The 111376-nt window shown below is 35.7% G+C and overlaps 4 protein-coding genes, 1 long non-coding RNA gene, 1 other non-coding gene and 1 pseudogene across 7 annotated transcripts; 4 read left to right on the forward strand and 3 right to left on the reverse strand.

Moving 5' to 3' along the window:
• The first annotated feature begins 11108 nt into the window (after nt 1-11108).
• Nucleotides 11109-12984, forward strand: LOC146937163 (uncharacterized). Its single transcript, XR_015030860.1, has 2 exons — nt 11109-11246; nt 12676-12984. It is a non-coding gene; the product is annotated as an uncharacterized LOC146937163 (long non-coding RNA).
• A 3569-nt stretch (nt 12985-16553) lies between these two features.
• LOC146937164 (uncharacterized) lies at nt 16554-17849 on the reverse strand. Its single transcript, XM_085749350.1, has one exon. It carries the CDS (start codon nt 17847-17849, stop codon nt 16554-16556), a length of 1296 nt encoding a protein of 431 aa, XP_085605476.1.
• A 159-nt stretch (nt 17850-18008) lies between these two features.
• On the reverse strand, nt 18009-25987 carry LOC146937165 (uncharacterized). The gene is made up of 4 exons (XM_085749351.1): nt 25553-25987; nt 25252-25492; nt 24727-25157; nt 18009-18638 (listed from the first exon to the last, which is right to left on the reverse strand). Exons 1-4 carry the CDS (start codon nt 25985-25987, stop codon nt 18009-18011), a joined length of 1737 nt encoding a protein of 578 aa, XP_085605477.1.
• A 9732-nt stretch (nt 25988-35719) lies between these two features.
• Nucleotides 35720-38712, forward strand: PNSB4 (NDH dependent flow 6). 2 transcript variants are annotated; one of them, XM_085751610.1, is made up of 6 exons: nt 35720-35828; nt 35930-35974; nt 36354-36513; nt 36749-36804; nt 36917-36988; nt 38373-38712. In XM_085751610.1, exons 1-6 carry the CDS (start codon nt 35745-35747, stop codon nt 38442-38444), a joined length of 489 nt encoding a protein of 162 aa, XP_085607736.1. In that variant the 5' UTR covers nt 35720-35744; the 3' UTR covers nt 38445-38712. The 2 variants fall into 2 exon arrangements, with proteins under 2 accessions (XP_085607736.1, XP_085607735.1); XM_085751609.1 differs by having other exon boundaries at nt 38393-38712.
• Nucleotides 38713-43734: 5022 nt separating this feature from the next.
• LOC146937167 (uncharacterized) lies at nt 43735-87955 on the forward strand (annotated as a pseudogene).
• LOC146937168 (small nucleolar RNA R71) lies at nt 58951-59056 on the reverse strand. The gene has a single exon (XR_015033680.1). It is a non-coding gene; the product is annotated as a small nucleolar RNA R71 (small nucleolar RNA).
• A 3975-nt stretch (nt 87956-91930) lies between the features above and the next one.
• Nucleotides 91931-94439, forward strand: LOC146937169 (thioredoxin-like 1-2, chloroplastic). Its single transcript, XM_085751612.1, has 4 exons — nt 91931-92439; nt 92550-92732; nt 93644-93808; nt 94011-94439. Exons 1-4 carry the CDS (start codon nt 92209-92211, stop codon nt 94233-94235), a joined length of 804 nt encoding a protein of 267 aa, XP_085607738.1. The 5' UTR covers nt 91931-92208; the 3' UTR covers nt 94236-94439.
• The last annotated feature ends 16937 nt before the right edge of the window (nt 94440-111376 follow it).

The following is a 111376-nucleotide window of genomic DNA, read 5'->3' on the forward strand; positions in this document are numbered from 1 at the left end:
TAGCACCATCTGACTTTCCTCAGCTAAGGATGCCGCTTTGTTGTAGAATTTTGCTCTTACCCAGAAGTGTCTAACCAGAGCTTCATATGTTGGTCCATTCAACATTTTGAAATAATCCATGAGTCCTTGCTCTTCATAGTAGCTTCTGATTGAACACCTATGAAAATTCAGAGAATCAAAGTCCACTGGATTCTCTATCTGAACCTGCAAATCCCATTCTTCCAATTTCATGCTTCTTCCTCTGTAGTCATATTCAGGGACCATTCGTGAAGTAGATACTGAATCTTCTCGCTGCGAGCTTGATGATGCCATTTGATGATTGACGAAGACTTGAAGAAGATGAAGATTTTAGGGTTCTAAGGTTGAGAGAATGCGCTTACTTCGCAAGAGGTTTGAGAGCAAATGTGTTTGTTGTGAGTGAGTAGTGTGTGAATTGACAAAGTGTTAAAAGTAAAACGATTGCAATTCAAAAGAGACAAACAAACATAACATTAATGACAAAATTGGGGGCGCGTGAAAAGTACTTTCAAAGCTTTTAAATCATCATTGCCCTTTTAGTTATACACCAACACATACAGGCCACGTAAGAGGTTCACAGAGTAACTACCAAGTTAGTGGGCCAAAAGTTACTTTTTAAAAGGTAACTTCCACGTTTCCACTAATTCAACTATTCAGAAGCAATAAATCCAGCTTCTGGACTTCAGATGCTGACGTCATCATCAGAAGCGAGTTTTCCTCAGAACCTCAATAAAGAGCTTCTGATGGACTACTGCTTCTGAACTAACTTCAGAACCTAAAATCCTATTCAGGAGCAAGCAAGCATTTAATCAGATACAAAGTGCATGTTCAAATTTTTCTTTATAAAATCAAATCTTTCAACAGTTAAAGGCTTAGTAAATATATCAGCCCATTGATTTTCAGTATCAATGAATTGTATATCTAAAATTCCTTTTTGAACATAATCTCTGATAAAATGGTGTTTGATTTCAATGTGCTTCGCTCTTGAATGCAAAATTGGATTTTTAGACAAACAAATAGCAGCAGTATTATCACAATAAATGGGAATACTGTTAGCAGTTATCTGATAATCTTCCAACTGATGTTTCATCCAAAGTAGTTGTGTACAACAACTTGCAGCTGAAATGTATTCTGCTTCTGCTGTAGACATAGCAATAGTTGTTTGTCTTTTGCTAGCCCAGGATATAAGATTATCACCCAGAAATTGACAATTGCCACTGGTTGACTTTCTTTCAATCCTATCACCAGCATAATCAGCATCACAGAATCCAATTAGCTTATAATCTAAGGATTTCCTATAAAGGAGTCCAAGATTGGTTGTTCCTTTCAAATACCTGAAGATTCTCTTGACAGCAGTCATATGAGATTCTCTAGGATCTGATTGGAATCTTGCACACAAGCATACACTGAATAAAATATCTGGCCTAGATGCAGTGAGGTATAACAAAGAACCAATCATACCTCTATACAGCTTCTGATCTACTTTAGTTCCTTCATCTTCTTTGCTCAGGTTGCACGTAGGATGCATTGGAGTGTTCATCACTTTACAATCTTCAAGTTTGAACTTCTTCAGAAGCTCCTTTGTGTACTTTGATTGATGAACATAGACTCCATCTTTGCATTGATTGATTTGAATGCCAAGGAAGAACTTCAGCTCTCCCATCATGCTCATTTCAAATTCATCCTGCATTAACTCAGAAAATTCCTTGCAAAGAGATGCATTAGTAGAACCAAATATTATATCATCAACATATATTTGCACAACAAGAATATCTTTCCCAAGGGTCCTTCTGAAGAGTGTAGTGTCAACCTGTCCTCTCTTAAAATCATTTTTGATTAAGAAATTACTTAGTCTATCATACCAAGCTCTGGGAGCTTGTTTCAAGCCATATAGTGATTTCTTCAATTTAAAAACATGGTCAGGATATTTAATATCCTCAAATCCAGGAGGTTGCTTAACATACACTTCTTCTTCTATGACACCATTGAGAAATGCACTCTTGACATCCATCTGATATAATATTATGCCATGATTAACTGCATAGGAAAGAAGTAACCTGATTGCTTCCAATCTTGCAACTGGAGCAAACGTTTCAGTGTAATCAATGCCTTCTTGTTGACTATACCCTTGTGCAACAAGTCTGGCTTTGTTTCTTGTTACTTCACCTTGCTCATTCAGCTTGTTTCTGAATACCCATTTTGTTCCAATAATGTTCTTGTGCTGAGGTTTGGGTACCAGATCCCACACATCATTTCTTTGAAATTGATTCAACTCTTCTTGCATAGCTAGGATCCATCCATCATCTGAAAGTGCTTCATCAACTGTTGTAGGTTCAATCATTGAGATTAGTCCAATCATTGACTCTTCTTGTCTGAAATGTGATCTTGTTCTTCTTGGACTATCTTTGTTTCCAATGATTAGCTCTTCAGGATGTGAAGACTTGTGTTTGAATGTGTTTCTGGGAGGATCTTCTTGATGTGAGTCATCTTGTGCTTCATCAGAAGCAGCTTCATCTTGTGCTTCTGATGTGGGTTCAGCTTCTGGATTATCTTCAGACTCAGCTATCTGATCAGGTTCTGGAGTAGCTTCAGGAACCTGTATCTCTGCAAAACTTTCACCTTGCTTTGAAGTTTTATCTTCAAGCTCTTTGTCATCAAATTTAACGTGCATAGATTCTTCAACACAGAGTGTTTCTGAATTATACACCCTGTATGCCTTTGACCTTTCAGAGTAACCTAAAAAGATTCCTCTTTGGGCCTTGGCATCAAATTTCTTTAGGTAGAGCTTGTTGTTCAGAATGTAACATGTACATCCAAATTGATGAAAGTAAGAGATATTGGGTTTTCTTCCTTTAAAGAGTTCATATGCTGTTTTCTCCAAAATAGGTCTAATATAGATCCTGTTTTGAACATAGCATGCTGTATTCACTGCTTCTGCCCAAAAATGTTTTGGTAAATTGTTTTCATGAATCATGGTTCTGGCCATTTCTTGTAAAGTTCTATTCTTTCTCTCTACAACCCCATTTTGTTGTGGTGTTCTAGGAGAAGAGAATTCATGGAAAATTCCATGTTTTTCACAAAAAGCTTCAAATGGCTCATTTTCAAATTCTCCACCATGATCACTTCTGACTTTCAAAATTTTTGATTCTTTTTCAGATTGAATTTGAGTGCAGAAGCTACTGAATACATCACACGCAACATCTTTACTCTTTATGAATTTCACCCAAGTCCATCTGCTGTAATCATCAACAATGACTAATCCATATCTACTTCCATATAAGGATGCAGTACTTACTGGTCCAAATAAATCAATATGGAGTAATTCTAAAGGTCTTGAGGTTGAAACAATATCTTTTGTTTTAAAAGATGATTTCACAATTTTCCCTCTCTGACATGCACCACAGAGTGCATCTGAATAATAGTCAATGTCTGGTAGCCCTTTCACAAGTTGTAACTTACTAAGCTTAGAGATTAACCTCCAGTTAGCATGTCCCAACCTTCTGTGCCACATCCATTTCTTATCATTTACTGATAGTAGGCACATCACCTTCTGATCAGCCAGTTCAGAAAAATTGATTTTATAGACATTGTCAACTCTCTTTCCTTTGAACACAATGGATTTGTCTTCCTTGTTGATTACTGTACAGTTGGGTTTTTCAAAAAGCACATCATAACCATTATCACAAAATTGACTAATGCTCAAAAGGTTATGTTCAAGACCATCTACCAACCATACATTATTAATTGAGGTAGAGGAGTTACCAATAGTTCCTGTACCTATGATCTTGCCTGACTGGTTGCCTCCAAATTTCACATTTCCTCCCTCTTTCATTGTTAGGCTGAGGAACATGGACTTGTCTCCTGTCATGTGTCTTGAGCAACCACTGTCTAGGTACCATGATCTTTGCTTTGGCACTGCTCTTAGACATACCTGCATCATTGACATTTTTAGATTTAGGTACCCATTGTTCTATGGGTCCTGGAAGGTTAGTACTTAAGGCTTTACTCTTCACTTCTTGTACCTTGTGCTGTGAGTTGGGTTGCTTCTGATTAACCATCACCTTAGGTTTTGGTACTTCAGAAGCAGTAACTGTCTTCTTCTGAAACTTAGACTTCAGAACCCCAGATTTTGGTTTCACCAGACTCTGAGGAATAGGTTCTGATCTTTTCAGGATCCTAACCTTTGAAGTTTTGGAATCAGATTTGATTATAGCCTTTGACTTAGAGTTCTTTGGCTTTGAAGTAATCTTAGCCTTAGAACTAGAAGCTTCAGGTTCTGATTGAACAACAGTTTCCAACTCAGCCCCTTCTGGTACAAAGAATGTTTTCAGACCTTCCTTGATGCATTCACAACAAGACTTTAGATTGGTTTTCTCCAGTTTCACTTCTGGAAAACCAATTCCTCTGCCATTGTTCTTGTAAATGCTATAAATCATAGAAGCCACTCTGCTTCTGTCAATGCCAGATATAATAAAATCTTCAAGAGCAATTTCATGGTTACTTAAAGGTTTTTCATTACACTTTTCTTGTAGCTTCTGACATAAGAACCTGAGCTGATCTTCATATGTTTTACACATGAAGTCAAAGCCCCTAAGTCCTTGTTCAGAAGCTTTCAGATCCAATAAAGTTGATTTTTGCTGTTGTACCAAATCAGCATATTTTTCTTTTAAATCCTTCAACTCATTGGTTCTTACTTCAAAATGTGTAAGAAGTTCTTTAAGTGACTCAACAAGTTCATCTCTGGGAATTTTGGAATATACCTCGTTTTCATCTTCTGAGTCTGAATCTGACCCAGCTTCTGAAGTTGCTGTTGCTACCAACCCAACAACTACCTTTGCATCTTCATCAGCTTCCTCTTTATCAGATCCAGATTCACTACCCAAATCATCCCAGGTTGCCATTAAACTCTGCTTAATCTGCTTCTTGAATTTGCTTGGTTTGAATGTAGACCTCTTTGACTTGTCCTTTGACTTTTCTCTTTGAAGATCAGGGCATTCAGCAATGAAGTGACCTGGCTTCTTACAGTTGAAGCATCCCTTCTGATCTTCTTTCCTTGAGCTTCTGGAGTTACCCCTTCTGGAGAGAAACTTTCTGTTCTTCTTGGCCAGATATTGAAGTCTGTTTGAGAGCATGGCCATTTCTGCAGCATCTGGTTCAGAGTCTGAACTTGACTGTTCTTCCTCTTCAGATTCAACCACTTTGAGAGCTTTTGATGACTTGCCTTTGGATGGAAGAGCTATTGATTTACTCTTCTTAGTAGACTCATGTTCATTAAGACTTAACTCATGAACTTTGAGAGAACTAACAAGATCTTCGACACTTAAAGTGTTTAAATCTTTAGCTTCCTCAATGGCAGTCACTTTTGGTCTCCATCTGGCAGGTAAGCTTCTGAGTATCTTGCTTACATGATCAGAAGCAACATAGCTCTTCTTTGGAATCTGTAGACCAGAAACTAAGGTTTGAAACCTTGAGTACATCTCCTCAATAGTTTCATCATCCTTCATTTTGAATAACTCATACTGATGTACAAGCAGGAGAGCCTTTGCTTCTTTGACCTTCTTGCTCCCTTCATAATTTGAACAGAGAGAAGCAAACATAGCTTTAGCAGTGGATTTGTCACTCATCTTCATGTATTCTGCTTTGGGTATGGCAGTGACAAGAGCTCCTCTGATAATATGATGCTTCTTGTAAAGTTTCCTCAGTTCTGGAGTATGTTTCTTTCTATCCACAGCAGCTCCTTCTTCATCAAGGACTAAATCACCAACACCATCTTCCAGAATATCCCATAATTCTTCATCTAGGCTCATGATGTAACTGTAAAAGTTGGTCTTCCACCAAGAGAACTTGTAACACCCACAACGTGGCTTTCGATATCCCGCCAGTTGGATACGAAAGGTTCCCGCCAGTTGGAACGGGCACTATCCGTAAGGATGACCCCACGTTAATAAGAGGAACCGAATCACATCGGAATGAGAGGGATCCGGAGGCCGTGTAGGTATGGGAATACATGGTTGAAGGAAGACTAATAAGAATTGTTAGGTACTACCCATATCAACAAGATGCATTTTCTTTTCGGTAGCTCAATCCATAGGAACTCCACAGTTAAGCGTGCTTGGCTTGGAGTAGTACTAGGATGGGTGACCTACCGGGAAGTTTCCCGGTAAGCATGCGAGTGAGGACAAAGCACGCTGAAAAGACTAGTGTTGGTTTGTGGGGTTAGTCGGCAATCCTGAAAGCAGTCTGAGATGTTACAAATGGTATCAGAGCAGGTCGGTCCGTCCGACCAATTAGTAGAGTCGTGTCGAGCCATGTAGAGTTGTTTGACAATTTATATTGTCTTAGTTGTGCTGATTTTTGTTGTTATGTAGAGTAGAGACCTGGAGGCTGCGAATATTATCTGTTACAAGAGAAATAGAATGGCTGGAAGAAACGATGCTGCGGTGGCTGCTGCATTGGAAGCTGTGGCCCAAGCTATAGGACAACAACAGAATGCTGGTGCTGGTGTTAATGCTGATGTAAGAATGTTGGAGGCCTTTCTGAGGAATCATCCTCCTACTTTCAAAGGAAGGTACGACCCTGACGGAGCACAGACATGGCTCAAAGAAGTTGAAAGAGTTTTCAGGGTTATGCAATGTACTGATGACCAGAAGGTGCGTTTTGGTACGCACATGCTAGCTGAGGAAGCTGATGATTGGTGGGTGAGTCTCTTACCTGAATTAGAGCAAGGTGATGCAGTTGTGACTTGGGCTGTGTTTAGGAGGGAGTTCCTAAACAGATATTTCCCTGAGGATGTTCGCGGAAGGAAAGAGATTGAGTTCCTTGAGTTGAAGCAAGGAAACATGTCAGTGACAGAGTATGCAGCCAAGTTTGTGGAGTTGGCTCAGTTCTATCCACACTATACTGGAGACAATGCTGAATTTTCTAAGTGCATAAAGTTTGAGAATGGTTTGCGTGCTGATATTAAGCGAGCCATTGGTTACCAGCAGATCCGTGACTTTTCTGCTTTGGTGAGCAGATGCAGAATCTATGAAGATGATACCAAAGCTCACTACAAGGTGATGAGTGACTGTAGGGGTAAGGGACAGCAGAGTCGTCCGAAGCCTTACAGTGCCCCAGCTGACAAGGGCAAACAGAGGATGCCTAAGGAAAGGAGACCCAAGGGAAGAGATGTTCAAGCTGAGATAGTTTGTTACAAGTGTGGTGAGAAAGGCCACAAGAGTAATGCATGTACTCAACGGGATGAGAAGAAGTGTCATCGTTGTGGCAAGAAAGGGCATATCATGGCTGAGTGCAAGCGTGGTGACATGGTTTGCTTCAATTGTGATGAAGAGGGTCATCTTAGTTCTCAGTGCAAGAAGCCTAAGAAGACTCAGACTAGTGGGAAGGTGTTTGCATTGGCCGGTACACAAACGGCTAATGAAGATCGACTTATCAAAGGTACTTGTTTCTTTAATGGTACTCCTTTAATTGCTATTATTGATACTGGTGCTACACATTGTTTCATTGCTGTTGATTGTGCAAATAAGTTGGGTTTAGTTATGTCAAGTATGCCTGTGGAAATGGTTGTTGAAACTCCAGCTAAGGGTTCAGTAACCACATCGTTTGTTTGTCAGAGTTGCCCTATATCCATGTATGGTAGAGATTTTGAAGTTGATCTTGTATGTTTGCCATTGACGGGTATGGATGTGATCCTTGGTATGAACTGGTTGGAATACAACCATGTGCATATTAATTGTTTTAGAAAGACGGTGTACTTTTCTTCTGCTGAAGAAGAGAGTGGAGCAGAATTTTTATCTACCAAGCAGCTGAAGCGGTTAGAGCATGATGGAAACTTAATGTTTTCCTTGATGGCGTATTTGTCTATAGAGAGTCAGTCGATAATTGATAGATTGCCCGTGGTGAATGAATTTCCTGAAGTTTTTCCTGATGAGATTCCAGATGTACCACCAGAGAGGGAGGTTGAATTTTCGATCGATCTTGTGCCGGGTACGAAGCCTGTGTCGATGGCTCCTTACCGTATGTCAGCCTCCGAGTTGGCAGAATTGAAGAAGCAGTTGGAAGAATTGCTTGATAAGAAGTTTATAAGACCAAGTGTGTCACCTTGGGGAGCACCTGTGTTGCTAGTTAAGAAGAAGGATGGTAGCATGAGATTGTGCATAGATTACCGTCAGCTGAATAAAGTGACGATAAAGAATAGGTATCCACTTCCGAGAATTGACGACTTGATGGATCAATTAGTGGGTGCTCGCGTGTTTAGTAAAATTGATTTGAGGTCAGGTTACCATCAGATTAAGGTGAAGGATGAAGATATGCAGAAAACGACCTTTAGGACACGGTATGGACACTATGAATATAAAGTGATGCCTTTCGGTGTTACTAACGCGCCTGGTGTGTTCATGGAGTATATGAACAGAATTTTTCATGCTTTTCTGGATAAGTTTGTTGTTGTATTTATTGATGATATCTTGATTTATTCTAAGACTGAAGAAGAGCATGCAGAACATTTGAAGATTGTGTTGCAGGTGCTGAAAGAAAAGAAATTGTATGCAAAGTTGTCAAAGTGCGAGTTCTGGTTAAGGGAAGTAAGTTTCCTTGGCCATATTATTTCTGGTAGTGGTATTGCAGTGGACCCATCGAAGGTTGAAGCGGTATCACAGTGGGAGGCTCCTAAGTCAGTTACAGAGATTAGAAGTTTTCTTGGTTTGGCTGGTTATTACAGAAGATTTATCGAAGGATTTTCGAAGTTGGCACTTCCATTGACTCAGTTGACCTGTAAAGGTAAAGCTTTTGTGTGGGATGCTCAGTGTGAGAATAATTTCAATGGGTTGAAGCGGAGATTGACAACGGCTCCAATTTTGATTTTGCCAGAGCCAGATAAACCTTTTGTTGTATATTGTGATGCGTCCAAGTTGGGCTTAGGTGGTGTGCTTATGCAAGATGGCAAGGTAGTGGCTTATGCTTCGAGACAATTGAGAATACATGAGAAGAACTACCCTACACATGATTTAGAGTTGGCTGCTGTGGTTTTTGTGTTGAAAATTTGGAGACACTATTTGTACGGTTCCAGATTTGAAGTGTTTAGTGATCATAAAAGTCTGAAATATTTATTTGATCAAAAGGAGTTAAATATGAGGCAGAGAAGGTGGCTAGAGTTGTTGAAAGATTATGATTTTGGCTTAAATTACCATCCGGGTAAAGCTAATGTGGTTGCAGATGCCTTGAGTAGGAAAACGTTGCACATGTCGGCTATGATGGTGAAAGAATTTGAATTGCTGGAACAGTTTAGAGACTTAAGTCTTGTTTGTGAATTGGCACCTCAGAGTGTGCAGTTGGGTATGTTGAAAATTAATAATGATTTCTTGAAGAGTATCAAAGAAGCCCAGGAGGTTGATGTGAAATTTGTAGACTTGATGGGTGCTAGTAATCAGAATGCAGATGGTGATTTTCAGGTTGATGATCAAGAAGTGTTGAGATTCCGAGGTAGGATTTGTATTCCTGATAATAATGAATTGAAAAAGTTGATTTTAGAAGAAAGTCACAGAAGCAACTTGAGTATCCATCCGGGAGCTACAAAGATGTACCACGACTTGAAGAAGCTGTTTTGGTGGTCTGGGTTGAAGCGAGATGTCGCACAATTTGTATATGCTTGTTTGACTTGTCAGAAATCGAAAGTTGAACATCAGAAGCCTGCTGGTTTGTTGACACCCTTAGATGTGCCGGAATGGAAATGGGATAGCATCTCCATGGACTTTGTGACGAGTTTACCAAACACTCAAAGAGGGCATGATGCCATTTGGGTTGTTGTCGATAGATTGACGAAGTCGGCACACTTTATTCCAATTAATATCACTTATTCGGTAGCTCAGTTGGCGGAGATCTATATTCATAATATTGTGAAGTTGCATGGTGTCCCGTCGAGTATTGTGTCGGATAGAGATCCGAGGTTCGCTTCGAGATTTTGGAAGAGCTTGCAAGAAGCTTTGGGCTCTCAGCTGAAGTTGAGTTCAGCTTATCATCCGCAAACAGATGGTCAGTCGGAAAGGACGATTCAATCATTAGAAGATTTGTTGAGGGTGTGTGTACTTGAGCAAGGTGGAGCTTGGGACAGTCACCTACCATTGATAGAGTTCACGTACAACAATAGTTACCATTCGAGTATTGGTATGGCACCTTTCGAAGCTTTATATGGTCGAAGGTGTAGAACTCCTTTATGTTGGTTTGAGTCGGGTGAAAGTATTGTGTTGGGACCTGAAATAGTTCAGCAGACCACGGAGAAGGTCAAGATGATAAGAGAGCATATGAAAGCATCGCAGAGTCGACAGAAGAGTTATCATGACAAGCGTAGGAAGGACCTTGAATTTCAGGAGGGTGACCATGTGTTCTTGAGAGTCACCCCTATGACCGGTGTGGGTCGTGCATTGAAGTCCAAGAAGTTGACTCCAAAGTTTATTGGTCCTTATCAGATATCTGAGAGAATTGGCACGATGGCTTATAGAGTTGGTTTGCCACCACATCTTTCGAACTTGCATGATGTGTTTCATGTGTCGCAACTTCGGAAGTATGTAGCGGATCCTTCACATGTTATTCCTAGAGATGATGTGCAAGTTAGAGACAACCTTACGGTGGAGACTTTACCTTTGAGGATTGATGATCGCAAGGTGAAGACGTTGAGAGGCAAGGAGATACCTCTAGTGAGGGTTGTTTGGGGAGGAGCAACTGGTGAAAATCTTACTTGGGAGTTGGAAAGTAAGATGCAGGAGTCATATCTTGAGTTGTTTGCTTGAGGTAATATTTCGAGGACGAAATTCTATAAGTTGGGGAGAGTTGTAACGCCCCATTTTTATTCTATTATTTTTAGTGGATGTTTGAGTGTTTTATATAATTTTATATGATTTATTTGGTATTTGATGTGTTGTATATTATTTAAATGAATATGGCTTTATTATTTGTGGAAATATTAGGAGAAATAAAAATAGGAGTAAAATATTAATATTTTGGTTAATGGGAGTTAATTAGTAATTATGAGAGTTTAGTGGGAGTTAAATGAAAAGAAAGAAGTTATATTTTTTGGGAGAAAAAGAAAGAGAAGCAGAGATAAACAGTTTCACGTACAAACAATAGAAAAACTGGTTTTTGGAGAGAAAAAGGAGAAGAACCAAGAGAAAGCTAGGAGAAGAGCTAGGAAGAGAGAATCCAATCGTTTTTGCTGTAGAATTTGCTGAGATAAGGTAAGGGTGGGATTCCTTTCAATAATCATGGTATATAATTTGAAAATTGATGAATTTGTTGTTCTTGGTTTTTAGGGTTTGAGAAGTTATGTTAGATGATGAATTATGATGAAACTTGTTGTTGAATTGCATGTTGTTTTATCCCCTATGTTGTCTAATAAACCTGTAAACATGTTTCTAAAACAATTTGGGTGATTATGAGATCAAATTTGGGGTTTGGGTTGATGAAATTGGGGTTTTTGGAGTGAAAACTGGTCTGTTTCCGTAGAACTGTCCATGTTCCATCGTAGTACGATGCTGGGAAATCGTACTACGATTTTTCCAGAAGCAAACAAGACTTTTTCAGTGTATCCCATCGTAGTACGATGCATTCCATCGTAGTACGATGTAATAGTGACAGCATTCCCCTGTTTCGTGTTCTTGCGTCTTTTTCACCCGTTTCTGTTTTGAACTGGCCTTAGGTGTAAACATGAAAGTTGTAGATAATTAAGGTAGCTTTAAAATGGCCTTGGTTTGGAGTGGAAAAGATTTGTAGATTTTGAGTTATGATAAAAATAGTCCAAGTGGATCTTCAGAAAACTTTAAGAAAACTTAGCATAACTAATCCCAAGTTAGTCCAAAAACATATGGTTGGTTTCCCAACTTCAAACTTAAGTGTTAGGGACTTAGTTGAGGTGTTTTATGGGTATCTGGCTTATGTCCCATTGATCAAAACTTAATTGCTTTTGAAGGATGTTTTAGACTTAGAGATGAATGTAATTGATTTATATATATGCTATGTTGTTTGATTTCCGTTGTTGATGTCGTTGTATCATCTGATGTCGAAGTTGGGGAGTGTGTCATAATTGTTGTAGGCACATATGTTGTTGTTGTAGTCGTTGTTGAAGTTGTATGTTGATATACACAAGTCGAGTCCATATGCATACTCATGTTCTGTTGGGGGCTTATGCCCTGGAATGTTTATCATTCAAATTGTTGGGGGCTTATGCCCTGGAATGTTTATCATTCACCTGTTGGGGGCTTATGCCCTGGGATGCTTTAACCATCCAAATCGTTGGGGGCTTATGCCCTGGAATGCTTAGCATTCAACGCGCGTAGATTGGTACCACCTGCATGATGCATTAGTTGTTGTTGTCGTAGCATTGTTGGGTTGTTGTTGTCGTTGTAGCATTGTCGAGTTGTTGTCGTTGTCGCATTGTCGAGTTGTCGGTGTCGTTGTGGATAACGTTGTTGTTGTTGTTGTTGCTGTACCTTGTTGCTGAAAATAATTATGTCGTTGCCTATGTGTTTATTTAAATACATTATTAATGATGCCTGTTGTGATATGCTTTGTTGTTTTCATTAATTTGATGAATTATATATTATTATTATTGGATAAGTTTCTCACCCCTTCTGCGTATATGTTGCCTCGACCGTGGGTAATGTGCAGGTACTGATGACTTGTAGGTTTGGTCGGCTCAAGTGTCTAGGGCTCTGATACATACTAGGATGGGGAAATCGTTGCGAATGTCTTCTCATTTCTTTTATGTATCACATATTTTGGAAAAGACTTGCTATTAGAGTTTATCGTTGTCGAAAATAAAGTTGATTTATGTTGGGGCCTATGTGCCAAGATTTTCATTGATGTTGAATTTTGGTTGAAATTATATTTTTAAAGAATTATTCCGCTGCGGTTTATTAAGATTCTTTATGTTGGTCTTAAATAAATAGATATTTTCTATTTATGAATTTTTGAAAAGTAGTGTGACACTCCGTTGTGTGATTACTCTGATTATAATAATTAATATTACGTTGTTGGGAGAACGGGGTGTTACAATTGGTATCAGAGCAGACCTCTCCCAGTACGGTGTGGTTCGGGGACGAACCAGGCGGAAGCTGGTGGGCATGTAACACCCACAACGTGGCTTTCGATATCCCGCCAGTTGGATACGAAAGGTTCCCGCCAGTTGGAACGGGCACTATCCGTAAGGATGACCCCACGTTAATAAGAGGAACCGAATCACATCGGAATGAGAGGGATCCGGAGGCCGTGTAGGTATGGGAATACATGGTTGAAGGAAGACTAATAAGAATTGTTAGGTACTACCCATATCAACAAGATGCATTTTCTTTTCGGTAGCTCAATCCATAGGAACTCCACAGTTAAGCGTGCTTGGCTTGGAGTAGTACTAGGATGGGTGACCTACCGGGAAGTTTCCCGGTAAGCATGCGAGTGAGGACAAAGCACGCTGAAAAGACTAGTGTTGGTTTGTGGGGTTAGTCGGCAATCCTGAAAGCAGTCTGAGATGTTACAGAACTCTTCAGCATCTCCATTGAACTTTGGAACTTTTCCAATACTGGTTTTCTTACTATCACTATAATCATGTGAGACATGTTTATAGCTAGTATCACCAGGACCAGTAGGAGTAGGAGTAGACATGTTTTTCTCAGATCTTTGACTGTTGCACGGTTAAGTGTTACACAACAGACCAAGGCTCTAGATACCAATTGAAGGTGAGAAAAACACAAGAAGGGGGGTTGAATTGTGTTTTAGAAAAATTCTTCGTTTCTCCTAAAAACTGAACACACTGATCAGAAGCTAAGCGAGACAGCTTCTGAAGTGATAATCAGAATCTAAATGCAGCGGAATAAAACAGATAGAGAGAAGAAGAACGACACAAAGCAATTATACTGGTTCCTTCCACAATCCGGAAGTAGTCCAGTCCCCCTTGCACTTCCAAGGAGATTTCACTATGAGTAATATCTGATTACAAATGCTCAAGCACACAAGCAAGAGACTTCCAATGCTCAAGCACACAAGCAAGAGACTTCCTTCGCTCAAGAACACAATCAAGAGACTTCCTGCTCAAGAACAACTGCAAGAGACTTCCTAACTAAACAAAATTACACAGAAAATTGTTTAAGGTTGAACACTTGATATACAATCAGAGGTGCTCACAATACAAATCAGATACAGACTCAATGGACTTAAGAATTTCTAAGATATGACTTTGAGACACAGAAATTCTAAGTGAATGCAGAACAATTTCAGCAGAGGTTTGGTACTTGTGAAAATCTTGTGAGTCTTTCGTTCAGCGTTCTTGCATTGCCAATTCTCTAGGTCTTCACTCCTTTATATAGAGGTGTGAGAGAGACGTTGTGAAATTGCCAGCACACCAAAGAGTCGTTGTTGAAGCTTGATCTTTCACCAATAATCTTTTGCCTGATTTGGCTGTTGTCCTATGAAGAACAAATTTGAAATCCATTCCTTATCCAAAGGAACATCTATGCAGGCGAAACCGTATTCTGGAGCTGTTTTCTTGTCCTGTAGCGCGGACACAAAACAGAGTAGTGGAGAACGTGGTTGTACAATTCGTACAAAGTACAATGTCAACGCTTTCGTCCAAATTGCAAACACACGCCTTCAAACACCTTTGAAATGACCGTTGCAAACTCCACTAATCCTTTGTTTGTGTTTTCGAATCCAATAGACAGCTTTTGCATTGATAATTCTTCAATTCTTGATTCTTTGCAAATCCAGTTGATATTCAGCTTCTGGTGAAATGGCTTCTGATGAGGCAGCTTCTGATGATGCAGCTTCTGATGATATGACTTCTGCAGCTTCTGATGACGCAGCTTCTGATGATGTGGCTTCTGGACCTCTTGTCTTCAGAAGCACTATTCTTCAGGAGCAGCTTACTTCAGGAGCGCTATTTCTTCAGGAGCAGCTTGACTTCAGGAGCGCTTTTTCTCTTCAGTAGCAAGTTGCCTTCAGGAGCGTCCAAGCTTCAAATTTTTGTTGTTTCCATAGCTCTTTATTTGCTCATTCAGAACCAATGATGATGTAACTTTATAATTATGGTCCTGTACACTTGAACAAATATTAGCTAGTCCAATTTACAATTTTTAATACCTTGTTATCATCAAAACCCTTTAAGGTTCATTGTTAAACACATTTTGTTCCAACATCCTCCCTACGTAAGGTAGCAATAATCCGCCACCAAGAAGAGGCAGAATGACCTCCTTCAGCTAACTGACTGCCCTCTACACCATACCGGGCTGCCATGACTCTAAACCACAAACTATTTCTATCCGCCAACAACCTCCAACACCATTTCCCTAATAATGCATAATTAAACTCCCTAAGACTCCTAACCCCCAAACCACCAACCTCCTTACTCAAACAAACAGAATTCCAATAAACCCATGTTATTTTCCTGTGGTCCTCGCTCCCCCCCAAAAAAGACAATTTAAAATAGATTCTATAAAGGAGATGATACCTGCCGGAGCCTTGAAAAAAGAAAGAGCATAAACAGGCAGCGATGACAGGACATACTTCAGCAAAACCAGACGACCACCCAAAGATAAATGATTTGACTTCCAACCCGACAATCTAGCCTTAATACGTTCAATCATAGGTTCCCAAAACGACAGGCGTCTTGCGTTACCACCAATAGGCAACCCCAAATACACAAAAGGCAAGGAACCAACTCTACACTGCAACACCTTGGCCGCCTCTGATAGCCACGACCCCGCTACATTAACACCAACCAATTGGCTTTTGGAAAAGTTCACCTTCAAACCAGATAAAGATTTAAATAGAAGAAGAGCACCACACATACCCCTCACGTTGGCCCAAGACTTCTCACCCAATATTAAGGTGTCATCCACAAATTGCAAGTGAGAAACAACAACATGTTCGCTTCTTCCTATCTGTTATCCCGAAAAGAGATTGTGAGCAGTCAACGACTCCATCAACACACGAAAACCCTCCGCCGCTAAAAGGAACAAGAAAGGGGACAAAGGGTCGCCTTGCCTCAATCCCCTCTCCAACTGAAACTCCGCCGTCGGTGAGCCATTAACCAAGACAAAAGCTGATGATGTACCTATACATTCTTTAATCCACTTCCGCCAAAGAGTCGGAAACCCCATCAAAATCATAACCTCGTCCAAATAAGCCCAATCTATGGAATCATAAGCTTTTTCAAAATCAACCTTAAAAAGAAGTAACTCCTTATTGCACTTGCGAGTTTCATCGACAACCTCATTAGCCACCAAAATGCCATCAAGTATCTGACGACCCTTAATGAACGCTGACTGAGAATCTGATATAACTGATTGCATTATAGATCGAAGTCTATTAGCAAGGACCTTCGATAAAATCTTATACAAGCTACCCACCAGAGAAATGGGTCTGAAGTCATTCAATCGTTGGGGACTATCAACCTTAGGAATTAAGGCAATGAAAGTGCTATTTATCCCTTTGGTCAACCTTCCATTCCTATGGAATTCCACAAGAAAACGCATCACATCATCCTTCAACATATCCTAAAAATCTTTGATGAATCCAAAAGAGATACCGTCTGGACCCGGACATCTATAATTATCATAATCCCACACTGCAGACTTCACCTCATCTAAAGAAAACAGCTTTACCAACCCGACCCCCTCGGCATGAGATAAGGATCGAAACTGGAGGCCAGCCATACTCGGGCGCTCCATAACACGGGCTTTAAAATGGGAAGAGAAATTAGAATAGATAGCTACACGCACATTTTCAACCCCTTCCACCATCACCCCATTTACTAGAAAAGACGACACAACATTTCTTCTCTTCCTGTTAGACATGATTGCATGAAAAAACTTTGTGTTAGCATCTCCTTCACCAAGCCATTGAGCCCTCAATTGCTGCCAACAAATACTATTATTTATCCGAGATAAAGAAAAAAACTCCTCAGATAACCCGTGAAGCTCCTCAATCTTCTCATCTACTAACACTGCCGACTCCCCTTTTAGATCAAGTGTTGTAATTTTATCTGTCAAAGACAAGATTTTTTCTGGTGAATTCTGTGAATGTTGCTGATGCCAATCTTTTAGAGCCAGCTTAAGAAGCTTGAATTTTTCCTTCAACACATATCCACCCCATCCCGCCACCTGAAAAGAGTTCCACTGATTACGGACAAAAATTGTATATCCCGGAAACTTCTCCCAACACCGAAGCATGCGAAGCGGTTTAGGCCCCCAGTTTACCATGTCAATAGATAACTGTAAGGGACAATGGTCCGACACCCCCCTTGTTGAAGCCGTCTGAACACAATTAGGGCAGGTCAGACACCACTCTTCAGAGAGAAAAAATCGATCCATCCGGCTCATAGATCTCCCATCCCTGCGATACCAAGTAAAATAGCGACCGCGGAGAGGAAGATCAATAAATAAGCAACCGTCAATAAAATTGTTAAAGTTTGCAATCCCTGGCTGACGACTCACCATACCCACACTGCGGCACTCCTCCACACAACGGACCGCATTAAAGTCACTGCACACATAAATATTCTGGCCAACATAAGAGTTCATCTTCAAAGAAATATTCTCCCAAAGTACCTGCTGTCCAGAAGCATCACACGGAGCATACACATTAAACAAGACAAAGCTTTCATTGGTCTTCAAAAAACGTCCTATTATCACCAAAACATGATCAAAAGAAATAGTTGCCCACACCACAACCTCTTTACAATCCCACATCGTTATTAAATCGCCTGAAGCACCTGTCGAAGGCTGATAGGAATAATCAACAGTGTCTTCCCCCCATAAAGATTTACAAATAAAAGCATCAACCAAAGCCATCTTAGTTTCTTGGATACAAAGAATAAACGGGTGTTTCTCCTTCACCAATTGACGAACTTCACTCCTTTTTTCATACCTCCCTAATCCCCTGACATTCCACGAAATTATATTCATTATAAACAAAACCACCACCTGCCCACAACCCTCACTACCCGCGGCCTACTGCCCTTTGCCATCACCATCCTTATTTTTTCTTCCCGCCCCCGACAAGACGTCAAACATATTATTTTTGTCTCTTGTGAATTTCAGTCCCACCGCCTTCCCTATCCCCCGCACATCATCAACCGCATTATTTTTATTTCCATTAAGCACAAGCCAATTCGTCCAATCATTATTAACATGTGAAAGAGAACCAGAAGGTTGGGAAAAACTCTCATCAGAAGATACCTTATTCTTAGAGCCATCAGACAACCCCCTACGCTTCTTAACAGTCTTTCGAAGAGCACGAAGAATTTCATGACGATCTTTTGCTGGAATTCTTGCAATTCGTTTTAAAATTGGAACCTTATGGCGAGAAGCACTACCCCCCTTCGTCTTAATAGCTCGCAGAACCTCTGCTGAAAGCGTCTTGTTATTAACAATTTTATCCGCATTATTTTGTCTATTGATCCACTTCAAACTCCACGGTCCCGGAGTAACTGAATGAACACGGCCCGGTGGACATGAAGTAGTGCATTTAGCTATTTTCCTTGCTTCACTTTTCACCTCACGAGACCTTCTGCCATCAGCTGTAACATTTTGTTTCACCACTTGAACATCAGGTTTATGAGAAAATTGACTAGCCACCAACTTGTTGGAACATGTGTGGAAATTGAGTAAAAAGACTAAACACAAATTCCCATGTTGGGTAGAGCTAGTGTTGTGTGAATTGAAAAAAGTGGAAGTCCCACATCGGATGGAACACACACATTAGTAGTGTTTATATAGTGGGGGTGTACCTCTAATTAATGGGGGTACATAAGCACTAGAGAAAAATATATATTGATATATATATTTTATTATTTGGAAATAATAAATTAAATATAATTAATTTAATCATTATTAGAAAGTGCTTTCTTAGTCCCCAAGTTTTGCTAAAATATTTTGGTACATAATATATTATATTTTTGTACTAAATTTAATATATTTTAGTACTCAATTAAGATATTTTTGTACTAGATCTAATATGTGAATTACTTAATCACAAAGTAATATGTTACTTGTTCCCAAAGTTTCTCATATTACTTGTTCCCAAAGTTTCTCACTTATTAGTTGTGAATTTTCCCTATAAATAGAGAACTCACATAGTGCATTCCACACGCCGAAAAGAATTTCATTGAGTTGTCGGGAATTCTTTTCTTCTTTTCTCCCTCCGACTTGTGTTAACAAGTTTCTTCTGCTTCTACTCCTTTCTGTCCCTTTCGGTTTCAAATAGAGCGGTTACGTACCATATCGAGTGGCTTCGATCAATCGATTGAACCATATTTTAAGAGTGTTCTTAAGACCATAGTCCCTTTTTCGGTTTAATGTCCCTTCGGAATTAAGAGTGGTCTTAAGTTCATAGTCCCTTCGGTAATATACGTCCCTTCGGAATAAAGAGTACTATTAAGATCATAGTCCCTTTCGTAATAATAATGTCCCGTCGAAATTATGAATGATCTTAACAGTATATAAATCATTTAAATATTTTTCTATTTGAGGAGAAATGGTGGTATCACCATATTTGAGTGGTCGTAGTACCATATTGAAAGTTTGGAGAACTTAAAGGTTAGAATGGTGGAAACACCATATTTGAGTGGTCTTAGCACCATATAAAATGGTAATAATACCATATTAAAGTGGTTTCAGTATTAAAGAGTGGTCTTAGTACCATATTTGAGGGTGTATATCTCGAACGGTTTTCTACAGTGCAGTAGTTAACCGCACAGTTGTAGCTGGGCTTGTTTTATCCTGGAGGCGGCGTGGTTGATAGTCTACCTTGCACAATTTTGGGAAGTGCAACGAAACGTCTTAAAGAGAGCGACCTGGTCGTGACTCAACCTAGTAACAACTTCGGTAGATAATAGAATTTGGAAATCCAAATACAACAGTTTGGAAATCCAAAAACAACAATTTTAAGACGTTTTTATCTGCTATGTCTACCGAAGAAATTACTTATTGAGATTACGTTGTCCCTAAATACATCAAGGATAAATCAAGCTATAGATATACATCTTTTGACTGAAACGGTGAAGTGATTGTTGTTAAAACAACAACACTAAGAAATTCACATATCTTTTTTCATAAAGTGTGAAATTAATTGTGGATAATTATAACTGCCCCTTGGAACATCACGTAATTACATTCCCAAAATTCTTATGATTCGTGGTGATGTTGCTGCTTATTGTGTGAAGGGAATTGGACAAAATCATATGATATTAGCAATTACTTCTGGTTCGGCAGTAGGTTGGTACTCTTTGTACTGTTTTACGATTTTTTTGAAAATTTGAAATATGGACAAATTGTTGCCGCCTCATTTGAAAAAACAGAACAAAGGTAAGCTGCTAACAATACAATGTTTAGAGTTCCAAGCTCCAAACCTATAATTATGCAATAAAGGAAAATAAATGGAATTGTGAAATTCTACTTTAAAATTAGAAAGAATTTGAATTTCAGATTTCTACTGAATAAGACTGAGTTGACTCAGACTTAAAGAGAGACTTGTCTACCATACATTCTTGTGCAAAAAGATTGCACCTTTGATGGTATGTTCAAAATTAAACTCTCCTTCTATTTTATTAGTTGTGTGATTTTAATATTTGACATATCAAAATTGATCACGAACAAGCGTTTAATTTTAAACTTGAGTAACTTGGACTTAACTCCAACGTTATATGATTAGACAACTTTATTTATTGCAGTCAAGAAATATGAACCAAAAGTTCATATAAATCAGAATTTAGAGAATATGAATCTCTAAACATAATAAATTATGATATGTGTGAATTTGATGACACATAAATTAGAAATGATAAAATGATGTTTTTATCATATTTATTGATGACTGTGAATTTTGGAAAATAAAATTGATATGCTTGAATGTTCAATTTTTATAACGAAAATTGAAATTTATAAAGTACCCAAGTCTAAGAACAAAAATTCCAATTAAGAAATTTTTGAAGAAAAGACAATCCAACTTGTCTTATTTTTGAACTTGGGATTGTCCGGACTATATTTGGCTTCAGGACCCCAAGAGAGTTAAACTCACTAGTAGAGCCTATGAATGTGTATTCATGAGGTATGTTATAAATAACGAAGCATATAGGTTTTAGGACCTAAATGTTAAAGTGACCATAGAATTAAAAGATGTTGATTTCTATGAAGTAAGTACCCCTTTAAATTAAAGAATAGTGGGGGTAAACTAAATTCCCCTTGTATATTAAGAACTAGTGGGGGCACTATATCTAATCACATTCATGTAATTAGTAATAGTTATGAAAACATCATACGAGATGTTATAGAACCTCAAGGAGGTAAGAAAGCTAAAAATGCTAAAGAGTATGAACTTGGTTTATACATTGGAAGAAGATTCATTAAGCCTTAAAGAAGTTATATCCTCATTGGATGCTGAATTATGACAAAAAGCAATAAACGATGAAATGAATCTTCTAGAGTCTAACAAAACATGACACTTGGTTGACTTGTCTCATAGTTGCAAAACCAATCGGTTGTATTTGGATTTTGGAAAAAGGAACTAAAACCTGATGGTACGGTTGATGAATACAAGGCTCTCCTTGTAGTCAAAGGTTTTAGACAAAGAGGAAAAATATAGACTTCTTCGACATTCATTCACCAGTCGCGAAAATCATATCCATAAGAGTACTAGTCCCTTTAGCCGCCGTTCATAACTCGATAGTACTCAAAATGGATGTGAAAGTTGCCTCTTTTTATGGTGAACTAGAAGAATAAATCTATATTAAACAACCTGAATGTTTTGTGATTCATGGACAAGAAAACAAGCTCTGTAAGTTAGATAATTCTTTGTGAGGTCTAAAAAGGAATGACATAAATTTTTTGACATTCTAATGCTATCGAATGAGTATAAAGTGAATGAAAGTGACAAATAATATTTGCACGATCATATGTCTCTATGAAGACTACTTGCTCATATTTGGTTTAAAGATTCATGTTATGAATTATGTGAAATCATTGTTTATCAACAACATTGATAAGAAAGACCTAGACAAAGTTGAAGTAATTCTTGGTTTCAAGATTACTAGATCAAAAAAGGAGAACTTTTTTGATAAATCTCACAAAGTTGAGAAGTTCTTAAAGAAATATTATTATTTCGCCGTAAACTTGCAATCATATGTTATGATCCAAGTGTAAGAACACTTGAGATGGAGTTAGAAAAACAGAATATGCGAGCATCATTGGCTGTACTTAGGTATGCCACTGAATGTATTAGACTCGACATTGTCGATGTCGTAAAAATCTTGTGCAAGTTTACTAGTAGACAAAAGAAAAGCATTGCCATGCTATAGAAAGAGTCATGAGGTGCCTTAAGAAGACTATGACTCTAGGATTACTTCACTAGGAGTAACCTATTGTACTTAAATGGTACAAGATATAAAATAGAACATCTTTCAGATGAATATTTAGCAACTAGTGTTTGCATATTGAGCATCACTAGAGGAGTTGTTTGTTAAAACAAATGATATTGACTCAGTCCACTATGGAATGAATCTGAGATGAGAACACTAGAGAAAACTAGTGGAGAAGCAAGTTGACAAGATGCTTGCTAATTGAGATCCCTTAGTGGGTAAAACCGTTTCCAGAAGTGTTAATTTAATGTGATAGTCTGCAGCTATTACAAAATTGAGAAATCGTTACCACAATGGTAAGAGACGATTATTAAGTCACAAACACATAAAGTATTAGAGAGCTAGCTACTCTCAAAAGGAACGGTTAAACTAGATCATGTACGTACTGATAAAGAATTAGCCAATCCTTTGACGAAAGGAATTACTAAAAAGAAAGTCCTAAATACATCCAATAGGATGGGACTAATGCCCAAAGGTCATAAGTGATGGTAACCTGACCTACATGACTGGAGATCCCAAGAAATAGGTTCAATGGGTAATAACAAGTCACAAGTGATAGAACATGCTATGTTAAAAGTAAGAAAGCATGATTCCTGCAGCGATAGAAGGATAAGATAATAGAAACTCTTAATGAGATCTATACTCTATTTGGAGTGGAGTACATAGCTACAGGAGTACTCTTGATAGACTCACCTATACGAATGTGGAACTAAGAGCCGGTTCCTATGGGATTCGGGGCAGAATACCTAGAGCGTTCGTTAAAACCGGGATACACGTGCAAGGCCATTAACGCACGGGCTTTTAGAATACACCTTATGAAAAGGTTTGTGTGTGGGTTCTATGTCTGAGATAGAGTTCAATGCTGTAAGAAACTCTTGTTAATCAGAATTTTACTCGCTATGCAAAGGTTCAAGTTGTAGGCGACACCTTTGTTTACTAGCAAATCTTATGGAGACGTTTTTGACGTTACTTCTGAAACCATTTTTTAAATTCAAGTGGGGGATTGTTGGAACATGTGTGGAAATTGAGTAAAAAGACTAAACACAAATTCCCATGTTGGGTAGAACTAGTGTTGTGTGAATTGAAAAAAGTGGAAGTCCCACATCGGATGGAACACACACATTAGTAGTGTTTATATAGTGGGGGTGTACCTCTAATTAATGGGGGTACATAAGCACTAGAGAAAAATATATATTGATATATATATTTTATTATTTGGAAATAATAAATTAAATATAATTAATTTAATCATTATTAGAAAGTGCTTTCTTAGTCCCCAAGTTTTGCTAAAATATTTTGGTACATAATATATTATATTTATGTACTAAATTTAATATATTTTAGTACTCAATTAAGATATTTTTGTACTAGATCTAATATGTGAATTACTTAATCACAAAGTAATATGTTACTTGTTCCCAAAGTTTCTCATATTACTTGTTCCCAAAGTTTCTCACTTATTAGTTGTGAATTTTCCCTATAAATAGAGAACTCACATAGTGCATTCCACACACCGAAAAGAATTTCATTGAGTTGTCGGGAATTCTTTTCTTCTTTTCTCCCTCCGACTTGTGTTAACAAGTTTCTTCTGCTTCTACTCCTTTCTGTCCCTTTCGGTTTCAAATAGAGCGGTTACGTACCATATCGAGTGGCTTCGATCAATCGATTGAACCATATTTTAAGAGTGTTCTTAAGACCATAGTCCCTTTTTCGGTTTAATGTCCCTTCGGAATTAAGAGTGGTCTTAAGTTCATAGTCCCTTCGGTAATATACGTCCCTTCGGAATAAAGAGTACTATTAAGATCATAGTCCCTTTCGTAATAATAATGTCCCGTCGAAATTATGAATGATCTTAACAGTATATAAATCATTTAAATATTTTTCTATTTGAGGAGAAATGGTGGTATCACCATATTTGAGTGGTCGTAGTACCATATTGAAAGTTTGGAGAACTTAAAGGTTAGAATGGTGGAAACACCATATTTGAGTGGTCTTAGCACCATATAGAATGGTAATAATACCATATTAAAGTGGTTTCAGTATTAAAGAGTGGTCTTAGTACCATATTTGAGGGTGTATATCTCGAACGGTTTTCTACAGTGCAGTAGTTAACCGCACAGTTGTAGTTGGGCTTGTTTTATCCTGGAGGCGGCGTGGTTGATAGTCTACCTTGCACAATTTTGGGAAGTGCCACGAAACGTCTTAAAGAGAGCGACCTGGTCGTGACTCAACCTAGTAACAACTTCGGTAGATAATAGAATTTGGAAATCCAAATACAACAGTTTAGAAATCCAAAAACAACACAACTTAATTACTTTATCATCATTTTTCAAATTAAGTGAGTCCTGTTTATCAACCGAAGGGATTGGAACATTAAATGGATGTCTAGCAGCTGCCTTCCCATAATTAAACTCAGCCAAGTCCCCCTTATTAATCTGAATTTGCGCCACATTATCAAGACCCCAATCTTCTGAAATTTGATTCACAAAGGCATCAATATCCTCCCTACCTATGTCTTCATCTAAAGCTTCAGCCGTGCCGTCATTACGACCCTCTCTGACATCTTCCTCATCAAGTAAACAAGCATCTTCACCTAATGAGTCACCCCACTCTTCAATGATTTTAAAGTAAATAAGAATACCATCAATCATAATAGTAGCATCAACATTAATCACTTCCAAAGATACGGTCGACAACAAAACCCACGCGTAATCTAGACGCTCTTTTTCAAGAGTAAATTCAACAGCTTTCAGCAGGCGTCCACAATCAAAAACGCACAATTTGAAAAAAATTAATGTTCCACGCGTGTAATGACACACCATATATTCTTACCCACGCACCTCTTTCGCGAACAATAACATCTTTATTCCACTTGACTGGTGACGAGAAAAAATTACCAAAAAAATCATGTGCTTCCGAGAACATAACATTGACATCCTCATCTTCCGTAGATCGAACAAGAACCTTGTCAGCACCGAAAGGAATGATGTCGATTTTTTCGAAACCAGCATCAAAAATTCGACGCTGAATAACTGGAATAGCTTCCCCGTTCAAAACTGTGACCACCACAGCTTTCGATGCCTACATGGTATCAGAAGCTTCAGACATGTATTTACGGACATAAATTTGTTTTGATTGCACCACATTACTTCCCTTCCCAGCACGTTCCTTCACCCCTTCCTCAACCACCCCCGCACCACCTACGGAAACCCATTCATTCTCCCCACGCTTTCTTTTTTCTCCCTCTAAAATAATTTTTTCTCCCTCACCATTTTCAACTACACCTGTTCCCACCAACTTTCTAATTTTTCCCTCGTTGTTACTAACTCCCTCAGCAAAAAATTTCCCTCCCTCTCTAAGATTATTTTTTCCTCCAACACTATGCTTAACACCCTCACCACGCTTGTTACCATAACGATCAAAACTAGACACCTTCGCCACCACCTTACATTCACCAAACCATACATTATTCACCGCTTTCAATAATTTCTCAACATCTCTAACCTTAGCATATCGGACGAAGCCAAACAAAGCACCGTTAACATTATGCTTTCTAGCCAGGTAAACATCCTCCATAATCCCACACACCTCAAATCCTTGCCGTAAAGAATAATAAGAAATATCGTCCGGAACATTGGTAAAATAAAATGAGACAAAATTCTGGTTTACAATACCGTTATTATCATTCTATTGCTATCCGGCTTTAGGAATGTTTTCTGTCCGCATCTCAGTAACATCAGCGCCTGTTATACCATTGTTAACATTACCTTCCTGTACAGTAGACCAAGGCTTGGTTTCCATCACCCTGACATCTGCACGTCCAGAACAATCAAGACGCCGTAATTCTGCTTCATGCGTGCTGTATCTAAGGGACCTTGCTGTTGTTTCATCGGTGCACAATGAGCTCCCCTACGCAAAACACCATCAACACCTTCTGTCAATTTGTGTTGCAAGGTTCTCCTTTCTGGTGAAAATGAAATACGGCGCTGCCTGTCAACCCTAGAACCTGCACGATTATTCAAACGACTGTGATACCTTCTCTGAGACAATGAACGCCGTTGGTGACACGGTGATCGTATTCCTTCCATGTGTGTTTCTCCACCACGAAACCGATCATGACGCGAGTACTGTAGTATGACCTGCCCATCATTGGAAAGAAATGGCTCACAAAAATCACGTGAATCCTCAGAGTCACAATCTCCCCATTCAGAACTAAACCTTGCCCTAACCCTATACTGCCCTTGCCGCCTTGAACCTCCACGCCGCTGCTCCTCCCAAAGCCTTTCCCGTCTGTCTGCCACCTGTTCCTGCGCTTTCCCTCTCGCGGTCTCACATCAGACCACTCTCCCCTATCCCTCCCATTTAGTGGCACCCTGCTTGGATCCCGCCCCCTATAGTACCTCACTTCCGGCAAAGGTGAATACCGTCGCGGTGGCCCTCGGTGGATAGGCTAAAATATGAGTTTGGTCCCTGCAAATATGCCTCGTTTTGGTTTTAGTCCCTGTAATTTTTGTTTTTGTTTTTGGTCCCTGCAAAATATTTTGGTTTTGAAAATAATCCCTGAGACTATTTTCAAAAACAAAATATTTTGCAAGGACCTTTTTAAAAATCAAAAGATTTTGCAGGGACTATTTTTCTCATAAATGGGTTCAGTCATCATGCGCCACGTGTACAAATCATCACAAAAGTGGGGTCAGGGACCAAAACCAAAACGAGACATACTTGCAGGGACCAAAAACAACAAATTTTTTTTACAGGGACTAAAACCAAAACGATGTATATTTGCAGGGACTAAAACCATATTTTAGCCTATTTTCTAATCTATCTATCTACAAAGTATCTTATATCTGTATTTTAATTAAATAAATTCCGATGAGCGGGTCACCTCTTTAACGTTTAAAGAACATGCTTGTTGGGCATCACGACACAAAACTTGATATCTTGTACATGCTTGAGATGTTGGTGCATTACAATGGACTAGATATTCATCTCCATCTTATATAACCCACATATCTAATTGGTGTATGAGAGAAAATGGATTAAACAATAATACAGTCAAAGTTCGAACTACTGCTCAAGACGAAAGCAACTAGTACTGTCATTGTTATTAACAATTTCGATGTGTTCATCAACAAAGCATCAATAAATCGTCTCAAAATTGTATACTTATGCTAGTAGTAATGTGAGTTATACCTGTACAGACTCAACATTGTATATAAGTCAAGTATTTGAAGTTACAATTTGATCTATATTTTCGAAGTTGACAATGGATCGTAGATCATTCTTTGTTTTATCTATATTATCAAGTAAATGTTATGAATTTTTTCCTACGAATAAATTTTGTGCCAAAAATACAATTTTAAATTAATTCAAGTCTTCTCTCTAATTAAGGTTGTGATAAGGTATTTACTATTCTTTCTTTTTGATAATTTTTGTACTCTTTATTTTTATATTAGTTTGTTGATATAATAGGAATAATATTAGGTAAAGCTATAAATGAGTCATGGATGTGAAGTTATTTAACAACTGAGAATTATTTTACAATGAAGTTAAACTTCTTGATCATCCTACAAACATGCATTATATTCTTTGTAGGCATATATAAAAGTAAAAAGTGATAAGAAAAAAGAAGAACGAAAGGATGACAAATTACTCGAATTATAGTTTTGAATATCATAGCCAATTATATGCACAATCTACAATAAATTTACACACGAATCCAATCAAAATACACAAAATAGATACTTGTGAATGTACTTTAGGAAATAACATTTAAAACCAATATCACAGTGTGATTTGATTGAATGCATGCGTAAAAAATCTATTCAAATCGAATGTATGTAAATCGAATTGTACTAAATATAAAATTTGACTACATTTTGTCAAAAAAATAAAAATAAATTGACTACCTTTTAGTAGATGCACTTTTTTTTTTGTTGTTTTTTTTTATAAAATTAGAGGAAATACAAAACAAAATTAAATAAAGTTGAAAGATATATTAAGTATTTTTATTACATAATAAAATTAATATACATTTTTTTTTGTTTTTAAAGAGTAGATTTTTATGGTTAGTTTGTATTACGAACACGTTATAAAAAAGTCAAACTTTAACTTAATTCAAAACATAATGAAGCTATAAATTTCTTTTTTTTGAACAAGCTAAAATGATATATTATATAAACACAGTGGAATGCCCCGCACAAGGCATGCAAAAAGCAAACCACTCAAAGGAATTTACAGTAACAATGTGCCAAATAAGAAATAGCACCAGCAAAGAACCAAAACAGAGAATGTAAATTACAAGTGGACACCCATACAGAGAAGGGGATGGTTCCACCAGTCATGGTAACTGTAGCTGAATAGCCCCTGTTTTGATTTCAGCCATAAGAAAGAGTGTAGTTTCACCTTTGCCATTAGAGTTAAAGAGTCAGAAATCGCATTTTGGAATACACGGTCATTCCGTTCCTTCCATAAAACCCAAACAACACACCAAATAATTCTGAAAAATAGATATGTTGATCTAGGCAAACCTGCATAATTCGAAAACTGAATAAAATGTTGACGGAGATCACCTGAAGATACAAAATCAATACCCAACCAAGAGCAGACATGATACCAAAGAGATGCAAATATATCACAATGTAAAAACAGATGATTTGCTGTTTCCAAGTGTCCACATCCGGAAACACAAGCCGCATCATCTAGAGGAATAACACGTCGTCTCACCAAGTTTTCCTTTGTGGGAAGTCTGTCACGAAGAAGGCGCCACACCATAATAGACACCTTTAATGGAATTTGCTTATGCCAAATGTCGTCAACATGGGACCGATCCACTGTCTCGCCAGAATCAGTGAGGAAGCGATAAGCTCCCCGCACCGTATATCCTTGAGAAGGATCCAACAACCAGCGCCAAGTATCAATGCCATTTTCCTGCAAAACATTATTATGTAATGACACATAACACTCCCTCACGTCCACCTCCTCCCAGGCTAGTAACCGACGGCTCCATAGGCTCTCCCACCCTTCATCCGCCCCCAAGACCCTCACCATCTCCTCCACCGAACACTCCTTATTAATAGACAATGCAAATAGACAGGGAAATTTAAATTTCAGAGGAATTTCCCCCATCCAAATATCATGCCAAAATAAAGCTGTTTTACCGTCACCAACCACCCTATGCGTGTTGTTTTCAACCCAACTCCCCACACCCTCTCCAATCCCTTCTCTAATCCTACACAAAGACCGCCACCACACCGAGCAATGCCTACCCCACTGTTCTAACCCCCCCCCCCCCCCCCCCCCCCCACCATCTACAATAATATGCACAATCTACAATAAATTTACACACGAATCCAATCAAAATACACAAAATAGATACTTGTGAATGTACTTTAGGAAATAACATTTAAAACCAATATCACAGTGTGATTTGATTGAATGCATGCGTAAAAAATCTATTCAAATCGAATGTATGTAAATCGAATTGTACTAAATATAAAATTTGACTACATTTTGTCAAAAAAATAAAAATAAATTGACTACCTTTTAGTAGATGCACTTTTTTTTTGTTGTTTTTTTTATAAAATTAGAGGAAATACAAAACAAAATTAAATAAAGTTGAAAGATATATTAAGTATTTTTATTACATAATAAAATTAATATACATTTTTTTTGTTTTTAAAGAGTAGATTTTTATGGTTAGTTTGTATTACGAACACGTTATAAAAAAGTCAAACTTTAACTTAATTCAAAACATAATGAAGCTATAAATTTCTTTTTTTTGAACAAGCTAAAATGATATATTATATAAACACAGTGGAATGCCCCGCACAAGGCATGCAAAAAGCAAACCACTCAAAGGAATTTACAGTAACAATGTGCCAAATAAGAAATAGCACCAGCAAAGAACCAAAACAGAGAATGTAAATTACAAGTGGACACCCATACAGAGAAGGGGATGGTTCCACCAGTCATGGTAACTGTAGCTGAATAGCCCCTGTTTTGATTTCAGCCATAAGAAAGAGTGTAGTTTCACCTTTGCCATTAGAGTTAAAGAGTCAGAAATCGCATTTTGGAATACACGGTCATTCTGTTCCTTCCATAAAACCCAAACAACACACCAAATAATTCTGAAAAATAGATATGTTGATCTAGGCAAACCCGCATAATTCGAAAACTGAATAAAATGTTGACGGAGATCACCTGAAGATACAAAATCAATACCCAACCAAGAGCAGACATGATACCAAAGAGATGCAAATATATCACAATGTAAAAACAGATGATTTGCTGTTTCCAAGTGTCCACATCCGGAAACACAAGCCGCATCATCTAGAGGAATAACACGTCGTCTCACCAAGTTTTCCTTTGTGGGAAGTCTGTCACGAAGAAGGCGCCACACCATAATAGACACCTTTAATGGAATTTGCTTATGCCAAATGTCGTCAACATGGGACCGATCCACTGTCTCGCCAGAATCAGTGAGGAAGCGATAAGCTCCCCGCACCGTATATCCTTGAGAAGGATCCAACAACCAGCGCCAAGTATCAATGCCATTTTCCTGCAAAACATTATTATGTAATGACACATAACACTCCCTCACGTCCACCTCCTCCCAGGCTAGTAACCGACGGCTCCATAGGCTCTCCCACCCTTCATCCGCCCCCAAGACCCTCACCATCTCCTCCACCGAACACTCCTTATTAATAGACAATGCAAATAGACAGGGAAATTTAAATTTCAGAGGAATTTCCCCCATCCAAATATCATGCCAAAATAAAGCTGTTTTACCGTCACCAACCACCCTATGCGTGTTGTTTTCAACCCAACTCCCCACACCCTCTCCAATCCCTTCTCTAATCCTACACAAAGACCGCCACCACACCGAGCAATGCCTACCCCACTGTTCTAACCCGCCCCCCCCCCCCCCCCCCCCCCACCATCTACAATAATATGCACAATCTACAATAAATTGACACACGAATCCAATCAAAATACACAAAATAGATACTTGTGAATGTACTTTAGGAAATAACATTTAAAACCAATATCACAGTGTGATTTGATTGAATGCGTGCGTAAAAAATCTATTCAAATCGAATGTATGTAAATCGAATTGTACTAAATATAAAATTTGACTACATTTTGTCAAAAAAATAAAAATAAATTGACTACCTTTTAGTAGATGCACTTTTTTTTTGTTGTTTTTTTTTTATAAAATTAGAGGAAATACAAAACAAAATTAAATAAAGTTGAAAGATATATTAAGTATTTTTATTACATAATAAAATTAATATACATTTTTTTTGTTTTTAAAGAGTAGATTTTTATGGTTAGTTTGTATTACGAACACGTTATAAAAAAGTCAAACTTTAACTTAATTCAAAACATAATGAAGCTATAAATTTCTTTTTTTTGAACAAGCTAAAATGATATATTATATAAACACAGTGGAATGCCCCGCACAAGGCATGCAAAAAGCAAACCACTCAAAGGAATTTACAGTAACAATGTGCCAAATAAGAAATAGCACCAGCAAAGAACCAAAACAGAGAATGTAAATTACAAGTGGACACCCATACAGAGAAGGGGATGGTTCCACCAGTCATGGTAACTGTAGCTGAATAGCCCCTGTTTTGATTTCAGCCATAAGAAAGAGTGTAGTTTCACCTTTGCCATTAGAGTTAAAGAGTCAGAAATCGCATTTTGGAATACACGGTCATTCCGTTCCTTCCATAAAACCCAAACAACACACCAAATAATTCTGAAAAATAGATATGTTGATCTAGGCAAACCCGCATAATTCGAAAACTGAATAAAATGTTGACGGAGATCACCTGAAGATACAAAATCAATACCCAACCAAGAGCAGACATGATACCAAAGAGATGCAAATATATCACAATGTAAAAACAGATGATTTGCTGTTTCCAAGTGTCCACATCCGGAAACACAAGCCGCATCATCTAGAGGAATAACACGTCGTCTCACCAAGTTTTCCTTTGTGGGAAGTCTGTCACGAAGAAGGCGCCACACCATAATAGACACCTTTAATGGAATTTGCTTATGCCAAATGTCGTCAACATGGGACCGATCCACTGTCTCGCCAGAATCAGTGAGGAAGCGATAAGCTCCCCGCACCGTATATCCTTGAGAAGGATCCAACAACCAGCGCCAAGTATCAATGCCATTTTCCTGCAAAACATTATTATGTAATGACACATAACACTCCCTCACGTCCACCTCCTCCCAGGCTAGTAACTGACGGCTCCATAGGCTCTCCCACCCTTCATCCGCCCCCAAGACCCTCACCATCTCCTCCACCGAACACTCCTTATTAATAGACAATGCAAATAGACAGGGAAATTTAAATTTCAGAGGAATTTCCCCCATCCAAATATCATGCCAAAATAAAGCTGTTTTACCGTCACCAACCACCCTATGCGTGTTGTTTTCAACCCAACTCCCCACACCCTCTCCAATCCCTTCTCTAATCCTGCACAAAGACCGCCACCACACCGAGCAATGCCTACCCCACTGTTTTAACCCCCCCCCCCCCCCCCCCCCATAACGGGCTTTCAAAACGCGATACCACAACCCCTCCTTGTCAATCAACATCCTCCAACACCACTTACCCAACAAAGATAAATTAAAAGCCCCAACCCTCCTAACCCCCAACCCAAGCTATAAATTTCTTTGACTACTATATTGACATTACCTAAAATAATGATACATATTTAGTATAAATGATTTTAAAAAAATTATATTGAAACTCAAACATGACTTTTTTTTTTTTTTGAATAAAAATTCATAGTTGACATACACAGTGAAATATTTTGATTGAATATTAAGATTGTTATATGACCGTCATATACACATATGTGTATAAATACTCCTATAAGTATTGAACTTCTTGTCAAAAAAAAAAAAAAGTATTGAACTTATTGCAAAAACACTCTCGTTGATATTGCTATGATGTTTGAAGAGATACACGACCTTCACATTTTTTATAAAATATATTGTTTTTGTCAAATACATATCATGTACCATTTACAAATACAATTTCTCATGATATTTTCATATCACTTGTCAAATCGACGAAGATCCAAAAAAAGTATCATTCACGTTATACTCAAACCAATTTCAAAGGCTTCAAGACTTGGATAAGGTGGTCGTTCGAGAACTTGTCTTGGATGCTGGAGCTGCAGTATGATATTTTGTTGATGAAAAGGTTTGTTTAATAATGACTTGTATTAGAAATCGTGGTTGGGTCTAACACAACCCCACAAAACCGGCTTGTGAGGTGAGGATTGCCCCCACTTATAAACAAATTGTCAGGCCAACTCCTAACCGATGTGGGACTCTTAACACACCCCCTCACGCTCAGGATTACACATCTGAAGCGTGAACATAAATGACGGGTGGCCCGATGATAACGGAAACCTGATAAATGATAACGGAAACCTGATAACAGCCTGATATAAATGATAACGGAAACCTGATAACAGCCTGATAACAGGTGGCCCAAAGAATCGTGAAGAGGCTCTGATACCATATTAGAAATCGTGGTTGGGCCTAACACAACCCCACAAAACCGGCTTGTGAGGTGAGGATTGCCCCCACTTATAAACAAATTGTCAGGCCAACTCCTAACCGATGTGGGACTCTTAACAACTTGTTCTAACATACATATATTTTCACTCTTAACTTTTGTTGATATTTTTTTTTTTGTGTGCTGCAGAAACTATTGCATGAAAAAAAGAACGTAGAGAAATATGAAATTTGGTGCACCTTATTGTAACGAATTAGTGATATTTTTTCATCATGTATATTGTCTAATCTATCTATCGACTTTAAGTTGCAACTACAGGGAACTAATAGTGTTACTGGAAACTGAAATTTCGATGCATTCATCAACAAGGCATCAATAAATCATCTTTTCCCAAAATTGTATACTTTAGACTAGTAGTGATTTGAGTTATACCTGTACAAACTCAAAGATTTGTATATAAATCAAGTATTTTAAGTTACAATTTTATTTAAATGGCAAATGTGTTATATATAAATAAAAAAGGAGAAGTACAAACATGTACAAGATGTACTCAAGTTAAGGGATGGCAAAATTAAATAATCTCTCCTAGAGTAAAACAAGAGCGTAAGCTAAAACAAACATCATAAAGCCACCTACACTCCTATCAGGAACTCCCAATCATAGCCGAACAAGAGGAAGACTATGAATGGCACCCCTCAATCAACCAACTCGTATACAAATCAGCCACAAGACACTTTCGATGCCAACACATAATGGGTTCATGATCCCACTAATAGAAGAAACATGTGTGACCATAATGTTTTCTTAAAGATCACTTCCAAGAGGTGAATTTATTCATACCCACCAACTGAAGCACATACATCTCCTTTTTCGGAAAGATGTGAGCATTAATTTTCACAAGGACCACACAACAGCCACCCCCCCCACCCCCCCCCCCCCCCCCCCCCCCCCCCCCGGTCTTGCGTGTATATTTTCTCTCTCTTATTTTAATAATATATTATGAGTAGGTGGCATATGATATGTGTATATCTTTGAGACTCACCTTGATGTCTCTCCGTTCTCTTAGCTTACCAAAAATAAAAATTCTTATATTTGGAGTTGTGATCAAATAAGTTTTGACCCGAAATTGAAGGGAATGTATATCTATACTACATATAAAGGAAACTACCCCTTTCAGCACACTTTTGGGTTAGAATTTTCTTTCCAAAAATACCTTTAATTTTAAATACAAGTAACACAAGTAAGAAATAGATAAGAATAAATTTAAATATTAAAACAAATGTAACAAACAATATATATATATATATATATATATATATATATATATATATATATATATATATATATTTTTCCTTTACCATTTAAAAAGTATAACAAACTAGATAAGTATATTTATACTTACTTTTTCATTATTCCAATTATACTCTTAAACAACTTTTTCTATAATAAAGATTGTTGTTCGTGTCATTAAAAAAAGCAACAAACATTCATATTTTTACTTTTAATCAAAACCAAAATTTCATAATAAAAAATACTGTTCATAATTTTCAAACGTTAGCACGACGGGCACGGAGTGCCCGTTTTTTGCTAGTATAAATAAGGATACGTAGGTCATTTTGATTAATCATTTTATAAAATACCGCGCAAATCCAATTTGTTGGAAGCATGCACATACTTGAAGGGTGGTTCTTCATTCTACTCTTATCCACTCTATCCCATCCCATATATCATAAGGACCATAATTTCAACTCCTTTTTACTTGAGCACTTTTTGTTCAAAACCATGGCCGAAGCTATCATTGGTTTCACCGTTTTCAATTCATATATTCATAGCTCATGTCTTCAAACAAAACGATTTACAAGATTGGTAAAGTTGTCCTTATCATTTTCATTCCATTTTATCTCTTTTGATTCACTTGATAGTTTCAAAGCTGAAGAATGAAGATTTATATGTTCTATTTTTTGCAGCCTAGGCACCCTTCAAACTCTACCCTCTTTCACAGGTCATTGCAGGTACTTAAAATTCACTATTAGAAGAAATGTAGTTATTTACAAAATATTAGAAATAGAAAATTATGAAATTTATCTCTGAATCTTTCTTTAAGTATTAGAGCAGAAAAATTAGTGATTAATTTCATTTTATCAATCTTTAATTTCCATGGATAATTATCGGGTTGGATAGCGCAGTTGGATTGAATTTTCAAAGGACTAGAAGAAGTTTAAATGTCGGAGTTCAATCCTTAGAGAAAGTAGTAACAACTACTAATATATTAATATTTGTCTATAAAAAAAAATTCAATTGAAAAAATACAAGTTTTCTGCTAGTTTTTATAGGTGTAGCAAAACCATTTTCAGTTTATATTTTAATGGTCTCTTTGTATTTGTAAATAAGGTGTTAGATGGAAAAATAAAAAGAGCATCTATGTGCAAAGTGAATGGTTTACCAGATATTCCACTGATGGCAATTCTAGTAGAACAATTGGAAGGTCAAAGAGATCTTATAACCGAGAAAACAATTTGGCATCTTAGTGATCAGCAAATAAAGAATGTTTGTAAGTGTTACATAATACTCTCGCTGTCCCAAAATGTAAGCAAAAATGAGTCAACATAAGTTGATGTATGGTACAAATTTTGAACCAAATACATTAACTTTTGTTCACAAATTTTTGCTTATATTTTGGGACGGAGAGAGTATATTACAGCCCTTTGTCAAAAATGTATTATTTTTCTTGTTTGTCTTAAAATTTTAAATTTGATTGTTTATTGGTACCCTTTAATCCTTTGCAGACGCTTGGTACATAATGTTCACTGTTTGGGGAGTCTTATTCTTTGGTTCCATGAAGGTAAAACACTTTTCGTTGTATTCATGTGTATAGATATTAATTAATTTGTTATATGATTTTATGTTGGTGTATGACTGAGAATGAAATTTTTAACATGTTTAACATGATTTAGGACCCATATTACGATTCAGAAACATATAGGGGAGATGGAGGAGATGGCACTGGAAACTGGATATATGAGAAGGTATTTATTTCTTTTTCATGATGTTGTTATTGATGTAATACTAGAAGCCACAAACAAGGGAGCACAAATCAAACCTTGTAGATATACTAAAGTAAGAGGAGTGTTATGAACGGTCTCTTATGTTCTCTCTAACACTCACTTTTTTTATTATATAAAATCTATGTAGATACTATACTTTGAAAAGGGATTTTAGGTAAAATGGTAAGACCACATGAATGTTTCATGTAGCATGAGTGTGAGTGTTAGAGAATATTAAAAAAAAAGCGTTGTTAGCATTTTTTCTAAGGAATGTTAGTAACACTTTAGTAGCCCAATAGCATGGCCCAACGAACCTGTGCGCCCATATAACCTACAAGTTCCTCATCTGGAAAAAATCAATGCAGAGATGTAATTCATATTTTAAATTGAGTTGTTAAAAAACATTTTAATTGAGTAAACAACCCTTTTGGTATTTTAACATGTGAGATGATGTCAAAATAGTTTCTAAATCTATCGAAATTACAAAAATATCTTTAAGAGTCATGTTAACATGTGTTTTGAGGATACATGATAGATGATAAAGGCAACAACACTTTAATCGGAATCCTAAATCAATGAAAAAAATATCGACATCATTTGGTCGGACATCGATAAATGTTCGAACCCAGATTTTTTCACTTGGGTGTGAGTTTTCGATGACTAATACTATTTCGTCGATGTAAAAAAATTAATATCAAAAACACGATATATTTTGAGGACTAACTTGATATATTAATCTCCCTAAAAAAAAAAAAAAACTTGATATATTAATCATTTAATGTGTCTTGCTTCTTTTGCCTATGTTTACCAACCTCTAAGTTGTAACAAAAAAAAAAAAAAATCAGTTCCCGTTAGCTGATGATTGAATTCGAATTGCATCTATTGATAATTACCAAATTCACATGATCAACTCATCGTTTGTCATTACATTAAAATATGACTATCCAAATTCTAAACTCAATATTTTATTAAAAAAAAAACAGAACAAAATCTACGTTGAAATGTAAATTTCCTGATAGTCCAACAACCACCGATGTACCAACTGCAGGCGAGAGATTGTCGAGTGCCGATTGCACACAATAAAACTCCTAACGATTATCTTATACATCAAATATTAGAAGAGGCCAAACTCTCTTCTATATCATATAGGAGATTAGTTTTATTTTTTTGATGTAAATAGTTTTTTTTTAAAAGCAAATTGGAGAAATTAAGTATTTAAATTATAAATACATTATTTGAATCATCTAAAACCTGTCCATTTATTTTAAGAAAAGCCTTCTTCCTAAAATACATGTTTAAATTCCACACTTCTATTTTCTGTCATTATTTGTTCCACATCCATGATATTTTGCATTTTAAATTGTAGCTATTTTTATGGTTATGCAGCAAGAGGTTATGGAAGCAGAGGCCAGAGAAGCCCTGTGGCGTGAGGAGTTGATTGAGGAAATAGAACAAAAAGTTGGAGGGTTGAGAGAACTTGAAGAAGCAGCAAAGAAGGAGGAGGAACTTGTTAAATGATTTTCTACAATAATGCATGCCTTTTAGTCCATCAATTGACCAAGTGATACCTCATTATTATGTATATACATACACAAGAGTAAATTCTTCTGCTTCAAAATTCAAATGTACTGTTATTAAACTACGGTTTATTTCTTTGAATATGATGTCACAATATAAATCAATGAGCAGGATTGATTTTACTCTTATAACTCGAATATACTGTATTATTCAAGATTTACTTACTAATCTTGTAATTTTTTTAAGGTACTAATCTTTTTTTGGTTACTAATCTTGTAATTAATGTTGGAAATATAATAGAAAATATAATAGATTTTGGATAGTAAGGAAAATTAGGAGAAATTTTTGTCGTGCTGTGGCAAAACCATTGTCCTGAAAACAAATTTTCGGTGGACCTCCGGTGCAATCCAATATCCACTGTTATCTTAAGTAGATTATCTAAGTGATGAGGTTGTTGAGACGTTCTAAGCTAATCGGTTTCGTCAAGTTGCACCCAGTGGCGGATCCAGGACCCTAGGTCAGGGGGTGCGTAATTTTAACTTTATCAATTATTAAAATTATAATTTATATATAGATACATAATAATCATAGTCTTTATATACAAAAGATAAATCCTTCAAAAAAAATATACAAAAGATAAAGAGTAAAAATATGACCAGAAATTAGCAAGTGGAAAGATTTTTTTATTTTTTTTTACATTATACTCTCTCCGTTCCAAAATGACTAAGTCTTTTGTTTATTTCACATATATTAAGAGAAAACGTAGCAGTGAAAGAGAGAAGAAAAAATGGTTGAGTATCTTTGTCAAGTACTGATGCATTCATCATTATCATAAATGTAAAATATAATATATTGAATTGGGAATGATGAAATTATTATTAATTAAAGTGTATTTGGAACAATTTTTTTTCTTCTCAAATGACTCAATTATTTTGAAATGGAGGGAATATTATTTATCAAAAAGGAAATAACAAATGCATTTGATTTGGTGCGGCATATGAGTAATTGAGTCAAAGCCTTAGGAAATGAGTTCAATGTTATGCGTTTTGGCTTCATGGGAAGTCTACAATCAAAGAAAATAACAATATTAAAGTCCTACAAATAAAACTTTAATGGATCTTGGGATTCATCAATATTCATTCAAGGAATTTACTCCCTCCGGTCCTAAATATAAGCAAATTTGACATTTTAGATTCATTCAATTAATGATGTATGTGGTCCATAATATGAACCACATACATCATTAATTGAATGAACCTAAAAAGTTAAATTTGCTTATATTTAGGACCGGAGGGAGTAGCATTCAAATTTAAAAGTCAAATGTCACCATTCAATGAGACTCATGAGTGTGATTAAGTCTTGGCCTCTTGGGTGAGGAGGTGCAAAGCAAAAATTTGAGGGTGTGCAAATAACATAAAAGTAGGATTATTGGTGCAAGTAGTAAAAACTCAGGGTGTGCAGGTGCACACCCTCAACTGCACCTGGGTCCGCCCCTGGTTGCACCTGCAGCTGAACGCACGGTCATCCTTACGTGAGGGACCTTACTTTTTCAGGATTTAGGTATATCCCTCATATGTTGAGTTGCACCTGCTGGTCACACAGTGATCCTTACGTGTGGAGTCTTACTCCCTCAAAGGTAATTGAAACATAGGCTTAACTTAGCATTCCTAAATTTCCAAAGGCAATTAAGACCAATGTTCCTAAAGGGTTTTCCCATCTATGAATCATATGTATCTCTTAGCACACACTCCCTCTCGGTAGTTCTACAAACGAGCAGCCCTATCAGTGTCTACCTTACCAAGGGTAAAAGAGAATGGTTCTACTAGGTTTGAATCCTTAGCGACATTGTGATTGGACATTATTCTTCAACAAATCACACTCGTGTCTTCACAACTAGGCTCCAAATTCGTCATTAGCCACTCCTCCCAACACCCACTTGAATCCAAACTCCCAAAGGTCACCTTCATTACATTTTATGGTGCCAATCCATTGGAAGAGATCTTTAAGGGGAAGCGTTATTTTCATCTATCACCGACACCACTGCATCAGACGCTCACTTACGTTTTGTTCTTCATGATGCAAGTCGTGCTCTTGCTAGGTACAAGTGGTTACACGCTAATCAACTTCTTTCTACTTGGGAGGCTCTGTTTTAATTGTGGCGACAAATAGGTAGTGGGTTACCATTTCAAAACATGATAATTCATTTATTTTTCTTTTTTAAATTCTTTATCAAAATATTTAACTTCATTTGAGACAAGAAAAACAATGTGAAGTTAAACCATAACAAAGTTAATGTCTAGTGTAAAACAGAGTAAAATATGAGAGAGAGAGAGATTATGTTACGATTATGTTTTTGCTTAATCTTATGCAATTTTCAAAATTCTGAGATTTGGATAGAACCAAATATGAATTCACCTACAAATAAAACTTTAATGGATCTTGGGATTCATCAATATTCATTCAAGGAATTTATTTGTCATTGTTTCAGAGGTTCTGCAACCTTAGTTCCTTTGGTTGAGAAAATTTTTGAAAGAAAAAATATTAGATAATGAGTAGAGTTTTTTGTGTAATGAGATAGTTCTAAAATTTAAATTTTTTTTTTTTTGGAATACAGTTCTAAAAATTTTAGAATCAGTTGGGAACCATAAAATGTTATTATAGAACTTTGTCCGCTGAGTGTGCGTTAAACTTAGGGGTGTTCGCGGTGCGGTTTGGTTCGGTTTTGAGCAAAAAAGTCATCCAAACCGCGAGATAAAAAAGCATGCGGTTTGGTTTGGTTTGGTTGATTTTTAAAAAGTCATCCAAACCAAACCAAACCAAACCAATGCGATTTGGATTGGTTCGGTTTGTGCGGTTTATCGCGAGATAAAAAAATATTACATTAACTCTAATATTGCCAACTTGTTATAAATAAACATAGGACATTTTATTTTGATGTTTATATGATAAAATATTAGGTAAAACCTATATAAAAATAGGAAAAATTAAGAAGAAACATAAGCATGAAACAAATTATTGGGAAGTAAAGAAAACAAATTCATCGCTGGAAATGAATTGAAAGAGATGGAAAGGAATTATAATCGAACCTGATGGTGCAACGATGGAAAAATCAAATCAAAAGAGATTATTCTTGAGCTATGTAATTGGGCTAGTACATATTTAAGTAATATTCATTATTCTTGCGGTTTGGTTTGGTTCGGTTGCTGAGATGCAAACCGCAAACCAAACCGAACCGCGCGGTTCAGTGCAAAAGTCATCCGAATTCATCCGAACCAAGTGCGGTTTTTTGCGGTTTCGGTTTGGATTGGTTTGGTTTGCGGTTTTTCTATTGGGTTGGTTCGGTTTTGAACACCCCTAGTTAAACTGCGAGAACCGGGACTGATTTATTTCCAAAACCAACCACTATATAAACCATTCTCCACCCCCCCAGCCTCTCTCTCTCTCTCTCTCTCTCTCTCTCTCTCTCTCTCTCTCTCTCTCTCTCGCGCACACACACACACATCTGCCACCAATGCCGCCGTTTCGCCGTCTTAAAGAGGTAATCCCCTTCTTATCCCTCTTGTTTGTCACGACCACCACCCATTTTCAAAGGAGGTGTTGTTTTTTCTTCATATGTTGTCACGACCACCACCCATTTTCAAAGGAGGTGTTTTTTTTCTTCATATGTTGTCGCATTGTTTGCATTGTTAATGTGTTTTTGATCGTCCTTGTGAGCTTATATATGTAAAATGATTTTTTTTGGTTACATTATATATGTAAAATGACCTGACCATTTTAAAAAATGTGTTTTTGAAAAAGTTTCAAAATGTGAATTTTTTTTAGAGGTATATGTTTTAGATGAGAATATATATGGTTTCAACTAGGGATTGAAATAGGTCAGGCCGACTTACATGGGTTTATAACCTAGCATACAATAAGCCAGGTCAGACCAAACTTTTTCGCAAGTATCAAATATGTAGGCTTTTTTAGAAGCCCTATTTAGCTTAATAGGCCAGAGCACATGCCAATGAAAAAGCCTCTTAGACCTATTAGATCGGCCTACTTAAGTAAATATGAGTAAAATTATTTATTATTATATTATATTTTGTACTTTGAATTAAATTATACATTTGTTAACTTTTTCAGTAATTTAAACTTATTAGTATACACTATTTTTTTGCATATTTAAATGAATTATTATAAATTAGAATTGAAATATGATATAATATATATCAAAAGAAAGTTGTATCTCATTGATTTATTAGTTCGCTAATCTATTTAAACTTAGACCATATTAAATATTTAAATATGTTCATATGGAATAGGCTTTTAAATAGGTTAGCAAGCCATATCAAGCTTTCAGAAGGTCAGACTCAAACCTAAAAAGTAAATCTATGACAGGTCGCAGACCAGACATAATTAGTTTGTAAATTCTTTGGACGGGTCAGACTTAGACCTTACAAAGCCTAACTTGGCCTAGCCTATTTTCACCCCTAGTTTCAACTAATTGGTTAAAAAAAAAAAAAGTTTGTTACAATGAATTGGACATGATTTTAAAAGGTACTTTGGTCATTTTTGGGCTATTAAAATGTGGAAACGAATTGACCATCAAATTTGTCTCATCGAGATGTCTATAAGAAAATTGTTTTTCTAACATCAAAAATGTCCTAATAACACATGGAAACACCTAAAATATCCTCAGCGGTAGTTAACTACCGATGGGCTAACCGGCAGCAGTTAACTACTACTTAGTTAACTGTTGTCCCCCCCCCCCCCCCCCCCCCAAAAAAAAAAAAACCCAGTACAGCCCTGCTTCCTTATTCACTCACCACCTTACATCATCATCACCTTACCTCCAAAAATCCCCATTTCAATTTTTTTTTGTTGAAATCTTGGTTTCAAGTCATTGTTGATGGATTCCTAGGACGTTTATACACACATTAGACATCAAAAAACAGGTATTGCAACGTTAAACTCGTTTCCATTTGATTGAGTTTTCTGGGTTTTTTTTTCTGACATGCAGGTCACCGGTAGTTAACTACCGCTCAGGTTGAAGACCCAGCTGCAGTTAACTATCACGGGGGACTTAGAAAAATTTCAGTTTTTTTAAAAAACATAGTTACTGCCTCAAAAAAATTCTTTTTTTGTTGGTTTTTTTTTTATGTTCTTAAATGATATTAGATACATGTTAATTAATTAATTTAGCAATTATATGTTGTTTATTTATAGATATGGTTGAGAATGTAGGTGATCGAAAACCTAGTATTGTCGATTCTTTTGTCGAGATCAAACCGCCGAAGGTTGGAGCTCACATTAAGGTCGAAGCTTTCGCTAAAGTGGAGGCTTCCAGCGTCAATTCCGGTGTGTGGAAACTTCGTGACAATAAAGTGGCATGGCCGGCCCTATGCATAGGCCGGGAGTGCGACGGCCTAGGGCCCATGCCGGTAGGGGGCCCAAAATTTTTTTATTGGTGGGGGTGTATATAGAAATAATTGGTTTTTTGGGGGTTTATATAGTAAAATATACCAACAGGCCCGAAACATTGACCTGAAAAGCTGGGCTGAAGTCTGTTATTTGTTTTGGCCGTTTTGACACAATTTGCTATATATACCCCATATAAAAGCATGTATTCTATATACACCCTCCCAGCAAAAAAAAAATTGGGACCTTTATTCCTAATAATGTGCCAAGAAATTTGTGATATTTTTTGGGGCCCTTTGTTCCTAATATTGCGTCTAACTAATATTAAAAATATTTGTGATATTTATTATCTAGAAAATTGAGAGAATCTTCATAACAAAACAGATTCCATTTTAGTTAAAAATGGGCCAACTAGAGAAATTATATTTTGTATCATCATAATAAACTTTGTACTTGTAGCATATAAACAGAGGAATAATTTACTTGCAACATACAAATGAGTTCTTGTATCTTAGATTAAAAAATCACTGATTTTTTTATCAAGTATTATTGTTGTTATGGGTTTAACATTGGAGAATTTCATATCCAAATGTCTAAAGTTTAATTAATTACGTGTTGATATACTTTTATTTGTTGGTGTTACTATCATTAGATGTCAAAATTTCAGTGTCTACTATTCAAGTGCTAAAATTTCAGTCTATTTCGCATGAGTTATTGTTCTCTAATTCTATGGTATTTTGTTTAGTTTTAGTTTCTATGGAGTATTTGATATATTTGAAGATGTTGCCTAAAAAACTTTTATCTTGTAGTGAAAAGCGAAGAAAAAAATGAAATGAAGCTCTAATAAAATCACAACAAGAAACTAAAAAAGTTTATGATGTATTATGTAAGGGCCCTTTTTCTCAAACTATGCCTAAGGTCCCTAAAACGCTAGGAACGTCCCTGCGAAGTGGACACAACTCATTTCTTTTCGAGCCGAGAGACATGGAAAGATAAAGACGAATTGCTCGGTTGGGTTTGTCGACTAGCAAATAGGGCTGGATTTAAGGTTATCATTAAAAGACCTTGTTCAATTAGAAATCATATGTTGGAGTTGGTTTGTGAACGGAGTGGCGAGCACAAAGAACCGAAGAAAAAAGTGAAGCATGAACCAACGGGATCAAGAAAATGTGGGTGTTTGTTCAATGTGCATGGATATGTCGTCAGGGAAGACAATGCTTGGAAATTGGTTATTCTTAATGGTGTTCACAACCATGAGATGGTGCCACATTTAGCATGGTACCTTCTTGCAGGAAGATTAATGGAGGATGACAAGAAGATGGTACATGACTTAATCAATAGTTCGATGAAACAAAAAAAATATTTTGACAAATTTGAAGAAGAAAAGACAAGAGTCCATGACAAATATCAAGCAAATCTACAATGAACGTCATAAATTCAAAAAGGCAAAAAGGGGTGAGTTGACGGCGATGCAATTTCTAATATCAAAGTTGGAAGAGAATAAATATGTTTATTTCATAAGAGAAAAAAGTGAAAGTCAAACGATTCAAGACATATTTTGGACTCATCCAACATCAGTAAAGTTGTTTCACAAATTTTCGACTGTTTTGATAATGGATTCCACATACAAAACCAACTTGTACACGATGCCATTGTTTGAAATAGTTGGATTCACCTCAACCTATTAGATATATTCAGTTGGTTTTGCGTTTATGATGTTGGAGAAGGAGGATAACTTTACTTGGGCTTTACAAATGTTGCTTAAACTTCTTAAACCAAATAGTGATATGCCTAAGGTGATAGTGACTAACAGGGATTCGAATTTGATGAATGTCGTAGCAAATATTCTCCCCGTTAGTAGTGCAATACTTTGTTATTTCAATGTTGGGAAAAATATTAGAGCAAAAATCATCACCGATTATAGAGTGAAACAAAAGGTTGTCGTAGTGGATGGGCAAAAGAAGCTTGTCGACGAGGTGAAGCATAGTGAGATAGTTGATACCATATTTGATGCATGGGAAAAATTGGTTGAATCTCCTACTCAAGAGTTATATGCAAGTAATCTAATGGAATTGCAAGATGCTTGTAAGAATTATCCAAAGTTTCCTCACTATGTTCAAAGTACCATTTTGGACACTGTGAAGGACAAAATAGTGAGAGCATGGACATACCTTGTGTTACATCTTGGGTGTAGGACCACGAACAAAGTTGAAGGACCTCATGGTAGAGTGAAGGAATATTTGTCCACCTCCAAGGGTGATTTGGGTACTTGTTGGGAAAAAATTGATGAGATGTTGGTAATCCAGTTTGGGGAGATACAATCATCGTTTGGTAGGAGCGTTACGGTCTTGAAAAATAGATACAAATATGTCATTTTGTACTCTGGGTTAGGGGGTAACATGTCTAGACAAGCCATAACTATATTTTTGTGGGAGAAGAGCGTTCTAGGAAAACCTTGTGCATGGACAAGAAAACTTGCGGTTGTGTTCAAAGGATGTCGTATGGCCTACCTTGTGCATGCTTCATTGCTATGAAAATTCATCACAACAAGCCTATTCGATTGGATGAGATACACCCGCATTGGCATAAGTTATATATATGGGTGAAGAAGAAAGTAATGAAGAATTGTTTTCGGTCGTGATGGAGTGGAGTGGTATTCAAGAACGTCTCAAAAGAGTTCCATACCAAATGAAACTATAAATCAAAGAGGGTTTGCAGTTGTTAGTGTAACAGCCAGATTTTCGCTAGATTTATTTTATTATTTATTTATGTGTGTTGTGTGTGCTATTATGTGATTATTTGCATCTGTGTGTATTTTTGGTTGGGAATTGTAGAATTCGGTGTAGAAGGGTATTTTAGTCATTTTGGACTTAGGGGCATTTTGGTCATTTTGAGAGTAGGGGTAATTTTGTAATTTTGGATGAGAATTATTTTAGTGCTTAGTAAGAGTATTATTTTACCAAGTTACTAGAGAGAGTGTAGTAATCATTTTATTTACCGTTAAGTGACCGTTAGTGTTGTAATTTACCATTAAGTGAGTAGTGACATTTTGGGTGTTAGAATAGAAATGAGTTAAGCCCATTAAGGTTTGAGAGATAAGCCCAATTGAATAGAGCACATATATAAACTCTAGTTGTTGGTGAAAATTAGGTTTCACAACATTTCACATTTCATTTCATTTGGGAAGAGAAGAGATAGAAGCTTGAGAGTAGAACAAGATCAAGGGCTAGAGCTAGAGGAGGGGATTCATCATCTAGGAGCTAAATTGAGGCTTGAATTAAAGATTCTTTGTGTTAGAGGTAAGGGGGTTAGTTTTTGATCATAATTTCATCATTTTTCATTTATACCAATTTTTATGAAATTGATAAATTGAATCTAATTGCTCTGAATTCGTGCATAATTGTTGTTGTTATGATTGAGAGCATGATTTGTACGATAATTGCATGTTAGTATGTGAATTAACATGTTGAAATGTGCATTTGTGGGTATATTGTGTTCTTGAGAAATTTTGATGAAAAATGAGGTTGTGATGTTGAATTGTGCATGAATTTGTGTTCATTAGTTGTTGTTGATGATTGTTGAACTGTTAGAATCAAAATTGTGTAACTGGAATCATTGTTTATGGATTCATGAGGAGATTGATGGTTATGTTGGTGTTTTGAAAGAATTTTGTGAATTTGATGAAATGAGCTATGTTGTTGTTTTTAATGCTTGAATCATGTTTGTTTAAGTGTATTGAACCTGTTTTGACCCATAAACACTTTCTGGAAGTTGATTTGGGAGTTGGGGGTTTGAAAATTGGGATTTTGGGCAAAAATGGTGTAAAAACCCGTAACTACTGAAGAAATTCGCTAGAACTGCGCTAATAGCGAAACTGTCTGGAGTTATTGCGCTAATAGCTCAAAGTACGCTAATAGCGAAATTGCCCAGAAACAGCTTTTCTGTTTCGCGTTCTTGCGTCTTTTTCCCTCGTTTCTGTTTTGATCTGGTCTTTGGTGTAATCATGAAAGTTGTAGATAATTCTGTTAGCTTTCCAATGGCTTTGGTTTGACTTGAAAATGATTTTTGGTTTTTGAGTTATGAGGAAAATACTCCAAGGAGGTCTTAGAGAAAATTTTACGAAAAATCCGCATAACTATTTCTAAGTCGACCCAAACCTTATGGATTGTTTCCAAACATCAAACTTGGGTTTTATGAGTTCAATTAAGGTGTTTAATACTATCTAATCTATGAGGTGATGGATCTAACTTGTTTTTCTTTGAAAATGGAAAATTTTGTAAATAGTGAAAACGTGAGACGAACTTTGAGTTTTTCTTGAATTCGTCGTTTTTGGCCGATGAAATGTTTATGTATCCTCTATTGCACCTATAAGTGACTTGTGAGAATACATGGCATAGGCAATTGAGCTTGTAGAGTTGGTTTTGATTCATAACTTCTATTATTTTTAAATGGTGACTTTTGGAGACGAACTTAGTAGAAATGAACCTTGATGAACCAAAGTCTTATGAATCTTTTGTGAATGGTCACATATGATTAAATAATTGTGTTTGAATGATTGTGAAAGGTTGAGAATGATGTTTGTCATAAATTGTTGTGTGATTCCATTTTACTTGAATTATGTGATGTAAATGGAAATGAATTGTAAATCGATGTTGATGAATGTCGATGAATCTTATGTGAGATGTGATTGTTGAATGTATGGGCATGATTCTTGATAATTCAATGTTGTTGAGTTGTTGAAATGTAAAGGGAGGTGTACTTTTACATTGTTGTTGATAGTTGTTATGTTGGAGTTGTGCATTATCGAGTCATTGCTATATGTCCATGCATCATACCATGTTGTTGTTGTTGAAATGTAAAAGGAGGTGTACTTTTACATAGTAAGAGGAGGTGTACTCTTACTTAGATGTTTTGGTGGCATCTGTTGTTGTTGATCTGGTACCACATGCATATATGTGTCAAGTCTAGGCGCATTGCAAATTGAAATGTTATCTTGTTGTTGCATGTGAATGGTGATTGTTGATGATAAGTGTGTTTGATGAATACATACTTGTGACATTTGGAATTTAATGGTTGATGAGTTGTGACATAATTGAATATGTGACTTGATGAATTTGTGTATTGGTGAAATTTGGTTAATGTTGTGATTGTGTGGATTGGTGTATATGTACATTGGTGAATTTTGTGGATGGTTGTGAATAATTGTATTATGCTCTAATTGCATGTCTTAATTGTTTGTGCTTATACACTTGGTGAATCAATTGATGATGGTTATTTTAATAATAATGATGAGGTGAGATTCGTATAGGTATATATACATATGTGATGTGGTGATGTTCTTTGATAATGATGATGGCTTGCTTATAACTTCGATATGACGAATTGTACTTGTTGAGATAAGCATGCTAGATGAGTAATGAAGTGAGTAATGTTTTCATTGATTGATGTTGATAAATGATGAGCTTTTGTTGACGACTTGATTAGAGGTTGAATATGCATGTTATGCTATGATAATAGTGTGATAGCTTGAAATGTAAGTGATGAGGGATAATAATGATCATATGATGCTAGTGTTCTAGGAGGGAGGGTTACGTATATGTGATGCGTGTATGATACACTTGTTGATATGAACTTGGAATGATGATATGGGATGGTTTGAATGGTATGAGAATCATGAATACTGTGAATACATGTATGATTTGTTATTTTGTATTCTTGAATATATATTTCATTTCCAATGTTCTTGTTTAAATCTTTTATGGATTATGATTAATGTAATACTTACCCCCAGTGGTTTCGACCGCCTACCTGTCTGTATGGATGGGTTGACGTTGTGCAGGACTAAACGCTTGGTGAGTTTGCTTGTTGGATGTTTGGACGACGGGAGCTTTCTCCGTTGTCGTGTCAGTGTCGTAGTATCTAGGCTCTGATTAGGCTTAGTGTCTATTTGTTGTTTTGGATTCTGTTGCTATGTTGTTGCTATTGTCCACTTGTCGGACTTGGAGTATTTTCATATGAGGATATATTTGACCATGGCATGTATATGTTGAAGTTTATGATTTGAATTCCGCTGTGACCGTTGAAATATTATATATATGCATGACATTAGTTGGTTTTATTTTGAGACGTAGCATTTATTTCTAGAATATTTCTGATGTATTCGCGCGTTTTACCGCTTAATAGAAATAGGTTGTTACAAGTTGGTATCAGAGCCGTGGTCGGTCTTGTCCAGACCAAAACCCGTTGAATTTCCTGTTTGTATGCGACATGTACGGAAGTACTGTCGGTACTTGTTGTGTTGTTCCATTCTTTCAGGTGGGTTTGAGCGTAGTGGGGGAGTAGCAGGTTGTTTCAGGTTCGTTGGGTCTGGCATGGGAATGTATCTTTGGCTGCGAAGGCTCAGTTGTTTGTGGTTTGTGTTAAGGTTCCTGTTGATTTTGAGTTGGATCTTGTGTGTCTTCCGTTGAAGCATATGGACGTTATTTTTGGTATGGATTGGATGTTGACTTGTGGTGTTAACATTAATTGTTTGACCAAGAGTGTAACGTTTTCTAAGCCAGTAGCTGAGGAAGGTAGGAAGTTCTTGACCGCGGAGCAAGTGAAGAAGTCTTTGGATGGTGAAGCTAGTGTATTCATGATGTTTGCTTCCTTGAAGGAGAGTAGTGAGAAAGGAGTTGGTGATTTGCCTGTAGTGCAAGAGTTTCCAAAAGTTTTTCCGGACGACATTACCGAGTTACCGCCGGAGAGGGAAGTTAAATTTGCAATTGATTTGATACCGGGAATGAGTCATATTTCGATTGCGCCGTATCGGATGTCTGCATTAGAGTTGGGTGAGTTGAAGAAACAGTTGGAAGAGTTGCTTGAGAAACAGTTTATCAGGCCAAGTGTTTCGCCGTGGGGAGCTCCTGTGTTGTTGGTTAAGAAGAAGGATGGTAGCATGAGATTGTGCGTGGATTATCGGCAGTTGAACAAGGTGACAATCAAGAATCGGTATCCGCTTCCGAGGATTGATGATTTGATGGACCAGTTGGTTGGTGCAGAAGTGTTCAGTAAGATTGATTTGAGGTCAGGATAACATCAGATTAGAGTAAAGGCGGAAGATATATCCAAAACTGCGTTCAGAACGAGGTATGGACACTATGAGTATTCTGTGATGCCATTTAGAGTATCTAATGCGCCAGGTGTCTTCATGGAGTACATGAATAGAATATTTCATCCTTTTCTGGATCGTTTTGTGGTGGTGTTTATAGATGATATTTTGGTGTATTCTAAGTCTGAAGAGGAGCATGCCGAGCATTTGAGGATTGTGTTGGGAGTTTTGAAAGAGAAGAAGTTGTTTGCTAAGTTGTCCAAGTGTGAGTTTTGGTTGCGGGAAGTGAGTTTCCTTGGTCATGTGATTTCTAAAGGTGGCATTGCGGTGGATCCGTCGAAGGTTGATGCAGTGTTGCAATGGGAATCACCTAAGTCTGTTTTTGAAGTTAGAAGCTTTCTTGGTTTGGCAGGTTATTATCGGAGGTTCTTTGAGGGATTCTCTAAGTTGGCGTTGCCATTGACGCAGTTGACTCGGAAAGGACAAGCTTATGTTTAGGATGCTAAGTGTGAGAAGAGTTTCCAAGAGTTGAAGAAGAGGTTGACTTCGGCTCCAGTGTTGATTTTGCCGAATCCGAAGGAATCGTTTGTGGTGTATTGTGATGCTTCTAAGATGGGTCTTGGTGGTGTACTTATGCAGAATCGTCAGGTTGTGGCTTATGCTTCAAGGTAGTTGAAAGTGCATGAGAAGAATTATCCGACTCATGATTTGGAATTGGCGGCCGTTGTGTATGTGTTGAAGATTTGGAGGCATTATCTGTATGGTTCTAAGTTTGAGGTGTTCAGTGATCACAAGAGTTTGAAGTATTTGTTCGACCAGAAGGAGTTGAATATGAGGCAGAGGAGATGGTTAGAGTATCTTAAGGATTTTGACTTTCAGTTGAGTTATCATCGTGGGAAGGCGAATGTTGTTGCTGATGCTTTGAGTAGGAAGTCGTTGCATATGTCTGCTTTAATGGTGAAAGAGTTGGAATTGATTGAGCAATTTAGAGATTTGAGTTTGGTTAGTGAGTTGACACCGGATGGTGTGAGGTTGGGAATGTTGAAACTGACGAGTAATATTCTGGAGAAGATCAAGAATGGTCAGAAGGAAGATTTGGAACTGGTTGATCGTGTGGTGTTGGTTAACCAAGGTAAGGGTGGAGATTTCAGGTTGGATGAGAACGGTGTTTTGATGTTTCGTGATCGTGTTTGTGTGCCAAGTGTTCTTGAGCTTAAGAGGCAGATTTTGGAAGAAGGTCACAGAAGTAGTTTGAGTATTCATCCCGGAGCGACTAAGATGTATCAGGATTTGAAGAGGTTGTTTTGGTGGCCTGGAATGAAGAAGGATATTGCAGAGTTTGTGTATGCTTGTTTGGTTTGTCAGAAGTCTAAGATTGAACATCAGAAGCCATCAGGTTTGATGCAACCGTTGTTTGTGCCAGAGTGGAAGTGGGATAATATGTCAATGGACTTTGTTGGAGCTTTGCCGAAGACTGCTAAGGGTTTTGATTCTATTTGGGTGATCGTTGATCGGTTGACGAAGTCGGCACATTTTGTTCCTATTAAGACCGGTATGTCTGTGGCTAAGTTGGCTGAGATCTATATTGAGCAGATTGTTAGATTGCATGGTGTTCCTTCTAGTATTGTGTCGGATCGGGATCCGAGGTTTACTTCTAAGTTTTGGGAGAGTTTGCAAGATGCTTTGGGAACTAAGTTGAGGTTGAGTTCTGCGTATCATCCCCAGACTGATGGTCAGACGGAGAGGATTATTCAGAGTTTGGAAGATTTGTTGAGAGCTTGTGTGTTGGAGCAAGGTGTCAGTTGGATTGAATGTTTACCGTTGATTGAGTTTACTTACAACAACAGTTTTCATTCTAGTATCGGGATGGCACCGTTTGAAGCTTTGTATGGTCGGAGGTGTAGAACTCCTTTGTGTTGGTATGAGTCAGGAGAAAGTGTTTTGTTAGGACCGGAAGTTGTGCAAGAGACGACCAAGAAGGTTAAGATGATTCAAGAGAAGATGAGAGCGTCTCAGAGTAGGCAGAAGAGTTATCATGATAAGAGGAGGAAGGACATCGAGTTTCAGGTTGGTGATCATGTGTTTTTGAGAGTGAATCCTGTAACTGGTGTTGGACGTGCTTTGAAGTGTCGGAAGTTGACTCCTCGTTTTGTTGGACCTTTTGAGATTGTTGAGAAGGTTGGGGTTGTAGCGTATAGGATTGTGTTACCGCCATCTTTGTCGAATCTTCATGATGTGTTTCATGTGTCTCAGTTGAGGAAGTATGTGTATGATGCGTCCCATGTGATTCAAGTGGATGATTTGGAAGTAAGGGATAATTTGACCGTTGAGACTTGGCCAGTTAGGATTGAGGATCGTGAAGTGAAGCGTTTGCGTGGCAAGGAGGTCGTTTTGGTTAAAGTGATTTGGGTTGGACCAACCGGTGAGAGTGCCACTTGGGAATCGGAGAGTAGAGTGAGGGTTGTGTATCCAGAGTTGTTTTCTTCAGGTAATTTTCGAGGGCGAAAATTCTTTTTAGTGGGGGAGAGTTGTAACAGCCCGATTTTCGCTAGATTTATTTTATTATTTATTTATGTGTGTTGTGTGTGCTATTATGTGATTATTTGCCTCTGTGTGTATTTTTGGTTGGGAATTGTAGAATTCGGTGTAGAAGGGTATTTTAGTCATTTTGGACTTAGGGGCATTTTCGTCATTTTGAGAGTAGGGGTAATTTTGTAATTTTGGATGAGAGTTATTTTAGTGCTTAGTAAGAGTATTATTTTACCAAGTTACTAGAGAGAGTGTAGTAATCATTTTATTTACCGTTAAGTGACCGTTAGTGTTGTAATTTAACATTAAGTGAGTAGTGACATTTTGGGTGTTAGAATAGAAATGAGTTAAGCCCATTAAGGTTTGAGAGATAAGCCCAATTGAATAGAGCACATATATAAACTCTAGTTGTTGGTGAAAATTAGGTTTCACAACATTTCACATTTCATTTCATTTGGGAAGAGAAGAGATAGAAGCTTGAGAGTAGAACAAGATCAAGGGCTAGAGCTAGAGGAGGGGATTCATCATCTAGGAGCTAAATTGAGGCTTGAATTAAAGATTCTTGGTGTTAGAGGTAAGGGGGTTAGTTTTTGATCATAATTTCATCATTTTTCATTTATACCAATTTTTATGAAATTGATAAATTGAATCTAATTGCTCTGAATTCGTGCATAATTGTTGTTGTTATGATTGAGAGCATGATTTGTATGATAATTGCATGTTAGTATGTGAATTAACATGTTGAAATGTGCATTTGTGGGTATATTGTGTTCTTGAGCAATTTTGATGAAAAATGAGGTTGTGATGTTGAATTGTGCATGAATTTGTGTTCATTAGTTGTTGTTGATGATTGTTGAACTGTTAGAATCAAAATTGTGTAACTGGAATCATTGTTTATGAATTCATGAGGAGATTGGTGGTTATGTTGGTGTTTCGAAAGAATTTTGTGAATTTGATGAAATGAGCTATGTTGTTGTTTTTAATGCTTGAATCATGTTTGTTTAAGTGTATTGAACTTGTTTTGACCCATAAACACTTTCTGGAAGTTGATTTGGGAGTTGGGGGTTTGAAAATTGGGATTTTGGGCAAAAATGGTGTAAAAACCCGTAACTACTGAAAAAATTCGCTAGAACTGCGCTAATAGCGAAATTGTCTGGAGTTATTGCGCTAATAGCTCAAACTACGCTAATAGCGAAATTGCCCAGAAACAGCTTTTCTGTTTCGCGTTCTTGCGTCTTTTTCCCTCGTTTCTGTTTTGATCTGATCTTTGGTGTAAACATGAAAGTTGTAGATAATTTTGTTAGCTTTCCAATGGCTTTGGTTTGACCTGAAAATGATTTTTGGTTTTTGAGTTATGAGGAAAATACTCCAAGGAGGTCTTAGAGAAAATTTTACGAAAAATCCGCATAACTATTTCTAAGTCGACCCAAACCTTATGGATTGTTTCCAAACATCAAACTTGGGTTTTATGAGTTCAATTAAGGTGTTTAATACTATCTAATCTATGAGGTGATGGATCTAACTTGTTTTTCTTTGAAAATGGAAAATTTTGTAAAGAGTGGAAAAGTGAGACGAACTTTGAGTTTTTCTTGAATTCGTCGTTTTTGGCCGATGAAATGCTTATGTATCCTCTATTGCACCTATAAGTGACTTGTGAGAATACATGGCATAGGCAATTGAGCTTGTAGAGTTGGTTTTGATTCATAACTTCTATTATTTTTAAATGGTGACTTTTGGAGACGAATTTAGTAGAAATGAACCTTGACGAACCAAAGTCTTATGAATATTTTGTGAATGGTCACATATGATTAAATAATTGTGTTTGAATGATTGTGAAAGGTTGAGAATGATGTTTGTCATAAATTGTTGTGTTATTCCATTTTACTTGAATTATGTGATGTAAATGGAAACGAATTGTAAATCGATGTTGATGAATGTCAATGAATCTTATGTGAGATGTGATTGTTGAATGTATGGGCATGATTCTTGATAATTCAATGTTGTTGAGTTTTTGAAATGTAAAGGGAGGTGTACTTTTACATTGTTGTTGATAGTTGTTATGTTGGAGTTGTGCATTATCGAGTCATTGCTATATGTCCATGCATCATACCATGTTGTTGTTGTTGTTGAAATGTAGAAGGAGGTGTACTTTTACATAGTAAGAGGAGGTGTACTCTTACTTAGATGTTTTGGTGGCATCTGTTGTTGTTGATCTGGTACCACATGCATATATGTGTCAAGTCTAGGCGCATTGCAAATTGAAATGTTATCTTGTTGTTGCATGTGAATGGTGATTGTTGATGATAAGTGTGTTTGATGAATACATACTTGTGACATTTGGAATTTAATGGTTGATGAGTTGTGACATAATTGAATATGTGACTTGATGAATTTGTGTATTGGTGAAATTTGGTTAATGTTGTGATTGTGTGGATTGGTGTATATGTACATTGGTGAATTTTGTGGATGGTTGTGAATAATTGTATTATGCTCTAATTGCATGTCTTAATTGTTTGTGCTTATACACTTGGTGAATCAATTGATGATGGTTATTTTAATAATAATGATGAGGTGAGATTCGTATAGGTATATATACATATGTGATGTGGTGATGTTCTTTGATAATGATGATGGCTTGCTTATAACTTCGATATGACGAATTGTACTTGTTGAGATAAGCATGCTAGATGAGTAATGAAGTGAGTAATGTTTTCATTGATTGATGTTGATAAATGATGAGCTTTTGTTGACGACTTGATTAGAGGTTGAATATGCATGTTATGCTATGATAATAGTGTGATAGCTTGAAATGTAAGTGATGAGGGATAATAATGATCATATGATGCTAGTGTTCTAGGAGGGAGGGTTACGTATATGTGATGCGTGTATGATACACTTGTTGATATGAACTTGGAATGATGATATGGGATGGTTTGAATGGTATGAGAATCATGAATACTGTGAATACATGTATGATTTGTTATTTTGTATTCTTGAATATATCTTTCATTTCCAATGTTCTTGTTTAAATCTTTTATGGATTATGATTAATGTAATACTTACCCCAGTGGTTTCGACCGCCTACCTGTCTGTATGGATGGGTTGACGTTGTGCAGGACTAAACGCTTGGTGAGTTTGCTTGTTGGATGTTTGGACGACGGGAGCTTTCTCCGTTGTCGTGTCAGTGTCGTAGTATCTAGGCTCTGATTAGGCTTAGTGTCTATTTGTTGTTTTGGATTCTGTTGCTATGTTGTTGCTATTGTCCACTTGTCGGACTTGGAGTATTTTCATATGAGGATATATTTGACCATGGCATGTATATGTTGAAGTTTATGATTTGAATTCCGCTGTGACCGTTGAAATATTATATATATGCATGACATTAGTTGGTTTTATTTTGAGACGTAGCATTTATTTCTAGAATATTTCTGATGTATTCGCGCGTTTTACCGCTTAATAGAAATAGGTTGTTACAGTTAGCGTTTCTGGAGACCACAATGTTGTCACCACCTCCAAGAAAGGTACCAACTAAAGTATAAGAAAAAAACCAAATCTACACCAAAATCGACACGTAGGATCCCATCTTCGTGGGAGACTATTGATTCTCAATTTCTGATGAGTCAATATTTAGTCAATTTTTATGCATTATTTAGTTTAGTTTAATTTAGATTTGACTTGATTTTATTTAAATATTATTTCCTTTTTGAATCTTTTTACTTCAATTGCCTATTTTTATATTTCAGGAACGAATATTGGATGGAAGGAGTCTTGGAGCAAAAGAAAGGAGTCTGGAACTGATTCGGAGCGAAAATACGAAAGATTTGGGAACAAAATATATTCCCCCAAAGTCAGAAGCTTGGCACGGCCCGTGCCAACATGTGGCACGGCCGTGCCACCCTCCAGGATGCCTTTTGTTGCTTTTTCTTCGGGCCCAAGTTACTCTGTTTTAGTTTTACCGAAAAGCCCTTGTAATTGCTTAGATTTTAAGTCGAATGTAAGCTATAAATAGAGTAGCTCTCCATCACAAATATTCATCATTATTTCTTGGAATTCAATAGTGACAATTGTTTTCTTAATAAAGTTCATCTTTTTATTTCTTTACTTTCTTGTTATTTATTTTATGCTTTCTCTCTTCTTCCCCATGTCTACAATGAACATGAGTGAGTAGACTTCTTTGTCTTGGGATTGTTGGATAAGTCTAATGATGTAATCCGGATCAAGCCAAGCCTTAAACCTTAATTTTATGTAACCCTAATTTCTAATCTAAATTCACCGCTTTAACATGAATTAACCATTATCAAACTATGGAAACGAACGCGGAGGGTTTGATAATTGTTAATTCATTATCTCAAATATCAATTCATAAAGCGAACACGGGGCTTTGATATTCAAACAAGTGAATTTAGACAAGGATTGCGAAACATGAGAATAGTCTAGCAAATCTTGAGACATATAAAGTTTCGATCTTCAAGGGTTCCAAAGGCAATCACCCATGAGAATAGGTGTGGTTGTTGGAGGAATACACTCACTGACTTCGAGAGAAGCTTTGATATGCTTAAGAGAAACTTGTCTTTAGAAATTAGGACTAACGTCAGGTTATAAGTTTAAGGGTTTGTTTGTGAAGGATTCGTCATTACGATGAACCAATAATCCCAAGGCTTTCTTTTTATTATTGTATTTCTTTTCAATCAGCTGAACCTCCTACTTTATAATCTTTCTTCTCCTCTAATCATTGTCTAAAACTTAATTAAATTGAACAACTTCCTAGCTGAACGATACTCTCTTTTACTACTACTTCGATAGACCGTGCACTTGAGGTTGGCCTATCAAGTTTTTGGCGCCGTTGCCGGGGAGTTAACTAATTTAATTAACTTTTTCTTTTTGATTATAATTTTCTTCTTTTTCTTTTCTTTTATTTTCTGTTATCGTTAACTTCTTGGGTTCTCAATTTTTTATGCGAAAAACCAGAAATCGAGTGATATTTATTCCCGAGATCGAAAGGTTTTTACATAAAAGAAAGAGAGACGCACGAAATAATACCGCCATGGCTGATCACACTCTCAAAGAGTATGCAACGCCGTCTACGGCTGAGCCACAAGCTATTATTGTGTACCCAACGGTTGAGGATAACAACTTTGAAATCAAGCCTGCCCTTCTTAACTTGGTGCAGCAAAACCAGTTTTTGGGATCCCCCGCCGAGGATCCCAATCTTCACATCTCTGTTTTCCTACGAATTAGTGGTACCCTAAAGGAGAACCAAGAGGCCGTAAAACTTCATCTCTTTCCCTTTTCCTTAAGGGATAGAGCTAGCGCTTGGTTCCATTCCCTTGAAGTCGGTTCTATTACTTCGTGGGATCAAATGAGGCAAGCATTCCTTGCCCGATTCTTTCCCCCCTCTAAAACTGCTAAATTAAGGGACAAATCACACGGTTCAATCAAAAAGATGGGGAGTCTCTTTATGATGCGTGGGAGCGTTTCAAGGAAATGCTTAGACTTTGTCCCCACCATGGTTTAGAGAAGTGGCTCAAAGTCCACACTTTTTATAATGGCTTGTCTTATACTACTAAGATGTCTATTGATGCAGCTGCAGGTGGAGCTCTAATGAACAAGAACTATACGGAGGCATACGCCTTGATTGAAGACATGACTCAAAATCATTACAAGTGGACCGACGAGAAAGCTATCACTAGTTCTTCATCCTCCAAAAAGGAGGCAGGTATGTACGAAGTCTCTAACTATGATCACCTTGCTGCTAAGATTGATGCACTAACCCAAAAATTTGAAACTCTAAATGTTAGTGCCATCAATTCTACTTCTGCATCTCCTTCTTATGAAATATGTGGTATATCTGGTCATGTTGGTGTTGATTGCCAACTAGGTAGTGCTATTAATGGTGTTGAGCAAATGAATTATGCTCAATACAACCAAGGGATGAGGCAAAACCAAAACTTTTATAAAAATCAAAATCCCTACGGACAAGTAGCACCACCTGGCTATGCAATCAACCAAAGAGTCGCTCAGAAATCTAATTTGGAAATTTTGTTGGAAAATTTTATTGCCAACCAAAATAAACAACTTCAAGAACTTAAAAACCAAATCAGATTTCTGAACGATTCTCTTTCCAAACACAATACCCAGGTTGACTCTATCTCTACTCATTCTAAAATGCTTGAAACACAAATCTCCCAAATAGCCCAACAAGTGGCCACCCTTTCTCAAACACCGGGAGTCTTTCCTGGTCACACCGAAGCCAACCCTAAAGCTCATGTTAATGCTATTTCTGTTGAGGGTAGTAAGTTAGGAGAAACTATTGCTAAGTTTAAAAACATTGAGAAAGAAAGTGTCAAGATTTTAAGTGAGAAAACTGAGAAACCACTTGATAAGACCCAAGCTCCTTCCCCTTTAAAACTTGCTAAACTCAACTTGGAGGGTCAATTTAATAAATTTGTCAACATCCTTAAGAAAATTTGCATTAAGATCCCCTTTGCGGAAGCTTTGTCTAGGATGCCTCTATATGCTAAGTTTTTAAAGGAAATTTTTTTCAAAGAAAAGGGATATAGAGCATAGTGAGACAATAGCTTTAGCTAAGGACACTAGTGCAATTATCCAAAAGACACCCCCTAAGCTTAGAGATCCAGGTAGTTTTACCATACCTTGTATGATCGGTGTAACGCCCTCCTTTTTATTTAATTATTTTAATTAGTTTTATAATATATTTATATATTTATATGATGTATATGAGAGATATATGATTTGTTGAGATTAGATGTCTTTTTATAATTTAGTTAATATATTTTGTTGAGTGATATTTTGTTATGTTATATGTTGGTATTTACTAGCATAATATATTTGTTAATTGTTATAGATATATATTTGTTATTTGGTGTATTATTATATATTTAGTAGAGAAATATTATTTATTAGAATATGGGGATTATTAGAGTAAGTAGATTTGGAGGTAGTTTTGAGATTAGATGTCTTTTTATGATTTAGTCGATTTATTTTGATGAGTGGTATTTTGTTATGTTATATGTTGGTATTTACTAGCATAATATATTTGTTATTTGTTAGAGATATATTTGTTATTTGGTGTAGAAATATATTTGTTATTTGGTGTAGAAATATATTTGTTATTTGTTAGAGATATATTTGTTATTTGGTGTAGGAATATATTTGTTATTTGTGAGAGATATATTTAATTTAGAAATGAATAAGATTATGAGGAAAAGAGTAGTTTTGAGGTGTAAGAGAAATAAGAAGGTGTTATAAATAGAGAAGTTAGGTTTTTAGAAAGAGTTTTACGTTAAACCGCTTTTTGGAAAAGAGGAGAACAAGAAAGAAGAGAAGAGGAGAGAAAAGTCAAGAGAAGAGGATAATACCTTAGGAAAGAAGAACGCTGCTGCTGATTCAGGAATTAATCTAAGGTAAGGGTGAGACTAACTTTCAGTAATATTAAGTCTATAATTCTGATAATTAGATTTAACATGTTGTAGGTTGAGTTTATGAGAATTTGAGAATTAGGGTTTTGAGAGAGATTTGATGATTAGATGATGAAAACTTGTTGAATTGATGTAGAAATTGTGTACAGACCTTAGATAATCCATAGGATGATTATTGGAAGTAGTTTTGAGGTTAGAACCATGAGATTAGGTGAAACTTGGAGAAAATCTGCATTCTGCCCGAATTTTGATATTAAAACTGGTATTGATCGGTGCGGAATTGGTCTTAGGTGTAAACACGAAAGTTGTAGGTATGGATGTTAGCTTTCTAATGCCGTTGATCTCACGTCAAAACGATTTATAGAACTTGAGTTATGGTCAAATTACTGCACGTAGGTCACAGTGAATTTTTATGGACTTTCAGCACAACTTTTCCGAATTTAAAATAAAAACTGGTATTGATTGGTACAGAATTGGTCTTAGGCGTAAACATGAAAGTTTTAGATAATTTTGTTAGCTTTCTAGTGGCTTTGGTTTGACGTGAAAATGATGTTTGGTCTGTGAGTTATGATGAAAATACTACAGGGAGGTCTTAGCAAAATTGTACGGTGACAACATTCTCTGTTTCATGTTTTTGTGTTTTGTTCATATGTTTCTGTTTTGAATTGATCTTTGTTGTAAACATGAAAGTTGTTAATATTTGTGATACCTTTCCAGTAGCTTTGGTTTGACATGAAAATATGTTGTGGATAATTTATTATGTTTTTACAAAGATACATAGTGAATTATTGTTGATGTTTAAATACGATGTTATATGATGTTGTTTATGATTGATGGATATGATGTTTTAAGATGTTGTTTATTATCATTTGATATTGTTATATTATGATATGACATGAAATATTTATGTGATCCATATGTTGTCAAGATGTTAAGATGTTAAGACGTTAAGATGATAAGAGTTGTTAAGTCGTCGAGTCGTTATGAAGTCATCAAGTTGTTAAGATGTTATGTTGTCAAGATGTTAAGATGTTAAGATGTCATAGATGTTCATGAAGTTTCTAAGACGTAAGATGTTGAGTCCATGCATACTCATTTAAAGATGAGGGCTCATGCCCTAGAGCTTTTGCTCAACCACGACGATGGAGCTTTTGCTCAACCATGACGATGGAGCTTTTGCTCAACCACGACGATGGAGCCTTTGCTCAACCACGACGATGAGGGCTTATGCCCTAGGAGTATATTTATGCTCAACCACGACGATGAGGGCTTATGCCCTAGAATGGTACCACATGCATTTGCATTTGTCAACATGATTTGAGAAGTTGAAGTTGCATAGTCGAGTCGAAGTTGTTAAGATGTTAAGATGTCAAGTTGTCGAGTTGTTAAGATGTTAAGATGTCAAGTTGTCGAGTTGTTAAGATGTTAAGATGTCAAGTTGATGAGCTATTAATGAAGTGCTTTATGAATGATTATAATGCTATGTGATTTATGATATGATACTATGTGATTTATGATAAGATGCTACATGTTTACTAATGATGATATGTGATGATGTTCGTGATATTTATGATGATATATATGATGTTATGATTAAGGTGATATATGATGTCATGATTAAGATGATATATGATGTTTATGATTATTTATTATGATAATATAAGATGAAGTTTGTTATACCCTAATTTTGGACCTAAAAATACTAACTCGTTTCTTCTTATCTTTCATTTGATATGTCTCTGATCAATTACTTCTTCCTCTGCATTTTATTTCAATGTTATTTGCAAAATTCACATAGAAGGGTATTTTAGTCATTTCCTGCATTCAACTCATTCTAATCCTTGAAAATTGCTTGAGTCTTTTAAATTGGTTTGTATAAGTCCTTGTTTCAATCTCATGTCAAAATTCATTTCAAAAATATCAGTTAAGTCATTTTTTTTTAGTCAGTTTAGCCCCTAGGGGCATTTTAGTCATTTCCTATGTTAAAATTTCTTTCAGTCTTTTAAAAATTTGGTTGAGTCCTTTCAAATAGTTTGAATAAGTCTTCATTTCAATTCTATGTCAAAATCCATTCTAAAATTGCATTTGAAGTCATTTTGAGTCAGTTCTGCCCCTAGGGGCATTTTAGTCTTTTCATGTGTTAAAACCCTGTTTAAATTCTAAAAATTGTCTCTGAGTCTTTTAACTTGTTTGTATAAGCTCTTGCTTCAATTCTCTGTTAAAAAACTCATTTTAAAATTTGCATCTGAGTCATTTTTAGTCGTTTTAGCCCCAGGGGCATTTTGGTCATTTCACACGAAATTTTGGCGGAGAGAGGTTACTTTGAAGTACCTCATTTTTGTAGTTTGTTCGTTTTAGTCCCTTGGTTGATTTTATTTTTGGTTTCACTTTACGTTTATTTCAATTTACCTTTTTTACTCAATTTTATTAATTTTTCATTTTAATCCTAATCTTCTACTAATTGCATTTTTAAGTCCTTTTTGATTAATTGCAGTGTAGGCCTTGTTTTTTAGTTAATTGCAGATTTGTCCAAAGGAGTGTTCAAGTCAGGTGCCACGTGGCAAGCACCCATTGGTCCAATCCATACACATGGCATGCTATAAAAGGCAGTCAACAGGTCAATTTTCAGAGGTCCCCAATCATTACACATCTTCCAAAATCTGAGAAATCAGAGAGAGAAAATTTCTCTCTCCTTTCTTCCCTTTCTCACGCGCCACTCTCCCTCATCTGTAACTACTTTCAAACTCTCCAAAACCACCCTCTCTCCACCGTAACCACTTCCTCTCTCCGCCGTAGCAACCTTTCCCAACCTCTCGGACCACCATAACTGTCACCTTTAACCACCAAATTCATCCACAAACCATCGCACACCACCAAACTTATCACTATTCCGTCGCTGCTCATCACAAATCCTTCGAAATCGAAGCCAAACACCACGAATCTGGCTCTGCTTCACTGAATTATACGCAAGATCGAAATCTCCAGTAAGCATCGCGTTGGATTGTGGATCAACGGTGACAGCACGTAAAGGCTCCAAGAAGAAGCAAGGTTCGTGACGGAGAAAGAATCAAAAAGGAACGCAACGTTCAACTGGACTGGAGCTTTTGGATTCGTCAAAACGAGGTATCCCTAGCTCTTTCTTCACTCTCAAAAATTTTCGAAGCTTAATCCCTAGATCTAGTCTGTTTTGTTGCTGATTTCTTAAATCTAAGCTGGAATACGAGTAGAGAAGATGAAGAGGAACGTTTAGCTTAAAAAATTTAAAAAAAAAAACGGAAGTTTAGACTTCCGACGCGGTGGCGCCGCCGCTTTGGCCGGCCAACCACCGCGTCGGACCACCTCCTCTTCATCTTCTCCGGCGAAGTTTAGTTAGAGAGAGGAGAGAGCATTTTTGTGTTTGTTTGAAGGTTAGAGAGAGAAAGTGTGAAGAAAATGAGGATTTGTGAAGGGGAACCTGCTTTTATACTCCCATGTTCTGCGCTGACTCCCATGTGTGCTAGCCCATCGTGTTACCATGCGCCCTAGGCCTTTATAGTGGTTGGATCTTGGATCTGATCCAACTGGATCGATCTAACGATCCCTAGGCCTCCTGCTAACCCGTTTTTTCAACTTGAACTGGGCCTGGGCCTAATTTGTCTGTCTATTTCATTTTCTTGCAATTTTCTTGCTATTTTAACACTGCGCCTTGCTGTTTACACCACTGTTTTTCTAAAAATCCTTTAAAAAATTCCTAAAAAAATTTTTGTTCAATATTTTCTTGTTATTTTCATTAAATTTTGATATGTCTTACATATTAATCTTGATGAAAATACATGAAAATAATTCTTTGTTAATTCAATTCTTTTTTTCATTTTCTTTGAAAAAACTTTGTTAAAAACTTGTAAAAATCTTGTGATTTCTCTTACACTTGTTTTGGGTGATTAAGACTTGTTTCTTGTGACCTTTTGCATGATTGAAAATTGCTAGAAAAAATACATGTGCCATTGTGTGTGTTTGTGTTGTTTTTTTGTCATATTTTGTGAAACTTTTTGCATATTCTAATTCCAATATCTTGGCTCATGATAATTGGTACTTGATGGGTGATCTTAGGGTGTTATTTGTTGCATAATATGTAGTGTTTGGTGCTGTTTTGAATGGGTGATAATTGGTTGCTTAGTTAGCAAGTTATTTGTCATTTTAATATGTGAATTGGTGCAAAAATAGGCCTAATTTCATATCATGATTCCTTGGCCTATAATTTTCTTGTAACTCTCATATTAGGGCTGACCCCAAAACTCTTTAAAAAAATATTATAATGTGAGGGTTATAGGTCTTTTGTTTGCTTGGGATTTTGGTATTTTGTTAGGTATATTTTGTCATCTTTCTTTGCCATTTTATCATGTTACCATGCTTTATTTCCTTGTCAATTTTTCCTACCATACTATGCCTATTATCACTAACTCTTTTGTTCATCATTTCATAAGCATTCCCATCTCATCTCATATTCACCTTTATCTTCATGCAATTTAATTTGTACCAAGGCTTAGAATGTAATACTTAGGAGCTTTTGTAATATTTTACTTCATGCAATTTTTAATTTCTTGGCAAAGAGGCCATAGAATGTATCTAGGCCAATGATGTAATAAGGACAATGGACTCTAATAATGTACACCGACACAAGCACCGACACATGCACACACACCACTTGAGGTATATAGTTAGAATATGCATGTTTAGATGTATGTTTAGGATTGTATGCTTAGATGAATGATTAGGCTTTATACTTAGAAAAATCAATTTTCCAAAAAATATAAACAATATCACTCAAACTATTTTCTTAATAAACCTTGGGGTCAAAACCCCATTGATTTTCCTTTTCATTTTCTTAATCAAATTTCAATAAGCTTTAATCATACTTTGACTTGTTTTTGCAAATAACTAATCAAACCCCACTCTTTTATTAAATTCTCATGCCTTCAAGGCCTCTCAATCTCCATTCTTCAAAATCCTATTTTCAAACTTAAAATCAACCAACAAAAACAAAAACATTTTTGGAAGAGAACTACGGTGGATTTGATCCCTTAAACGGGTACGTAGGCAAGGAACAAAATGAAGGTGAGAAAAACACAAGAAGGGGGGTTGAATTGTGTTTTAGAAAAATTCTTCGTTTCTCCTAAAAACTGAACACACTGATCAGAAGCTAAGCGAGACAGCTTCTGAAGTGATAATCAGAATCTAAATGCAGCGGAATAAAACAGAGAGAGAGAGAAGAAGAACGACACAAAGCAATTATACTGGTTCCTTCCACAATCCGGAAGTAGTCCAGTCCCCCTTGCACTTCCAAGGAGATTTCACTATGAGTAATATCTGATTACAAATGCTCAAGCACACAAGCAAGAGACTTCCAATGCTCAAGCACACAAGCAAGAGACTTCCAATGCTCAAGCACACAAGCAAGAGACTTCCTTTGCTCAAGAACACAATCAAGAGACTTCCTGCTCAAGCACAACTGCAAGAGACTTCCTAACTAAACAAAATTACACAGAAAATTGTTTAAGGTTGAACACTTGATATACAATCAGAGGTGCTCACAATACAAATCAGATACAGACTCAATGGACTTAAGAATTTCTAAGATATGACTTTGAGACACAGAAATTCTAAGTGAATGCAGAACAATTTCAGCAGAGGTTTGGTACTTGTGAAAATCTTTGTGAGTCTTTCGTTCAGAGTTCATGCATTACCAATTCTCTAGGTCTTCACTCCTTTATATAGTGGTGTGAAAGAGACGTTGTGAAATTGCCAGCACACCAAAGAGTCGTTGTTGAAGCTTGATCTTTCACCAATAATCTTTTGCCTGATTTGGCTGTTGTCCTATGAAGAACAAATTTGAAATCCATTCCTTATCCAAAGGAACATCTATGCAGGCGAAACCGTATTCTGGAGCTGTTTTCTTGTCCTGTAGCGCGGACACAAAACAGAGTAGTGGAGAACGTGGTTGTACAATTCGTACAAAGTACAATGTCAACGCTTTCGTCCAAATTGCAAACACACGCCTTCAAACACCTTTGAAATGACCGTTGCAAACTCCACTAATCCTTTGTTTGTGTTTTCGAATCCAATAGACAGCTTTTGCATTGATAATTCTTCAATTCTTGATTCTTTGCAAATCCAGTTGATATTCAGCTTCTGGTGAAATGGCTTCTGATGAGGCAGCTTCTGATGATGCAGCTTCTGATGATATGACTTCTGCAGCTTCTGATGACGCAGCTTCTGATGATGTGGCTTCTGGACCTCTTGTCTTCAGAAGCACTATTCTTCAGGAGCAGCTTACTTCAGGAGCGCTATTTCTTCAGGAGCAGCTTGACTTCAGGAGCGCTTTTTCTCTTCAGTAGCAAGTTGCCTTCGGGAGCGTCCAAGCTTCAAATTTTTGTTGTTTCCATAGCTCTTTATTTGCTCATTCAGAACCAATGATGATGTAACTTTATAATTATGGTCCTGTACACTTGAACAAATATTAGCTAGTCCAATTTACAACTTTTAATACCTTGTTATCATCAAAACCCTTTAAGGTTCATTGTTAAACACATTTTGTTCCAACAATCTCCCCCTTTTTGATGATGACAAACAAAAGTATTTAAAATTGATCAATTGTTGTTAATCTAATTAACAAGTTGACTTTGGGGTTCTGAGGTTTGTAAGCTCAGAATCTGAGGTTTGTAAGCTCAAACTCCCCCTGAGTCTAATAGTCTTTAAGGTGAGGTTTGTAAGCTCCCCCTAAGTTCTATCCAGGTTAATTAAATTCATTTTTCGCGCAATAATATTATCAGAGCTTAAAAACAAAATTGAATCATTGAAAGAATGAACTTATAGATAAGAAGAATGGTTCAATTAATTTTACTTGAATTTTGATACTCCTTCGTTCGTTCATAGCTTATACCAATAAGGTAAAAAAAATGATAGAAGGTTTTCAAAAATTTCAAATGCCATTAATGGGGCTCAGAGCCTTTAAATACTTGTCACATATACTCCCCCTTTTGTCATTATCAAAAAAAATTAAAATAAATATAAGCATAAAAGACAAAAAGATATGAGAAAAACTCAAACAGGAGAGAGTATAAAAGAAAGTGAACTAAATAAGTCAGAGCAAAATATATGAACATGTATATCAATTGTCAGAAGCAGCTAAACAGTCAGAATCAGTAAGCATTCAGAAGCAAGAGAAATAAGACAAGATGATTTCAGAAGCAAGGACTAAGAAATTTTAAAACAGACAACAAACAAAGAAAAACACAAGGGTGTGCAACTAAGGGTTGGTTTGTTGTTGTTTCTTCATCTCTTCCATTTCTTCAATCTTCTTCTTCAACAGTTCTTCAAGTTGTTGTTGCCTCTGAAGAAGAGCTTGTTCCCTTTCTCTAGCTTCTTGCTGCTGCTGTGCCATCTGTTTCTTCAGAAGCTTACACAACCTTGCTTCTCTGGTCAAGTAATCCGTTTCAAAGAAGAAAGGCTGGTTTGCCAGGAGCAGTGTAGAACTTCTTACTCTGAGACTCTGATTCAGATGCTCCATTAACTTCCTGACAGTAGCTTCCTTGCTTCTGATGCACTTAGCCCTTATGCTTTCAATTAGCTCAGTTGCCCGGTTCTGAAGAGATGCCCAGGAGTCTTCATATGCACCTGTGAGATCAATTGTCCCTCTTTGATCCACCAGATTATGCAATTGACTCAGAATTGTCAGAAGCTCAGAATTAATATATCCAGATTCCAGGATGTCTGTGGGTGGTTGTTCAAGGATTTCAAGATCAGAATCATTGATTTCCAAATCTTGAACAGGGTTAGGAACTGGAATGGTAAAGTGTGTTTGTGTGTTTGAAGATGAAGGCTGGTCAGAGGCAAAGTGTGTGGTGGAGGTTGAGGCTTGAACATTGACTAGAGAGATGTCAACATCCATGGGAGTTGGTTCAGGGGAGTGTTCAGGTAAAGGTTGAAACTCAGTTTCAGTTGGTGGTTGTTGTGGTGAAGATGATGTTTGAGTGTTGAGTTGGGGGTCAATAGTAGCTATTAGTGATTGTGGGGGTGTTGTGGGTTTTTGTGGTTCAGGTGTTTGTTGATGGGGGTTTTCTGAAACAACGTTTTCAGAAGCAGCTGCTTCTGGAGTTGCTTCAGAGGCCTTTTCTGAGGTAGACTCAACGTTAAGAGGTTGAGGGTGAAGGCGAAAAATAGTATCAATGACTCTTTCTCTCTGCTCAGCCAGTTCAGCCAACTTCTCATTAATTATGTGACCAACTGGTTCATAAGTAGTTGACTGAGAGGGCTTATCGTTGGTTTTGGTTGATGTTGATTGGCTTTTTACTGGTTTTCGAAACAGTTGAGCTAAGGGTATATCATCATCAGAATCATCAGAGTCTGATAATGATTTGGATGCGAAATCTGATGATATATTAATTACCTTCTCTGGTTCAGGATCAGAATCCTCTTGAGCAAACTCACTGGTCATCTGCAACATTTTCTTGGCTTCTGAGACTACAGACTCTTGTAGCTCAGCAGCAATTTCCAAGACTTTTTCAGCTGCTGCCTTCTTCTCTTGTAACTTCTTTAACTCCAAATCAGAAGCATCTTGAGCTGTAGAGGTGATATGAGGAAAATCCTTGGTCCTCCTCAAGGCTGGCTTCCTCTTCCTCTTTGGTATAGCAGGTTGATCAAGAGAAATGCCAACATCCATGATCAACCTGGAATCCATGTCTTCAATGGCTTCTTCAATAGAAGGTACTGATGAACTACCAATTTTGAGCTTGTCAGTAGCAACTTTTGCCTTTTTAGCAGGTTGTTCAACCTCTAGATATTGCTCTGCAGTTATCTTCCTTTTTGACTTTCTGCCTCTGGCTCGTGGCAGAGCACCACCATACATTTCCTCTGGAATATCTTCCAATCTGATTCTCTCATTGGTTGCCTCAAAATGTTCCTTGATATAGTACATCTGCACTTCAATGGGATCCTTCTTGCAGATGGGTGGAAAGTCCTTCATAAGATCAGACTTAACAAATGATTCACTTAAATCAGTTTGAAGTTTGGTGACTTCACTGATTAGCTTCATATTCAAGAGAGTATGAGCATTAATGAATTTTCCAGTTTTTGTGTCAAGTAGCTGATCTGTGAAGCCTTGAGATTGACTGAGACTGTCCAAGATACCTCCTTGATAGAATATCTCTGAGAGAAGTCTTCCATAAGGAACCAAGGGTTTATCCAGTAGCTGACTCTGTTTCAAACACTCTACCAAGTACTTGAACAAGTATTTGGGCACATTCACCTTTTCCTTCTTGATGAAGTGCTGGAGAAGGACCTTCTGAGCTAGATTTGGTTTCACACAGTCACCACTTGGAAACAGGTTCTCATTCTGAATCTTCAGAAGCATCTTAGTTTCCATGCTCAATTCAGCATATTTCTTCTCCTTCTCAGAATTGTATATCACCAAGTTGGCTTGCTTTTTCCAAATGCGTTTTTCAGCAGCATCTGAAAGATCAATTCCAGAGTAGTATCCAGAGGCTGCAGCCTTGAGAACATACTCTATGTGCCATTGTGCAAGTCTTACTGGAATACCACAGATGCTGGACCTGATTTCATCTTCAACAAATGGCGCAAGACCCATTTCTTCTCTTGTTTTCCCTTCTAATTCAGGATACATTAGCACCATCTGACTTTCCTCAGCTAAGGATGCCGCTTTGTTGTAGAATTTTGCTCTTACCCAGAAGTGTCTAACCAGAGCTTCATATGTTGGTCCATTCAACATTTTGAAATAATCCATGAGTCCTTGCTCTTCATAGTAGCTTCTGATTGAACACCTATGAAAATTCAGAGAATCAAAGTCCACTGGATTCTCTATCTGAACCTGCAAATCCCATTCTTCCAATTTCATGCTTCTTCCTCTGTAGTCATATTCAGGGACCATTCGTGAAGTAGATACTGAATCTTCTCGTTGCGAGCTTGATGATGCCATTTGATGATTGACGAAGACTTGAAGAAGATGAAGATTTTAGGGTTCTAAGGTTGAGAGAATGCGCTTACTTCGTAAGAGGTTTGAGAGCAAATGTGTTTGTTGTGAGTGAGTAGTGTGTGAATTGACAAAGTGTTAAAAGTAAAACGATTGCAATTCAAAAGAGACAACCAAACATAACATTAATGACAAAATTGGGGGCGCGTGAAAAGTACTTTCAAAGCTATTAAATCATCATTGCCCTTTTTAGTTATACACCAACACATACAGGCCACGTAAGAAGTTCACAGAGTAACTACCAAGTTAGTGGGCCAGAAGTTACTTTTTAAAAGGTAACTTCCAACGTTTCCACTAATTCAACTATTCAGAAGCAACAAATCCAGCTTCTGGACTTCAGATGCTGACGTCATCATCAGAAGCGAGTTTTCCTCAGAACCTCAATAAAGAGCTTCTGATGGACTACTGCTTCTGAACTAACTTCAGAACCTAAAATCCTATTCAGGAGCAAGCAAGCATTTAATCAGATACAAAGTGCATGTTCAAATTTTTCTTTATAAAATCAAATCTTTCAACAGTTAAAGGCTTAGTAAATATATCAGCCCATTGATTTTCAGTATCAATGAATTGTATATCTAAAATTCCTTTTTGAACATAATCTCTGATAAAATGGTGTTTGATTTCAATGTGCTTCGCTCTTGAATGCAAAATTGGATTTTTAGACAAACAAATAGCAGCAGTATTATCACAATAAATGGGAATACTGTTAGCAGTTATCTGATAATCTTCCAACTGATGTTTCATCCAAAGTAGTTGTGTACAACAACTTGCAGCTGAAATGTATTCTGCTTCTGCTGTAGACATAGCAATAGTTGTTTGTCTTTTGCTAGCCCAGGATATAAGATTATCACCCAGAAATTGACAATTGCCACTGGTTGACTTTCTTTCAATCCTATCACCAGCATAATCAGCATCACAGAATCCAATTAGCTTATAATCTAAGGATTTCCTATAAAGGAGTCCAAGATTAGTTGTTCCTTTCAAATACCTGAAGATTCTCTTGACAGCAGTCATATGAGATTCTCTAGGATCTGATTGGAATCTTGCACACAAGCATACACTGAATAAGATATCTGGCCTAGATGCAGTGAGGTATAACAAAGAACCAATCATACCTCTATACAGCTTCTGATCTACTTTAGCTCCTTCATCTTCTTTGCTCAAGTTGCACGTAGGGTGCATTGGAGTGTTCATCACTTTACAATCTACAAGTTTGAACTTCTTCAGAAGCTCCTTTGTGTACTTTGATTGATGAACATAGACTCCATCTTTGCATTGATTGATTTGAATGCCCAGGAAGAACTTCAGCTCTCCCATCATGCTCATTTCAAATTCATCCTGCATTAACTCAGAAAATTCCTTGCAAAGAGATGCATTAGTAGAACCAAATATTATATCATCAACATATATTTGCACAACAAGAATATCTTTCTCAAGGGTCCTTCTGAAGAGTGTAGTATCGACCTGTCCTCTTTTAAAATCATTTTTGATTAAGAAATTACTTAGTCTATCATACCAAGCTCTGGGAGCTTGTTTCAAGCCATATAGTGATTTCTTCAGTTTAAAAACATGGTCAGGATATTTAATATCCTCAAATCCAGGAGGTTGCTTGACATACACTTCTTCTTCTATGACACCATTTAGAAATGCACTCTTGACATCCATTTGATATAATATTATGCCATGATTAACTGCATAGGAAAGAAGTAACCTGATTGCTTCCAATCTTGCAACTGGAGCAAACGTTTCAGTGTAATCAATGCCTTCTTGTTGACTATACCCTTGTGCAACAAGCCTGGCTTTGTTTCTTGTTACTTCACCTTGCTCATTCAGCTTGTTTCTGAATACCCATTTTGTTCCAATAATGTTCTTGTGCTGAGGTTTGGGTACCAGATCCCACACATCATTTCTTTGAAATTGATTCAACTCTTCTTGCATAGCTAGGATCCATCCATCATCTGAAAGTGCTTCATCAACTGTTGTAGGTTCAATCATTGAGATTAGTCCAATCATTGACTCTTCTTGTCTGAAATGTGATCTTGTTCTTTTTGGACTATCTTTGTTTCCAATGATTAACTCCTCAGGATGTGAAGACTTGTGTTTGAATGTGTTTCTGGGAGGATCTTCTTGATGTGAGCCATCTTGTGCTTCATCAGAAGCAGTTTCATCTTGCGCTTTTGATGTGGGTTCAGCTTCTGGACTATCTTCAGACTCAGCTATCTGATCAGGTTCTGGAGTAGCCTCAGGAACCTGTATCTCTGCAAAACTTTCACCTTGCTTTGAAGTTTTATCTTCAAGCTCCTTGTCATCAAATTTAACGTGCATAGATTCTTCAACACAAAGTGTTTCTGAATTATACACTCTGTATGCCTTTGACCTTTCAGAGTAACCTAAGAAGATTCCTCTTTGGGCCTTGGCATCAAATTTCTTTAGGTAGAGCTTGTTGTTCAGAATGTAACATGTACATCCAAATTGATGAAAGTAAGAGATATTGGGTTTTCTTCCTTTAAAGAGTTCATATGCTGTTTTCTCCAAAATAGGTCTAATATAGATCCTGTTTTGAACATAGCAAGCTGTATTCACTGCTTCTGCCCAAAAATGTTTTGGTAAATTGTTTTCATGAATCATGGTTCTGGCCATTTCTTGTAAAGTTCTATTCTTTCTCTCTACAACCCCATTTTGTTGTGGTGTTCTAGGAGAAGAGAATTCATGGAAAATTCCATGTTTTTCACAAAAAGCTTCAAATGGCTCATTTTCAAATTCTCCACCATGATCACTTCTGATTTTCAAAATTTTTTGATTCTTTTTCAGATTGAATTTGAGTGCAGAAGCTACTGAATACATCACACGCAACATCTTTACTCTTTATGAATTTCACCCAAGTCCATCTGCTGTAATCATCAACAATGACTAATCCATATCTACTTCCATATAAGGATGCAGTACTTACTGGTCCAAATAAATCAATATGGAGTAATTCTAACAGTCTTGAGGTTGAAACAATGTCTTTGGATTTAAAAGATGATTTCACAATTTTCCCTCTCTGACATGCACCACAGAGTGCATCTGAATGATAGTCAATGTCTGGTAGCCCTTTCACAAGTTGTAACTTACTAAGCTTAGAGATTAACCTCCAGTTAGCATGTCCCAACCTTCTGTGCCACATCCATTTCTTATCATTCACTGATAGTAGGCAAACCACCTTCTGATCAGCCAGTTCAGAAAAATTGATTTTATAGACATTGTCAACTCTCTTTCCTTTGAACACAATGGATTTGTCTTCCTTGTTGATTACTGTACAGTTGGGTCTTTCAAAAAGCACATCATAACCATTATCACAAAATTGACTAATGCTCAAAAGGTTATGTTCAAGACCATCTACCAACCATACATTATTAATTGAGGTAGAGGAATTACCAATAGTTCCTGTACCTATGATCCTGCCTGACTGGTTGCCTCCAAATTTCACATTTCCTCCCTCTTTCATTGTTAGACTGAGGAACATGGACTTGTCTCCTGTCATGTGTCTTGAGCAACCGCTGTCTAGGTACCATGATCTTTGCTTTGGCACTGCTCTTAGACATACCTGCATCATTGACATTTTTAGTTTTAGGTACCCATTGTTCTATGGGTCCTGGAAGGTTAGTACTTAAGGCTTTACTCTTCACTTCTTGTACCTTGTGCTGTGAGTTGGGTTGCTTCTGATTAACCATCACCTTAGGTTTTGGTACTTCAGAAGCAGTAACTGTCTTCTTCTGAAACTTAGACTTCAGAACCCCAGATTTTGGTTTCACCAGACTCTGAGGAATAGGTTCTGATCTTTTCAGGATCCTAACCTTTGAAGTCTTGGAATCAGATTTGATCATAGCCTTTGACTTAGAGTTCTTTGGCTTTGAAATAATCTTAGCCTTAGAACTAGAAGCTTCAGGTTCTGATTGAACAACAGTTTCCAACTCAGCCCCTTCTGGTACAAAGAATGTTTTCAGACCTTCCTTGATGCATTCACAACAAGACTTTAGATTGGTTTTCTCCAGTTTCACTTCTGGAAAACCAATTCCTCTGCCATTGTTCTTGTAAATGCTATAAATCATAGAAGCCACTCTGCTTCTGTCAATGCCAGATATAATAAAATCTTCAAGAGCAATTTCATGGTTACTTAAAGGTTTTTCATTACACTTTTCTTGTAGCTTCTGACATAAGAACCTGAGCTGATCTTCATATGTTTTACACATGAAGTCAAATCCCCTAAGTCCTTGTTCAGAAGCTTTCAGATCCAATAAAGTTGATTTTTGCTGTTGTACCAAATCAGCATATTTTTCTTTTAAATCCTTCAACTCATTGGTTCTTACTTCAAAATGTGTAAGAAGTTCTTTAAGTGACTCAACAAGTTCATCTCTGGGAATTTTGGAATATACCTCGTTTTCATCTTCTGAGTCTGAATCTGACCCAGCTTCTGAAGTTGCTGTTGCTACCAACCCAACAGCTACCTTTGCATCTTCATCAGCTTCCTCTTTATCAGATCCAGATTCACTATCCAAATCATCCCAGGTTGCCATTAAACTCTGCTTAATCTGCTTCTTGAATTTGCTTGGTTTGAATGTAGACCTCTTTGACTTGTCCTTTGACTTTTCTCTTTGAAGATCAGGGCATTCAGCAATGAAGTGACCTGGCTTCTTACAGTTGAAACATCCCTTCTGATCTTCTTTCCTTGAGCTTCTGGAGTTACCCCTTCTGGAGAGAAACTTTCTGTTCTTCTTGGCCAGATATTGAAGTCTGTTTGAGAGCATGGCCATTTCTGCAGCATCTGGTTCAGAGTCTGAACTTGACTGTTCTTCCTCTTCAGATTCAACCACTTTGAGAGCTTTTGATGACTTGCCTTTGGATGGAAGAGCTATTGATTTACTCTTCTTAGTAGACTCATGTTCATTAAGACTTAACTCATGAACTTTGAGAGAACTAACAAGATCTTCGACACTTAAAGTGTTTAAATCTTTAGCTTCCTCAATGGCAGTCACTTTTGGTCTCCATCTGGCAGGTAAGCTTCTGAGTATCTTGCTTACATGATCAGAAGCAACATAGCTCTTCTTTAGAATCTGTAGACCAGAAACTAAGGTTTGAAACCTTGAGTACATCTCCTCAATAGTTTCATCATCCTTCATTTTGAATAACTCATACTGATGTACAAGCAGGAGAGCCTTTGCTTCTTTGACCTTCTTGCTCCCTTCATAATTTGAACAGAGAGAAGCAAACATAGCTTTAGCAGTGGATTTGTCACTCATCTTCATGTATTCTGCTTTGGGTATGGCAGTGACAAGAGCTCCTCTGATAATATGATGCTTCTTGTAAAGTTTCCTCAGTTCTGGAGTATGTTTCTTTCTATCCACAGCAGCTCCTTCTTCATCAAGGACTAAATCACCAACACCATCTTCCAGAATATCCCATAATTCTTCATCTAGGCTCATGATGTAACTGTAAAAGTTGGTCTTCCACCAAGAGAACTCTTCAGCATCTCCATTGAACTTTGGAACTTTTCCAATACTGGTTTTCTTACTATCACTATAATCATGTGAGACATGTTTATAGCTAGTATCACCAGGACCAGTAGGAGTAGGAGTAGACATGTTTTTCTCAGATCTTTGACTGTTGCACGGTTAAGTGATACACAACAGACCAAGGTTCTAGATACCAATTGAAGGTGAGAAAAACACAAGAAGGGGGGTTGAATTGTGTTTTAGAAAAATTCTTCGTTTCTCCTAAAAACTGAACACACTGATCAGAAGCTAAGCGAGACAGCTTCTGAAGTGATAATCAGAATCTAAATGCAGCGGAATAAAACAGAGAGAGAGAGAAGAAGAACGACACAAAGCAATTATACTGGTTCCTTCCACAATCCGGAAGTAGTCCAGTCCCCCTTGCACTTCCAAGGAGATTTCACTATGAGTAATATCTGATTACAAATGCTCAAGCACACAAGAAAGAGACTTCCAATGCTCAAGCACACAAGCAAGAGACTTCCAATGCTCAAGCACACAAGCAAGAGACTTCCTTTGCTCAAGAACACAATCAAGAGACTTCCTGCTCAAGCACAACTGCAAGAGACTTCCTAACTAAACAAAATTACACAGAAAATTGTTTAAGGTTGAACACTTGATATACAATCAGAGGTGCTCACAATACAAATCAGATACAGACTCAATGGACTTAAGAATTTCTAAGATATGACTTTGAGACACAGAAATTCTAAGTGAATGCAGAACAATTTCAGCAGAGGTTTGGTACTTGTGAAAATCTTTGTGAGTCTTTCGTTCAGAGTTCATGCATTACCAATTCTCTAGGTCTTCACTCCTTTATATAGTGGTGTGAAAGAGACGTTGTGAAATTGCCAGCACACCAAAGAGTCGTTGTTGAAGCTTGATCTTTCACCAATAATCTTTTGCCTGATTTGGCTGTTGTCCTATGAAGAACAAATTTGAAATCCATTCCTTATCCAAAGGAACATCTATGCAGGCGAAACCGTATTCTGGAGCTGTTTTCTTGTCCTGTAGCGCGGACACAAAACAGAGTAGTGGAGAACGTGGTTGTACAATTCGTACAAAGTACAATGTCAACGCTTTCGTCCAAATTGCAAACACACGCCTTCAAACACCTTTGAAATGACCGTTGCAAACTCCACTAATCCTTTGTTTGTGTTTTCGAATCCAATAGACAGCTTTTGCATTGATAATTCTTCAATTCTTGATTCTTTGCAAATCCAGTTGATATTCAGCTTCTGGTGAAATGGCTTCTGATGAGGCAGCTTCTGATGATGCAGCTTCTGATGATATGACTTCTGCAGCTTCTGATGACGCAGCTTCTGATGATGTGGCTTCTGGACCTCTTGTCTTCAGAAGCACTATTCTTCAGGAGCAGCTTACTTCAGGAGCGCTATTTCTTCAGGAGCAGCTTGACTTCAGGAGCGCTTTTTCTCTTCAGTAGCAAGTTGCCTTCGGGAGCGTCCAAGCTTCAAATTTTTGTTGTTTCCATAGCTCTTTATTTGCTCATTCAGAACCAATGATGATGTAACTTTATAATTATGGTCCTGTACACTTGAACAAATATTAGCTAGTCCAATTTACAACTTTTAATACCTTGTTATCATCAAAACCCTTTAAGGTTCATTGTTAAACACATTTTGTTCCAACACAAAATTCCTTCAATTCAACTAAAATAAAAATCCAAAAACATTCTTCTCCCTCCAATTCTTCACTTAGCAAACTTTAGGTGTAAATATCATTTTTCAAATAGCATTTAAAAATAAAGCGCGCGCGTAGAAATTAAAGACGGTTCCTATAGGATACTATAGTCGCTATGGGTGCCTAACACCTTCCCGTAGCGAAAACAACTCCCGGACCTCGATTCTCAAGGGTTTTGCTTACTTTTTCCCTTCCCAAGAAAAAATAAGATATCACCGGTTTAAAAGGTTCAAACGTAATCAATGTTTGACACCCGAAAACCAAGATAAAACAAAGTTTATGACTAATGTAGGAAGATTAATGATACTAGTTAATGAAGTTTAAGTTGTTAAATGTGATTGATGAATTATATGCTTAATATTGTTGTTGGTGAAATCTCACCCCTTTGCTTGAAAATGTTGCTCTTCGTATGGGTAACTTGCAGGTAACCAAGATTAGTTGCGGTCGTGAGTGGACTCCTCACAAGTGAGTCTTAGGTGCTCTGATACGTAATGGGATGGGATTATGTCTTTACTTTCTGTTCATTTCATATTACTTTATGAATCTTTCAAGAATTGATGTTGAACTAAGTTTTATGAGATTTTATATTGAGACCCTTGTGCCAAAGATTATTTAAGTTGTTGAAATTATTCCGCTGCGAAGTTTAAAATAATATGATATTGGATTTTGAGGAATAAATATTTATTTATTCAGTTTATGTTTTTAGAAAAAGAATGTGACATTCCGTTTAAGTTGAATTTCTCTGATTCTTATTATGAAATTTTTATGTTGGGAAAACGGGGTGTTACAATTGGTATCAGAGCAGGTCGGTCCGTCCGGCCAAGTAGATAAGTCGTTGTGTCGTGTCGTCATGTTTTCTAGTTAGTAGTTATGTTTTTTATGTGATCATGTTTAACTGACTAACTTGATGTGGTTTTTGTGTTTTGTTTGAAGAAGTAATGACTAAATTTATTTTCTATTGTGCTTGAATTTCGAGGACGAAATTCTTTTAAGTTGGGGAGAGTTGTAACGCCCTCCTTTTTATTTAATTATTTTAATTAGTTTTATAATATATTTATATATTTATATGATGTATATGAGAGATATATGATTTGTTGAGATTAGATGTCTTTTTATAATTTAGTTAATATATTTTGTTTAGTGATATTTTGTTATGTTATATGTTGGTATTTACTAGCATAATATATTTGTTAATTGTTATAGATATATATTTGTTATTTGGTGTATTATTATATATTTAGTAGAGAAATATTATTTATTAGAATATGAGGATTATTAGAGTAAGTAGATTTGGAGGTAGTTTTGAGATTAGATGTCTTTTTATGATTTAGTCGATTTATTTTGATGAGTGGTATTTTGTTATGTTATATGTTGGTATTTACTAGCATAATATATTTGTTATTTGTTAGAGATATATTTGTTATTTGGTGTAGAAATATATTTGTTATTTGTTAGAGATATATTTGTTATTTGGTGTAGGAATATATTTGTTATTTGTGAGAGATATATTTAATTTAGAAGAAAATAAGATTATGAGGAAAAGAATAGTTTTGAGGTGTAAGAGAAATAAGAAGGTGTTATAAATAGAGAAGTTAGGTTTTTAGAAAGAGTTTTACGTTAAACCGCTTTTTGGAAAAGAGGAGAACAAGAAAGAAGAGAAGAGAAGAGAAAAGTCAAGAGAAGAGGATAATACCTTAGGAAAGAAGAACGCTGCTGCTGATTCAGGAATTAATCTAAGGTAAGGGTGAGACTAACTTTCAGTAATATTAAGTCTATAATTCTGATAATTAGATTTAACATGTTGTAGGTTGAGTTTATGAGAATTTGAGAATTAGGGTTTTGAGAGAGATTTGATGATTAGATGATGAAAACTTGTTGAATTGATGTAGAAATTGTGTACAGACCTTAGATAATCCATAGGATGATTATTGGAAGTAGTTTTGAGGTTAGAACCATGAGATTAGGTGAAACTTGGAGAAAATCTGCATTCTGCCCGAATTTTGATATTAAAACTGGTATTGATCGGTGCAAAATTGGTCTTAGGTGTAAACACGAAAGTTGTAGGTATGGATGTTAGCTTTCTAATGCCGTTGGTCTCACGTCAAAACGATTTATAGAACTTGAGTTATGGTCAAATTACTGCACGTAGGTCACAGTGAATTTTTATGGACTTTCAGCACAACTTTTCCGAATTTAAAATAAAAACTGGTATTGATTGGTACAGAATTGGTCTTAGGCGTAAACATGAAAGTTTTAGATAATTTTGTTAGATTTCTAGTGGCTTTGGTTTGACGTGAAAATGATGTTTGGTCTGTGAGTTATGATGAAAATACTACAGGGAGGTCTTAGCAAAATTGTACGGTGACAACATTCTCTGTTTCATGTTTTTGTGTTTTGTTCATATGTTTCTGTTTTGAATTGATCTTTGTTGTAAACATGAAAGTTGTTGATATTTGTGATACCTTTCCAGTAGCTTTGGTTTGACATGAAAATATGTTGTGGATAATTTATTATGTTTTTACAAAGATACATAGTGAATTATTGTTGATGTTTAAATACGATGTTATATGATGTTGTTTATGATTGATGGATATGATGTTTTAAGATGTTGTTTATTATCATTTGATATTGTTATATTATGATATGACATGAAATATTTATGTGATCCATATGTTGTCAAGATGTTAAGATGATAAGAGTTGTTAAGTCGTCGAGTCGTTATGAAGTCATCAAGTTGTTAAGATGTTATGTTGTCAAGATGTTAAGATGTTAAGATGTTAAGATGTCATAAATGTTCATGAAGTTTCTAAGACGTAAGATGTTGAGTCCATGCATACTCATTTAAAGATGAGGGCTCATGCCCTAGAGCTTTTGCTCAACCACGACGATGGAGCTTTTGCTCAACCATGACGATGGAGCTTTTGCTCAACCACGACGATGGAGCCTTTGCTCAACCACGACGATGAGGGCTTATGCCCTAGGAGTATATTTATGCTCAACCACGACGATGAGGGCTTATGCCCTAGAATGGTACCACATGCATTTGCATTTGTCAACATGATTTGAGAAGTTGAAGTTGCATAGTCGAGTCGAAGTTGTTAAGATGTTAAGATGTCAAGTTGTCGAGTTGTTAAGATGTTAAGATGTCAAGTTGTCGAGTTGTTAAGATGTTAAGATGTGAAGTTGATGAGCTATTAATGAAGTGCTTTATGAATGATTATAATGCTATGTGATTTATGATATGATACTATGTGATTTATGATAAGATGCTACATGTTTACTAATGATGATATGTGATGATGTTCGTGATATTTATGATGATATATATGATGTTATGATTAAGGTGATATATGATGTCATCATTAAGATGATATATGATGTTTATGATTATTTATTATGATAATATAAGATGAAGTTTATGACTAATGTAGGAAGATTAATGATACTAGTTAATGAAGTTTAAGTTGTTAAATGTGATTGATGAATTATATGCTTAATATTGTTGTTGGTGAAATCTCACCCCTTTGCTTGAAAATGTTGCTCTTCGTATGGGTAACTTGCAGGTAACCAAGATTAGTTGCGGTCGTGAGTGGACTCCTCACAAGTGTGTCTTAGGTGCTCTGATACGTAATGGGATGGGATTATGTCTTTACTTTCTGTTCATTACGTATTACTTTATGAATCTTTCAAGAATTGATGTTGAACTAAGTTTTATGAGATTTTATATTGAGGCCCTTGTGCCAAAGATTATTTAAGTTGTTGAAATTATTCCGCTGCGAAGTTTAAAATAATATGATATTGGATTTTGAGGAATAAATATTTATTTATTCAGTTTATGTTTTTAGAAAAAGAATGTGACATTCCGTTTAAGTTGAATTACTCTGATTCTTATTATGAAATTTTTATGTTGGGAAAACGGGGTGTTACAATTGGGAGTGAGACCGTTGACAAAGCCTTGTGTGACTTAGGAGCTAGTGTAAGTTTGCTGCCTTTGTCCCTCTTTAAGAGGATGGGAATAGGAGAGTTGAAACCTACCGAGTTGGTCTTGAAACTAGCTGATCGTTCTACTATAAACTTAGTTGGTTTTGTTGAAGACATACCCGTTAAGATAGAAGGAATATACATTCCAGCTGACTTTGTGGTAGTTGACATTAAAGAGGACGATTGACGTCCCTATAATCCTAGGTAGACCTTTCCTCGCAACTGTAGGAGCCCTAGTTGATGTTCAAAATGGTAGGATTGTCTTTCAAGTGAGTGATAAAATGGTAGGCTTTGAGTTGGAAAATGTTATGAAAGGTCCCGCTCTTTACTCTTGTGCATTATTTAAGGATCATGATGTGAAAGAACGCTTCATAGCGTCATCTACACAACATGATCTCTTTGATCCATTCTAAGGACTCTTTCTAACCATCAAACTAATTACTCTAAAATAACGCTTCGTGGGAGGCAACCCACGCATTTAATTGCTTTTGTTTTGTTTGTTTTTCTTTGTTTTAAGTTGTTTTGTAGGTAATTGTCCGGATACGATTCAAGAAAAATGAAAATTTTGAAGCCCCCTGACCAGAAGGTTGGCATGACCCGTGCTAAGGTTGGCACGGGCGTGCCAGATTTTTGAAGCCAAACCAACATAAAACTCCAGAATGTTGGCACGACCCCTGCCAATAGGTGGCACGACCGTGCCCGACTTCTTGCCCACTATAACCACAAAAATTTTCTTTCTTCTTCCTCATTCTCAACCACAAACCTCTTTCATCTTTTAAACTTCTCTCTAAAACCTCCATAACCATACACCTTCAAACCTTCATATCTCCATCAAAACTCCACCAATTCACTCAATTCTTTCACCAAATCACTTTAAACATCATTCTAAACAAAACCCTTCCATCAAAAACAACTTTCATCCACCCAAACCCATAATTCACCAAAACCCTTATCCCTTTAACCTAACCCATAAACCACAATTTCTTAACCAATCTCCAAACCTAAACACATAAACCTTACTCAAACATCAAGCCCAAACCTAAACCAATCTTTTCCACCAAAATTTTTCCCAAACCCTAAACCCTCACCAAAACTCACAAAAACACAAAGTCAACCTAAGGTCAATGGCTTCAAGGAGAAGTGGTAAGGAACCAGCAAGCTCTTCCGGAGGACCTCCACAAAAGAAACGAGCACCGACTAAGAATCATGGCATAGTCTTCAAAGACGACACCCAAAAGGCTAGGTAAAAAAGTTCTTATCACTAAACCTTTGCATCCTTGTAGGTATCCCGATTCTCATACTTTGAATGTCTTAGAGATTAGGGACAATGCTTTTGAATTGTTGAATAGATTAGGATGGGGAGAGATGCTTAGACCTATGAGGGGGTATGAAAATTTCACTTATGAGTTTTTAAGTTCTATACAATTCAAGAAAGATAAGTTGAATTTAGATGACCCCGATCATAGAGTGTCCTTCTGGCTTTTGAATATTGATTACGAGATGTCCCTTGAAAATTTTTGCAATGAAATGGGCTTCGCAAATGCGGGGTTCATCCATGACTCTTAGAATCAAGCTCTAAGGCTGGAAGACTATGACCCTGCTAGCTTTTGGAAACGCATCGCCGGTTTAAATCAATATGTTTCACATTCCAACAAGGCTAGTAACATTCATAACCCAATGCTTAGGTACCTCCAAAGAGTGATGGCTTGTACCATTTGGGGTAGGAAAGAAGTAGGAACATGTAGGACGGATGAACTCTTCATGCTTTGGGCTATGCTTAATAATAATCCCGTGAATACTTGTTTTTACATTCTTGATTACCTTGCCTCCATATGAACTAAGCCTAATTATGTAGCTGATATAGTAGTGGGTGGTGTTATTACATTCATTGCTAGGAGGTTTGGAGTAAGTGAGGAGGAGGGGTTAAATCAAATTGAGGACAACAATAGGCTTAACATAGAGACACTAATCTCTATGAAATTCATTAAGCATCATCCGCCTTTGCAATATGCCCTTACACTCAATGTACCTATTCTATTTTTGCTTCCTAACCCATCTCGGACTAACACCGAGGTGGAGGAAAATTTGTTGTATGTTGATGCTAACCAGGTATATGCGGAGCAAGATGAAGGAGAAGGTGCTAACTTGCACCATGATGGAGGAAGCCATGACCAAGAGGCCAATGATGACAATGAAAGATGGGCATGGATGCGAACTGAGGTGGAGAGGATAAGCACCGAGCAACAAAGGCAAGGTGTTGAACAAACGGGGCTAAGAAATGATGTCCAAAGGGGCAACTGTATAACGGAAGAAAACAATGAGATGCTCCGGAGGATGATCCACCAATTCAATCTCCAAGGTCCTCCTTATGGACCTCAATGATAAATTGTGAGCTTTCCTCTTCCTCTCCTCCCTTCTCTCTTCTCTCTTTCTCTAACTCTTCCTTCTACTACTCCTTCTTCTTCTTACTTCTTCTTCTCTTTTCTTTTAGCTTTTCTTTTGAATCATTGAAGAAAATGCTTCTCCTAAGTGTGGGGGGGGGGGGGGGGGGGGGGGGGGGGGGAGCCTAATAAAGTGTCCAGAGTCGTAGTGTTTCCAAACTCCCTTGAACTTTATTCTTTTGTTTTGTTTTTATAGCAAAAGGCATGATTAAGTAGCTTGTTTTTAATGGAAATTATGGCATAAATTTTTTTGTTGTCTCTCCTTAAAAGGTTGTTTCTTATACATAAAAGTGATTTCTTGTGTTTTTAGTGTTCTTGCTATACCCACATCTTGTTTTATTGTGAAAATTCTCCAATGAGAAAAGCACTTAGTTGCAATTTTTGAGTAAGTGTATGAGTAGGTATTTTAAGGAGCATGTTCTATCTTTAATGGTAAATTAGACCCTTAAAAGTCTTTAGAGTAAAAGTAGTAAAAGTTTGTGTGGGAAATTATTAATGTGCTTTATTGTTATATTCTATTATAAATTGTTGAATTAAAATGGGACGGGAGAATGACACCAACATGTGGAGGAAACGATACTCCTTCTCTGACTTCCTAAATGTCGTGGTGACTCCCTAATTGAACTTAAATTCCAAATCCCTCAAATGAGGAAATAAATTCATCAAAGCTAGGGGGAAAGGACACCCTCTCCAAAAAGACTTCCTACGCGGAGATGATAAAATTTTTTGCAGCACTACTTAGGGTGATTTTGAATCTAGGAGGAAAGGACACCCTCTTCATAAAGACTTCCTATGAGGATAGATAGCCCCTAAGCAATCTACAACCCCTTGTGCTTAAATTGATAATCTAATTTAATTTTAACTAAATTCCCATCTCTCTTATATGAAATGAAGAAAGGACTTTTCTCGGTTACTTTAGTATTAGGGATAGAACCTGTTCCTCATAATATATGTTTTATACAGGTGCAAGAAAAGGGTTGGACTACACACACACACACACACACACTCACTTATGACTTGTTATTGGGTTGAATAGGTTCACAAGGAATACTTGAAGTCGTGATTAGTGTACTTGAAACAAAACCTTGGGAGAGACATGAGTTTTTCAATTGTGTTGCCATATTAAATCTTTTTGTTGCTACTATGTCTATTGTCTTTTCCTTGAGGACAAACAAAGATTCAAGTGTGGGAGAGTTTGATGAGTCAATATTTAGTCTATTTTTATGCATTATTTTGTTTAGTTTTATTTGGATTTGATTTGATTTTATTTAAATATTATTTCCTTTTTGAATCTTTTTACTTCAATTGCCTACTTTTATATTTCAGGAATGAATATTGGATGGAAGGAGTATTGGAGCAAAAGAAAGGAGTCTGGAACTGATTCGGAGCGAAAATACGAAAGATTTAGGAACAAAATATATTCCCCCAAAGTCAGAAGCTTGGCACGGCCCGTGCCAACATGTGGCACGGCCGTGCCACCCTCCAGGATGCCTTTTGCTGCTTTTTCTTCGGGCCCAAGTTACTCTGTTTTAGTTTTACCGAAAAGCCCTTGTAATTGCTTAGATTTTAAGTCGAATGTAAGCTATAAATAGAGTAGCTCTCCATCACAAATATTCATCTTTATTTCTTGGAATTCAATAGTGACAATTGTTTTCTTAATAAAGTTCATCTTTTTATTTCTTTACTTTCTTGTTATTTATTTTATGCTTTCTCTCTTCTTCCCCATGTCTACAATGAACATGAGTGAGTAGACTTCTTTGTCTTGGGATTGTTGGATAAGTCTAATGACGTAATCCGGATCAAGCCAAGTCTTAAACATTAATTTTATGTAACCCTAATTTCTAATCTAAATTCAACGCTTTAACATGAATTAACCATTATCAAACTGTGGAAGCGAACGCGGAGGGTTTGATAATTGTTAATTCATTATCTCAAATATCAATTCATAAAGCGAATGCGGAGCTTTGATATTCGAACAAGTGAATTTAGACAAGGATTGCGAAACATGAGAATAGTCTAGCAAACCTTGAGACATATAAAGTTTCGATCTTCAAGGGTTCCAAAGGCAATCACCCATGAGAATAGGTGTGGTTGTTGGAGGAATACACTCACTGACTTCGAGAGAAGCTTTGATACGCTTAAGAGAAACTTGTCTTTAGAAATTAGGACTAACGTAAGGTTATAAGTTTAAGGGTTTGTTTGTGAAGGATTCGTCATTACGATGAACCAATAATCCCAAGGCTCTCTTTTTATTATTGTATTTCTTTTCAATCTGCTGAACCTCCTACTTTATAATCTTTCTTCTCCTCTAATCATTCTCTAAAAGTTAATTAAATTGAACAACTCCCCAGCGGAACGATACTATCTGTTACTACTACTTCGATAGACCGTGCACTTGCGGTTTGGCCTATCAATTTCCAGAAAGTCAATCTTCACCACTAAAAAAATATTCACAACCTAGAAGAAAAGGTGCTCGCCTTGGCATTTCTCCACGTTCGTCGATTCCAACGCCAAATCCGGTTCCGGTTCCAAATCCTATCTTGGTTCCAAGAATTTATGATCCATCGAATCCTATGTATTACATGCCAAAATTCATGAGACCATATATTGATAAAATTGTGGATGTTATTGGCAATGGTAATTGTGGGTTTAGGGATATAGCCGAATCCATGGGTTTGACGGAAGAAATTGATGTTATGGTGCGGAGTGCACTTATTCAAGAGGTGAAAGAGCATATGAATGACTACATCAACATATATGCGGGCGAGGGCCGTTATAACTTCATCTCGAATGGATTGCATCCTACCAAAAATGGTAGTCATTTTGCACCTCCCGATAAATGGTTGACATTGCCGGATATGGGTCACATCGTTGCATCTTATTACAATAGGCCAGTGGTAGAGATAACTACCCTTGATATTGGAGTCTCAGAGACTTTTTTCCACTTAGAGGTAGGCCCCCGGTTAATCCGAAAAGCAACATCATTTGCCTTCGTTTAATCCCAAATCATTTAGTCATTCTTTTGTTAAAAGATGATTGCCCACTACCTCCATCATCTACGAAGTGGATAAATCACAGGAGCGAAGAGGCGGCAACATGGGAGGATGAATTTTTGGATCAACAAGATCGTTTCCGAACACTCATGAATATTGAGAAAGAAGAAAGATCGGTTTCACCCAAAAAAGAAACAAATCAACACAATCCTATTTTGTGTGACACTCTGGTTAATGGAAACGAAGAATTTAAAGATCTTGTGGAACATTTAGTTGATTTAATTTCATTAGATGAAATATGACACTTTTCGGTCGGTGTTCATCCTTTTTTGGTCGATATGGACCGGCATATTTTTTGGGATATATAATGTAATGACCATTTTTTGTGGCCAAGATGTAACTAACCTTTAATGAATTATATATATATATATATTCGTTTCACATTTATTATCAATTAATGTAAATTCAGTGTAATGTGTGGCATAATGTGGAAAATTTGGCGAATTTCAAACAATTGTGTAACGTTAACGTATTATCGTATGTATGTAATGTTGCCAAATTATTGATAAATTATGAAATGTTGTTGTTTGTAATTGATGGATGTTGTTGTATCGGTTTGATTTCATGAGGAATTGCCGTTTGAAATTATAGGTAAAACAGGCCGAAAATGGCTGGAAATGAAAGTGCAGACTGCACTGGTTTTTCTTACTGGTGTGAACGGTAGTTAACTACCTCTGGCTTTAGCAGGAGTTAACTGCTGCCGGTTTGGCCAACGGTAGTTAAATACCGTTGGGGGTATTTTCGAATTTTCCATGTGTTATTAGGACAGTTTTTATGTCAGAAAAGCAATTTTCTGTTTGTAGTGGACAAGTTTTCATGACGTTCCAACAAGGAATCAATTTATTATGAATTTGTAGAAAGTTGTCAAAATCAATGTCGTACCTATGACTCATGACACTAGCAATGTTTGATTTTAAATGTTTGAGTTGTTAGATGGTAAAAAAGAATATGTCTGTTAGTTTTCAAAAGATAATTTCTATTGGAGATTTATCTGGATAGGAAAAGTATTTTATAAATTGTTTTTAACTCTTTATGGGTTTTCAAAAGACTTAAAGCAATTAAGAAAAAAATGATTTGTTCAAAATTTTAAGGAAAAAAGCTATTTTATTCACTGTCGTCGAAGCATCTGAAAATATTTTAGAAACTCTACTATTTTGAAATTATCTTGAAAACAAAATGTTTTAAGTAGGTAAATTTTAGAAATAACAGTCTCTCAGCTGAGAAAGAATTCTCCAAAGTTACTTTTGTCTACTTTTGGATCATTAAACTCCAAGAAGGTCGTAATCACCTCCGCTGGCTTAAGAGGCCCAATCATCGTATGAGGTCTGGGAATAGTATGAACATAGTTGTACTGCCTCAGAACCCGCTCCGGCAAGTGACACACCATCCTGGCTTTGCCAGCCATGATCCATTCGGAGTACCAGCATACGTCTTAAAATGGCCTCAGGTCTCGTCAAGTCTCGTACAGCCTCCAGATGACATGAGTATGCCCCGGGGGATACTCGATGTCATCTGAAGTGCCCAACATCATAAAATCTCCCGGGAGGTTTCCATCTACCCAAAAGCGGCGCGGGTCCTGACGATCGTAATCTTCGTAAGGCTTCCTCAGAACGAGTTGCCTGAAGTGAGCCAAAACTCATCCCTGCAAACACAAAGAGAAAAATTTATATCAGCACACAAGTATCATACAAACAACCATACATTTACGATTCACAAAAAAAAATAAGAAAGAAATGCATTACCACAAGCAAGGTCATGTAACCACCAACGACGCTAACAACTGAGTCGGAGGTAAGAGAAAACTGCTCATATAGGAAAGCAAGTCCCAACCCGCCCCATGACCAGTCGCCTAACATGTCCAAATCTTGAAGCGCAAGCAGCCATATCAGATTAACAGTTTTGTTGTTCTTGCCGGCAAAAAGGGTGTAGCCAAGGATGAGCAACAAAAACGCCTTAACACAGGCGGTCCTAACAACACTCTGCTCCACCTCCTCCTCCTCTATGTCAGGCTTCCCCAGCTGATTACACCTATTCAACAATAACAAACCAATTTCTAACAAATTTTATCATCAACAATCCAAAAAACAAAAAAAACAAAAAATTCATTGAGACATTTTATCAAACACCTAGAGTGCAACTTTCAATCAACTTAAAATCAAACAATTTCAAAAACATAAACTACCACATTGCACTTTGAACAACATCTAAACTACAATTCCTAACTTAATTCATCACTAACAATCTTAAAAACTAACATGCAAGCCAAATTTCTAAAAACCTAAAAATGTCAAATTTCTCCAAAAAATCATAAATTTAAACCCAAAAAAAAAAGAAGCAATGAAGTAGGATAAGTATAACTTACTTGTTGATTTGGTTGATTTGATGTTGATTTGGTGGAAGTTGGTGAAATTCGCAAAAATTGGGAGGAAAAGTCGTATTTTGATGTTTTGGAAACGAATGGGTTGTGTTTTCTGTTTTGCTGTCATATACACTTAAGTCACGGAGCGTGACTTTACTCACGCAGGAACATAAGGTGCGTGAGTTAACTCACGCAGTGGTATTATGAAATTTCAGTCAGGAACGCGCAAAATCAGTTGGGAGAAGAGCATAATTTCATATGGTTCATGACATGTTGCCAATGGCCATTAACAAACCAAGTAGTAGTCTCTATTTTTCTTCAAATTAATACCTAAAATTTTAATACATTAAGGATGAGTCATCTTACTTTTATATTGTTACCGTCTCTGTTTTCATCCAATGTAAGACTTTTATTTAGAGGCCATATATACCAAAGTTTTTTTTTAGAGGAGTATAGCAACTGCCAAGGATCTTAATATGCTAAGGGACATGTTAACTTTTGTCCTTAGGGCACATGTTAAGCATTAATTTCATTCCATTAATAGTAAGAATTTAATAAAAAAATTAATATTAAACATTGTGAGCAATAAATTAACACAATTTTCGATAGATAGTTTCTATTAGTGGAATTCTTAACATGTGCTTATGGGCACAATTTAACATTTGCCAATATTTTAACAACAATTTTTCTATTTATTATCAACATAGACTCGCACGTGATATCGCATTGGACAACGCAATATACAAAAAATGCAGGCCCTGCATGAGTTCGGTGTTAGTTATCCTCATAATGAATGCAAAAGATAACGTGGAATGGATAATGTCCTCCTTTTTGGTATATTTTTTTTCACGAAATGAAAATGAATTTGCAAAATAAGATAGATAAAAGTATACAATAATATTCACCAAAAAAATTATACAACAATGATGGCTCTTTGCTTGGCAAAAAAAATAATATGATGGCTCTTTGAATTAAATGTCAGTTACGTTCGATATCCGACTGGTATCTTATATTGTTTTTTTTAAGAAACAAAAATGAATTATATTAACACTGACACCGTAATTGTCACAGCACAAGGTGTGTCAAAACAGTTACGGAAAGAGTACAATCAAGTCAATCATACACAACATTCAGTCGATGCCCATACATAAGAGCGGGTTCGACCACCAACTATGAATACCAAAAACAAAATTAACATTTCTAGCTCATACATGCTCACAAGAGTGTGGAATCATCTCAGATATTGGCGTATGGATAGTTTGTAAGTATCTTTGTTAGTGTTATTTGAATCTTAAGATTTGTTTTTTTTAGTGTCCTTAATGCGAGCACTTAAAACACAATTTATCTAAATTTGTTTTTTTTTAGGTTTTACCTAAATTTGTTTCTAATGAAATAAGAACTTAAAAAGAAATAGAGATGTGCAGTTTGAGATATTAAATTTAGCAAAAACAATTAGGTTTAAATGTGATTGTTAATTTGACATTGGTCATCGGTTATGAAAGAATTAAATATAAATATTCAAGATATGTTTTTTTTTCAGCAACATTCAAGATATGTTATTACTATAAGATATTCAACATCTTAAGATTATTGTGATGGCGTCATCAGTAATATCGTAAATTTAACTCTTATTGTTAACATAATAACATCTTAGATAGACGATACGTTATTATTTGTAAACGATGTTGGACCTTGAATATGCCCTGATTTCAATGAGTATCTAAAGCCCAACTCATCTAAACATTTTTATTACAAAAAATAATAAATGTGGTATCGTGATCTCTTGATAATTTTAAATCATTAGTCCATTATTGGTCTCAACCGTCCTAGACACCCCAACAAAACCCCACTAGAGGGAATCCGCCCCTTGTTTGCTTTCTATTTTACAAGAAAAGTGTCATAGCTACGCTCATAAGAGGTCCCACCAGTAACATAAACATTAATCCACTTTTTCTCTCTTATGAATTTGGAATCCATCACATGAGTCTCACCAAACCATTCACAAGAAAAATAACACTTTTTGTTTGTTCAAGCTTCCAACTTTTATCCATTGTCTTTTGTTTTCTTTCTGTTTTGTAAGCATTTAAACATTCTTGGTGTCTCTCAAATTGACAAGATCTTTTATCTTGAGTAATCATGGCATGTTCATTAAAGAGTGTTTTCTATGTACCTAAATTGAATGATACCATGCTTCTTGGTACTAAATCCAAAGGGGTTTTGAGGCTTTGTCCTTCAAGACATGTTGAAGCAAAATCAAGCACCTATTCTATTTTGAGTACTGATTTCATTGGAAAACCCATTGTTCTTTCAGAAGTAAATGGCTCAAAGTATTACAATTTGAAAACTTCTAGAGATGTCTCTATTAATGTATGTAAAAGCTTTGTTTTTTTATATTTTTTGTTTTTTGTTATCTACTTATTGTTTTGCTATCATGTTATTTTTTTTTCTTATACATTAATTCTACGTTTTTATTTTAGGCACATGCAACAAGTTGTGTTAGCAAATCATTGAAATGGTGGAAGAGGAACTTGAAGGCTAATATGATTGAGATCCATTCAGCTCAAGAACTTGTTCATTCATTGGTCAACGCTGGAGATACATTGGTTGTGGTGGATTTCTATTCACCTGGCTGTGGAGGCTGCAAAGCCCTTCACCCAAAGGTATTATTCAGTTCTCTTCTTTTACCAAAAAAATATCCTTTTTTTTTTTTGTAAAAATAGAGGAATATAAATGAATAAACAATTTATAAAACTACACTTAAATAAGAAAAATTATATAGAGACTAAAATTATATCTAATCCTTATTATTATTTTTAGGGTTAAATATGTTTTTGGTCCCTATAATTATATCAACTTTTCGTTTTATTCCCTCTAAAATTTTCTTTCAACTTTTAGTAACTATAAAATTTTCAATCATTACTTTTGATCCTTATTTTTACTTTAATTTTTGTATTTTTTTAATGAAATTGTGCAGAAATATGTATAATATTGTAAAAACAATTCCCAAAAAAAAAATTATAATTATTTAACAAAACATAAATTAAATATGAATTTTTAACCGTACAAAATATAAAAATTCATATTAAATTCATGTTTTGTTAAAAAAAATTGATTTTTTTTTTGAGAGATTCTTATAATATTATGAATTTTTCTGCAAAATTTTATTCAAAAATATGAATTTTACATATTAGTTTACTTTAAATGTTAAATGAGAGACAAGATGGAAAATTTTTAAGGGACTAAAAGTTGAAGAAATTTTTTAGAGGAACTAAAACGAAAAGTTACATATTTAAAGGACTAAACACATATTTAACCCTTATTTTTATTAAACTTATTTATGCGACCGAGTTTAACTCAAATGATTGATGCCTAATTTGTGTATGTTGTAAATCTTGGATATTGTGTTCTCTTCATGCTGATAAAGAAAACTTAATTGCAGTGTTGGACTCTATATCTTATCCAATTAGAGACTGAAATCACGGATTTTAAAATGAGGAGACCAAAATTAAATAAAAATGGATAAAAATTACATTCGGGTAACAATACTAAACCACGTTTCATGTGTGATCAGATATGTCAAATAGCGGAACTATACCCAAGTGTAATATTTCTGAAAGTGAACTATGAGGAGCTGAGAAGTATGTGTGAAAGTTTGCACATTCATGTCTTACCATTCTTCAGATTTTACAGAGGTTCCGAGGGTCGAGTTTCTAGCTTCAGTTGTACAAATGCAACGGTAAGATACTAAGAATGGTATTATCAAACATGTTTAATAACATGATTATGTTATGTCTTACCAAACATGTTTAATAATACTCGAAACCACTGGGACACACTATAATTCTATCAGATTCACCGTCAATCTAAATACGCAGTAATACAATGTTACGTTCTCAAATTCTAACTTTTTTATGATTATGTTATGTAATTTTATACAGATAAAGAAATTTAAGGATGCCATATCGAAACATGGAAATGAACGTTGTAGCTTAGGTCAAGCAAAAGGTTTGAATGAGTCTGAGTTGAAAGATTTGGCGTCGATCGGTGAAATAACAATTGATTCTCCTTTACAATATCCTGTTGAAGAAAAATTGAAAGAGTTTTCTGATGTTTGGAATATGGCAAGTTATAGCAGGGGACTTGTACAGGATATTACATGCTGATTGTTTTATGATTTGGATCCTCTTTCATTTTCATTGTGTGATAGCACTTTTTCATATGGAAATGTTTTTGCTGCAAGTACGACATTTATCTTATCATATTAGAGAATTAAGATTATAATGGAGCAAGGAAACAACATTAAAATTGTAAATATATAATATATTCTTTATATTTCAAATGATGAAGTTTTAAATTCTTTAGCTAAATACTTTTGCTGTATAATCGATGTTTGAACATCATCTCCTATACTTATGCGTATAAATTTTCAATAACTATTGTCATTTCATCTATGCGACCAAAGAGAAAAATGTAATTATTCTTGTACATAAAATGTAGCTATGCAACAAAAGTTAAACGGGCATGCAATGTAAGTTTTTTTTTACACGGACAATCGATAAGAATTCACAATTTTGCAATTGAATAAATACAAACAATTTTAAAATATACTTTAAAGAGTGATATCACATGTACTATGTTAGTGTAAGTTAATTTGAATTTAGGTAGCCGTGATTTGTTTGCGTGCTCGTGTTTCTTGTGCGAGTGTTGCACTTTTGAATACTAATTTGTTGTTTTAAAAAAATTTAATTGAATTCATACTAGTTTTATACATTGTTGATTAATTGTGATCGTCATATCATTAAAACATTTGTGATTAATCTAACTATTTCTAAAGACTCATCATGATTGTGATTAGTGTATGAAAATTAATTTGAAATAACTTTACACTCAACACAAGATGCATATCGTGCATGTATCAGAATACAAAATGGCATTATTGCACATCCAACTAGGTAAATGACGCATACCATGTGCATCAGCCATGAAGGTACAGGCTACAGACTCATTTGGTTGGTGTTCTCTTATTATTATATGATAATATGGATAAGGCAATCTAGTGAAAAATGCATGTCATTTGTTAAATGCAAATTATATGGATCTATCTGCAGTGCACACGGTTTCGACTAGACGCAATGCACTTGCCAACAAAGGCTGAATCACGTACCGGTCCTGTTATCCGGAATAGGAAGGGAGGAAAAGGCTGCATATACACACACACACCAAGAGGGCCTTAGTCCAGAAAAAAGAGAGAACTACCGCTTAATAAAACACGGAGTCGAAATACCAATAGAGTCAGATAAAAATAACAAATTAATTTGAGCAGGACAATGTTCGTATAACATCAAAGAGTACCTCCATCACATGTCATATTATTATTAGCCAACGCATCGGCACATTTGTCTGCTTCACGATACGAATGTCGAATCTTGATCTCCCAATCCAACTCCAACCATCTTCTAATATTTTGCAATAAGCTCCAACCATCCACAGTTCCTCATTCCGCTAAAGCAAGTGTCGAAGCTACTACTCAAGGATCAATATGGAGCTCCACTTTATTAAAACCACATAATCTAGCCAACTTCAAACACCCCCCCAAAGCTCTGCAACCAATGCGGTACAAGCTCTCAACCCCTTCGAAAAACAACAAATCCACTCTTCGTTTTCCCCTCGAAAAACCGCCACAACCCGCTATCATCCCTTGCTTAAACCTATTCTCTATCAATTAATTTATCCATTGTATGTTAGTGCTACAATTTATCAAACAATAGCCTAAATATGTTTTTTTTAAAATAATAAATAAGTATGCATTAAATTAAAAAATATAAATATTAAAATATGCATATATAAACCATATGATTGTATAGTTCAATTGGTAGATCCATTGACATTGATATGTAAGGGCTGAAGTTTGAATAATGGATTTTTCACTTCTCCACACAAATAGTATGAATCTTTGTGTTTGTCGAAATATAGTATGGGTCTAGCCATTAGATTATTTGACTATCAAGTAGTTCAGTATTGGATGATCTAAACATGTGCTTATAAGTGAGGGCGATTTTTTTTAAGAGACTAAAATGATATTAAATTACCAGAAACACTGAATTATATTCAACACAAGATGGGCCAGAATAATACTCAATAAGTTTAATCTGAACATGTGCTTATATATGGGGTCTATCCTTATTTATTTTTTGAAGAGGCTATAAAATGATATTAAATTACTACAAACACTGAATTATATCTGCCACAAGATGGGCCAGTATAAAACTCAATAAATTTAATTTGAACAACTGAAAAGAGAAATAACAATAAAAAACAAGATAAAAATTTAAATGAAGACTCCCAAGCATAAGAGAGGATTAAGACGCCAAGAATGAAAGTCAAAAACGAAATTATTATTTTTTACCTTCAACCACCAATAAGAAAGCAACTTTATATTGACATAAAGAGATGGCAAAGATTCTTCCTTCTGTCGAAAGATGTTAGATTTTTTTTTCTTCCAATTTATCCAAACAGTAGATAACCAAATAAGATGTAAAGACGAACACATGCTTTTGGAAAAGTGACCTAGATGATCGAACAAAATTAGGTGGTCAGATAAACACCTCAAACCAACTGAAGCCATGCCTAACCAATGCGCCAACAATGGCCAAATACTACCAAAGAAAACACAACCCAAAAATAGATGATCAAACATTTTCATTGCTTCCACGACCACTCATACAAAGTTAAGAATTAACCAAAATAATGTCTCTATAAATCAATTTATCATATGTAGGAATTCTATTACGAAACAACTCTCCCCTAACAAGTCAATTTTATAGAATTATATTAAACTCAAACACAAATTCTAATATATGAACAATTTCTTTTTCAGTTAGTAATAATGTCAATTTATTTAATTATTATTACTAAGTCCCTTATAGATGGACTACTCCGAACAATCATTAAAAGTCATTGATCAAGTTCACATATGATAATACACTAGATGACACATAACTATTTATTTTTTCTTTCTCCCATTTTGTTCATGAATTCATCAACCTCCAACCTCCGCTGTGCTCACGGATCCTTTCATATCTGAAGATTCTTCCTTTCATATTCATCCTAGTTGAAATTATGAAAATGAAAGTTTCTTTTTTTTAATTAATGAATCATTGCCAGAGTGGATGAAATCAAGGGGTAATGTTATAAGTATAAGGAGATGTAGCACACATCCTTATACTAAAACTACATCCTTTAACTCAAACTTAAAATGTACATATTAAATTGAAAATGGAAAACAAGTGTTAAAGAAATGAAGAAAGAATAATGATCTTAGCGACTGTGAGAGCCAGAGGGAGGATTCAACAACCAATGAGAGAGATACGTCAAGGGTCAACAATGGATTTGAATGGTTTAAAAGCTTTCTTTGCAAACCAAACAACTAATAATCAAGCAAGTGATTGAGAGATAAGTGATGTGAATTTTTTTCTATAACATAAACAACTAACCCTAACCGTGACGTCTTTTATAGATTCATATATTTTTTTGGTTGCTTTTTTTCAAAAGAAAGCTGAATATTTTCTAGCTGGATATTTATTTCTGCCAATTTTATAACTGGGTCTTTTTGTATTTATTTCTGCTATTAACTGGGTCTTTTTATATTGTTGAATACCTTTTACCTAATAGGAGATGTGATGGTGTAAATATCTATTTTATAGCAGAATATCTATTTTACAGTTGTTTTTTTTTTACATGGTGCAAATATATATGTGTCAGTTAATAGCATTTTGTTAAATGATAATTTTATATAGAGAATCAAATGATTATTACTCATCAAAATAATTAAATGATTTATTTTATTCACATTCAATTTAAACGACCTTTAAATTGATGATGACCCATTTGTCTAGATTATTATAAAAAATACTACCATTGTTTTGCCATGTTTCTACAAGTTCAAAGGTTATAATATTTGAGTTAATGTAATTTGTAATTAGTTGAAATAAATCTCGATAGTATATGTCATTGGTACGTTATATATTAACTACAAATACAATTAGTGTGCCATAGGATTTGGGGAAATCACACAGGTACATAAATCCTAGAACTTGAGGAAAATTCCAATTTGGGAAGGAGAAGAAAAACTTACCGGTGTGAGATACAATCAATTGAGAAGAGACCGTCGAGTTGGAGAGACAATTGAGATAGGATATAGTTATCTTTAATGATTTGAAAACGATTTCATTGTACATATAAAGTTGATTGGAAAAAGAAGAAATACAAATATTGAGCGTTTGAGTTGACTAAAGTGAAAAGTGTTTGGGTTGGACTGAATGTTTCAGTGGAGTGTTTGGGACGAGCTACTAATTTAACACCCCCAATAAAGTGAATTTACGGTTTGAGTGGCAAAACAAAACCGAACCACATGGGTGAATGAAAAATTAGATCAAACACATCCAAACCAAACAAGATTTTTTGCGACTTTTGATTTGGGTTAATTCAGTTTGCAATTTTCTATTGGATTGGTTTAGTTTGGAACAGCCTAATACATATGCACTTTATATTTGCAAAACAAAATATCTTATATATATTTTTTAAAAAAGTATACAATATTACTATTACCTTAATAATTTTATAAATTTACATTTTTTTTAAGAATCATGCTAAATTTACTTTAAATTTATAATAACTGATTTATCGAACAAGTGAAATATACACTATTTTCATGTGAGATGTATTTTATTTTTGTGTAAGTTCATTACATTTTTTTTTTGACAAGAGTAAGTTCATTACATGTTAATTTAAATTAATATTTTTCTATTAAAAGTTTATGAATACATTAATTCCATGTACTTGGTACGAGTATCATCCTACTTGATTTTCAATTGGTACCTCAAAAATAAGAGAGTTCTTTCCCACCCTTTACATACATACATACATACATACATACATACATACATACATACATATATATATATATATATATATATATATATATATATATATATATATATATGGGGATGTATCAAATGAGAGGACATTTTAAAATGAGAGATGAGAGGGTGTAATAATAACCCTTGGATTAAATCTAATGGTTATGATTAAATAAGTGGATTAATAGGTCACGTGACAATCAGCTCACTCCTTGTACGCGCCTCTGAAACTTACTAGTGTTTGATGAAATGTTTAAATGAGTTTTTCATTGACTGTTTAATTTTGTATGGTGTAGATTTAAAACAATGGCCGATATGTCAGTGTTTGCATACGCTTCAACGATGGAAATCATCAGTTGTTCAAGGTTCGGTACATTAATGTCACGTTAAAATGTCTCAAGGATCAACTGAATGAAATCAACCAAGGACTCAACCCCGGAGACACAAGGAGGGTGGAATACGTTTGGTGTGAACGTTCATCGCTCAACGAGGGGAGAATAACGTTCAGCCGGCCGGAGTTAAAGAACGACAATGATGTGAGGAGCATATTCTCTATTTTTTGTCAGCACAACATGTTCCCATGGATCGATATGTTTGTCACGTAGCTGAGATCGCCTAAGATATTATCAAGAGTTTGATTCTGCCTAAACCAGAAGATTATGATTTGGTTTTTCATTATGTAATGTCCTTATTTTGTTGAAATTTAAGTTTAATTCTTGTGAGTTTGCTGACTATGTCAGCATTGAAGTGTCTTATACTTAGCGAATCCAACATGTATTTTAGCGAATCAACTATATATGTTTTCACATTTAAGCCTCTTTGAAAAGTCAAAGAATGAAGAGAAGCCAAAATGTATTTTAGCAAATCAACTATATATGTTTTCACATCGAATTCCTTTGTATAGGATGAGTAGGACGTAAGAGAATGCACCTCTAAGATGTTGTTTTGTGCTTCATCATGCTCCTCTGTCAATTGAAACTTGTCAGTTGGCAATGCAGTAAGATTAAGTTCAAAAGAATGTATTAGAATGCATTCCTTTTTGTTACTACTCATCTTATATGAAGGGATTCGATGTGAGAACTTATATAGTTAATTTGCTAGAATACATGTGTTATGTTCTCTTCATTATTTTAAATTTTCAAAGGACGATTCAAATCTCTACCCGAAGTATAAGGCACTTCAATGCCGATATTTTCCGCAAACTTTCAACAATATTTAATTTAAATCCAACATCATGATGATAACACATATATTTAGCGAGAATGTAATGTAATGTAATGTAATGTAGATGGAATTAAAACTAAATAAAATTGTATATTTTTTGAAATGATTTTGTGTACTTGTGCCACTTTATTCAAATTTATTTAATACGTAACTTTATTCAAATTTATTCAATACGCAACTTTATTTAAAAAACATCCAAAAAAAATCTACTTTATTACAAGCCATTACATTTAATCATCTCCCTCGTCGCTTAAGTTAATTGGGTTGTCCTCGACAGTTTCTAGGGCACTTGCTTTTGGTTGAGGACCAAAATAATAAGTCCTTCCGCTCCTCCTCAGCCTGGAATGATTGTACATCGAGACCTTCGAATTTCATTTTTTTACGGAACCATCACATTCGATTTTGTGTCATGTCACAGTCGATTTTGCTTTCTTCTTCTCACACTCGTTTTTCAATAGAACATCACCCTGATTCTGAGACATATCTACACAATGCAAATATCGAAGAAGGAAGAGGAGGAGAGAGTGAGGAGGAGAGAGTGTGAGAAATGGTGAAGGTTGGAAGGATATTTATAGGGGAATGACTTACATATATAATAACTACACTAAATGTAGTCAAAACAACGTGTAAAATCAAGTTTGAATAACTGACCACCGTCCAAAAAACGTGTTTTATGTGCTAAGACCATCGGTCAAAGCAACGTGAGTTAAGTCATGCCACAAGTCAAAGGAGCATGAGTTAATTCACATTGACTTATAACATGCGTGAGTTAACTAACGCTGAAAGTACCTAGCGTGACTTAAATTATGCAGGGATACTTTCGTCATTTCATTTGGGAGTGAACTTTTTTGTTGGGAGAATAGCATTTTTTCCCCGAGGAAAAGCAACCCATAAGGAAATTTGAAGTGTACCCCCGACAATTTATTGGGTACCCTTACTCTTTTCAAAATTTCTAATTTTATTTTAATTAATAAAAAACTATACAAAACTCACTGTACCTATACGACATGACATCTCAATGAAGTTTTTCATAAATTCTCTTGTGTTTGATTTTGGGTTTCGCCTAATGTCTTTCATCATGCGCAAATAGCGTTTTTATCATTGAAATAAGAAATTATTGCATCATATATTATACATTGTTCATACCAACTGAGTTAAGCTCACGAGGACGCATCATAATTCATTTAATTTAATAGTGAAATTTATTAATTAAATGATGAAAACTTGTTTGTGCATGATGCAAAAATTCTTTAAAAAAAATGATGCAAAACTTATCACACTTATACATTATATAATTGGTCACTACCAAAAAAAAAACATTATATAATTGGTCTTGATTTTGATAGACCCCATGTGCTTGTTATTTTATTGATTCTAAAACATATGTTTAAGAGCTGCCACATGTTTTTTTCTTTTTTTTTTAAGGAAGCTGCCGCATGTACTTGTTATTTTATTGATTTTAAAATATACGTTTAAAAGATAAAATCCTAAAATGGTTCCTATCAAGGAAAAAAAGCATAAACTGAATAAAAAGTATTATAGTTTCATTTTCCACAAAAATAATATATTTTGAGAAAATTATTTTATGAATTTGACAAAATTGCTAGAATGGTATTATCTATGATTATACCGTACAGGAACAATAAATTATCACATTATTTTTTAACAACGAGCATAAGCTTTTCTTTTACAAACGCAATAATTCTTGTATAAAAGCTAAAGTGGACATACAATCATGATGAGTATGTCAAAATCACGTCAATCCACTATAATTTTTTAAAAGTTATATTTTCTGTCAAACAACATTGGGTCATCGTGATTCTAGGTATTCTTTTGTACCTTTGTACCTTCTTTTGTAATTTGAGAAAATTTCATTCATAACATTGTGGCATACAATTATTTTTATATGGTAACATTGTGGCATACAATTATTTTTATATGGTTTGTGTTTAGTTTGGTATACATGAATAATTGTATCCATTGAATTTAATATGCAAATGGGGATGTAGCTCAGATGGTAGAGCGAGGGGTACGGGAATCGATACCCCGCATCTCCAAATTTATCTTTTAATCAGATTTTTTTTGTATGGTAGTCCTCTAGGCACTTGGCAAGCTCTAAGTAGCCAAGCCAGATGCCAAAGTTTGCGAATATGACCGAATAGATGCAAATTTTCCAAAAGAGCACTTTGCCACACTAACTTTTAATCTGCTACGTGCATTGCTAATAGACCCACCACATTTAAGTTATCTTCTATGTTAATAACCCAACACGTTCATAAGTGTCACTCTTGTGTTTCTCTACCAAGGTAACACATTTTTCCCTATTGACTACATCTACTGTTTTTTTAGGAATACTACATCTATTGTTGTCATTATATAGATAGAATCTTTGTATAGAGAATTCTTTGTAATTACAAGCTAGATGCTTATTTGTTTTGGAGTTTTTGTTTTTGTTCACTTTATCTTTAAATTAATTTGTGTTTGTATCTTTGCAGACCAAAATTGTTATTCCTTGAAATTGTTATTCACAGATTATAGTCAAGCTCTAACTATTTGAATTCATTTTCATAGTATCATAATATTTTAGAAAAATAGATAAAGGAAGGTTTTGATCATCCATTGGTAAACCAAAAAATTGATTTTGTTTTACCATAGATACTAGAGAAGGTTTTGGCTCAAAATTATTATCCTCTATTTTCAGCCATTGTAAAATTTCTTTTGTTCTCTTCGTCTCCTATGAAGAAGTTTTTCTATCTCCGGTATTGGTTCAACAAGATCCTCAAGACTTCAGATTTTTGGCATTCAAACTAAGAGAACAATCACTAACAAGAAAAATAAAATTGTAGTCTAATCAATACATAAAAAGAAAATCAATATGAAATAAAAGTTTCCAACAACACTAAAAACATGATAATCCCCTAGTGCACAATTATATCGAGTAATAAAAAACTGTACCCACGAGGATTTTTTAACGAGTACCGATTTCTTTTACTATTGTGTTTAGCTAAAAGAATAATTGTTTGAAGGATTTCTTTTACTATTGTGTTTAGCTAAAAGAATAATTGTTTGAAAAATGCCTTAGGTCTATTGTTTTTCACAACGATAAATTATGGTAGTTTTTGACTGGATTTATTTTGGGATGTAAATAGGTTCATGGACACGAATAGTATGATATCCGTACTAGCTCAATTAGATAAATATTGTAATGCCTGAGTTTGGCGATGGCGGGGAGTGGTCGCTAGTGTACAAGGCATGACAACGAGCGGCTTCTGATAGATTCTAGGCAAACCGAATCGACATCGAAATTAGAGGGATTTGGCCGTGCATCTTCTTTTTTGTAGCTCTTTCTATAAGAACTCCACAGTTAAGTAGCTCTTTCCATAAGAACTCCATTGTTAAGCGTGTTTGACTTGGAGAAGTTATGAGATGGGTGACCATTTAGGAACTTTCCCGAAAAGCTTGATGATAACAATGTCCTCTACATATTAAGGTATCCTCATGTATTCATGGATATCCATGGATAACATTTCTTTTTAAATGGATTTTTGTAAAAAAAATAATTATTTTTTTAATTACCTACAATTTAAGAACAAAAGTTCGTTTTTTTTTTAATGAATCAAGAGCAAAGAGAGGCATCAAGGGGAAGATTGACATCCAACCAGGTTGGCACCCGAAATCAACCCCCATGCGATACCACTTTGCTCGCAAGTTTTATTGATAAAGTGAAAAACTTTACGGAGGGGCGTCAACCAAAACCCTTAAAAAAAAAACCAAAACAAGAAAAAAAAATAAAAAAAGGAGGCCTAAGGAAAACAATAAACAGGAAGTTGGAATCAGTATCTAAAAAACTTGCCTAAGAAAGTTAGGACGACTGTGACTATCTATAAAAAAAAAACCACCATAAGGAAAAAGGGTAAAGAGACTCCCACCAAATGCTTCTTTCTCAAAACAAAGAAGAGGAGGAGAGGGAACATCCTTAGAACGGGTTCTGAAAGCTTCTCTGTTAAGTTTTTTCTTCTATTTCTTTGTTAAATAAGGTATGAAAGGCACATCAGGATCACTTTTCACCAAGAAATGACGAATCAAGTCAAGGTCTCTTTGGAGCAATGGGCAACTTGCACCAATATCGTGTTGTGGTAAATAACTTGCACCAAAACAAATCAAGATCTTATATGTAACACCCACGTCGTGGTTTTCGATATCCCGTTAGGTGGATACGAAAGGTTCCCGACCTAAGGGGAACGGTTTAAGCCGCAAGGGACCCCCACGACAATAGTAGGAACCGAAACACATCGGAATGAGAGGGATCCGGAGGCCGTGTAGGTATGGGACTACATGGTTGAAGGAAGGCTTATAAGAATTGTTAGGTACTACCCATATCAACAAGATTCATCTTCTTTTCGGGAGCTCAATCCATAGGAACTCCATAGTTAAGCGTGCTTGGCTTGGAGTAGTACTAGGATGGGTGACCTACCGGGAAGTTTCCTTGTAAGCATGTGAGTGAGGACAAAGCATGCTGAAAAGACTCGTGTTGGTTTGTGGGGTTAGTCGGCAATCTTGTAAGCAGTCTGGGATGTTACACTTGGTATCAGAGCAGACCTCTCCCAGTACGGTGTGGTTCGGGGACGAACCAGGCGGAAGCTGGTGGGCATGTAACACCCACGTCGTGGCTTTCGATATTCCGTTAGGTGGATACGAAAGGTTCCCGACCTAAGGGGAACGGTTTAAGCCGCAAGGGACCCCCACGACAATAGTAGGAACCGAAACACATCGGAATGAGAGGGATCCGGAGGCCGTGTAGGTATGGGACTACATGGTTGAAGGAAGGCTTATAAGAATTGTTAGGTACTACCCATATCAACAAGATGCATCTTCTTTTCGGGAGCTCAATCCATAGGAACTCCATAGTTAAGCGTGCTTGGCTTGGAGTAGTACTAGGATGGGTGACCTACCGGGAAGTTTCCCTGTAAGCATGTGAGTGAGGACAAAGCATGCTGAAAAGACTCGTGTTGGTTTGTGGGGTTAGTCGGCAATCTTGTAAGCAGTCTGGGATGTTACATTATAGCTGATGGATGATAACTGACAGGACCGTTCCTAGAGTTTTACAGGTCTTAGGCATAATATGAGAAAAGGGCCTCATACATAATACAACATAATTGTTTTAGCTCATTGTTGTGATTTTATCAGGTCTTCTTTTCGTTTTTCCTTGGGTTTTACTACCAAAAAAGAACAAAAAACAAAAAAAATATGAGTGGGCCACATGATCCTAAATTCATTTCACATGATTTAGCATAATGATATAATTTAATTTTTTGAAACTTTTTTTTTGACAAAATTTTTTGAAACATTTGAAAGACAACATTAAGATTAATTTCTCTAGTAGACTTATCTTCAACTAAAATATAATTTGTTTTGCTATAAAATTCTCAATTTCTTGGATAATAAACATGACCAATATATTTAATATTAGTAAGGCACATTATTAGAAACAAATGGCCCAAAAAAATATCACAAATTTATTCGATATTAATTTTTTTGGCACATTATTAAGAAAAACTAAAAAATTTATAAGGAGGGTGTATATAGAAATCTTTGTATATAAGGGGGTATATATAGTAAATGAGACAAAATTCCATAAACATTAACAGGCTTCAGCACAGCCTTTCAACATGTTTGGGCCTTTCAGTAAACTTTGTTATACACGCCCCCAAAAACTAAATATTTCTTTATACACCCCCTATTGTAATTTTTTTAGGGCCCCCTACCGGCAAGGGCCCTAGGTCGTCGCACCCCCAGCCTATGCCTAGGGTCGGCCCTGATAACTGATAGGTTATAGCTGAAAACCGGAAAAACACTATTATGCATTTTACAGGGGGAAAACCCCAGCCACCACCAAAAAAAAAGTATAAACTATCCAAAAAAAAAAAATTAGAGGGAGGAAAACCGGAAATAACCTATATTACAGGGGGTAAAACACTATTAACCCAATTTTATTTTATAGACAAAGTAAAAAATAATCTATCACTAGGATTAAAAATGATAAAACAAAAAAGTGTTAAAAGAATAGCAACAAAAAGATTAAATACGTAATTGTTATGAAATTGATCCTTAGCATTGCAAGATATTGTACAACATAGAAAAGTAGAGAGAAAAGGATAAAGGGAGAACAAAAGAGTATATTGTATCACTTCAAAAGTGTGTCATTACATTTCAATATAGGTCTTATTTATAGGACACATATAGGTAAATGGAAGATCATATTACAATCCACTCGGTAGTGGGAGTTACAATCATATGGAAGGTTAAGGGATGGACGTCCTATAGTGGGAGTTACAATCATATGGAAGGTTAAGGGATGGACATCCACTAATAGGTATATTCATAACACTCCCCCTTGGATGTCCATCAAGGATATGCCTCATTAAAACCTTACTAAGGAAAGACCCAATGGGAAAAAAATCTCAGTGAAGGAAAAAGAGTACAACATCCTTTTGTGTCATAATCTGCCTCGTTAAAAACCTTGCCAGGAAAACCCGGTGGGATAAAACCATGGTTAAGGGAAAAAGAGTGCAGAACACATTTTTGTCTCCCCCTCATAAAGACAGCGAAAAAGTTTAAATAATCTTTTATAGTAGATACTCAAAATCTTTACTTGGCGGTGACTGTGTAGAAAGATAAGATTTATCTCCATACTCTTCTCCAAATTAGCGGCTCTTGAGATATCTTCATATTGAGTTGTTGACAGAACCTCCTTTTGAAATTAGAATACCTCAAGTTTCTTGTATGTATAAAATCATAATCTTTAATAAAGAGCATTATCCACTTGCTAACATTTTCAAATGATCGGATGATACTGTTGTTTCTTTAAGATACAAATTATATGTTTGACTTTGCTACAATATCTGTATTTACTAACATTGACAAAAATAAAATACCATGATATATATATATATATATATATATATATATATATATATATATATATAACAAGCAAAATACATTAGTGTCCTTACCTGACCAATTCAAATTGTTCATAATTTTCTTGAGGACGTGATCTTTACTCACATCAAGTGACATCACAATCATTCTATTACATAATCAACTAGATTTGTTCATATCAAACCTTTATATAACAAATTTTAGAATCTCATCAGGAGTTCTAATAATATTTATATGATTATCATAAAATTGATTATAAGAAATTCATTTCCATATCCTTAAAATAGAGAAATGATGTCATCTTTTCAATAACTTTGATAGTATGTCTTACGCAAATGAAATCCTTCAGGGAGTTTAGTATAATCATCACTATCAAGTGAGCCATACAAATATATTGTAGCACGTCTTTCATATAATTTGAGTCTTTCATGTGCTACTGAACTTAATCAAGTATGAAAAATTTCTTGAATTCACTACAGGTGAATATGTATCTAAAGAATATATGTCTCTTAAAAATAAATGGTAGACAGTTACCAATTCACTTCAGGTGAACATATCAAACTCTATATATATGTACCTTTCTAATTCTCGTTGCGTGTGAAAAATCATACATATCTAATTAACTTCACATCTTCGAGTGTGTGGACTACTGGTCCAAAAAATTAAGCTTTGAAAAGCGAGTTTGATTTCACTGGAATTGTCTATTTCCATCTGCATATATTTTCTTTTTCTATAATCTTTAATAGACTTGAATTCATGATCCTCATTATTACTTATCACATATAGCGCTATATTATATCCATAAACACGTCGACGTTGATTTCATTTCGGTTCCATCTCATTCCATTGAAATCTTTCATTCATGACATAATTTATTAATATTTCATAAGTTTCAGGTACCTGATCAGTTCTTTTGGAACTGAAAAAATCAATTATGTCAGAAAACTCTTTTAGAGTTTATGTATCCTTGTTTGGGTTATCTTTCCTTTAAGCTCCTTTTCTTATTCAAGGATTTTTATATTTGGAACCGATTGATCTATCATGCTTCAGGCACGATTGAGACACATTTGCAATATTAGATTATCCGGCATGGAAATCTATTTCGTCTGGAATATTAGCAGCTGATATTTGATTTATTTACCTTTGCAAATGAGTTATATATTGGGATCAAGACGAGACAGTAATATTTTCTTTCAAATAATTTATTTGAACTTCAGGTTCACATTTTCAGCTGCTTATTATCTCTCCCCCTAATATTGGGAAAATTAATCCATCAATTGATAATCAGCCTACTGGCTTGTAAGGAAGTTGGCTCAGCACAATTAATGATAGATGAAAATTAATATCAAATATATTTTTCCAATATTCTTTCAATATTTATCTTAGTGCATTATATTGGAGTAATTGTGACAACACATCCAAAATCCACTTGGATGAGAAATATTAGGTTGTTAACCTAAAACCGATGATAGATTAAGCGGAAGACTTATATATAGTAACGTGTTGGCTTGATGCATATCAATATCTCAACGTACAAGATTATTGATTCCCAAAATAGAGTTTATAAGACATGGTCACATCACCAAACTAGAGTTTATAAGGTATATGGTCTCGTAAGTATCAATCATACAATTAACTTTAGACGTCTAAAGAAAAGATCTTCAAGTCCATTTTTATGAGCATATTCTACCAGTTATTCAATATCAATTGACAAATGATACTTATCAAATGCTTTCTGAAAAGTTGAGGATAATAAACTCTTAGTCAAATTTGTTGACATAATAATATCACAAATTTGTTTATGCATCATAATAGATCCGGGATAACCCAACCGGTCTTGCCAGCAATTTGTAAACTTCTGGTTTACAATAATATGTGCTTCCATTGCACTGATACAAGTGTAGTCAAATCAAAGACAATAATTTTTCCTCTACACTTATTTTCTCCAGATATCTTGTAATATAGATATATTTATAATATCTCCATTTTTTTTAATATGATATCCATTTAGATGGCTATCTTAAAACTCGATGAATTTTTATGAGACTTAGATTAATATAATTAAATCTCAATGTGTAACTTTCTTCCTTCATCTAATAATATTACAGCTCTTCAGGAGCGTTCATTGATCTTGTTGTTCTTCGAAAAATATATCACAAATGATTAAAATGAATCATTATTTAAGCAATCCTTCAGGGATTGTTTAATACACTCAGAGTGGTCATTTTGAAACATGATTTGTAAACATCTGGTTTACAGTAATATATGATTAATTTTTTTAATCCATTTGAAACAATAATGAACAACAAAATAATTATGTTAAAATGAAATTATATAATAAATATTCTAAAACCTTGAATAATCTTTTGCATTATCATAGATATATCAAATATAAAAAGGACTAAACACAATTTTTCCAACAAATAAAACGTTATAAACCATACGTATTCATCAAGTGAGTAATTAGACATCACATATTGTCAGTAAGACATATTTCCAATTTGACATCTCCAAATTTTATATTATATGTAAGATCAAGATCAAATAACTTTATTTCATAAGAAAATATACATATCTAACATATAATAATCTTGAAGGATTTAGAAGCAAATAAGAGAACGTCAATTCATAGAAGATGTTTTCAAGAGTTATGTAGAAAAGAGTTTGTGCTTGCTTACCTTGTAATTCAGGCCTTCTAGAAGTCTGATGCAATAAGAAAGAAGAAAACCATAACCAAACTTTGATCACAGAATAAGGAAACAATATTGCACGTTTCAATCCATATAATAGAAAATATGATTGTATCGATAAAATCTTTGATCAAACACTAATTCCCAAGCGATCAAAGTCCATACTAATGGAATTTTATGATCTTGACATGTATTGTATCAATAGTAAGCTCTACTAAATCAATTACCATAACTACAACATTGGTTATATGAAACAAATCGTATGAAGCATTCACTTCCGGGAATGACGTTCAATGTGACCTTTCACCATTTTGATCAAGAGCCACTCTTTGTTCAATTACAAATGTGACAAATCTTTCAAAAATATTCTTGAAGATACTCACTTATTTTGCTACTTCAGGAGCATTTCGAATGACATAGAAATAGATATATTTTCTCATATTTTGTCTTTAAATGTTTTGTTCTTCGGAAACTCTTTTAATTCAACACAATATTGTTCTTAAATCTTAATCTTTCAAAAAGAAAAATATTGGCAAATTCACAACTATAATATTTACTATTTCATTAGAAAAGAAATTATCTGAAGCACAAATTATAAGTGTTGAATGTGCAAAGAGATGACATAGATGACAATACCTCTAATTTATATGCCTTCTGAGAACTCATTAGTAGCAAAAATCATAATAAACTTTTACCATCTTCGCATGTATCATATAAATGATAATCTCTACTATCAATTCTTGATATTATTTTCTCGATTTTGCTACTTCAGAAGCATATTCAAATTTATTTTGTTCAACTTATACTAAGATCAAATAGATCTTATATATTTAAATTATGAACAAATATCTAGTTCTTCAAGAACTCAACCACAAACCTCTATCGACAATGACAAAGGAAAATCACAATATTTTTATTTTGCAATCTTTCACAAATGCTTAATGTTAACTTATCAGTTCTTCTAGAACCATATCTCAAATCTTCATAAACAATGATAAAAAAAAAAAATTATTCATTCTTTGAACAATCCTTCCAAGATGCTTTAATATTAAGAGAAAACATAGTTCTTCAAGAACTATATCATAAGATCTTCATTGTTTGTACAATACTTCAGGGATGTTTCAACGTTAACTTCTTCCGGAATTTAAAATGAATAAAAAATAAATAAATCTTTTCTTCATACCTATGGCATTTTGAAGAATTCTTTTTGAAATTTCAGAAAAATAAATCTATTGATTTTTAGTCACAAGACGCAAGTAGAAAAATACTTTATAAACATAGTATGAAACCTATAAACAAGTTAAATAAAATTCATAGCTAAAAATTGTGACGCAATATCAGATGATACTAACAAATATGAAGAAGTTGATGCGTGCACAAGTATTAACAAGTGAATTCCAAAAAAATCAATAAAAAATTCTCTTTTATGGAGGAACACATGTTTAAATGTGCACATGGTTAGGAGAGAAATCTAATATATGATTTTCGAACCCAAAAAGTAGAAAAGAAACAATAGTATGTATTTCTAGTTTA

This window comes from Medicago sativa, chromosome 3, assembly GCF_051527215.1.
Source record: "Medicago sativa cultivar Bolivia chromosome 3, Bolivia_mono, whole genome shotgun sequence".
In the NCBI taxonomy this organism is placed as follows: Eukaryota; Viridiplantae; Streptophyta; class Magnoliopsida; order Fabales; family Fabaceae; genus Medicago; species Medicago sativa.

Excerpts from the sequence above, each read along its gene's own strand:
- LOC146937164 (XM_085749350.1), bottom strand. The coding sequence starts at position 17,849 with ATGGCTTTGGTTGATGCTTTTATTTGTAAATCTTTATGGGGGGAAGAC.
- LOC146937165 (XM_085749351.1), bottom strand. The coding sequence starts at position 25,987 with ATGGAGGATGTTTACCTGGCTAGAAAGCATAATGTTAACGGTGCTTTG. Across the intron at positions 25,493-25,552 it reads CTGGGAAGGGAAGTAATGTG|GCATCGAAAGCTGTGGTGGT; the intron begins GTGCAATCAAAA and ends GATACCATGTAG. Across the intron at positions 25,158-25,251 it reads TGTTATTGTTCGCGAAAGAG|CTGTTGAATTTACTCTTGAA; the intron begins GTGCGTGGGTAA and ends GCCTGCTGAAAG.
- PNSB4 (XM_085751609.1), top strand. The coding sequence starts at position 35,745 with ATGGCCGAAGCTATCATTGGTTTCACCGTTTTCAATTCATATATTCAT. Across the intron at positions 36,514-36,748 it reads TCAGCAAATAAAGAATGTTT|ACGCTTGGTACATAATGTTC; the intron begins GTAAGTGTTACA and ends AATCCTTTGCAG. Across the intron at positions 36,805-36,916 it reads TATTCTTTGGTTCCATGAAG|GACCCATATTACGATTCAGA; the intron begins GTAAAACACTTT and ends AACATGATTTAG.
- LOC146937169 (XM_085751612.1), top strand. The coding sequence starts at position 92,209 with ATGGCATGTTCATTAAAGAGTGTTTTCTATGTACCTAAATTGAATGAT. Across the intron at positions 92,733-93,643 it reads GCAAAGCCCTTCACCCAAAG|ATATGTCAAATAGCGGAACT; the intron begins GTATTATTCAGT and ends ATGTGTGATCAG. Across the intron at positions 93,809-94,010 it reads TCAGTTGTACAAATGCAACG|ATAAAGAAATTTAAGGATGC; the intron begins GTAAGATACTAA and ends AATTTTATACAG.